This window comes from Coregonus lavaretus, assembly GCF_964263955.1.
Source record: "Coregonus lavaretus genome assembly, chromosome: 25".
Classification (NCBI taxonomy): Eukaryota; Metazoa; Chordata; class Actinopteri; order Salmoniformes; family Salmonidae; genus Coregonus; species Coregonus lavaretus.
Genome location: NC_140012.1, coordinates 4,638,051 through 4,782,229, shown reverse-complemented (window position 1 = coordinate 4,782,229; position 144,179 = coordinate 4,638,051). Strand labels below are relative to the sequence as shown.

The 144,179-nt window shown below is 43.6% G+C and overlaps 2 protein-coding genes across 2 annotated transcripts; both read left to right on the top strand.

The window, feature by feature from the left end:
- Positions 1 to 6,115: 6,115 nt before the first annotated feature.
- Positions 6,116 to 6,751, top strand: LOC311100428 (noggin-2-like; the record flags this gene model as incomplete). The annotated part of the gene is made up of 1 exon (XM_084141342.1): positions 6,116 to 6,751. The coding sequence occupies one exon, from the start codon at positions 6,116 to 6,118 to the stop codon at positions 6,749 to 6,751; it is 636 nt and encodes a 211-aa protein (XP_083997468.1).
- A 49,227-nt stretch (positions 6,752 to 55,978) lies between these two features.
- ntn2 (netrin 2) lies at positions 55,979 to 117,468 on the top strand (the record flags this gene model as incomplete). The annotated part of the gene is made up of 6 exons (XM_084141731.1): positions 55,979 to 57,050; positions 97,480 to 97,668; positions 104,720 to 104,869; positions 107,395 to 107,451; positions 116,732 to 116,806; positions 117,077 to 117,468. The coding sequence occupies 6 exons, from the start codon at positions 55,979 to 55,981 to the stop codon at positions 117,466 to 117,468; spliced, it is 1,935 nt and encodes a 644-aa protein (XP_083997857.1).
- Positions 117,469 to 144,179: the final 26,711 nt, after the last annotated feature.

Genomic DNA, 144,179 nt, shown 5'->3' with positions numbered 1-144,179 from the left:
GATTGTAGTGAAGCAGGGCTGCAGGTCTCAACACTGCTGGATGGGGTTTTTCTCTCTCTTGGCTGCGGTGCCACTGTGGAGAAAGTAACAGCGACCCTATTGTGAGAGGTGGGAATTGGGCAGGCCGCCAATGATGTCACCGCGCCGTAGGGAAGACCAGGGAGAACGCCCTCCTGGCGTTCGGAATGCGCTGTTCTTTCCTGTTGTTTTCCGGAAGGCAGCGATCAATTTAATTTCACCCTCACCACTTCTTCTCCGAGGGGTGAAAAGAAGAGAGGGAGAGAATAGAAAGACGACGGGGCGCTTCTCTCTCTCGTTTCTGAAACGGGCCAGGGCACGCACCAAATAAAAAAACACAGAAATAGCAAAGAGGAAGGGCTAAGGCTGTTGAGACTGTTGGGATTCATTCTCTTTTATTTACATTTTCAGAGACATGAATAAGGGTAATCATGCTGGAATGCAATGAGGTCACTCTACCTCCCCAATTAAAAGTTGTCGGGATGATTACGGAAGAATGGTGGCGATTCAAAGCAAAGAAAGGGACTGATTTACAGAAACTATCCCCCCTCCACCACCCAGCAACCACCCCCCAATCCGTTGCTTCACAACTCAGAGTACAGGGAGCCTTTTTGGAACCCTCCCGTCATTGCTCCGCCCCTCCTTTCCAAGAACATTGTCTGTGTGTCTGTCAGGGTGAGGACTCAGTGTGCCCACTGGGCAGATGGACAGACAGTCATAGAGAGTGTGTAGACCCACCGCTAAGACCCTGCTTCTCCAGGGAGCCATTGTCTAAGGATGCCCAGGATCATCATGACCACAGAGGATGACCTCTCACACCCCACCACTTTCTCCATTCAGTGTGTGTGTGTGTGTGTGTGTATGTGTGTGTATTCTTGTATACGCGAGCGTGCATGTGACTCTGACTATAAGTGCCTAAATATGAGTGTGTGTGTATGAATACAGTATATAAACGCAAGCATGTGTGAGTATTAGCTAGGATGTTTCCACTTTTAGTCGCATGAGTGCAAAGAGTCCCCAAGAATCCCTAAGAGGCCTAGTTCAAAGTCAACTCCAGCAGTCACATCACAAACGCATCAAGTCGTTCACGATGCGATCACAATTAATCATAGCATGTGATAAAGCGCTGTGTTTCTTCATCTCGACTGGAATGCCATATAGAAACTGAGAACTTGTCCCATGTTCAGATTGACTTCGGATTTGCCATCGACCAGAACTTGGTTCAAATACTATTTGACATCTTTCAAATACTTTGAGCTTTTGCTCTAGCCTGTCTGGAGTGCCAGTTGGGTGGGCTTTAGAGTTTTGGAACAATTTTATTGGTCAGGCAGACTTACTCAATCAAGCAGATCAAGTATTTTGCATTATTTCAAGTAGCATTTGAACCCAGGTCTTTCGTTGATGGAGAGCGGGCATTCTTAATAACGAGGGGGACCAATTTCATAAAGAGCTCAGCAACAATTTATGATTTATTTTGTTTGTTGTCATCGGGGGGAAAATGTCACTTTGATGCTGTTTACTGACTAGTTTTGCAAAAAACTTCATGAAGAATAAAAAGAGAAAGCATCAAAAGTATCCTGTTAACGGGACACAGATTTTTGTCATGCTTCCCGACCCATCTGCTTCAAGTTAGGGCTATTGAGCTAGAGGAGTGAGAGTGAGGGGTAGGATGTGAGGGGTGGTGGTGGGGGCTATAGAGGGGTGTAATATTGACAGAGGACAGTGGGGAAATGTATGTGTGTTTTTCAAACCCCTCTGTTGTTTTGGATGAGGAGGAGGATGAGGAGGTGTGTATGTGTGTGTGTGTGGGGGGGGGTTCTTGTCGGTCTAGAGGTAGATGCAGGTGCGAGTTGCAGTGTCTTTTTACAGTTAGAAAAGTGGCATGATTTCCACCTTCTGAAACTGTATAGTATTTAATGAAGATATGAAGATAACTCATAAATGGTTTTCTTGCATTTAGTAGAACAGAGAATCCAGCATTGTCTTGTAGGATTTTCCTTGTGCAATACCGAGGATTATCTATAATGATAAATTAGCTCAGAGACAAGCTTAAACCAGTAAATTATAGCAATGTTGTAAGAGGCACCCAGGGCATTGCGGCTCATTTGAGGGTGTGTTGGGAGATGAGTGGGGGGTGGGAGTAGTAGCTACAATGTTAGGTGTTGAAGAGTATTTCCAACAGGCAAGCCAAATTCCTCAATTCTCTGTATAATCTAAAATAGCCTCTCTCTCTCTAGTCCCTCGGGGCAACTGAAAAGATTGGGAAGTAAAAAATAAAAAAAACTTTGTCAACACAGTTACCCCTGGTGATGCTCTTTGTCTTAGTAAAGTAGTGATGCCCCCTTTTTCCGTGTCCCGTTCTCTCTTCTCCTGTTTTTTCCAATCTGTCTCCTACCCCTTCTGTCTTCTGTACCATTCTAGCAGTCCCTTGAGGACCCTAGGACCCTAGTCAGCCAGTCTGGCTGGGGCTGCCCTTGGTGGTGCCTGTGCTGGTTAAGCTCCCAGTGGGCCTTCCTTGGGAAGCAGCCTGTTTGTATGGAGCAGGGGGCCCTGTGCTCGCAGCCAAGGGGAAGGGGGCTCAATCTGTGCTGGGGCCGACCCCCTAATGCACTCTTGCCGTGCGCCCTATTGAGGCCTAAGGAAGCGTGAAAAATCGCTGCAAAAACCAAAGAGCTAAGTCTCCTTGTTATACAAGGCCAATTTTCGGCACTGACCCCACCCCTCCCTCTGTGTGTGCCCCCCACCCCTCTCTCACTCAACCCCCCTTGTCAGGCTTGGAAGGCTTCGTTAAAGCGAGCCGAGCCCTTTATCACATCATTTAATTAGCCATTCCACAGCAAACTGCTACCGCCGTGTCCCCCTGTTGCTTGCTGCCGCCCCCCCCTCTTCTTCCTCCCTCCTCCTGTCTCTCCCCAATCCCCCACTACACCCCTCCTCCTTTCCCTCTCCTGACTGACCCTCCCCCCAGTCCCCCCGGTCCACTCTTTATCCTAGGTAATTAGCCGGAGGGCTTGGCGCTGGTCTGGCCTGCATAAAGGGGATGGGAAGATGGGAAGATGGGAAGCGGTGTTCGCTGGGCTCCGGACTCCCCTGGACTCCCTGCTCCCTGTCAGGGGGGGGCTGCCGATGGACAATAGCAGGGTCTACAGTAGCCAGCCAAGGTCAGCCCAGGTCCCCTACTGCTAACTGGTTCCTAATCATTAGCCAGCTAGACAGCTACTGCATGATGACTAGAGAGGTTACAGGGTTTAGAGCTCGAGGGTAAATTATACTGCTGTGAGTTCTCCAAAATGTTGTTCCACATCTCCCTATAATGATCTTATTAATAACATAATTTCTAATATTAGTTTTCTTCTTTAATCTTAGTTTAGAATAAAAAGTGTTATTTTCTTAGAAGCTCCATGCTTTACCTCCATTTATATCCATATCTCTAACACAGAAACAATAATTGATAAGATAATTAGGGTTAATTGGTACAATAAAAAACATGAATCAAAGTATCCTTTGAATCAAATTCTCTAACCAATTTTCTTTAGATGGAGAAGATGATACAGAGATGGGAAGTTAGTAAATAAAGACTTGTTATGACATTGTAATGACATGAATATCAATTGCACACTCCCTCCCCATTGATTAGAATGCATGGTGAGGCAAACAATCCTGGGATTCCTGCACGCTGGATCGACGCCCCCTAGTGACCACTATAAGGGCAAGTACCCTATCACAACCACAAATATCAGTCTGTCTTTCCACTGTGTACAGAGCATCGTTGAAAATAGATCATACAAATGATACATTTATCAAATAGCCTCAACCCAAAAAGATTGTATAATGATTGTATGCGTCAAGAGGTCAAGTATTGAACACTATTCCAAAAGATGTTACATTTTATTGACCAAGCATAAAGTGTATCTAATAACTTCTAAGTAGGTATTAATGACAAGTGACTGTGTTGATAGTAAGATAATGTCAGTGGCATCAACATTCGTTTAGAAAAGCCTGATCACGCGTAATTAGGCCTACGAATGAAATCAGTTTCTCCATATCAGTTGCATTATTGACAGCTCCATATATTCAACTGAAACCAACGTTTGAGGCTCAAGCATGCATGATCCTCTAATCACTGCAGTTAGTCAGCATGAGAGAGGTTACGTTTAGTAAGGCTATCCATGACCATTTATAGCTTTAATTGCGCGCTTATTTTGTGACCCCAAAGTTCAAACAGCGAAATCCTGTGTGGGGACAGAGGTCCTCATGAACAAAGGTGGAATGTGACGCTCGTTTTCAGTTAGAACCCCTCGGACACACTACTAAACGTTTCCCACCCTTCTCATGGGAATGTTATAAACTGGGAAACACTTAAGTACTTCAATTAAATATTGACAGCGTATTGAACCTATCAACTCGAGTGCGTTGCAGCAAGATAGTCATTGCGCACAAGTTCCGAAATATGAGGAGGAGAGACATGCAGATTGTAATGTGAGGAGCCTGCTTATTACTATTTTATTTAGGGGAGAAAGCAAAATATGTGGCTATATCACAGTTTAGGATATAATGTCACTCTCGGTGATAAATCGGTTTCTTTAGGACCCTGTGGATAGTGTGATTGTGGCCGATCTTTTTCGCGTTCTGTGAGGGGAGGGGGCGGAGGGGTGCTGTCAATCATAGTGAAAGTGGCAGTGGTGGGCAGGACCCACTGACACTTTGTACGGTCGGAGGGGGATATTTAACTTGGGATTGAGCACCGCTCGCAACAGACACACTCACACACAGTGTGCCTAAGCAAAGAGACGCTCAGCGCCAAGTCTGAGACCTCCTAAAGTAGGAGCGAGTAAGTAGGAGATACTGTACCAGCTATCAAAGGAGTAAAGATTCTCCCCCAGGAATTAGCGCAAACACTGACCCGGCAAAAGAAGGCAGAACTTGGACTGATTCAACCATGCAACGGCGGTGGGACTTGTAGCTCTTTTTGATATCTGTAGTGAAATCATCGTGTCATCGAGGTGAAAAGGGATATCAAACTGAAGTGAACTTAAACTGGCTTGTTACCTTTTGCGTTTGATATGCATTTTATTCGTGTCAGTTTATATTAAGATGTGACGTTTTTTTAGTTGTTACTAAAAATAACAACTAAAAAAACAGTGCGTCCTGGAGGAGTATAATTTTGTTTTTTAGAGGTAAAGCTGCATTTTGGTTTGGATAGACCTTTTCAACAGGACTGAGAAAGGGTTCTGCTTGCATAGGTGTGGGAGACTACAGTGGTGCGTTTTGCCAAAGAGACATCTGAATATGCTTGGACAATTTCAGTGAGGTCCTATGACTCCAAACAGAACGTTGGAATATCGTACTGGGACTGAATAGAAGTCACAGGACACCGCTCACTCCATGGATTCTGCGCTCGCGTTTGGACTTTCTCAAACCTGAGTGCGCCAAGCCAAGTTGAAAGAAGCCACGTTTATAAAAGTCGTGCGTAAAAATAACATTGGCCAAGACAACCCTCAATACCGGAACAGTGACATTTAAAACTTGGTGAAGTAGCCTACTCTTTTGTGCACCCCTCTCTCTCGGGGCGTTCTGGATCTATTTTGTCTCTGAGGAGAACGCAGATCTTTATAAACACTTCATTCCATGTCACTCTCGCCTCAGCCACTGTCATCCAGTCTAGACAATTTGTCGTGGCTTTGAGTGTCCCTGGCGTAACCATGACAACCATAAGAAACCCAAAGTGAATTTAAGGAAAACAGTGACACGGGAGAGTGGGTGAATAGAGTTTTTCCATTTTGTTTTGTGCTGTTTTGGTTGAGCCTAAACTTTAATTTATTAATTTATTTACAAAGAAGAGGCACCCTTTGCGTTCTACAAGATTGCATCAGCAAGCAAACGTAAGAGGCATATTGCTAAGGATCTCTAAAAAGAAACTCCACTCCATGTCATTCAAACCTGACGTGGTCTATTAAAAGTATCGTCTTGCTCGTGCCTCTACTTCAACTATTTATGAAGCCCCCGGGCTACTCATTTCAAAGAGCACAGTAGCTGTGAAAATAAATCAATATTTAGGCTAATACACCAGAAGAGCCTTTACGCAAACAAGGTAAATATGGCCTTTTCACAGACGCTACTAGTTTATGTACTGGTGTCCATTCACCTTGGAGTTTCTCAACATTATCTACGCCTGCGCCCCTCGCCCAGCGAGCACCTTCCCGTGCCAGACCTCAAGGAGGACCCCGACCCGGAATACGACCCCCGGGAACAGGACCTGGCCGAGAGGACTCTGCGGAAAAAGCTCGGCAGCAACTTTGATCCCAACTTCATGTCCATCAGCTCGCCCATGCTGGTGAACCTCTCCGTGCAAGACACCCAGATGAAACTGCAAGGACCCATGCCCAACGAGATTAAAAAGCTGGATCTCTTAGAGACCCCCTACGGGAAGCGGGTAAAAGTGGGCAAGAAAGCCCGCAGGAAATTTCTGCAGTGGCTGTGGACGTATACGCACTGTCCGGTGGTTTATACCTGGAAGGATTTGGGCGTGAGGTTCTGGCCACGCTACATCAAGGAGGGAAACTGCTTCAATGAGCGATCTTGTTCCTTCCCGGAGGGGATGTTTTGCAAACCTGTCAAGTCAATCACCAAGACTTTCCTCCGGTGGTATTGTCAAGGGTTTTTAAGACAGAAATATTGTACGTGGATACCGGTGCAATACCCAATCATCTCAGAGTGTAAGTGCTCTTGCTGAGTTTCAATGGAAGTAGAAGGGTTGGGGAAGTGGACTGGAAATATACGGTTTCTATTGCACTGTAAACTCTGAACAGAGGTGGGCACCATAGCGAATCTATTTTTTTATATAGCATTTTAATAAAAATGCCAACATTGTACATATTTAAGAAAGATGCAGCTATTTTTTTTTATGAACAGGACCATATTTTATTTCATCCCTGAAACGTGTTTTTGGATGAACACAAGCACTTCGGAAAGAAGAGCTTTTATTTTTTATGAAAAATGTAAGATGGAATGCATACAACTTCTCCAAGGAGTTAACTTTTTTCAACTGAACATTGATGCTGACTGTTATTTCACTGCAATGCTGCCTAGAGTTTTTGTATGATATTAATATCAATAATAATTAAATTGAAAGTTGAGGATAAAGATATATATATATATATATATATATATATATATATATATATATATATATATATATATATATATATATATATAAAGGCGTGAACTCAGCTTTTGGAATATTGTAGAAAAAAACAAATCTGTACGGTTTATTTATTATTTTAACGATTGTGAGTATAGAACATAAGCAAAGAAAATAGCAGAGTATACCAGAAATTATGGGAGATGTCTACTTGAATATTTCTAAAAAATTAAATAAAAGGTAAACATATCAGTGTACATGTTATGGTTACACGTTTTAGCAATAAAGTCAATATTTTCTCGAGCAAGTTGCTTATAACGTGTGTGTCCCTGTCCAAGGGGGCGTGTATGGTCGTGGAGTGGAATGGAGTTGCTAAATGCACAGTAAGTCCGAGCTGAAATGAATCGGGACGTTACAGACGCTCCACGCTGTCACTGTGATTTTAGAAACGGGTGATTTACTATGTTGTGTAACTAATGCGCAACACATACCTAAAACGCCTCGACAGAACTGGCATTCATTGTTTGAGCCAGCGGAGAAGAGAGGCCATGCGTATCTATCCCCTCTCTCATGCAAATGCTCATTTCTCGGATCCAAGGTGTTAACATAACGGTAAAATATGATTCAGACATTTCAGACAGTGTCCGATGATGAAATGGCGGGGTATATGCAAGCCAGGGGCGTCTGGGTCTGTGCTATTCACTGGAAGCTCTGCTGCACAAAGTTCTACTGGGGGGGTTGTGTTGAGGTAGAGCAGACAGGCGCCTATTCAAGCCCTATGACAGCATTCGAAAAAAACAAAGACCATAAAACAATGGTCAACTGTTTTTGACGTTACCAGCCTATTAATTTGCGAGCGGCTGAGCTGTCTGCAAGTTAAAGAGATATGGTCAATTAAAGAGCCCTAGACACGCATGGAATTACTCCATGAAATCAAAGCAACGACTATTTTACTCCAAGTAGGGATTTTATTGTGTTTATATTATTCTTTAAAAACAATCAACGACTTAAACAGTCGCCATTACCCAGTGTTTAGAACATGACCAAATGTTCTAAAACTGGAGCTGTGTAATTTCCCGGAAAACACCATCTTGTGCACGTTAAAGTGATTTGTGTCTTCGCGGGCTGAGTTGGATTTGACACATGCCACACGGTTATTGTGACAGATATGCTGAAGGGATTTTGTAAGGAGAGGAGAGTGGCAATATGCCAGCGGAAGAGGGAGCTGCTTTCCTTACTGTCAGCTTCTTTCTTGATGATGTCTCGGGGTTTTAGAAACTGCGTCTCTGACTCTGCGGCGCCACTCAGCCGCCCCCTCTCGACTGCGCAGAATGAAGCACTTTGGGAAACAGTAACCCTTTCAGGCTCTGCCCGGAGTGTATTTTAGAAGCGTGTGAAAGGCAATACGCCGCCATGGCTCCAGCGAGCTAGGTGCGCACCTTTTAGAACAGCCCTGTCAGGCATTCTGGAGTTGTTAGTTTGGATTCCTCTGTGCCATGACTCTAGTTTCCTTGCTATTTCATATAATTGATGTGTAGAATGTATATTCCTCCCCAATTGTAAGGTGTGCATCTTATAGAAAAGTAAGCCCCCGGAAGACAAATTATATGCAATAAACCTGGAGTTTATATGAAAAACACAAATTACGCACGTGTTTTATAGTTCATGTTAAAAACACAGATTATACACAGATTTTGTGTTAATTAGGCTACTTGATGTCTGAAATCTTACTATTCAGTCATAAAAAGTGCTATTCCAATAGTAATAAAAACAGTTGGATCTGAGTGTCATTTTAAAGCTTTAACCAAGGGATACAGCACATTGGCTCTCCCTGTTTCCCTATCAAGTTGCGCACAATGGAACGCATTGCGACCATGGAAGATTTGATGCATGAATGTGGAAGAAACGTGCTAGCCAACCACGAACATTCAAACCTCAATGGGCACCTTACATTGGGTCTAGCCTAAACTACATCACCAAGACAGGTAGTGCACTTGAGTTAACAATGCATCTGGCTGAGTATAGACTGGTTCTCGATAGTCCTAGTCTAGTGGAATGCCATACTATTTCAATGGTTCAACACCCACATACCTAAATTACCTATTACCATGAAGTATGTTATTGGACATAACACTCTACAACCAGACATAAACATCTTAGCTCAAGTTCAATTTAAATCCTAATGGCTGACAGGAGGAACCTGACCTCCAAGACATGATTGACACGTTACAGTGGTGAGGCATGAGAGTGAAAGGGGTCCCGAACAACATTCCAAGTATGCCTTTTCATGTGCACTGGTGACATGTCAATGGATTAGGGCAGTAGGCTATTGCTAGGCTGAAGTGTTCGTTTGAGTCATTCACTAGTTCTGCATTTGTAAACTACTATACCTGTCGTAGGAGCATGTCAGTGTTTTGATACCATTTAGACATAATTATTGGAAGTTAGCCAGATTGGTTCACCACGAAAGGTCATGAATGAAACACGTTCCTTGGTAGGTATCAACCTTTTACCACTCTACTCTACAATGGTACAGTTTCTCCATTATATTGGATTCTACCTGAGATGTTGGTGTTTTATAGGGTCACTTTCCCAGACCCAGAATAAGTCTAGTTTCCATGGACTAAAAAGCATTGTCAATGAAGAGTCCAGCAGTAGGAAACCATCTAGGTTTTTAGTCAAGTAAACCGGCCCATAAATATTCAGAGCCCATATTCATAAGAGTAGGAGGGCCGATTTAGGGTCAGGTAACTCCTAATACAGGGTTTCCCAACTCTTTCCTTGGGTCCATCAAGACGTTTCAAATATTATTATTTATTTGTTGTATTTTACCCCCTTTTTCTCCCCAATTTCGATCATGTCTCATCGCTTCATCTCCCCAATGGGCTCGGGAGGCGAAGGTTGAGTCATGCATCCTCCGAAACATGACCCGCCAAACCGCGCTTCTTAACACCCGCCCGCTTAACCCGGAAGCCAGCCGCACCAATGTGCTGGAGGAAACACCTTTCACCTGGTGATTGAGGTCAGCCTGCAGGCGTCCAGACCACCACAAGGAGTCGCTAGAGCGCGATGAGCCAAGTAAAGCCCCCCAAGCCAAACCCTCCCCTAACCCAGATGACGCTGGGCCAATTGTGCGCCGCCCTAAGGGACTCCCGATGACGGCCGGTTGTGATACAGCCCGGGCGCAAACCAGGGTCTTTAGTGACACCTCAAGCACTGCGATGCAGTGCCTTAGACCGCTGCGCCACACGGGAGCACCTCACATTTGTTGTTTTAACCCTAAACTGGCACACCTGGTTCAATTAGCCAACTAATCATCAAGCCTTTTACTAATTGAATCAGGTGTGCCAGTTTAGGGTTAAAACTAAAATGTGAAACATCTGGGGGGCCCCAAGGAGAGGGTTGGGAAACCCTGATCTAAAAGGCAAAACTGATCCTAGACCAGAACTACTCGGAGACACTTTGTGAAACGGGCCCAGGATCTTATGCCTGAGATTAATGTGACTGTAAAACATTTCCCAGTCTCTCTCTTATAATTCACGTACAGGCAATTTAATCATTTTGGCCCGAGGATCATTAAGTGAACTATGAGTGGAGTTGACACAATAATGATAAGGACAGCTAAATTACGAGGCTCATCATCAGATTAACTAAATTATCATGATAAATTATAGCTGCAGTCGTGAGTGATGGGGATGTGTTGATGCTGGTTCACACCACACACATACAACCACATGCACACGCACACACACACGCATGCACACACTCGTACATGTGCACGCACACATGCACACAAACATTTATTATTTGGAAGGCTCAGGATCTACAATGTTTATCCTGTGATAATAAGCAATAATTGATGGCTGGATGGATGGATGGTTGGGTGGGTGTTTTGGATGGATGCTGACCTGGCTGACGTGGATGTTCATGTGGGCCATGAGGTCCTTTGCAGCACTGCGTAGGTCCTGTAGGAGGCGGTGTGGAGCACTCTGGATATCCTGGTCCATCTCCAGAGACTCCTACCTCACACGCGCACACACCCACACACACACACACACACACACACACACACACACACACACACACACACACACACACACACACACACACACACACACACACACACACACACACACACACACACACTCCCTGGTCTCTAGTGTGGCTGTGGCTGGAGACAGGGAGAAAGACACAGAGACAGGGTCTGTAACCCCCAAAACCATGGGTGTAGAAGCTTGTGAGTCAGCAGTCCTGAGGTTATTGATGATGACAGGGTATTAGATGGAGAGAAGAGGGGAAGAAATATGGAGGGAAGATGATGGGAAAGGGCGGAGGAGAGCTGATACCGAATGCACCACTGCCGCCGGCTGAGGGTTCGAGCGGAATTCCGCCCTGACCGCTACTCCCAGGACCTATACGGCCCTGTTCAAAAGTAGTGCTGGCGGGGTATGTCTGTATGTGTGTAGTATGTGTGTGTGCATGGGGTGAGATCTGGGTATAGGTGCACTGTACATGTGTGTTTTTATTGTATGTTAGGAAGTGTGTGTGTGTAATATGACTGTGTGTGTGTGTGTTTGTGTGTATGTCTGGATGTGCAGGTTTTCCAGATCAATTACTGACTTCCGGGTGGTCTTTGGATGATGCTAAAAATAAGGTCATTGTCTCTCAGCCACCATAAGCCGTTCATTTGAGACCCCGACCATCAAATGATGGCATTCACTTACAGAGTTGAAATGTGTTGTTGTATGTGTTGTTATGTTGTTTATGTAACAAGTTGTCCTCTCTTCACTTGGTACTCAGGAAAGATTGTCCCAGTCATGACACTTGGGTAGGAAAGACTTCAGGTGCTACACATAACAACATGCATGTTGATCTTTCTAACGTTACATGCCATTTGAGTAGCACCCCATGACTTCAATGAACACACAGCAACCCTCTTGAACACACTGGTTGAGTCAACGCTGTTTCCACGTCATTTCAATGAAATTACGTTGAAGCAACGTGGAATAGATGTTGAATTGACGTCTGTGCCCAGTGGGACCATGCATACAGCAAAAGTAGGATTACTTTGTGTGTCTCATATGTACCAACCAGATATGTCTTCTATAATAACCGTTTGCAAATAGCCATCTCTTGACTAAGACTGTAGAAAACACAATAATGTCTCCCAAATGGCACCCTATTTCCTACATAGTGCACTACTTTTGAACAGGGCCATATGGGTCCTGGTCAAAAGTAGTACACTATAAAGGGAATAGGGTGTCATTTGGGGGACACGCCCTGTACTCTCATGTCCTCAAAGCTCAAAGTGCACACTTCTCTTACATTACCAAACCATTGAGGCCTAGCCAATGAGGTTCCATCAAAAAATCACACGTGAGCTGCTTTTTACATGTTGATTTTCTATACATTTTAATCAGATACTTAGAGCCAGAGTCAGATTTCCTCAGTCACGCTCAGTGACTTCTCTATTTAAACTCTTGTTAGATGTAACAGATAGTGTAAGTCAAAAGGGCTAAAAATAGCCGTCGTGTCTGGAGCCGTGCGAAGTGGCTTTCCGCCTGGGAATAGGGCATACACCATGCTCTGTTTCCATGGTTACTCCCTTCTTTTTCAAATCCAGGATTGGCTTAAATGGCTTTTCCTTTTGCTTTCCATGCTGCCAGAAAATAGAAAATGTCAGAATTTAGCCTTTATCATGTTTTTCTCCAGTCAGGGCTTAAAACAGTATAAAAGTTAATGGAGCAGTGAGTGTCTAGTGAACCTAGTGGCTGTCTGGTGTTTGACTAGTACCCAGTACGACAGTCTGGTAATTATGTGAGTGTTGTAGGCTTAACATCTATAAATGTATAGGCACAAATGTGCACTTTACCACTATTGACATCCCCTCTGTTGCCTCACGCAACCAAAAAAGAGACATTCGGTTCCCCATCAAATCACACAAAAATTGACACTCGCGTCTGAAGTTTTTGAAGTGTGAAGCAACAGACGATGTGGAACGCACGCATGCACACACAATGTCTGATGTTAGATACTGTAACCTCATCATCTCAACATTACATTTACATTTTAGTCATTTAGCAGACGCTCTTATCCATGTGCAAGTTAGTGAGTGCATATATTATTATTATTTTTATTTTTTTATTTTTTTCATACTGGCCCCCCGTGGGAATCGAACCCACAACCCTGGCGTTGCGAACGCCATGCTCTACCAACTGAGCTACATCCCTGCCGGCCATTCCCTCCCCTACCCTGGACGACGCTGGGACAATTGTGCGCCGCCCCATGGGTCTCCCGGTCGCGGCCGGCTACGACAGAGCCTGGATACGAACCAGGATCTCTAGTGGCACAGCTAGCACTGTGATGCAGTGCCTTAGACCACTGCGCCACTCGCACCAGCACACACAACACACGTATGGTGTTTTTCAGTTTTTCTCAGGATTAAATGTAATCGCCTCCCATAATTCGAACGACAAACACAGGTACTTTGGGAACCACCATCTAAGTTGTTTACCAGACCACTCAAGTCCATCATGATTGCTTCAGGCTGCACATTTCAGTTTTCCCCCATTAGATTTTATATGTTACATATCCATCTCTCGGATCCTGATTGCAGTTAAGTGAATTTGTCCCGTCCTCCCCTCCCTACACCCCTCCCTACACCCTCTCCATACTGCCGCTGTCTCCCAGTGCCCCTCTGTGTGCATGATTGGCATGCCGAGAATGTTTACCTTCGCCACAGTGTGTATTTACAGAGCCTAATAGTTTTTTAGGCCATGATGGCGCCTCACTCCGAAACACGTGTACACCCACCAAACAACAAATCAAACCTATCGCTTGTGGAGTTTTGCAACCACTTGTGTGCGTGTGTGTGTGTGTGTCTGTGCACAACATATGTGAGACTGTGTATGCGCTACGGCAAAGGGCACATATTTCACGATAGAATGAATCATGACACAATTATGACTGTATGAAATCGTAAATAACATCCTAGTAGAAGGCACGTGTTAGAATGTATACATGCCTATGTGAGCATGCTGGGTCTGTACATAGACGGATGTGTTTATTCCAATATGTGCAAGTGTACGAGAAAGTGTGTGTGTGTGTGTGCATGTGTGTGTGTTTATTCCAATGGGTGGGTGTATGTGTACATGTGAAAGTGTGTGTGTGTGTGTGTGTATGTGTGTATACCCACGTATACTGTACGTCTCTATAGAGTGAGGAAGGGAGCCATCATCATCCTCCTTCTCCTCCTGCTCTCTGAAAAGCTCTGGAAGCGAACGAGTGCGAGGGGGGAGAAACACTCAGTCCATTGTTTTATTTTCGCCCCTGGACAAAGAGGGAGAGGGGACCAAACAGGTGAAAATAACTAGCTCTATTGTGCCCCGACATGACTTGGGCCACGAAACCTGAAGTTCTGATGCCTGCCTGTCTGTCGTATTCAACCAAGGTGGTCTATTAAGAGCCTGGGGATGCTGGGACACACTGCCGGGGGGTGAGTGAGTGTGTGTGTGTGTAAGGGAGGAGGAGGAGGGGCACTAGGCTGAACACAGGGGCTAGGGGCTGGAGAATGCCTGGTGACGGTTGACCAAAAACAGAGCGGACTGGCGCACAATAGGACCAGGACATTCCTGACATAACCCCGCCACACCGGAGAGGAAGTGGCAGGGATTTATTGGTGTCAACGGCCCCGCTGAGAAAGGGCCCCCGTGCCCCCTTTTGTCCCCCCCCCCCCTTCCCCCGCCGGCGTTGGGACAGAGGCTGAATCGAGACTCCTTGTTTGCCCAGGGCGGGAGGGAGACACATCCACACACATACACACACACACACACTTGTCCCTCTCTCCCTGGGAAGAAAGAACCAATTAGGAGATGGGTATATAGGGCCACAGGGGTTCGGAGTGGGAGGATGGGGGAGGATGTGTGTGTTTGTGTGAGTATGTGTGTGGGTGTGAATAGCGAACAGAATGGAGGTCTGAAGGGTGACCCAAAGGGGATGCTTTTCAACTCATAATGCACAAGTTTGACCCCATGAGAACATTGCTATGAACCTGTTTGTGTATGTGTGCATTAAAACTCATTTAGGTATAGTTCATGTTACATTGAGAAAGAGACACATAGCAAGACAATGTAAGGCAATAGTAATTTCTTATGCGGAAACGCTTCTTGTTAATTGTGGTCCAATGAACTAGTGTGTCTGGTATTTACGTTCTCAAATGTAGGCATGGAAAAGAGGAAAGCTCTGTGAATTGTATGATGGCAAATTTAGCGACCATACACTTTCACGGAATTCAACACATGTCCGTGTTTGTGTGATTGGAAGGGTAAGCCACATAAAAGCCACAAGGTTGACTTAGAAAACTTATCTCAGATATACAGTGCCTTCGGAAAGTATTCAGACCCCTTGACTTTTTCCACATTTTGTTAGGTTACAGCCTTATTCTAAAATGGATTAAATAAATAAAATCTTCAGCAATCTAAACACAATACCCCATAATGACAAAGCGAAAAAAGGTTTTTAGAAATGTTTACACATTTGTTAAAAATAAAACACAGAAATACCTTATTTACATAAGTATTCAGACCCTTTTGCTATGAGATGCGAAATTGAGCTCAGGTGCATCCTGTTTCCATTGATCATCCTTGAGATGTTTCTACAACTTGATTGGAGTCCACCTGTGGTAAATTCAATTGATTGGACATTATTTGGAAGAGCACACATGATTTGGAAGGTCCCTTAGTTGACAGTGCACGTCAGAGCAAAAACGAAGCCATGATGTCGAAGGAATTGTCCGTAGAGCTCCGAGACAGGATTGTGTCGAGGCACAGATCTGGGGAAGGGTACCAAAACATTTCTGCAGCATTGAAGGTCCCCAAGAACACAGTGGCCTCCATCATTCTTAAATGGAAGAAGTTTGGAACCACCAAGACTCTTCCTAGAGCTGGCCTCCTGGCCAAATTTAGCAATCTGGGGAGAAGGGCCTTGGTCAGGGAGGTGACCAAGAACCCGATGGTCACTCTGACAGAGCTCTAGAGTTCCTCTGTGGAGATGGGAGAACCTTCCAGAAGGACTCTACATCATCTCAGCCTTTATGGTAGAGTGGCCAGACAGAAGCCATTCCTCAGAAAAAAGGCACATGACAGCCCGTTTGGAGTTTGCCAAAAAAGGAACCTAAAGACTCTCAGACCTTGAGAAACAAGATTCTCTAGTCTGATGAAACCAAGATTGAACTCTTTGGCCTGAATATCAAGCGTCAAGTATGGAGGAAACCTAGCACCATCCCTATGGTGAAGCATGGTGGTGGCACAATCATGCTGTGGGGATGTTTTTCAGCGGCAGGGATTGGGAGACTAGTCAGGATCGAGGCAAAGACGAACGGAGCAAAGTACAGAGAGATCCTTGATGAAAACCTGCTTCAGAGTGCTCTGGAACTCAGACTGGGGCTAAGGTTCACCTTCCAACAAGACAACGACCAAAAGCACACAGCCAAGACAACGCAGGAGTGGCTTCGGGACAAGTCTGTGAATGTCCTTGAGTGGCCCAGCCAGAGCCCGGACTTGAACCCAATCGAACATCTCTGGAGAGACCTGAAAATAGCTGTGCAGCAACGCTCCCTGTCCAACCTGACAGAGCTTGAGAGGATCTGCAGAGAAGAACAGGAGAAACACCCCAAATACAGTTGTGCCAAGCTTGAAGTGTCATACCCAAGAACACTCTATGCCGTAATCACTGCCAAAGGTGCTTCAACAAAGTACTGAGTAAAGGGTCTGAATACTCATGTAAATGTAATATTTCAGTTTCTTATTTTTAATAAATTAGCAAAAATGTCAAAAAAAACATTTTTTGCTTTGTCATTATGGGGTGTTGTGTGTAGATTGATAAGGGAAAAATGAATTTAATACATTTTAGAATAAGGCTGTAACGTAACAAAATATGGAAAAAGTCAAGCGGTCTGAGTACTTTCTGAAGGCACTGTATAAGCCTTGTAACATCCACTACCTCCTAGAAGTTTAATCCTCAAGTTCAATAGAAGCAACATCCATTTAATATTTGGAGAGGATATTGAATTCCACTGTAATTACAAACTCACCCTTAACCCTTAACACCCACCACCCATTGTATAGCAAGGTTGAACTGTCAATAGACAGCACTAGTAGTTATGAGGAAGCATCCATAGGGCTTACAACTGGTTGAGTGATGTGTTCAAGACTTTCATGATGACCATTTGGTTGTGGACTCCAAATTCCCAATAAATAAAGCAAACTGAACATTTTTATTAAACAGAGGATAAATAATATCATGTCTATATCATAGATTTTTCATTTAACCTTTATTTATACAGGTTATTCTTATTGGGATAACATAAATTTTACAAGAGAGACTGTACGTGTTTTTTATGACAGTGGAAGTTGAATCATTGCCTTGTCTTGAACCCTGGGCTCAAAAGAATTAGCAATGCTACCGGTGACAGAGCTAGAAAATATACCATAAGCACATGTCTAGGTACAGTGCTTCAGTCTTTCAACCCCATAACCTTGGTTAGAGTTTGGAGTGGCAAAACTGACCAACGCTTTGAGACTCATTTTCCCACCTAATTAGTTTATTGTACAGAAAGACCAATGAGGGGCTGAATTGCCTGGAGCGACAGTGCCCCCTGGCGTAAAAGTCCAAACCCTAACACTTCCATCGTTCCCTGTGCTTCCCATTTCTAACCTTGGGAGCATACTGCAAAACAAACCTTATATCAGCCTCTAGGGGCAAAGGTGACTGTTCTCTTGTGATCATTCAAACTGACAACTCAGTATCTCAATATCCCTATAAAGTCCACTGGCATTATGCATCCATATAATTTTCTTCACCCAGAAATCGTTGAACTCCACTTAACTCTACTTTGAATTTCCACCCCTGGCAACAGTACCATACATCTAGGGGCTTGTTCAGTAAGGTGAAATGTTCAGAACATTACAGATATGTAATGTTTGCATTGTATTGTACCCCTGAATTCGCTACAGTTTAGAATTGACATGATTCCCTATTCTATAAGATGTAGAATCACATACGTTAAACATGAACATTCTGTAACGTTGCCCCATTCTGAACAAACTCCTGGTAATACATTTTAGGTGACAATGTGCACAGTATTTTCAGTCTTGATGAATACTATGATAGCAGCATTACAAATCACAACTCATCATCCACTTCAAACCAGATCTTGTTCATAATATATACACTGCCAAAGACCGATTGTATCCAACCGAAGCAGACACAAACATACAAGGCATTCCATCGTCAGTGAGCAGCATTTCTAACTTACTGTATTCCAAAGGATTTTAAGCCTTGGGTGGCATTTTCCTTGCCAGACATCAGCCAACTGATCACATGATTGTGCCAAATTCGGAGCTCATGAATATCAAAGCGGAATTAGAAACAGAACATGAGCATTCGTTAGTTTCTAGCACTCTCTCAGTGCCTTCAGAACACACATTGAGTTCAAATGGGAACTCCAAAGCACTTCCAGATGGAAACACTTTGGGGTAATGATGCTGGATTCCACACAAATGAAGAGGGCTAAATACCACCGGAGTGGTACCTGAGTGAGCATGCAGGCTGCCCTCTCTCTGTCTGTGCCAGCATGGACACACACACACACGCACGTATGTGTATGCATGCACGCACACACACTTACAGTATCTATATGGATGCACTCACGCACACACACAAGCACATATAAGCAAATACTAACACACGACACACACGCGTACACATGCACGCCTGCATAAACACACACACGTCTGCATACACAAACACACACACACACAAACACACAACACACACACACACACCCACACACACCCAGCTAAATCTTGATCTGTGAGCTGCTGGCCTCACTGTAACCTCCCCTACATGCCCATTTGCTGATGCTTTATCCTTGCAAATGGGCCATGATCCATTCTTTTAACAGTGCATCCTCTCTTCTCTCCTTCCTTACTGATCACTAGAGTTTTTTAAAATCACTTTGATACTATTTTCAAAAGTATGTGGTACATTTTCACAACTCTTAATACAAAACTCCAAACTGGTCACACTTGTAATGCAGCCAGTCTTTCATTCAAAACCTGCCATTGTGCATTCATTTAGATTGTAAAGATCTCTCACCACACAACCATTGATTCAAAATATAAGTTTATTGTGAAATGTAATGAGAACATTGGTTTAATCAACAAAACACAACATAATTATATATTTTCAATTTAGTCATTTTAACTACCTGTTAATCCAATAGCAAACAATGCAAGATACGTGTTTCAAATCGCCCTTAGAAGTGATGAAAGTATGCCACAGTACTGTAAATTACACTGTTTTCACATTAGGCAATACACATTAACCAACAAAATTGACAGAAAATCTATAATTTCCATAATATCTATCCAATGTATAATCAAAGGTGTGATCAATGAAGACATCCTATACAATCATTCATGCAACAAAAAAACATAGGTGTACTGTCTGTAATCAAATGTAAGAAATTACATGAAACAAATTCAATTAATGAAAAAAAAACATAACTTTTAGCAAACATTAATTTGCATCAAGCCTGTCTTGAGCATTTGGCCATAAATTCTCATCCACATCATAGTGAATGTCCTCATTGTTCACGCACTGCAAGAAAATCCTTTTGGCATGGCGAATCCAAGCTTGATATTGGTCTGCATTGATGTCGTCGCATGCCTCATCCATGGCCAGAAGGAGGGTGGCACGCTCATGGGGATGGCGATCGTACAGGACGGAGCTGTTGCCAGAGAAATTGCATTTCTCTACCATAAGCTGCCTCCAACGTCATTTTAGAGAATTTGGCAGTACGTCCAACCGACCTCACAACCATAGACCACATGTATCTACGTCAGCCCAGGACCTCCACATCCGACTTCTTCACCTGTGGGATTGTCTGAGACCAGCTACCCGAACAACTGATGAAACTGTGGGTTTGCACAACACCGTCTCAGGGAAGCTCATCTGGATGCTTGTCGTCCTCACCAGGGTCCTGTCCTGACCGCAGTTCGGTGTCGTGTACGACAGTGTGTTCCAGTTCGTGCCAATATCAATCAACTTCGCACAGCCATTGAAGAGGAGTGGGACAACGTTCCACAGGCCACAATCAACAGCCTGATCAACTCTATGTGAAGGAGATGTGTCGCGCTGCATGAGGCAAATGATGAACAAACCAGATACTGACTAGTTTTCTGATCCACGCCCCTACCTTTTTTTAAAGGTATCTGTGACCATCACATGCATATCTGTATTCCCAGTCATGTGAAATCCATAGATTAGGGCCTAATTAATTTATTTGTATGAACTGTAACTCAGTATAATCTTTGAAATTGTTGTATGTTGCGTTTATATTTCTGTTCAGTATATATTCTAGGTCTCCAGGAAAAAAGAAGGAAAGGAATACAGACTCTCATCTCTGCAAATGGTCCCCATATTTTAGCTTAAACTTCACTCTACCCTACACGCTTGCCCTTCCCGGCTAGCACATTTAGTTCCTTGGAAGTTGTGGGAACGTACGTTTTTGGTTTCCCATTGGTTCTGGGAACGAAGCCATAAGTTTCCTGACCGGTAAAACGGAACGTTTTTTTAAAACATTCTGAGAACGGAAGTAGAAATTCCACCTGTTCTGGGAACATCATTTTTAGGTTGCAGGGAGGTTCTGAGAACGTTTTACTATAGCTCCCTGAAAGTGTTCCAGGGAGGTTTTATGAACCTTCTGCGAATGGAAATTTTAGGTTATTTGAAGGTAATTTAATAATGTTCTGAGAACGTTTCAATAAGACTGTTAATAACACTGCTAGCTTAGTTGAACTCCAAGCACAGATAAGACACATGGAAATGTGTAATATATAACTTAATTTTTTATTTATTGTGGGATGGCGTCAGTGAGATCCGAACCTATTATATTCTGTTCTCTATCCATGGAATTAGTCCAATGCACCACCAGGACAGAGCTAGCATTCCATTTTTGTTTTACTCATAAAAAGCTGTTAATTTTATTCTATTCAAACAGATCCCATTTCAAAGGAAACAAACCCTCATTAAGATCAGGTGTGGCCAATTAGTGGGTGTGGCCTACACACCTGAACACACATAACAAGAAAGAGGATAGAGAGAGTTTTGTTGAGGCTGAGAACGGAATGTATTTTTATATTTTTAAGTTTTCTTAATTTGAGGACATGACTTTACGTAGAACCATGAGGAAACCTGTAGGAAACGTTAGGCTGAAGTACTGAAATTCCCACAGAAGAACACAGAAGTCTCTTCTTCTTATTGGTGTCCTTTAGTAGTGGTTTCTTTGCAGCAATTCGACCATGAAGGCTTGATTCACACAGTCTCCTCTGAACAGTTGATGTTGAGATGTGTCTGTTACTTGAACTCTGTGAAGCATTTATTTGGGCTGCAATTTCTGAGGCTGGTAACTCATGAACTTATCCTCTGCAGCAGAGGTAACTCTGGGTCTTCCATTCCTGTGGCGGTCCTCTTGAGAGCCAGTTTCATCATAGCGCTTGATGGTTTTTGCAACTGCACTTGAAGAAACTTTCAAAGTTCTTGAAATGTTCCGTATTGACTGACCTTCAGGTCTTAAAGTAATGATGGACTGTCGTTTCTCTTTGCTTATTTGAGCTGTTCTTGCCATAATATGGACTTGGTATTTTACCAAAATAGGGCTATACTTCCGTAATGCACCAAGCCCTGTCTGGACCCTGGTGTGGGAGACCCCAACCCTGGAGAGGGGTTGACGTCTGGTTCCGGCTCGGCAGTCCTCCCGCGATGCACCAAGCTCTGTCTGGACCCTGGGGTGGGAGACCCCGGCCCTGGAGAGGGGTTGACGTCTGGTTCCGGCTCGGCAGTCCCCCCGTGATGCACCAAGCCCTGTCTGGACCCTGGGGTGGGAGCGGATGGCTCTGGCATGGGGGAAGAGCAGATAACCGGAGCTGGACTAGACACCGGTGGAGCGGATCGCTCCAGCACTGGAGTGGAGCAACTAACCGGAGCTGGACTGGACACCGGTGGAGCGGACACAGTGCGTATCTCCGTATAACATGGTTCCTGAACGGTCACACACTCCTTAAAGCGAGTGCGGGTAGTTGGCTCTGGTCTGAAACCTGGCTCCGCCAATCACCCCGTGTGTCTCCCCCCCCCGAAGCACGAAGGCTGCCTCTCGGGCTTCCTTCGTGGTCGTGAACTACGAAGTCACCGTTGATCCTCCCTTGCTGCCTCCATCTTCTCCCATGGAAGGCGATCCCTTCCTGCCTGTGTCTCCTCCTTCGCCCAGGGTCCCTTTCCGGCCAATATCTCCACCCATGTCCAGAATGTCTTCCCCACCTGTGTCCAGGATGTCTGCTCCTCCTGGCCACGCTGCTTGGTCCGTTGGAGGTGGGATCTTCTGTCACAAACGTTTAGTGAAAAATCGGACCAAGGTGCAGCATGGCATGGGTACATATTCATTTATTCAATAAACACCGACAACAGAACGTGACGTTCTACAGGCTACACAGCAACAAGCCAATCCAGAAACAAGATCCCACAAACAAAAGTAGGAACATGGCTGCCTAAGTATGATCCCCAATCAGAGACAACGATCGACAGCTGCCTCTGATTTATACGGTACCGCATCCTGTTTATGTTTAGCCTCAGCCCAAACTTTGTCGCCATTACCAGCTGTTGTCTTAGCTCTCTCGAATAACACCTGTGATTGCTTTATGCCTCTCTCCCATGTCAATATGCCTTGCTTATTGCTGTTTTGGTTATTTCTTATTGTACTATTTCACTGTAGATCCCCCAGCCCAGCTCAACCTGCCATAGATAGCTCCTTTGTCCCACCCCCCATACACGCGGAGACCGACTCAATCGGTGCCTCCAGTGATGCTATCTCTTTCATCGTTACCCAACGCTTAGGTTTACCTCCACTGTACTCATATCCTTCCATATCCTTTTCTGTACATAATGCCCTGAATCTATTCTACAACGCCCGGAAACCTGCCCCTTTTTTTCTCTGTACCCAACGCACTAGAAGACCAGTACTTAAAGCCTTTAGCCGTATCCTTATTCTACTCCTCCTCTGTTCCTCTGGTGATGTAGAGGTTAACCCAGGCCCTGTAGCCCCCAGTATCACTCCTACTCCCCAGGCGTTATCATTTGTTGACTTCTGTAACCGTAAAAGCATTGGTTTCTTGCACGTTAACATCCGAAGCCTCCTCCCTAAGTTTGAGTTATTCACTGTGTTAGCACACTCCGCCAACCCTGATGTCCTAGCAGTGTCTGAATCCTGGCTTAGGAAGGCCACCAAAAATTCAGAAATTTCCATCCCCACCTACAACATTTTCCGTCTCGATAGAACTGCCAAAGGGGGTGGGGTTGCAATCTACTGTAGAGATAGCCCGCAGAGCTCTATCGTACTATCCAGGTCTGTGCCCAAACAGTTTGAGCTTCTACTTCTAAAAATCCACCTTTCCAGAAATAAGTCTCTCACTGTTGCCGCTTGCTACAGACACCCCTCAGCCCCGAGCTGTGCCCTGGACACCATATGTGAACTGATTGCCCCCCATCTATCCTCAGAGTTCGTACTGCTTGGTGACCTAAACTGGGATATGCTTAACTCACACAAATTATCAATGAATCTACCAGGTACAACCCTAAATCTGTAAACATGGGCACCCTCATAGATATCATCCTGACAAATTTACCCTCTAAATACACCTCCGCTGTCTTCAACCTGGATCTCAGCAATCACTGCCTTATTGCCTGCGTCCGTAATTACATTTACATTTACATCATTTAGCAGACGCTCTTATCCAGAGCGACTTACAAATTGGTGCATTCAACTTATGGTGGGACAACCACTTTTTGTTTTGTTTTTGTTATGGGTGGGGGGGGGGGGGGGGGGGGGGTAGAAGGATTACTTTATACTATTCCAGGTATTCCTTAAAGAGGTAGGGTTTCAAGTGTCTCCGGAAGGTGTTCAGTGACTCCGCTGTCCTGGCGTAGTGGGGGAGCTTGTTCCACCATTGGGGTGCCAGAGCAGCAAATAGCTTTGACTGGGCTGAGCGGGAACTGTGCTTTCGTAGAGGTAGGGGAGCTAGCAGGCCAGAGGTGGATGAACGTAGTGCCCTCGTTTGGGTTAGGATCAGAGCCTGAAGGTAAGGAGGTGCCGTTCCCCTCACAGCTCCGTAGGCAAGCACCATGGTCTTGTAGTAGATGCGAGCCTCAACTGGAAGCCAGTGGAGTGTGCGGAGGAGCGGGGTGACACGAGAGAACTTGGGAAGGTCGACCACCAGACGGGGTGCAGCGTTCTGGTTAAGTTGTAGGGGTTTAATGGATCGAGTGTAGGTTTTTTGAGGAGGGGTGCAACTCTCGCCCTCTTGAAGACGGAAGGGACATGGCCAGCAGTCAAGGATGACTTAATGAGCGAGGTGAGGTAAGGGAGAAGGTCTCCGGAAATGGTCTGGAGAAGAGAGGAGTGGATAGGGTCAAGCGGGCAGGTTGTTGGGTGGCCGGTCATCACAAGTCGCAAGATTTAATCTGGAGAGAGAGGGGAGAAAGAAGTCAAAGCATAGGGTAGGGCAGTGTGAGCAGGACCAGCGGTGTCATTTGACTTAATAAACGAGGATCGGATGTCGTCAACCTTCTTTTCAAAATGGTTGACGAAGTCATCCACGGAGAGGGAGGAGGGAGGGGAGGGAGGAGGATGATTCAGCAGGGAGGAGAAGATAGCAAAGAGCTTCCTAGGGTTAGAGGGAGAGGCTTGAAATTTAGAGTGGTACAAAGTGGCTTTAGCAGCGGAAACAGAGGAAGAGAATGTAGAGAGGAGGGAGTGAAAAGATGACAGGTCCGCAGGGAGTCTAGTTTTCCTCTATTTCCACTCGGCTGCCCAGAGCCCTCTTCTGTGAGCTCGCAATGAGTCGTCAAGCCACGGAGCAGGAGGGGAGGACCGAGCCGACCGGGAGGATAGGGGACATAGAGAGTCAAAAGATGCAGAAAGGGAGGAGATGAGGGTTGAGGAGGCAGAATCAGGAGATCGGAGGGAGAAGGACTCAGCAGAGGGAAGAGATGACAGGATGGAAGAGGAGAGAGTAACGGGAGAGAGAGAGCGAAGGTTGCGACGGCACATTACCATCTGAGTAGGGGCAGAGTGAGTAGTGTTGGAGGAGAGCGAGAGAGAAAAGGATACAAAGTAGTGGTCGGAGACTTGGAGGGGAGTTGCAGTGAGATTAGTAGAAGAACAGCTTCTAGTAAAGATGAGGTCAAGCGTATTGCCTGCCTTGTGAGTAGGGGGGGACGGTGAGAGGGTTAGGTCAAAAGAGGAAAGGAGTGGAAAGAAGGAGGCAGATAGAAATGAGTCAAAGGCAGACGTAGGGAGGTTAAAGTCACCCAGAACTGTGAGGGGTGAGCCATCCTCAGGAAAGGAACTTATAAAGGTAATGGGTCCGCGGTCAAACGACCACCCCTCATCACTGTCAAACGCTCCCTAAAACACTTTAGCGAGCAGGCCTTTCTAATAGACCTGGCCCGAGGATGCCTGGTTGTTCTTTAAAAGTGCTTTCCTCTCAATCTTAAATAAGCATGCCCCATTCAAAAAATTCAGAAATAAGAACAGATATAGCCCCTGGTTCTCCTCAGACTTGACTGCCCTTGACCAGCACAAAAACATCCTGTGGCGTACTTCATTAGCATCGAACAGCCCCCGCGATATGCTACTTTTCAGGGAAGTCAGGAACCAATATACACAATCAGTTAGGAAAGCAAAGGCTAACTTTTTCAAACAGAAATTTGCATCCTGTAGCACTAACTCCAAAAAGTTTTGGGACACTGTAAAGTCCATGGAAAATAAGAGCAACTCCTCCCAGCTGCCCACTGCACTGAGGCTAGGAAACACTGTCACCACCGATAAATCTACAATAATCGAGAATTTCAAAAAGCATTTTGCTACGGCAGGCCATGCTTTCCACCTGGCTACCACTACCCCGGCCACCAGCTCTGCACCCTCCGCTGCAACTTGCCCATGCCCCCTTGCTTATCCTTCACACAAATTCAGACAGCTGATGTTCTGAAAGAGCTGGAAAATCTGGACCCCTACAAATCAGCTGGGCTAGACAATCTGGACCCTTTCTTTCTAAAATTAGCCGCCGAAACTGTTGCAACCCCTATTTCTAGCCTGTTCAACCTCTCTTTCGTAACATCTGAGATCCCCAGAGATTGGAAAGCTGCTGCGGTCATCCCCCTCTTCAAAGGGGGTGACACTCTAGATCCAAACTGTTACAGACCTATATCCATCCTGCCCTGCCTTTCGAAAGTATTTGAAAGCCAAGTTAACAAACAGATCACCGACCATTTCGAATCCCACCGTACCTTCTCCGTTATGCAATCCGGTTTCCGAGCTGGTCATGGGTGCACCTCAGCCACGCTCAAGGTCCTAAACGATATTATAACCGCGATCGATAAAAGACAGTACTGCGCAGCCGTCTTCATCGACCTGGCCAAGGCTTTCGACACTGTCAACCACCGCATTCTTATTGGCAGACTAAATAGCCTTGGTTTCTCTAATGACTGCCTCGCCTGGTTCACCAACTACTTCTCAGATAGAGTTCAATGTGTTAAATCGGAGGGCCTGTTGTCTGGACCTCAGGCCGTCTCTATGGGGGTGCCACAGGGTTAAGTTCTCGGGCCGACTCTATTCTCTGTGTATATCAATGATGTTGCTCTTGCTGCTGGTGAAGCTCAGATCCACCTCTATGCGGACGACACCATTTTGTATACATCTGGCCCTTCATTGGACACTGTGTTAACAAACCTCCAAACGAGCTTCAACGCCATACAACACTCCTTCCGTAGCCTTAAACTGCTCTTAAACACTAGTAAAACTAAATGCATGCTCGTCAACCGAACGCTGCTTGCGCCCGCCCACCCGACTAGAATCACTACTCTCGGCGGGTCTGATCTAGAGTATGTGGACAACTACAACTACCTAGCTGTCTGGTTAGACTGTAAACTCTCCTTCCAGACTCACATTAAGCATCTCCAATCAAAAGTTAGATCTAGAATCGGCTTCCTATTTCGCAAACAAAGCGACATGCTGCCAAACATGCCCTCGTAAAACTGACTATCCTACCGATCCTTGACTTCGGCGATGTCATTTACAAAATAGCCTCCAACATTCTACTCAGCAAATTGGATGTAGTCTATCACAGTGCCATCCGTTATGTCACCAAAGCCCCATATACTACCCAACATTGTGACCTGTACGCTCTTGTTGGCTGGCCCTCACTACATATTCGTCGCCAAACCCACTGGCTCCAGGTCATCTATAAATCACTGCTAGGCAAATCCCCGTCTTACCTTAGCTCACTGGTCACCATAGCAACACCCACCCGTAGTCTGCGCTCCAGCAGGTATATCTCACTGGTCATCCCCAAAGCCAACACCTCCTTTGGCCGCCATTCCTTCCAGTTCTCTGCTGCCAATGACTGGAATGAACTGCAAAAATCTCTGAAGCTGGGGACTCTTATCTCCCTCACTAACTTTAAGCGTCAGTTGTCAGAGCAGCTTACCGATCACTGCACATGTACCCAGCCATTCTGAAATTAGCCCACCCAACTACCTCATCCCCATATTGTTATTTATTTTGCTAATTTGCACCCCAGTATCTCTATTTGCACATCATTTACATTTACATTTTTACATTTTAGTCATTTAGCAGACGCTCTTATCCAGAGCGACTTACAGGAGCAATTAGGGTTAAGTGCCTTGCTCAAGGGCACATTTACGTCATTTAGCAGACGCTCTTATCCAGAGCGACTCACAAATTGGTGCATTCACCCTATAGCCAGTGGGATAACCACTTTACAATTTTTTTGGGGGGGGGGGGGGGGGGGGGGGGGGGGGGGGGGGGTAGAAGGATTACTTTATCCTATCCCAGGTATTCCTTAAAGAGGTGGGGTTTCAAATGTCTCCGGAAGGTGGTGAGTGACTCCGCTGTCCTGGCGTCGTGAGGGAGCTTGTTCCACCATTGGGGTGCCAGAGCAGCGAACAGTTTTGACTGGGCTGAGCGGGAACTATGCTTCCGCAGAGGAAGGAGAGCCAGCAGGCCAGAGGTGGATGAACGCAGTGCCCTCGTTTGGGTGTAGGGACTGATCAGAGCCCGAAGGTACAGAGGTGCCGTTCCCCTCACTGCTCCATAGGCAAGCACCATGGTCTTGTAACGGATGCGAGCTTCAACTGGAAGCCAGTGGAGTGTGCGGAGGAGGGGGGTGACGTGAGAGAACTTGGGAAGGTTGAACACCAGACGGGCTGCGGCATTCTGGATGAGTTGTAGGGGTTTAATGGCACAGGCAGGGAGGCCAGCCAACAGCGAGTTGCAGTAATCCAGACGGGAGATGACAAGTGCCTGGATTAGGACCTGTGCCGCTTCCTGTGTAAGGCAGGGTCGTACTCTCCGAATGTTGTAGAGCATGAACCTGCAGGAGCGGGTCACCGCCTTGATGTTAGCGGAGAACGACAGGGTGTTGTCCAGGGTCACGCCAAGGCTCTTCGCACTCTGGGAGGAGGACACAACAGAGTTGTCAACCGTGATGGCGAGATCATGGAACGGGCAGTCCTTCCCCGGGAGGAAGAGCAGCTCCGTCTTGCCAGGGTTCAGCTTGAGGTGGTGATCCGTCATCCATACTGATATGTCTGCCAGACATGCAGAGATGCGATTCGCCACCTGGTTATCAGAAGGGGGAAAGGAGAAGATTAGTTGTGTATCGTCAGCGTAGCAATGATAGGAGAGGCCATGTGAGGATATGACAGAGCCAAGTGACTTGGTGTATAGGGAGAAAAGGAGAGGGCCTAGAACTGAGCCCTGGGGGACACCAGTGGTGAGAGCACGTGGTGCGGAGACAGCTTCTCGCCACGCCACTTGGTAGGAGCGACCGGTCAGGTAGGACGCAATCCAGGAGTGAGCCGCGCCGGAGATGCCCAGCTCGGAGAGGGTGGAGAGCAGGATCTGATGGTTCACAGTATCAAAGGCAGCAGACAGGTCTAGAAGGACAAGAGCAGAGGAGAGAGAGTTAGCTTTAGCAGTGCGGAGAGCCTCCGTGACACAGAGAAGAGCAGTCTCAGTTGAATGACCAGTCCTGAAACCTGACTGGTTTGGATCAAGAAGGTCATTCTGAGAGAGATAGCAAGAGAGTTGGCTAAAGACGGCACGCTCAATAGTTTTGGAAAGAAAAGAAAAAAGGGATACTGGTCTGTAGTTGTTGACATCAGTGGGATCGAGTGTTGGTTTTTTGCACATCTATCATTCCAGTATTAATACGAAATTGTAACTATTTTGCACTATGGCCTATTTATTGCCTTACCTCCATAACTTACTACATTCGCACACACTGTATATATATTTTCTGTTCCTATTTTTGAGTTTATGTTTTGTTTACCCCATATGTAACTCTGTGTTGTTGTTTTTATCGCACTGCTTTGCTTTATCTTGGCCAGGTCGCAGTTGTAAATGAGAACTTGTTCTCAACTGGCTTACCTGGTTAAATAAAGGTGAAATAAAATAAAAAATTAAAAATTGGGAACCACACCCGGCCAACATAGAAATAGACAACCTAGACAGTGCACCCCAAATCACACCCTGACCTAACCAACTAGAGAATAAACGGATCTCCAAGGTCAGGGCGTGACAACTATTATTCTATAATGTAGAAAATAGTAAAAATAAAGAAAAACCCTTGAATGAGTAGGTGTTCTAAAACTTTTGACAGGTACTGTACATGTACATATTACTTCAATTACCTCGACTAACCTGTACCCCCGCACAATGACTTGGTACCGGTACCCCCTGTATATAGCCTTGTTATTGTTATTTTATTGTGTTACTTTTTTAACTTTAGTTTATATAGCAAATATTGTCTTACTTTTTTTTTTTTTATTGCGTTGTTGGTTAAGGGCATTTTACATTAAGGTCTACACCTGTTGTATTCGGCGCATGTGACAAATACAATTTTATTTGATGCTGAAGTACTGAAATTCCCACAGAAGAATGTCGTTTCTTAACATTCTCAGAACTATTTGAACATTCCCAATGTCAAACCAATTGGAGAACATTCCTAAAACATTACCAAAAATGAAATGAAAAGTCACCAAGTTTGAACTTTTAGGAAACATTCTGTTAAAGTAATGAAATACCAAGAAAATAAAGTATTTTTGTCAAGTTCCTTAAATGTGCTGAGAATGTTCCAATGCCAAGCAACTATCCTGCACCATTCCCAGAAAGTTGTGGGGAGGTTGTATGCAAAATAACCATATGGACAACTACCAAGCTCTAAGAAATATATGGTTCTCAGAATGTTATGTGCTAGCTGGGTTAGCTTTAGTCTAAACCTCCTTTTGGTTTACACCCTACACAAAAGAGCACTAGCAGGTATCCTAACTCTAACTTCCTTTCACTCTTCTGACTGGCTTGTGAAGGCATCAGGATGACCACTTCAGCTTAAGTGTCTGGAAATATCACAAGAGAGACAATAACACATGTAAGAGCATGCTTAAGTGATTCTGATTGTGGCACTGACTGTGTGTGGAAAATCTCCTATCTCTCTCTCCATGGGGGCTAAGAGACACTTGTGTCATCACCAAGGTGTGTGTGTGTGTGTGTGTGTGTGTGTGTGTGTGTGTGTGTGTGTGTGTGTGTGTCTGCGTGTGTGTGTGCGTGTGCGTGCATGTGTACGTGTGCCTTATCACCATTATCATTATTAATAACTTTCTTGCTCTCACCGCGTCAGCAATCCTTTGAACTGGGCCTCTTTTTCCCATGAGCGATTGAGTGTGTGAGAGGATGTATACAAAAATGACAGCGTGCCGCCTTGACTTAAGATGAGTCAAGCGGGGAAAGTAAACAGGGTCGGCTCCCAGAGAGGCTTGGATATAAACAGTGGATGTGTTGAGAAGGGGCCGAGGGAGTTTATTTTATAATGGACCTCTATGGTGTTTGAAGTGCCTTGTGGTCTTCATGCTTTATGTGCACAATACTGGTGGATCTTTACCAACAGCCCCTAATATCACTGTGTTGGAGTTTATTATATTTCTTTGTTTCTTAATTTCACCCTCCTTTCTCCTTAGAATGCATATGTGGACAGCATATGGAAATTGCATATTTTAGCCTAAACCAGTTAGCTTACCTTCAATATTGCCCTCACCTGCAAGCTACAGTTTACTTTTAAACTTGAAATAAAATAGCTCTAGTCCAGAAATATTAACATGGCTTTGTAAATGTTGACTAGTCACTGTGTTCCTGTTTTTGCAAAGGGCCGGTCAGTATGGTGTGGGCTTGTTACGACCTTATGCTCCACAGGAAGCAAAGAGGAGTAAGTGTAATGGTGCTTTCAAGACAACTCGAAAACTCAGAGCCTCTGAGTACATTTGCTTACGTTGCATAGAGCTTCCTCTTGGTTGATTCTGTTACTTTCCAAGTGGGAAACTCAGAACTCATTTTTCTACAACAAGGTTCCAAGTCTAAAATTTGCAAGTTTCTAAGTTCTGAGTTGCCATAAGTAGGTTGGCGGTATTGAAATGAAATTAAGCCCACCCCTGCTGTTCATACTCACCCAGTGCTGAGTACCCATCAAAGTGATGGGTAGGAAGAGATATGGGTCGAGGTTTTCCTAATTTCTCCACCCAGGGACGGAAAATAGCTGGCAGCCGTCAAGGATGTGAGGAACCTGGCGGGTTGGGAATTGTCTGTGAGTGGATAAACTCCGGATCTGATGATGCTCTGGCACTCTGGGCCAAACAAACATGAGCAACACAATTAAAATGGGATCACTCTCTGGGGCTGGCTCTTCCTGCATACGCCTGATGGATGACATTTATAATGCTGCATAATGATTTCCAGAGGATGGGAACGGGCCCCTAGTTCCTTTAGAAATTGATTAGTCTCTTAGTCACACAGATTACTCACACTACTTAAATGTTTTTAGAGGGAGTTTGGCATTTCTCTTTCACCTCCAAGTGTAGGCCTAAGTCTATGCTGGTTATAGCCTAGCTATTTGCATGTTGAAATTTAGTAGGGCAAAAGTATTTTAATTATGAAGTTTGTTTGTTTTTGTGTTAGCAATAGCCTAATATATAGACTTGAATAGTAGCCTATTAATCTTTTTTTAGATGTACAAGAGACAGATTATTATAGAAATGCCATAGACCAAGGTCTCCTACATTCCCTTACCTTGAAACCTGGGCTGTGTTCAATACCAAAAAAACGTACTGCAATGTTCAATTAAACAGAAACGGTGCCGTTCTGAACGACCAGTTGAAAAATGGGGAGGGGTTGGGTTGTGTGTTGGGGAACGCTCCTCTGCCCTTTAATTACGTCACTCATTTCTTCAAGCTACACCCCGCTACACCCACCAAACTGAGCAAACGTACCTAAAAGGGTCCATGCTATCCGGAATCCTTGGGACGTCCCTACCCCATTGAAGTTTATATTTTAAATGGTTAAGGTAAAGGTTAAGGTTAGGGTTAGGTAAGGGTAAGGGTACAAACCGTTATGAAAGGTGGCAAACATTTAGTCAAACTGAACGCACCCACAGTTGTGAAAAGTAACCTCATCCTTAGGCTGATTGCGCATGAGCGGTAGTGTCTGGTGAACGAGATTACTTGAAAAGTTTTCTAGGGCCTTTATCAATTAGATTTGCTCACCTGCGTCCTCTCTCCTCAGTCCTCTCTCGCCTCCTTTTGAAAAAGGTCAAAGTTAATCGAGGAGAGTCGGCGAGGAGAGTGAACGTGGATGGAAATGCGCTTGCTTCAAATTAAATGGTCCTTCTCCACCCGTCATTAGGCAAAGGAAGTTTACAATAAATGTGTAAAGTGCTCAAAACAGATTAAGTTAGTTGTGCAATACATTTTATAGATAGAACAATAAGTAGCATATTGTTTTTAAACTTTTGCATGTTTTCCTCCTTTGACAAAACAAAAGCTGATTCAAAGGGGGTGTGGCAGATTTCAAAATTATTCCGCAGTAGGATACACATGAGTATCTTTGATGAAAGGTCACTATCGAGGAAGGGAGGACACTACCGTTTGCCTACTAAGGAATTGACACCAATGATGTATTGTATATAAACACTGGATTGCTGATGCTGGCCATTGAGAGGCTTTGAAGCCACCGGTCGGCCATATTGGCACTCCACGGTATGAGCAGTCCTACATAGGAATAAATGGAATTCTACAGTATTTCAATGAAATGTTTTAAGGACAAAATAAAAGGTATTGAAATATTTTTTGTTATAGTGGTAACAGTAACATTAGTAATCTAAAAAAAATATACTTTAAGGAAAATATTTGTGTGTGTATATATGTATATATATATATATATATATATATATATATATATACAGTGGGGGGGAAAAGTATTTAGTCAGCCACCAATTGTGCAAGTTCTCCCACTTAAAAAGATGAGAGAGTCCTGTAATTTTCATCATAGGTACACGTCAACTATGACAGACAAAATGAGGAAAAAAAATCCAGAAAATCACATTGTAGGATTTTTAATGAATTTATTTGCAAATTATGGTGGAAAATAAGTATTTGGTCAATAACAAACGTTTCTCAATACTTTGTTATATACCCTTTGTTGGCAATGACACAGGTCAAACGTTTTCTGTAAGTCTTCACAAGGTTTTCACACACTGTTGCTGGTATTTTGGCCCATTCCTCCATGCAGATCTCCTCTAGAGCAGTGATGTTTTGGGGCTGTCGCTGGGCAACACGGACTTTCAACTCCCTCCAAAGATTTTCTATGGGGTTGAGATCTGGAGACTGGCTAGGCCACTCCAGGACCTTGAAATGCTTCTTACGAAGCCACTCCTTCGTTGCCCGGGCGGTGTGTTTGGGATCATTGTCATGCTGAAAGACCCAGCCACGTTTCATCTTCAATGCCCTTGCTGATGGAAGGAGGTTTTCACTCAAAATCTCACGATACATGGCCCCATTCATTCTTTCCTTTACACGGATCAGTCGTCCTGGTCCCTTTGCAGAAAAACAGCCCCAAAGCATGATGTTTCCAACCCCATGCTTCACAGTAGGTATGGTGTTCTTTGGATGCAACTCAGCATTGTTTGTCCTCCAAACACGAGGAGTTGAGTTTTTACCAAAAAGTTATATTTTGGTTTCATCTGACCATATGACATTCTCCCAATCCTCTTCTGGATCATCCAAATGCACTCTAGCAAACTTCAGACGGGCCTGGACATGTACTGGCTTAAGCAGGGGGACACGTCTGGCACTGCAGGATTTGAGTCCCTGGCGGCGTAGTGTGTTACTGATGGTAGGCTTTGTTACTTTGGTCCCAGCTCTCTGCAGGTCATTCACTAGGTCCCCCCGTGTGGTTCTGGGATTTTTGCTCACTGTTCTTGTGATCATTTTGACCCCACGGGGTGAGATCTTGCGTGGAGCCCCAGATCGAGGGAGATTATCAGTGGTCTTGTATGTCTTCCATTTCCTAATAATTGCTCCCACAGTTGATTTCTTCAAACCAAGCTGCTTACCTATTGCAGATTCAGTCTTCACAGCCTGGTGCAGGTCTACAATTTTGTTTCTGGTGTCCTTTGACAGCTCTTTGGTCTTGGCCATAGTGGAGTTTGGAGTGTGACTGTTTGAGGTTGTGGACAGGTGTCTTTTATACTGATAACAAGTTCAAACAGGTGCCATTAATACAGGTAACGAGTGGAGGACAGAGGAGCCTCTTAAAGAAGAAGTTACAGGTCTGTGAGAGCCAGAAATCTTGCTTGTTTGTAGGTGACCAAATACTTATTTTCCACCATAATTTGCAAATAAATTCATTAAAAATCCTACAATGTGATTTTCTGGATTTTTTTTTCTCAATTTGTTTGTCATAATTGATGTGTACCTATGATGAAAATTACAGGCCTCTCTCATCTTTTTAAGTGGGAGAACTTGCACAATTGGTGGCTGACTAAATACCTTTTTTCCCCACTGTATATATATATATATATATATATATATATATATAAATTATTTTTTTTTTTTATGTTTAGCTCACATAATATAATTTAAAAGTATGTATTGAGGTGTCTGTAATAGAATAAATGTGTCAAAAACGAAAGTAGACATTAACATATGCATTTATATAATTTTTACACTTGTGTAGGAGTGCCAAGATAGATGCTCGGTGGCGTCAACACAGAGCCCCTTACCAGTCATCTAGCGTATATTCCTCCTGAGACCCGGGGGAATATGCACATAACATAAATGTTTGGGGTGAAAAAACGTGTTACCAATATTTTATTTCCCAAAGAATATTGTTATTTATCTTTCATTATAAGTGCAAAATTGTCCTCTGTAGTGGTCATTAGGATGCATATATGAAAACATTTACATTACAGCCAATGGGTACAGTAGGTAAAAAACATAGTTACGGCATCTGGGTGAGGACATTTCTTGATAAGTTCTTATTTAGCTCTTATTTAATGTGAAACAATTATTACACAGTCCTGACAACTCACTTAAAGGAAAACTCTGCCCAAAAACTATATTTTGGTATATTGGGGCTGTTGATATAGTCCCAAGATGTTTTGCATGTCAGCAATCAAGTTCTCAAGATATGTAACTTTCAAAATACAGAAATCTGTATGATGCATATTTCTGTATTTTGAAAGTTACATATCTTGAAAGCTTCATTTCTGACATGCAAAACATTGTGGGACTATTTCAACAATGGACTATTGAAACAAATACCAAAATATAGTTTTTGGATGGAGTTTTACTTTAACTATTCCTGAGATATTCACTTACTAGAAACAATTTGAATATCAAACTCACAAAAAATGATAATTAGTAATTACACACACTTATTTTCAAATGTCCATTAAGTGTTCTAATTTTTACAGCAGACATTATTTTCAGAACCAGGAAGATAAAACTGTCAAGGTCACACATGTGATATAATTGAACAGCCCAGAATGTCTTCTCGAAGGGACAACATTAGTTAATACAGTGGCTTGTATGACCTCAGACATACGGACCAAGAACTGATGTCCACTAGAGAGGACAAAAATTAATTGCTGGGTTTCAGGAGGATAAATATATAAATCATTGATTGACACAATCCTCGACCATTAATCGGTTTCCGGGTCACGGAGGAGAGAGAACGGTATTTTGCCCAAACGAGAATCCCACTAGGATTAGTCCTACTAGCCTATGTTTGAATATTTCATAGGCCTAATGTTATCAGTTGTCCGGTAGATCAATTGAAATCCTATTTTGTTATACTGCCTACAGACTGACACGCGTACAAATTATCTCCCAGCTCTTTTTTGACCACGCCACATATCATCAGTGGTTTCCACACATCACCAATTAAACATTAGACGCAGGACATTTGCAAGAAGTTCCGCTATTCTTTCACTGTTTCTTGACAGAGTCAGTTAGGTGGGTCTTAGGTCTCCAATTTGTCTGTGTATTTTGCGTTGTTGGTAGCCTATTTTATTTACTTTTGAGTTTGTTAATTAGTTACATTATTAGCGAAGGTTTCGTTTTGAATGGCGTATTGTTGCAAGTGCGAAGCGTGGTCAGAAGAGGGCGCACACTACCCACTTGCAGGCAGTTGTGGAACTTCACTCAGAGGAAGGTGCCTTCGGCTCTTTGCGCTCAGCAGCGGAGGTGCCAAAAATGAAGCGAGGCAAAAGCCGGAGGCTGACATTTTCTTAAAGGTGTCCGCCGCAGGGAACCCAACGCTGGAGAACGGAGCTTTGGAAAAGTCCCTGGAGCTTGTTTTTGAGACATATTCAGTAATCCAAGTGCAGCAGCACAAAAGACTGCAGAGCGCCCCCCGCTTGGATTCCCTTTGACAGCAAGTGAGTGTGTGTTGCCTGTTCTTACTCTTTCTTTAATTCTTCCTTTAATGCAGCCTAATCTGTCCCCACTTGTAATTAGAGTTAAAATCTACCTAGATTAGTGCCTGCCTAGTTTAGTTCCATTGTCCTGGACAAATGGGACAGTTACAGTGGGAAGGAGATGTTTGAATGGTGCATGTTTCATGCTGTGTGCATGTATCGGTTCATAGGCCTACTTATCTACAGTATTAAAATGTTACTGCTTGTTAAATGTTTACTGCATGGAGACCAGGCTAAACTACATCATGGCACACTGTTTAGTAGCCAAATTCATATTCCATGTATGACTGCTTGGTTTAAATCATTGGCATGATCACCCATGTAATCAAATTGCTGTTCCATCATACGGTAATGATTGGGGTGGACAGATTGATGGGTCAGGGGTTTAATGTTAAGTGCTTTCAAATAATTACAGCCCTCTACTGATATAATTAACAAACTAAGCAGATTTAAAACTACATTATTTTTTACAATAACACCCTCAACAAGGTTGTAAATTCTTGTAAGCCATATATTCCTTCACACATACACTGCAATATATGATATTATTATGACAGAGATAAGGTCAAATTAGTAAGTGTAAAAAGTAGATAGGCCTTTTTCTTGATCATGGTTTTGCAGATGTGTGTATTTAAAACAAAAGATGGATAAAACGTAGAGATAAAGGGCCTATATAACAAATATACAGCTTTAAATGTATAATTGATTGATAACTGTATCAAGTTTTCCATATTGATGAGAGGGAAAGTATTCAAATGTCTTAACTGACAAAAAGGAGAAGAGGGGAGTGATAAGAGGCAAATGTGAAGGAATGGTAAAAGCGAGGAAATTAAAAGGAGAAATGATTACTGAATAGAGGAGAGTAATAGCAAAGGGGCCTTAATGGAGAGGAAGAGGAATGAGGAGAAATGAAAGGGTGAAGACAAGGAAAATATCATCTGAAATACTGTCAGGTTATATAGCTATTGTTTATAATACATTATAAACCGGGTAGTTTGGGTCCTGGATAGGGCTGGGTGATATGGACTAAAAATACCATCTTGTTTTTTTCAAACATACACGTTTTTTTTTTTTTTATGGACTTCTCCTCCACCCCTCTAAACCTGTCCACTGTACTATATTCCACTATTGTCTGTTGCCTGTTTCTGTGTCATTCAGGTCAATAGTGTGAAAATAATTCTCTCTGTGTATACCTTGCTTTAAATGTGAGTCTTTTCTGTTGCCCATTTAACTTCACCTCTCTGTGCGAGAAGCTGTCTAGAGGTAGACCTGAGGCTCATACATCAGAAGTGGGTGGCAGGTGTATTATGGGTCTAGGATTCATGGATTCCACTCTCTGATTTAACCCTTTACACCAGCATTGTTTGACCCTTCCTAAGACAGACAGACTGATGCATACACACACACACCGATACACCGAGCTATCTCTTTAACTCATGTACAAACTTGTATAATGTACAAACCATATAAGAGAATATTAAAAGAGCCATTGTTTTGGTTCAATAAGTTAAAAAGGAACAAATGAGTCAGTTGTATGCCCTAGTGCTGTTACCCCCAGTGGATGGTACATTAAATACAGTAGGAATGTTGATCATCTTACAATGGAGTTAGGAGGCGCTAAGGATTTGAACGAACCACATGGGGTGCATGCCCACAAAATAACGGTGTGTGTAATTATTCATTGCTACAGTACACCTGCAATAACACACCTGACGGAATATTATGTGTGCATGAACGGTTTAGAATGAAACCAAACACGCAATTATGCGCCGTTAACCAACCCGGTTTTTACTGAAATAATGAACGCTTACTCTCGCTGACAAAGCATATGCCACACAATCTATGGCCTATTAACAAATTAACCACGAGGAATAATGAATGACCTAGGGTGGGTCTTTATTGATGCAATGCTGTTATTCTTACCCATAGCCATAGTGGAAACACGAGAGACACTGTTGGCCTGAAGGGACCGATCTGAAATAGGCCTATAGAAAATGCCTCTAATATCTTAACGTTTTCACAATATGCCTGTTCTTGGATCTTCAACCAAAGACCGTCGCAGAAAGCAAAATATAATACCCGTTTATTTAATAAGATTCCCTGTTCCCTGTTGTCATAATACGCATGTCCTATATGTGGCTGTGTTGGCGTTCCTTTTAGCAACCTCACAGTAGCACAATTACTAAAGCAACTGAGGTAGGCCTATATGCTGGTTGTAAAATGATACGCATTGTTTCGTTTAGATATAGCTTTTCGTTATTTTATTTAGCCTACTACACATTATTGTGAGGCAAAGAAAAAGTTGCCTTATTATTTCAAAATATGTTCTCTCTCGCGTGCTCTGCCGTCGCCAGACGCTCTTGCGCGCAAGGCTGAGAAAATCTGCAATTGATTTTAATGGGGAGTAGCCTACTCTTCGCCTGCTTTTCAACACTATGGATGCATTGGTCTCTTTTCACTTGGTCTGAAAGGCAGTCTCACCTCTGTACTGTGTCCACCTTGCTCATTATATCTGTCGCTATTTGGAGAATACTGAACGTGTCTCTGTTTCTTAACGGATTTCTATAATGTAGCCTACCTCCGCAAAACGCTCGAGACTGAACAGACGGTACTCGTCAGTTGTGTTTGGGAAGTTTATATTTTCTTCTGACAGATGCGCATTTCTTTTTGATTGTTTTGGACCTCAATCGTTGGACCGTGTTGTCGTTTTAAGATTCGCCAATACACCGCTCTTCGGTAGGTTTGATAGTGTCAATTTTACGCATTTAACAGGTGAGTTTATGAAGTCAATTTCAGTCATTTCCAGTAGCCTTAATGTTTGTCTATTTTCACATGCTCCATTATTTAGCTGACATTCGTGGCGTTTAAAGAACGGATTTCACAGTGGATTTTTTTTTTCTTCTGATATATTTTAAGGCTGACTCACTGCGTAAAGCAGTTAATTACGCAGTTGGCGACTTAATATTTATAGTAACTGTTTGCTCCTTATGAATTCAATTAACATTATTTCATTCTTGCAATACGATTTAGTGTTATTCTTTGAGGAAAAAAGTTAAAGTAATCGTTATTAGCTTGAAATGATGGCGCAACAGCCAGCCTATAATTTATTCAGATGAAGACTGATGACTATTATTGTTTATAGTAATAATAGTATAGTGTAGTAATATAAAAAAAATTGAGAGAACCTCTGGACGCACTGAAATGGAGCGGCACGGAGGACAGGTGGGCGATGAAGGGGCACGAGAACAAGCGCGCGGTGTGAACTCTCCTCAGTTTACAGCTGCGGGGTGGGTCGGAGGAAAGAGCGAGAAAAGCAGCCTAAGCAATATAGGTTACAATAAGTAGGCTATGGAGTCCGTGTGTTTTAATAGCTCTCCAATGTAGGCCAAGTAGCGATGCCAAACCAAGCATCACTTCTCGGATCCCGCTTTCGACTGTACACCGTATGCCAAGTTGTAATGAATACTCAGGGAGAAAAAGGTGTAGATTCACGCGCAGAGCGCGGCAGGTGTTTATTTCGCCTTCGCAGAAGGCAGGAATCGTGGTCACAAGCAGGCAATGGTCATACACCGGTAGGCAAACAGGCAGGTGAATCAAAACTAGGACTGGAGGCTATAACTGGTTCTCACAAACGAGCTAGGAAAAGGCTAAGTAGAGTCAAAACGAACAATACCTCACAAGGCACAAACAGAATGAACTGAACTAAATAAGGAGCTGATGAGACCAGGTGAGTAACTAACACAGGTGAAATCAATGAACAAAAATGAAAGACAGGGCTACGTTCAAGAACACAAAGAAACAGGGCTAGTTCAAGAACACAAGGTTGACTAAGAAAATAAATACAGAACCTTACACAAGTCTCCCAATGCGTTTGTCAATTCTAATATTTTCCCTTTACCTTGACACCACTGCATTCGTATAGATAAACGCATGTAGGCCTATGAAAGATTAGGAAGTTATATTTTTCAGTCTAAATGCTGATACCAACAAGTTTAAACCCCATCAGTAGGCTAGTGAAAGGATTGACAGATAATATTGATTTGTTCCCCGCTTATTGTTGAGAGATAGAAGTCAGAACTGAAGATTGTTTATGAGATTATATTATATATATATATGAATCCAAGTATCTTAGAAAAAACTATTGCCTATTAAAATAAGACAGGTAATTACTTGGCAAGTTGTTTTGTCTTGACAAGCTTGATTTGTCTGATATGGCACTGAGCATGAGTCTTATGAAACAATTCACCTTGCAATTATAATTCGGAGGCCCACCTTTTTCTCAATGCACAAATCATATAGCCTATAGGCTACATATTACAGACTAGTAGTAAAAAGCAGACAAGTTGCCGGGAGAAAGTTACACCACAACTGCAATAGATTCCTTATCTTAAATACTTCAATTGAGCTAAAGTATGCCCCGATTAGAGATTAGTGTCAGCCACTTGACCCACTTATCCTCATTCTCCTGGAATATTGCTGGAAGCTGTCCTGAAAGATGGTGTTGTTGATGCACCCTTTAGTTATTCACTCAGATAAAGAAAACATTGATATGGTTTTAAATGTGGTAAAAGTATGAGCAGGATTTTCTGGTCGAATGCAACAACACTTATTCACAGAGAATATCCATAATTGTATTGTTTTTGTGAATGAATCATAGTCTTTTAATTGCATCATGTTATGATCCATCAATAACACACAGCCAAAGGTTGAGCCAGGAGCCACCAGGGCTCAGGCACACGGTTGTGTAAGCTAATCCACAGGAACTTACTCCAGCAGGTTTATAAACTCCTTCTGGTGGTGTGTGTGTGTGTGTGTGTGTGTTGCCGTAACGTAAGCAGATCATTTTCTCTTTGCTTTGAAAGGCAGGATTCCTCGGGACTCTTGGCTCTGTCCACCTGAACGAGTAAAGTCAACACATCAAATATATTTTTCTTCTCTGGTTTGAACAGCTTGACGGGGGAAAGGAATGCTGCTGGTTCATTTTCCCCCTCTTGTTTTTTTCTTATTTTTGTGGGCCTGTTGGTTTGCAGAAATAAATATTTGTAATTCTTAACAAATTAAACAAGCTGATTGGCGTGTTAAGCTAAGTCCACACATTGGACTGAACTTTGACCCTTTATGGAAGAACAGCCATCAAGCCCAAATATCGCTGATTGATTTGATTGATATCTGAACATTTTCATCATTTTTGGCCTTAGGAACAAAAGGTGAATGCCAATGTCGTTCTCAAATCTACTGCAGTCTTTTTATGCTATGTCTAGCTAATGGTTTGGCATAAGTCTTCAAAAGTGGTTTTTCACTAGGCATCAGAAGGGGGGGTGTCAAAAAAGGGGAGGTACAATTCTATTTGTACACTTGTTTACATGAATGTGCTTCTTAACCCTAAGGTCGATGTCATCTAATTAGCATAATAAAAAAATCCCCATAAAAGTCTCTGTTTAAGCTAGAGATATGTTTTTTTTTTATTGGATGCGTCTCAATCCACAGCATCCGCCTATGTCGCACTTCCACATCTGAAGTGAAAGGTGACAGAGCTAGAGTGGTGTTTGTCAGACCATGAGATATCCCCAAAATCGGTCTTCTCACAAAATCGTCTGTAGCGTGAGAACGGTTTGGCCTACAAACAATTATGACCCCTCTATGGAAAGACTCGTCTAAATGTCCCCCGGTACCAGTTGAAAAGATTAATGGAAATATATATGGAGATTGTTTAGTGAAAAAAAAATAAGGGGTTAAATATATGTAAAAATAAAATAAAAATAATAATAATATCCTGATCTTTCTTATCTCTCAGATACAGCGCATTCGGAAAGTTTTCAGACACCTTCACTTTTTCCACATTTTGTTACGTTACAGCCTTATTCTAAAATGGATAACACATAATTTTTTTTACCTCATCAATCCCCACACAATACCCCATAATGACAAAGCAAAAACAGGTTTTTAGAAAATGTTGCTAATTTATTACAAATAAAAAAAGGGAAATATCGCATTTACGTAAGTATTCAGACCCTTTACTCAGTACTTTGTTGAAGCACCTTTGGCAGCGATTACAGCCTCGAGCCTTCTTGGGTATGACGCTACAAGCTTGGCACACCTGTATTTGGGGAGTATCTCCCATTCTTCTCTGCAGATCCTCTCAAGCTCTGTCAGGTTGGATGGGGAGCGTTGCTGCACAGCTATTTTCAGGTCTCTCCAGAGATGTTCGATCGGGTTCAAGTCCGGGCTCTGGCTTGGCCACTCAAGGACATTCAGAGACTTGTCCCGAAGCCACTCCTGCATTGTCTTGGCTGTGTGCTTAGGGTAGTTGTCCTGTTGGAAGGTGAACCTTCGCCCAAGTCTGAGGTCCTGAGCGTTCTGGAGCAGGTTTTCATCAACAATCTCTCTGTACTTTGCTCCGTTCATCTTTCCCTCGATTCTGACTAGTCTCCCTTTCCCTGCAGCAGAAAAACAACCCCACAGCATGATGCTGCCACGACCATGCTTCACCTTAGGGATGGTGCCAGGTTTCCTCCAGACGTGACGCTTGGCATTCAGGCCAAAGAGTTCAATCTTGGTTTCATGGTCTGAGAGTCCTTTAGGTGCCTTTTGGCACACTCCAAGCAGGCTGTCATGTGCATTTTACTGAGGAGTGGCTTCCGTCTGGCCACTCTACTGTAAAGGCCTGATTGGTGGAGTGCTGCAGAGATGGTTGTCCTTCTGGAAGGTTCTCCCATCTCCACAGAGGAACTCTGGATCTCTGTCAGAGTGACCATCGGGTTCTTGGTCACCTCCCTGACCAAGGCCCTTCTCCCCCGATTGCTCAGTTTGGCCGGGCGGCCAGCTCTAGTTAGAGTCTTGGTGGTTCCAAACTTCTTCCATTTAAGAATGATGGAGGCCACTGTATTCTTGGGGACCTTCAATGCTGCAGAAATGTTTTGGTACCCTTCCCCAGATCTGTGCCTTGACACAATCCTGTCTCGGAGCTCTACGGACAGTTCCTTCGACCTCATGGCTTGGTTTTTGCTCTGACATGCACTGTCAACTGTGGGACCTTATATAGACAGGTGTGTGCCTTTCCAAATCATGTCCAATCAATTGAATTTACCACAGCTGGACTCCAATCAAGTTGTAGAAACATCTCAAGGATGATCAATGGAAACAGGATGCACCTGAGCTCAATTTCGAGGCTCATAGCAAAGGGTCTGAATAATTATGTAAATAAGGTATTTCTGTTTTCAATGTTTCATAAATTTGCAAAAATAAAGAAAAAAACGTTTTTGCTTTGTCATGATGGGGTATTGTGTGTAGATTGAGGAACATTTTTAATTGTATCCATTTTAAAATAAGGCTGTAACGTAACAAAATGTGGAAAAAGTCAAGGGGTCTGAAAACTTTCCAAATGCACTGTGTATTGAGATTCAATAGGCTACATTTGTCAGTGCTGCCCCCCCCCCCAAAAAAAAATAAACATTTTATTGCATGACAGTCTTCATCCATAACCGTCAGTTACACGGTTATTCCATTACATCACAGCCCTACTCTTCAGTCTTGAGGTGTGTGTGTCTGTGCAAGCCGGAAGGCCCTGTTTAACTTCTGCTCGTCATTCCACAGTGTGACACCTCGCGCGCCCCTTCCAGTGGGATGATCCCGCGCCGAGATTCCGAAGCTCTATTTTTCGTCAGTGTGACGACTCGCGCACCCCTTCCCGTGGGATGATGCCGAGATTCCGAAGCTCCATCCCATCACTCCCCATGCCTTGCCAAGTCTGCATGTGTCAGCCGTACACATTTACTCCAGATGTAGAAGGATGTGTGTGTGTAAGGTCTGTGCGTGTGTGTTTGTTCTCAGGGTGCTATCTAAACAATTTCAAGGTTTAACCGTCGTTTTATCTCAACTATCGATAAAGGAAATGCCATTAGTGTACACATGCAGGTGTTTTAGTTCTATCCGAATGAATCCAATACTTCTCTTCTCCTCTGGCCCTGGGGGCTGCCATGGCAACATGAAAGAGTAGACCAGCTTGATGGACATAACTTACCACTGTGCAGTGACCATTACCCTGAAATGGACTTCACCATCGAGCCTTGTGAGGAAAGGGAGGGAGAGAACGGGACGAGAAGGAGGTGAATAGGGAGGAGAAGCGAGAAGGGGAAGGGTGGGTCGTCCGATGATTCAGCCCCTGCCTTCAAAAGCCCTGGCACCCCTGATAATGTATTGGTCTCCATGTGTGTGAGTGAGAGTGCATGTGTTTGTGTGAGTGTGTGTGGTGCGCGTGAGTGTGCCTATGTGTTTGTGCGTGTACATGTGTGCGAGCGCTAATAGTGTTTTGAACACTTAATAAAATGATTTGCGGTTTCCCCCGCCAGTTCAAAGTGCCCCAGCTAGCTCTGGCTGTGGGAAGTCTCTTGTGCAATGGAAAAAGCAGTTTTCCTGTCAGAGGGCACGGGGAGAAACCCCAAGCCTGCCTACCACAGAGCCAGGCTTCAAAGGGCTTTGACGCACACACCTCGACATCCGTCTCTGGAATAGGCCTTACATGGAGTTGTCACTGATTTCTCGATATTGTGAGACCTTCATTTAGAAGATCCTGACGGGAAGTCTTCCGTCTTCTCTCTGAAGTCTTACACAGCAGTGGGTGTCATCAGTCCCATCTTGAGTACACATAAAGGGGGAAATACACAGTGGTGGAAAAAGTACCCAATTGTCATACTTGAGGAAAAGTAAAGGTACCTTTAATAGAAAATGACTCAAGTAAAAGTGAAAGTCACCCAGTAAAATACTACTTGAGTAAAAGTGATTTGTAGGCCTATTTAGGATGGCAACAATTGTAACTTTGTACTGGCAGTATTCAATTGTCTCTCTCACTCATCCACTCACCCACTCGCTCATCCAATCTCAATAAGCTCTAAGGAGGAAGCCACTTTAGACTAGGGTGTGTTGGTGTGAGTTTGTTGAGAGTAGGATGACATTTCCCTGACACTAATCTAAGGTCAGTTGTGTTGTCTAACCCTACCCTCCCCCTCTTTGCCCCCTAATGTTTGACACAAGTTGACATTGTGCCATGCTTGAGGACTCATATCCTTTCCCTTCCCCTTCAAACCCTCCTCTACTCCACAGACTGTTACTCACAGACCAAAAACACTGAATTCACAGAAATATCTAATGAACAGAAAATACCCCAAACATGTGATATCAGCATTTTTGCCTCCCTTTGTAGTGGAGTGTAACACAGAAAACCCCAAGCTTAGTACAGCTTCCTGTCTGGATCTATGAGAAGTGGCCCGACCTGAGGTTCTGCCTCCTCTCCTTTCCTCTCCTCTTAGTAGTTCTGGATCAGGTTCTGTTGTTTTTACAACTGCTGGCCAGGAGAGCAGGCTGGGCCACAGTGGCTGCATTCCTCTCCTGGGCGTTCTCGCTCTCTCAGAATGGAGAGAAGGAGGGCGAGAAAGAGAGAAACTGATCTCTGCCCCTGAAACCCACCTTCAGTGGCACACTGTGTGTCAGAGCTATAGTCCAGGGCTGGGGGACTGTGGGGGGAGGTTCCCCCTCAGCTTCAGAGCAGACGCAAGGCTTTCCTGAATTTGTCAGTGATCCCTCTGCTAATGACACCCTCAGCTGTGAGAGTTGACCCCCTTTTGCCCCCGTTCCTCTCTTTCTCTCTTGTTCACTACTAATGAATACCAGAGAGCCACACTGAGACCCCCATTACACCCCCCTCCATCATTGGATTTGGTTTCTGCCACTAGTACCCTTTTACCTGTGGACTGTCAGTCACGTATATTTACCCTGTGTGTGTGTATGTGTGTGGGGGGAGGGGGGGGGGATTTGCTCAGTCAATTAACCCACCCTTTTAAATTCATGATGACTCTGGACTCTGATAGACGGTGCACAGTGCCCTCTTGTTCACCTATTTAAAAGTCCTCCACAGTTGCCACAAATTCTAACAGGCCAATCAGGGATTACTGTACACTGGGCCCTGTGACAGACAGCCAGTGGGGCACTGGGCCTCCTCCCAGGGTCATCTGAGTAGAGGAGCCCCAAGGAGCTCCATTCAGCCTCGTGGTGAGGGGGCCACCTTCCCAGCACACTGCCCCGGCATGGGAGCCTCTGACTGGCTATGAGGTGGCTCAGCCGTGCCTCTGGTTCTCCTCCCCCGGTCCCCCACGCCCAAGCCAAATAAAGCCTCTCGGCACCTCCCGTTTTCCTAATCCGTGAAGTCTGCCAGAGTAGCCACGCTTGAAAGAGACACAACTCAACATGGGATGATCTCCTGGTAAAATGGGAAAGCTGAAAAAAACTTTCCCCGTAATCTCTCGGCCAGGACCACCCTATTCCTCGCTCTCTCAAATCAAATCAAATGTTATTCGTCACATGCTTCGTAAACAACAGGTGTGGACTAACAGTGAAATGCTTACTTACGGGCCCTTCCCAACAATGCAGAGAGAAAGAACATTTAGAAATAATAGAAAAGTAAAACATGTAATAATAGATACACAGTAACGATAATTTGGCTATATACACGGGGTACCAGTACCGAGTCTGTGCATGGGTATGAGGTAAAAGAGGCAGATATGTACAGTGCTGTGAAAAAGTATTTGCCCCCTTTCTGATTTTCTCTGTTTTTGCAGATTTGTTGTACTGAATGTTATCAGATCTTCAACCAAAATCTATTATTAGAAATGGAACCTCAGTTTAAAAAAGTATGTGTGTGTGTGTGTGTGTGTGTGTGTGTGTGTGTGTGTGTGTGTGTGTGTGTGTGTGTGTGTGTGTGTGTGTGTGTGTGTGTGTGTGTGTGTGTGTGTGTGTGTGTGTGTGTGTGTGTGTGTATGTATATATACATACACACACACAGTGCCTTTGAAAAGTATTCAGACCCCTTGACTTTTTCCACATTTTGCTACGTTACAGCCTTATTCTAAAATTGATTAAATCGTTTTTTCCCCTCATCAATCTACACACAATACCCCATAATGATAAAGCAAAAACAGGTTTTTAGAAAATCTTGCTAATTTATTAATAATAAAAAACGGAAATATCACATTTACATAAGTATTCAGACCATTTACTGTATTTGGGGAGTTTCTCCCATTCTTCTCTGCAGATCCTCTCAAGCTCTGTCAGGTTGGATGGGGAGTGTTGCTGCACAGCTATTTTCAGGTCTCTCCAGAGATGTTTGATCGGGTTCAAGTCTGGGCTCTGGCTGGGCCACTCAAGGACATTCAGAAACTTGTCCCGAAGTTACTCCTGCGTTGTCTTGGCTGTGTGCTTAGGGTCGTTGTCCTGTTGGAAGGTGACCCTTCACCCCAGTCTGAGGTCCTGAGCGCTCTGGAGCAGGTTTTCATCAAGGATGTCTCTGTACTTTTCTCTGTTCATCTTTCCCTCAATCCTGACTAGTCCCCCAGTCCCTGCCGCTGAAAAACATCCCACAGCATGATGCTGCCACAACCATGCTTTACCGTAAGGATGGTGCCATGTTTCTTCCAGACGTGACCCTTGGTATTCAGGCCAAAGAGTTCAATCTTGGTTTCATCAGACCAGAGAATCTTGTTTCTCATGGTATGAGAGTCTTTAGGTGCCTTTTGGCAAACTCCAAGCGGACTGTCATGTGCCTATTACTGAGGAGTGGCTTCCGTCAGGCCACTCTACCATAAGGCCTGATTGGTGGAGTGCTGCAGACATGGTTGTCCTTCTGGAAGGTTCTCCCATCTCAACAGAGGAACTCTAGTGCTCTGTCAGAGTGACCATTGGATTCTTGGTCACCTCCCTGACCAAGACCCTTCTCCACCGATTGCTCAGTTTGGCCAGGCGGCCAGCTCTAGGAAGAGTCTTGGTGGTTCCAAACTTCTTCCATTTAAGAATGATGGAGGCCACTGTGTTCTTGTGGACCTTCAATGCAGCAGAAATTTTTTGGTACCCTTCCCCAGATCTGTGCCTCGACACAATCCTGTCTCGGAGCTTTACGGACAATTCTTCCTATGTAAATAAGGTATTTCTGTTTTTTATTTTTGATAAATTTGCAAAAATGTCTAAAAACCTGTTTTCGCTTCGTCATTATGGGGTATTGTGTGTAGATTGCTGAGGAAAATGTTTTATTTAATCCATTTTAGAATAAGGCTGTAACGTAACAAAATGTGGAAAAAGTCAAGGGGTCTGAATTCTTTCTGAAGGCACTGTATATATACTTATTTTATTTATTTAGTTAACAAAGTTATGCAACACCCAATTCCCCTGTGTGAAAAAGTAATTGCCCCCTTACACTCAATAACTGGTTGTGCCACCTTTAGCTGCAATGACTGCAACCAAATGCTTCCTGTAGTTGTTGATCAGTCTCTCACATCACTGTGGAGGAATTTTGGCTCACTCTTGTTTATGAAATAAATTAAATAAGTATGTAATTGTTGTGTTATTTGTGTACTCAGGTTCCCTTTATCTAATATTAGGTTTTGGTTGAAGAAAAAATATGCAAAAGTAGAGAAAATTAGAAAAGGGGCAAATACTTTTTCACGGCACTGTACATATAACTAGGAATAAGTGACAGATAATAAACAGTAGCAGCAACATTTCCCGCTCTCACTCTGTCTCCCCTCTCTCTCTCTCCTATTTTTTTCAATCAATTGTTGATTGAAACTCTTAGGCAAAAGCTATTGGATCCGTTCCAATCACATAAATAGGCTGATAGTCCTTGTGACATTGCAGAACCTTGTATCCAAGTTGCTTAATGCTGATCATTTGTCACATATTCCATACACATAAAGCCATATATCAACCTGGAGAAATAAATTGGTTAACCTCTCAGGACTCGGTAAAGCATCTTGCTCCTTTCCCGAACCAGTAAAGCATCTTGTCATGAGCAGCATAAGATTGAAACTGGCCATTTCAGTCCTTAATGAATGACTAGGCACTTTAGCCAAGTTGATAGAACTGCTGTCTTTTGTGTAGGTTTGTGTTTTTAGGTGATAGATTTGAATTTAACCTGTAGCACATGACATGTGGAGTGCTCCACTTTGTAACAAGTCCTCAGTAGTTAGCCGGCGTTTCTGTGTGGTATTCCCTACTAACAGACATTCACACAGCTGTTGTTACTTCAACCACATTTAATGAGACAGTGTCTGCCCCTGTCGAGGAGAACGTGTGGCTTGTGAAAAACGCAGTCGAGGCAGAGAGGAGCAGAGAATTTCTTGCTGAAGCTCAAACTTACCAAGTGTTTTGTAGAGGTCAGCCTGCTATGTCTCTTAGCTGACGACTGGGCTGAGAAGTTTGTGGAATTGGCACATACACTTGTCTTCGAAAGTTCAACAGAGAACAGTCAAGAGGAACAATGTCAGTCAGTGACGTTTCGGTACTGAGCACAGCTTCTTGCTCAGAGCTAGACTAGAGTGGCTATGTGGTGGTTATCTTGAGTTGTTAGCATTAGCGTATGTTTTTACTGTCGGATTATGTTTTGAAAAGCTAACAGATAGTTGCTTGCTAGTAAGTGTGCTTTTCAGGGGGCTGTAGATGTGGAATTAGACCGGCGACCGCACTGTTCCGTCTCTGTTTAACCTACGCGTCTCATCTGCCAGACGTGCTTGATAGCGCCAAACCCCTGGAAGAATCTCCCGGCAGCCCGAGCAGAGTCTTGTGTGGACTGCACCATATTTAGTCATCCACAGGCCGCCACAGACCAATGCTGTCCTCCTCCACCTTAATCTGGGTCTCTCTCCTTTTTTCTCTCCCTTCCTCTACTTCCTCATTTCATCTCTTTTACTTCCCCCTCATCCGCTTTCAATTATTTGTTTTGCTCTATCACTCTGACACTGCACCCCACTTTGTACCCTCTGCCTTTTCGCCCAATCTCTCTCTCTCTCTCTCTCTCTCTCTCTCTCTCTCTCTCTCTCTCTCTCTCTCTCTCTCTCTCTCTCTCTCTCTGTCTCTGTCTCTGTCTCTGTCTCTGTAATGGTCACTGAAGCCCCCCTCCCTCTCTCTATTCTCCCCCCATTTCTCACCTCTCCCCCTCTCTGATGGGCGCAGTGCTGAGGGAAGCTGGACTATGATGCTAATGAGTTGCTAATTCCATCAGCATTCTCCTCCTGTGGGCCTGCCCTGGCTGCCTGGTCTGCCTGTCAGACTTTGATGATGCCTCCAATCCTCCCACCTGCGTGCTCACTTTAGACTCCCCCCTCAGACATGTCCCGTTGATCAATGTTTCTGTCCGGCTCTCCCTGCCAAATAATTTATGAACCAGCCTCGTTCCATTCCTACTCTCCATTTTTCATAACATGGAATTTTATTTCATTATGTGAGGTCTACAGGTTTTTTAGGACTTGAAATGCACACGCAACAAGTCAAGCTGTAGGAAAACTTAGGGACACTCTCCTAAGCTGTACACATTCTCACTCTGACTAGAAAGGAGGTACAGTGAGGTGCAGGATTATCTAAGCCGTGATTGGCTAAGAAAGTGGGTGATTCTAACTACAGGGACAAACTAGCGGTGTATATAGAAATTCTATATCTGAATGCTTGGCCTTTTTAACACCTACAACATTGTTAGGGAATTATAGGTAAACCACTCTCCTATAAATTCACAAGAATGCATGTTTTGCAGCCAAAATAAATCTTAGATAAAGCAGTCGGAACAGAAATTAAAATGGTTTTCTACCTCTCCTGGTAATAATCTTAAAATTCAGATGAGTATGATCCTTCAACATCTCTTTCCATTCTTACCACATGCACGCACATACAGTCCTCCAGCCAGGGGACAGGCCAAATGGTCAAGGCTTAAGCACTTGAGCAGAAAAGAGTGCCCTTCTTTCTCCAGTGTTCAGAGAGTTGCTAGCTGTGAACCCTCTCTAAAAGAAAAGGAACGGAACTGTCGTTTTTCAACTAATTTTAACTCGCTCCGTCTGCCTTCCTCCTCGACTGTAGTGCAAGGCAGTAGCAGGCTTTTGTTTGGATTAGGGAGGAAAAGCCCCTGGTCATATACAGTACATCTCTTCCAACTGTGCACAAACTGGTTGAATCAACCTTGTTTCAATGTAATTTTTCAATGTATTGTGATGTGGAATCTAAGTGGAAAATACATTGGATTTGAAAAAAGTCATCAATGTTGGTTTGAGGGGGGAATTTCAACTACAGGGTTATGTCATTGTAACGAATTTTCAACATAGACAAACCTTGTATAAAATATGTTGAATTTGTACCTTTGAAACAACATCAGATCTTCAATGTTATATCCACTATCAGAAAAAAAACAATATTCTGGGCAGCACCCCCCTACTGGAGAGTTGATCTATCTACAGCTGTCCATTTGGTCTCCCATCCAGGGTTTTAACCAAGCCCAGCTTTGATATTTGTCACTGACAACTACCAATGTGCTATCATGAGAATGATTATTGAGAGATCTCTTAATAACTAAATATAGTCACTGTTGCTATCGAAGTAATTCCAAAGGGTAGGTTTAACAGAGCAAATCAAATGTAACCATACTTTTATAAGTCATATCATAAATTATACTATTTAGGCCTATATAGCATTTGCAAAGTCATCAACAGTTATTGTTTCAATTCAACCCAGGGTTCAATTAAAAATAGACAATACATACAGGCCTAGGGTTTCAAGCATTGGTTGATTTCAAATGTAATCTTCAAGTTAATCATTAATATGTTGGATTTACATTTCCATCTCAACCAACCATCAAAGTTAAAGAATAGGACTAAAACAAATCAAACTTTAAATGCACTTTAAATAAAGTTTGATTTGATTTAGTCCTAGTTTTTCACTTTAATTATTGGTTGAGATGGAGACGTGAATCTAACATATCATTTATTAATTTGTAGACAAACTGGACTTAGCCACACTAAGTCAGTGTCACACACGATGCATCTCCTTCAAATGTTGATATTTGGTTGTCTTGACAACCAAACACAATTCAATATCACTTACACTTTCAATACTGTATATAAATGGCCTATTAACTTGTCGACAAGTTGTCAAATGATATGTTTGATTCACGTCTCCAACTAAACCAAAAACACAACTTAAAGTATAGGATTAAGCCAGTGGCTCAGATTAAACTATACAAGCATTAGATATACTTTAAATGATATTTGGTTGCATTGACAACTAAAAACAATTCAATATTATTTTTGTAATACAGTAAATAGCCTAAAGTTGAAGTTATCTTACAAACTAATGTAATAATATAAAAATGAGTAACACATCCATGGACACATGTTGAGGTTAGCCTACTGTAACAATAAATGTCTTATGTACCGTACAACTTCAATTAAATGCAGTCTCAAATAGCCGCCTGTCCCTTTTTGGCCGGACAACGGCACACATTCAGCAAATAAACGCCTGTTTTAAATAAATGCCAGGTCTAAATTAATTGTTTACGAGGTTACCATGAATTACCATGAATTGTTAAGAGGTTTGTTTGATTTGTTATATTAAATAATTCAGTAATGACTCAGATAAAATGATGGCAATCATCAGTTTTTATCGCCAGTAAGAAACTGCTAGCCATTGGCTGCTAACAGCAGAGAACTGCTAGCTAACTGGCAAGCATAAAAATAAATCAACAACTTCGGGAGTACAGACCCCTAGAAATCGTCTGATCGTCCTCTAGTGGCGAAAGTAAGAACTGACAAATGCACAGTCATAGGAGAATAATAATTATATCAAGGAAAAGTTTATTAACATTTTTTATAGAGGCATACTAACACAAAATAAACGTGACACAGTGAGTAAATGATAACAGATTAGTGCAGGAAATGAAGAAATTGATATAAATGCTAGAAGTGAATGCTTGAATTAAACAATTAACTATGCAAACGAGCAAAAAGGAAATGGATACCTGGCCCAAATAGAAGCCTGTCTCCAATAAGCACCTGTTGTATTCAGTGATTTAAGCAAATAAATGCCCAGGCTATTAATTGAAGTTTTACGGTAATCATAGGAAGTGTGCCTGTTCAAAAAAGCATGCAAAGGTCACAGGTCTGTGGAGATCTTCACAATTGCTATAATAATCTGTGCAGAATCTCGAACAGCATTGATCACTTGCGCTATGTACTTTTAATGTAATATCAACTGCAATCCAGGTCATTTGGTTGTGCTATTAGATGAAGCACAGTCATAACACATAAATACAAAATATCTGACATTGTATTCCCATCTGAACTTTGTTGTGCTTTTAAATGGTTGAACGCGCAGTGATAACACATTTAGATGACAACCAAAAATCAGACATTGTTTTTCCATTGGAGTTTGGTTGCGCTTTTAGATCGTTGAAAACATTTGGGAATTCAATAAACTTCTGGACGACTTTTTGAGTGAGTGAATAAAGGTTAAAATCTCATTGATAAGCGTCTCTGCCAAATATTACCCACATTTCCACATTGAAATGACGTGGTGTTCCCAGTGGATTTTCTCCCTCCCTTTCTCTCTCCGCCCCACATCGCTCTCTATCTCTCACACATCTGAAATCAGGCTGATAAATGCAGAAAATTGCCAATCAAAATAAATGTTCTACCACATGTTATTTTTGCGTAGCCCATTTGATTCTGAGTTCGGACAAGTTTGTATGTGAAAACTATTTCGAAGATGCATACTTTCAGTTATTCCGAACTTACTTCACTACTCTATAAGAGGGATGCTTGTGCAGATCAAATATACAGCTGGAACGCCGATTTAAGCCGTTTACATGTCCTAATAATTCAAAAGATTGCTCAGAAAATCTGGTGTTTTAATCGCCGTATACTTATTTCAATTTTGACCTTACGTGTTTACATGACTAATTCCATACTCTGACTACTGCCATAATCAGTTTAAAATGGAATTATTAGCGTGCATGTAAAAGTACTCACTGACACACTGAGATTTATAGAGACCTTTCACCCCAAACCAATGGCTTTGTTACAGCCAGCTCTGCCAATGGAGCCTTCCAGGAATCTGTCTGTAAAGAACCCATTGTCGCCATCGTAGCCTATATATAGCAGCTACCTTGGTATATGTTCATTGTTTTATGTTCAATAGGCATATAGCGTTGCATTTGCCTAGTGGGAAAATAAATACTATAACGTGTTTAACACTGTGTGCAGCTAGTTATTCCTCTACCGTGCTACTCTGTAAAGCTGGATTGACAACGGCACATTACTTGTTCCTCTTTAGTTCCTTTTTAGGTCAGAGTTTTTTTTTTACCGTTGAATTGAGGGTCGGCTAAGGTCACGTGCGGTTGATGGCTCTGCCTGCATATTTTGAATGGGGGGGATTATGGGGTGACTTCTGCCACGTGCGCCGCTGAAGCATGACCAGAATGCCTCGCCACGACCTGAATGGAGGTGCTGAAAGAGTGGCGCCATTGAAATTCAGGACGCAGTCACTCCAATCCAGCCCCTAATGTCTCTCTTTATATAGTTATTCTCTTTCTCCTTCTCTTACTCTCTCTTCCCCCATCTCTCTCTTCTCTTTCCATCTCTCACTCTCTCACTCCCTCTCCTCTCTCGCTCTCTCTCTTTCTCTCTTTTGCAGGGTTTTAGTTAATGAAAACATTCCATTACTCATCATAAGGTTCTGAGGTGTTTTGAATTGTCACAAACTTGATATTTAGCTCAAATGAGCAAGCTTGCGCATATAGTAGGGTTGAATTGACGACAATAAGATGACTGGATGTGTTTGGGAACAGTTACTGAACTGTGAATATTTTCAACAATAAGCAGGTGTTGTTGCTTGTTGCATTGAATCCTTTTATGGCAACAATGGCACTGATCTCTTTCTTGCTTTTCTCTCTCTTGTCTCTCTGTTTCACAGGACAGGCTGCGGTGGTCACGGTCACCCTAAAGGAAGGGTCTGTGAGCTGGGATTCTCTCCTTCCACTCCCCCTCACACACACACACACTCCCTCGCATAGACACTCTGCAGGATGAGGGAAGCCTGGAGGTGCCTGCTGGGGCTGTGCCTCCTGGCATGCTCCGCCTCCGCCGCCTCCCAACACGGTGCCGCCAACCCCTTTGCTGGGCAACAGATGCCCCCAGACCCCTGCTACGACGATGCGGGCGCCGCACGCCGCTGTATCCCCGAGTTCATCAATGCCGCCTTTGGCAAGGAGGTGGCAGTGTCTAGCGTGTGTGGCCGGCCGACACCGTCGCGCTATTGTAGCGTGGTGGAGCGCGGTGAGGAGCGGCCCTCAGTGCGCACCTGCCAGATCTGCGATGCAGCGGACCCGTGGCGTGCCCACCCGCCCTCCTACCTCACCGACCTCAACTCGGCCAACAACCTCACCTGCTGGCAGTCGGAGAACCTGCACACCTCGCCACACAACGTCACCCTCACCCTGTCACTGGGAAAGACGTTTGAAATCACCTACGTCAGCCTGCAGTTCTGCTCGCCCCGCCCCGAGTCACTGGCCGTCTACAAGAGCATGGACTACGGCAAGAGCTGGACGCCTTACCAGTACTATTCGTCCCAGTGCCGGCGCATGTACAACCGGCCCAACAAGGCGGCCATCACCAAGCAGAACGAGCAGGAGGCCCTTTGCACCGACGGCCACACTGACCTCTACCCCCTCTCCGGAGGGCTCATTGCCTTCAGCACTCTGGATGGGCGGCCCTCCGGGAAGGACTTTGACAACAGCCCTGTGCTCCAAGACTGGGTATCAGTCACTGACATCCGCGTGGTCTTCAGCCGGCCCCAGCTGCCCCGCGATTTAGGGGCAGGAGGAGGGGGGGGGATAGGCGGGGGAGGCCGGCCGGACGAGGACCCAATGGTACCGTCCACATCTCTGCCGGCGTACTTCTACGCGGTGGGGGACTTCCAGGTGGGCGGGAGGTGTAAGTGCAACGGGCACGCCTCACGCTGCCTCAAGGACAAGGAGGGCAAGCTGGTGTGCGACTGCAAGCACAACACAGAGGGGCCCGAGTGCGACCGCTGCAAGCCCTTCCACTACGACCGGCCGTGGCAGAGGGCCAGCGCCCGTGAGGCCAACGAGTGTTTACGTGAGTCCCAGCTCTAATCAGCATTTTCTATCGGTTTTGATTGATCTTTTCGATTCTGTGTATTTCTACTCTTTTCACTGTCTTATTTTGCATTATTTATTTTTGGGATCAATTCTTTACTGTTGACCCTTGTTGGTTAGCAGGTATGTGCACAGTAAATAGACATAGTAATTCATAATATAGTAGCATTCATAATGTTAGTATGGTTTTACAAAAGAGATACAGCGAGAGATGCCATCAGCTTTGCACGCTTAAATCAGTGACATTGGTACACAAAGGCAGATCTGACTCGGTATCTCAATGCCAATGACATCCGCGTGCTTGTACAGTGCCTTCGGAAAGTATTCAGACCCCTTGACTTTTTCAAAATTTTTATGTTACAGCATTATTCTAAAATGGATTAAATAAAACATTTTCCTCAGCAATCTACACACAATACCCCATAATGACAAAGTGAAAACAGGTTTTTAGAAATGTTTGCAAATGTATTACAAATTAAAAACATAAATACCTTATTTACATAAGTATTCAGACCCTTTGCAATGAGACTCGATATTGAGCTCAGGTGCATCCTGTTTCCATTGATCATCCTTGAGATGTTTCTACAACTTGATTGGAGTCCACCTTTGGTAAATTCAATTGATTGGGCATGATTTGGAAAGGCACACACCTGTCTATATAAGGTCCCACAGTTGACAGTGCATGTCAGAGCAAAAACCAAGCCATGAGGTCGAAGGAATTGTCCGTAGAGCTCCGAGACAGGATTGTGTCGAGGCACAGATCTGAAGAAGGGTACCAAAACATTTCGGCAGCATTGAAGGTCCCCAAGAACACAGTGGCCTCCATCATTCTTAAATGGAAGAAGTTCAGAACCACCAAGACTCTTCCTAGAGCTGGCCGCCTAGCCAAACTGAGCAATCGGGGGAGAAGGGCCTTGGACAGGGAGGTGACCAAGACCCAATGGTCACTCTGACAGAGCTCTAGAGTTCCTCTGTGGAGATGGGAGAACCTTCCAGAAGGACAACCATCTCTGCAGCACTCCACCAATCAGGCCTTTATGGGAGTGGCCAGACGGAAGCCACTCCTCAGTAAAAGGCACATGACAGCCCGCTTGGAGTTTGCCAAAAGGGACCTAAAGACTCTCGGACCATGAGAAACAAGATTCTCTGGTCTGATTAAACCAAGATTGAACTGAATGCCAAGCGTCACATCTGGAGGAAACCTGGCACCATCCCTACGGTGAAGCATGGTGGTGGCAGCATCATGCTGTGGGGATGTTTTTCAGCGGCAGGGACTGGGAGACTAGTCAGGATCAAGGGAAAGATGAACGGCACAAAGTACAGAGAGATTCTTGATGAAAACCTGCTCCAGAGTGCTCAGGACCTCAGACTGGGGCGAAGGTTCACCTTCCAACAGGACAACAACCCTAAGCACACAGCCAAGACAACGCAGGAGTGGCTTCGGGACAAGTCTCTGAATGTCCTTGAGTGGCCCAGCCAGATCCCGGACATGAACCCGATCAAACATCTCTGGAGAGATCTGAAAATAGCTGTGTAGCAACGCTCCCCATCCAACCTGACAGAGCTTGAGAGGATCTGCAGAAAGGAATGAGAGAAACTCCCCGAATACAGGTGTGTCAATCTTGTATCATCATACCCAAGAAGACTCGAGGCTGTAATCTACTTCAACAAAGTACTTAGTAAAGAGTCTGAATACTTATGTAAATGTCATTTTTCAGTTTATTTGTATTACGTTTGCAAAAATTTCTAAAAACCTGTTTTTGCTTTAATTATTGTGTATAGATTGTTAAGGAAAACCTTTTTTAAATCAATTTTAGAATAAGGTTGTAACGTAACAAAATGTGGAAAAAATTCAAGGAGTCTGAATACTTTCCGAATGTACTGTGTATGCTAGTGTCAACAATATGTGTTATATACATATATTATGTATTGACAGTAAAGTATATGGATATACACAAAAGGGGAGAAAATAAATATAATAATAATTAAAGAATGAGGTTTTGTTAATGGAGAACTCCACCCACCAGGACCCCTAGCAGAGTTGGCTACCTACAGAATATATTTATTTAGCATTGTTTAATGTTTAGATACATTTATTTAATCCCACCTCATAACTATAAATGTATTATTTATTAGAATATGGCAATGTTAAACAATTTATACACACACACCCATACACATTCTTACAATGACTGTAAGCATGGATGGGAATTCTTCAGTACTCGTGCAGTTTTAACAGAGGAAATTTTGTTCAGTACTCATGCAGTTTTAACAGAGGAAATTTTGTTCAGTACTCATGCAGTTTTAACAGAGGAAGTTTTGTTCAGTACTCATGCAGTTTTAACAGAGGAAGTTTTGTGGTGGTCTATTGATTGGATTTACCATACATAGGTGTCTTGAAAAGTACAAATCGTTATAGAAACATAATTCAATGGTCTGGTCTGTGCGAATACTCATCAATTCAATTGCCACCATGTTGAAGGGACCATGCAAATTTTATGAGAGTGGGAGTGTCTACTCTCTTCATTATCTTCCTACACTGAGTGGACAAAACATTAGGAACACCTGCTCTTTCCATGACAAAGACTGACCAGGTGAATCCAGGTGAAAGTTATGATCCCTTATTGATGTGACCTGTTAAATCCACTTCAATCAGTGTAGATGAAGGGGAGGAGACAGGTAAAAACAATGATTTTTAAGCCTTGAGATAACTGAGACATGGATTGTTTTTGTGTGCCATTGAGGGTGAATGGATAAGACAAAAGATTGAAGTGCCTTTTGAACGGGGTATGGTAGTAGGAGCCAGGCACATTGGTTTGAGTGTGTCAAGAACTGCAACGCTGCTGGGTTTTTCACGCTCAACAGTTTCCCGTGTGCATAAAGAATGGTCCACCACCCAAAGGACATCCAGCCAACTTGACACAACTGTCTGAAGCATTGGCGTCAACATGGGCCAGCATCCGTATGGAACACTTTCGACACCTTGTAGAGTCCATGCCCCAACAAATTGAGGCTGTTCTGAGGGCAAAAGGGGATGCAACTCAATATTAGGAAGGTGTTCCTAATGTTTTGTACACTGTGTATATCCAGATCTCTCTCTCTCTCTCTCTCTCTCTCTCTCTCTCTCTCTCTCTCTCTCTCTCTCTCTCTCTCTCTCTCTCTCTCTCTCTCTCTCTCTCTCTCTCTCTCTCTCTCTCTCTCTCTCTCTCTCTCTCTCTCTCTCTCTCTCTCTCTCTCTCTCTCTAGAAAATAAAATGAGGAGTGAAGAACTAGATTTTACTGTGTGTGTGCTGCCTGAAAAAACCAGATGACTTGCTGTTGACACAGTTAAAGGTGAGGGTGAAATGTTCTTGTGGAGTTGCATAATGCCAAACGCCATATGCAACCCATCCCCAACCCTACATTGCTCAACAGACTTTACAGTACACTGAAACGCAGCAGCAGTATTTGTGATTTCTGTTTCATTAGCTCTATAAACAGGACTCCTCTACACTCAACCCAACATGTTTTCTGCACTCCCCTATGAAAATTAAACACGCTCCCTCACGAACAAGTCTAAACAGTGAATGACAACAGCTCGAGTTGTTGGCGCACCACGGCGGCTAAGTCATCCAAGAATGTGATTTGGCAGTGATTGCCCTTACCTCAAGACATGTATAAAAAAAACACCATCCAGACACTCTCTGACAGCTTGCCAAGTGAAATTGCAGTAATTTTTGTGACCTTGTTGATGTTAACAGATTACATTTTATGGGATTACTGTGTCATATGATCAAGTGAATGTGGATTTTGATATGTAAAAAAAAAAACATATGTATAGTAGCATTTCTCTTAAAAGGAACATTACATTATACACGATATATACAAAAGTATGTGGACACCCCTTCAAATTAGTTGATTCCGTTATTTCAGCCACACCCATTGCTGACAGGTGTATAAATTCGAGCACACAGCCATGCAATCTCCATAGGCAGTAGAATGGCCTTACTGAAGAGCTCAGTGACTTTCAACGTGGCACCGTCATAGGATGCCACCTTTCCAACAAGTCAGTTCGTCAAATCTCTGGCCTGCTAGAGCTGCCCCGGTCAACTGTAAGTGCTGTTATTGTGAAATGGAAAACTTTAGGAGCAACAACTGCTCAGCCGCAAAGTGGTAGGCCACACAAGCTCACAGAATGGGACCGTCGAGTGCTGAAGCGCGTAGAGCGTAGAAATCATCTGTCCTCGGTTGCAACACTCCCTACCGAGTTCCAAACTGCCTCTGGAAGCAACGTCAGCACAAGAACTGTACTTCGGGAGCTTCATGAAATGGGTTTGCATGGCCGAGCAGCTGCACACAAGCCTAAGATCACCATGTGCAATGCCAAGCGTCGGCTGGAGTGGTGTAAAGCTCGCCGCCGTTGGACTCTGGAGCAGTGGAAACGCATTCTCTGGAGTGATAAATCACACTTCACCATCTGGCAGTCCGACGGACAAATCTGGGTTTGGCGGATGCCCGGAGTACGCTACCTGCCTAAATCCATAGTGCCAACTGTAAAGTTTGGTGGAGAAGGAATAATGGCCTGGGGCTGTTTTTCATGGTTCGGGCTAGGCCCCTTAGTTCCAGTGAAGGGAAATCTTAACGCTACAGCATACAATGACATTCTTATATATGTATTTTTTTTTCTTACCCCTTTTTCTCCCCAATTTCGTGATATCCAACTGGTAATTACAGTCTTGTCCCATCGCTGCAACTCCCTTACGGTCTCGGGAGAGGCGAAGGTCGAGAGCCATGCGTCCTCCGAAACACGACCCTGCCAAGCCGCACTGCTTCTTGACACACTGCTCGCTTAACCCGGAAGCCAGCCGCACCAATGTGTCGGAGGGAACACCTTCCAACTTTACAGTGACAGAAGTCAGCTTGCAGGCGCCCGGCCCACCACAATGAGTCGCTAGAGCGCGATGGGACAAGGAAATCCCGGCCGGCCAAACCCTCCCCTAACCCGGACAACGCTGGGCCAATTGTGCGCCGCCTCATGGGTCTCCCGGTCACGGCCGGCTGTGACACAGCCTGGGATCAAACCCATACAATTACATTCTAGACGATTCTGTACTTCCAGCTTTGTGGCAACAGTTTGGGGAAGGCCCTTTCCTGTTTCAGCATGACAATGCCCCCATGCACAAAGCGAGGTCCATACAGAAATGGTTTGTCGAGATCGGTGTGGAAGAACTTGACTGGCCTGCACAGAGCCCTGACCTCAACCCAATCGAACACTTTTGGGATTAACTGGAATGCCGACTACGGGCCTAATCGCCCAACATCAGTGCCTGACCTCACTAATGCTCTTGTGGCTGAATGGAAGCAAGTCCCTGCAGCAATGTTCCAACATCTAGTGGAAAGCCTTCCAGAAGAGTGGAGGCTGTTATAGCAGCAAAGGGGGGACCAACTCCATATGAATGCCCATGATTCTGGAATGAGATGTTCGACAGGCAGGTGTCCACAGACTTTTGGTCATGTAGTGTATTTCACAAACATTCTACAAGTAGTTCTGTTACAGTGTGCCAGAGGCTCAACCAAATTCAGGTCAATTCTGCTTGTCATAAAAATGTGTAGACGTTCAAAAATAACACTGTATCAGAATCCACTGTCCCGCTTTAAACCTTTCCCCGTAGCTAAATAAAATTACAAGCGATTAAAGAAAAAAACAGAAGTAGAACAATGAAAAACAATGTATATTTTTCTAAAATGTTTTTCTAAAATGGCCTGAAATCATATTTAGCATTGAGCAGTGCCAGATCTGCTTAATGGGGAGAGAGAGTGACAGGGCCAGGGGAACAGAGCCGGGGCCATTGCAGTGCTGGGCCAAGAAGTGGGTCTCTTTCTATTTCCCCCCTACTCTGTACCCTGACCCCCCCCCCCCCCCCCCCTCCCAGAACCTCAACCCTGTCCCACTTCATACCCAAAGCTCTCCGTTGTGTCTCAATTGGCACATTGTTAAGAAGCCGGGGTTCCCCAGATGTCACCGGAGCCGCCCTCTGGGCCGGGGGCATTGGGGCTAGGGGCGCGTTTGGGGGGCGGGCTTAGGTGATGATCCTCTGTAGGGTGATGACAAGGTTAAGCTGATGGGGAGATGCCCCAGGGGATACTGGGTTTAGAGGGGAGTTCAAGAAGGGGAATGGGGTGTCAGGAGCAGGTGGGCAGAAAGAGAGACTGACCAACAGACCATGAAGTAATTATGTTTTATTATATTCAAACAAAAAGTATTTTTTGCCATTGATACCATTTGAAACCAGCACAGCTCTGTTGCTGAAGAGAAAACGCGCCTTAGTTTTTGTGACACATCGTGCCCCATAGCGTTTATAACTGCTTTGAGATTATTAAAAGATACTTTTAATCCACTTCCAGGTTCTGAACTGAATCAGTAATTTGTACTGTGGTGTGAGCCAAGCCGAGCTGTCTCTCTAGTCCTGTTTGAGTGTTCACGGGTTTCGCTAATGTTTGACATGCGCCTTGCCAAGATTACTGTCTGGGCTTTTGTCAGGCCCAGGAACCATCTTCAGACACAAACCAGCACACACAAGCTCCCCGTCCGGCCTGGCGCCCCGCTGTGAATCCTGCCCACAAACATGAGCCTGAGCAGTTTGCATTAAGAAGCCCATGTAGGAGTTCTTGAGAGGGCCTGTTCTTCTAAAATAGACATAATGGAAAGATTGTCTGATCTCACTAGTGTCTGAGCCAAAAGATAAAATGTGGCTGGGAACAGGTGAATAACAAGTGTTAATGCGATAGGGATGGTGCGTTGGCATTGGTGTGACAGTGCTGATGCTGTTATGGCTGTGGCATGCTGGTAGTACAGAGTTACAAAGATGTATTACTGAGATGATATGGTGGTATGAGAGCCTGACTGGCACGTTATAGTATAACAGTATGATGCAACAGCTTGTAAAGACTGTTTAATCTGACTTTGATATTTTTTTTCCGGACAGAACAGTTTGGTGCTGGCTGTTGACTCTCAACGATAAAAGCCTTGCGTTCCAATTTTTTTGTATTTGTTTCGCAATGTTGGCGGTAGGTGCACTTGATTCAACAGCCCTAGCACCGGGAAGGTTGAAGTGTTCCCATTTTGAACCATTTCATGTGCCTGAAGGTAGAACTCCACCTACCCAGCAGGCCCAGAAAGCAAATCAAGTGCACCTATATGCCTACCGCTGGCATATCAGATAGCTCACATCACCGTGTCTGCAAGTTTCCTCAAGCCATAGACTGTAAAAGGAAGCCTCGTACAGACAGCAAAGTTGATACTGTGAGATATCAAAATGTTTAAAACCCTGACTAGAGAGAGACTCAACGAATACAGCAAAGAGCTGCTGTTTTATGAGTAAGTTCTTACTGTCAACCATTTGTGCAACACTTTTATAAAGTGCATTAAAATGTGCGTTCTCCCTACTTCCACTCACGCTACCACCAGCACTGCAGCTGCAATGAATGACTATAGCAAAGTGTTCCGATAAGCATTCGTTATTATTAGCGGCTTGTTTCTTTTTTAATATCAAGGAATATTTCACTTCCTCTGGTCATAGGAGTAACAACATGAATTGGTGCATGAGGCAGAAATAATGCAGTGCGACTTGAGTTTAGCCATCAGCTGGAAGACTGTTTCCCCTTTTCTCAGCGGAGGGATGATGAGTCGGGTGAAAGGCAGCTTCACAGCTGCTCCCTCTCTCCCCTCAGACTGACCATCAGATGCAGGCCATCAAAAAAAAAAAAAAAAAGAATACTATGCTCACAGCTGTGCCTCACAAGTAATACAACACATTATCTATTACCAGTGTGATTATACCTAAATGTTTTTCATATAATTTCAAAATGGCCTGAGAAGAACAACATTGGCAGGGCAATTCAAGCATAGCCAATATGCAGTAATAATGTATTGGGCCTATAGCCTACTGCACAAACATCATTACTACAGAACTGTTTTTAATTGGTTAATGTTGCATAATCTTACGTTTCAAATCTGAGCGGTAGATCTCGGCTTGCATTTTGACTCAGAAAAGGTTGGTGACCACTGGTGTAGACTATAGTCTACAGACCATACATTTACATTTTGGTCATTTAGCAGACGCTCTTATCCAGAGCAACTTACAGTTAGTGAGTGCATACATTTTCATACTGGCCCTCTGTGGGAATTGAACCCACAACCCTGGCGTTGCAAAAGCCATTCACTACCAACTGAGCTACACGGGACCATACCTGGGTTGTGCTAGGCTTGGCCCTCTGTTAGCCAGACGTCCTACGATGGGAATCGCTGTACAGGCCAGACCTGACCAGATCTAATGGACCAGACAGGCCGTGACTGGACACTAGGAAGATGAAACGCATGAACTGAGCATTAAACACATTACTTCAACAATATGCCTAGCGTTTGTCTGAAAGCAGGTCAGAAAAATGTGTCTGTAGCCACTACTGGTCAAAGGATTTAGAACACCTACTCATTCAAAAGTGTTTCTTTATTTTTACTATTTTCTACATTGTAGAATAACAGTGAAGACATCAAAACTATGAAATAACACATATGGAATCATGTAGTAACCCAAAAAGTGTTAAACAAATCAAAATATATTTATACTTCAAATAGCCACCCTTTGCCTTGATGACAGCTTTGCACACTCTTGGCATTCTTTCAACCAGCTTCATGAGGTAGTCACCTGGAATGCATTTCAATTAACAGTGTGCCTTCTTAAAAGTTAATTTGTGGAATTTCGACCCTTCTTAATGCGTTTGAGCCAATCAGTTGTGTTGTGACAAGGTAGGGGGGGTATACGGAAGATAGCCCTATTTGGTAAAAGACCAAGTCCATATTATGGCAAGAACAGCTCAAATAAGCAAAGAGATACGACAGTCCATCATTACTTTTAAGACATGAAGGTCAGTCAATACGGAACATTTCAAGAACTTTGAAAGTTTCTTCAAGTGCAGTCGCAAAAACCATCAAGCGCTACGATGAAACTGGCTCTCATGAGGACCACCACAGGAATGAAAGACCCAGAGTTAACTCTGCTGCAGAGGACAGGTTCATTAGAGTTACCAGCCTCAGAAATTGCAGCCCAAATAAATGCTTCACAGAGTTCAAGTAACAGACACATCTCAACATCAACTTTTCAGAGGGGACTGTGTGAATCAGGCCATCATGGTCAAATTGCTGCAAAGAAACCACTACTAAAGGACACCAATAAGAAGAAGAGACTTGCTTGGGCCAAGAAACACGAGCAATGGACATTAGACCGGTGGAAATGTGTCCTTTGGTCTGGAGTCCAAATGTGAGATTTTTGGTTCCAATCGCTGTGTCTTATTGAGAAGATTTGTGGGTGAACGGATGATCTCCACATGTGTATTTTCCAGCATAAAGCATGGAGGAGGTGTTATGGTTTGGGGGTGCTTTGCTGGTGACACTGTCTGTGATTTATTTAGAATTCAAGGCACACTTAACCAGCATGGCTACCACAGCATTCTGCAGCGATACGCCATCCCATCTGGTTTGGGCTTAGTGGGACTATCATTTGTTTTTCAACAGGACAATGACCCAACACACCTCCAGGCTGTGTAAGGGCTATTTTACCAAGAAGGAGAGCGATGGAGAGCTGCATCAGATGACCTGGCCTCCGCAATCCCCCGAGCTCAACTAAATTGAGATGGTTTGGGATGAGTCGTACCGCAGAGTGAAGGAAAAGCTGCCAACAAGTGCTCAGCATATGTGGGAACTCCTTCAAGACTGTTGGAAAAGCATTCCAGGTGAAGCTGGTTGAGAGAATGCCAAGAGTGTGCAAAGCTGTCTTCAAGGCAAATGGTGTCTTTTTGAAGAATCTCAAATGTAAAATATATTTTGATTTGTTTAACACTTTTTTGGTGACTATATGATTCCATATGTGTTATTTCATAGTTTTGATGTCTTCACTATTATTCTACAATGTAGAAAATAGTAAATATAAAGAAAAAACCTTGAATGAGCAGGTGTTCTAAAACTTTTTACCAGTAGTGTATATCGTAGTATTTATTGTTATCCAATAAAATGGTTACATTTATCACAATATTACTTTTTGTCCATATCGCCCAACTCTAGCACCTCCCCACAATTTGTTTTATTGTAATTTATCGCAGATTCCTCATTATCGCAAAAAAATGTCAATTTATCACAATATGGATTTTGTCGAAATCGCCCAGCTCTAATACCTTCCTAATATTGAGTTGAACCCCCCCACCCCCGTTTGCCCTCAGAACAGCCTCAATTCGTCAGAGCATGGACTCTACAACGTGTCGAAAGCGTACTGGCCCATTTTGACTGCAATGTTTCCCACAGTTGTGTCAAGTTGCCTGGATGTCCTTTGGGTGGGGGCTATTCTTGATACACACGGGAAATTGTTGAGCGTGAAAAACCCAGCAGCATTGCAGTTCTTGACACAAACCAGTGCGCCTGGCACGTACTACCATACCCTGTTCAAAGGCACTTAAATATTTGTTCTTGCCCATTCACCCTCTGAATGACACACATACACAATCCATGTCTCAATTGTCACAAGGCTTAAAAATCATTATTTAACCTGTCTCCTCTCCTTCATCTACACTGATTGAAATGGATTTAACAAGTGCCATCAATAATTGATCATAGCTTTCACCTGAATTCACCTGGTCAGTCTATGTCATGGAAAGAGCAGGTGATGTTAATGTTTTGTACACTAGAGCAATATTGAGGCAAGCTTGACTTGGAAATAGGTGTTCTATAGAGAAAGAGGGGAATTTAGGAGGAGAAAGACTTTGTAGCGATTTTTTAAGTTTTATTTACCAGAATCTTTCTGTCTTTAAAGGGGGCTGAGTATTTTTGGTGGGCCTCTGTTTTTTTGGAAACTATTAGCTGGAATTAGGGGGCTTTGCCAGATGGGTTGCAGGTGAGAGCAGGGCGGTCCAGGAAGGTGTGTGTGTCTGGTGTGTGTCTGGTTGGGCTCTACCTATGACGGACCCAGACCCAGCACACAGACACATCCTCTGGGACAGAGCTATAAGTGCTAAACAAACATATCTGTGTGGAACTCTGGAAACTCTGAAGGACACAGGAGCCCCAAACGCCAAAACCGGCAACTCTCTTCTCCTTTTCTCTCTCGCTCTCCCTCTCTCCATCTCTAACTAATTTCTCCTTCTCTCTCTCTTTCTTTCTCTCTCCTGCTCTCTCTCTCTGACCCGGGGCAAATGGTTACGATGCTGAATATAATTTCAAAGCAATGCTCCATCTTTTCACAGCCATGTTCCATCCTCCTTCCACAGCTTCTAGCGAGGGCAGCGAGAGGTCACCTCTCCTCTTCCGCTCCACGACATAGTCACCACACCACATTTAGGCACCAGATCATGAAATTACTTCATTCTCACACACAAACACATCAGTTCAGGTTGCAAGGTCATATATAATTGTTTTAACACAGCGCATTAGAATTAATAACTTCTAGTCACTTCTAGACATGGGATGTATGTGTAGGTCTACAGATTTCCACTGTTGGAGGGAGACCCCATACGTTCAGTTATGATGTCGGGCCCTAGAGGGCACTGGTGTGTCCATGTGTCAGACAGACACCTTTGGCTATCTCTGAGTGCCTCAACCTGTGTTGTTGTTACATGTATGTTGCAATGTTCCCGCTTTCACCTCTGCTGTCGCCCGGGGCTCGCCGGGACCCGACACTTCAATTACTAACAGCGTGACGGCCAAATTAGTTGGGCTGGGGGTAGAGGATAACTCCTGTGCTTTCAAATAATCACACGGGCGAGGAATGTTGTTCTAAAATCAGCAGCCCTATGAAATGGTGCCTTTTGGGTGGTTAGCGTGAGACACGGTCGGGGGCTAAGGCATGTATGGCGAAGCTGACAGCACTTGTGTGTGTCTGAGTGGGGCATCATGTAAGAGCTTGAGGCAGTAGAGGTTTCCCTTATTATTGGTAGGGAAAGACAGATCAATGTCTTGGTTTGTTCAGTAGTTTTCCTCTGTTTTTGCAGAAGCTTTGGTGCTAAGCCAATGGGATTGTTTGGCATTGATGATTGGATGTGTCTGATTCATTTGAGTGGTTTGTCGAGGTTTGCTTGGTGTCTATTTTTCCATTAACATTTTACATTTTAGTCATTTAGCAGACGCCCTTATCCAGAGCGACTTACAGTTAGTGAGTGCATACATTTTCATACTGGCCCCCTGTGGGAATCGAACCCACAACCCTGGCGTTGCAAGCGCCATGCTCTACCAACTGAGCTACACGGGACAGGGTCATTAAGCCACACATTTGGTTTTATGGCAGCAAGAAAATACACTAAAACATGAAAAACAATATATTTAAGACAAACAGTCATATCCACAGCATCAGCGGAGTAATGCTGGAACCCTGTGAACCTTCTGTGAATGCTGGCAGCGGGGTGTGTGTATGTGTGTTTGCGTGTTTGTGTGTGCGTACATGCGTTTTGTGTATATATGGGTGTGTGTGAGCCAAGTACTGTATAATCTGGGAGTGTGATCTGAGATGTGCCGTTTCATCCCTGTGCCAAGGCATGCTGCCGGGCTGGCTGTGGCTCCAGCTAGCTAGCGTGCCCACCCGCCCGCACTCCCATGCCCCCATCCCACTCCGTCCCACAGATGTTTGCAATCACGACCAGAGGTGCTCGCCATTGGGGTGTTCTGAGCCGTAATTGAATCTTGTCAAAGTCTGTGACCTCCCCCAGCATAGAATTTACTCTCAGGGAGTTACGTTTTTTTATGGATGGGGTACTATTTTATGCATATCTTTTTTTTAAAAACGTTTTTACTTTATTTCATCCTAATGTCATAAAGTGTACTATATTTCTAATACATTTCAGTTTGGGACTTTTTTTCTGTTTGAGATCATTTTAAAGTGTTCCTGTGAAAATGTGTGGGTTTGGGCTCCTAGCCATTGTTCATCGTGGCAGGAGAATCTGTGGGCCTGTGGAGAGCAGAACAAATCTGTCTGAAGAACGTAGATCTGTCCGCCTGTGCTGTCAAGTCTGTTTCATCCTTGTTTTGGATGGCTGTGTGTCCATAGTCTATTCTATAGCTGAGCGGTATACTACAAAGCAGGATCAATGAGTTAGCCAGCTAACTTGCCTTAATGTTCTGAAATAACTTTTAATTTTTTAGAAGGACAAGCTTGAAATTGTCATAGAATGGTCTAATTGACTCAACAACCAAAAACACTAAGTTGAGCTTTCTGAATGAACCAGAAAATCAATAGTTATTTCTGGTTGTTTATCAACATTAGTTGGCTAACGCATTGATCCTGCTTTGTAGTATACCCCTTTGGTCTCTGTGTATGTTTGTACATACTCTCTGTCTATAGTTAACACTAGAATACTTAGTATACAGTATCTATAAAGGTGTATACAGTGTCTTTTGAGATTTGTGTCGAGTCTGTCATGTTTGACTGGACAGATATAGATATTTGCGGACTGGTTTTTAAATGTGGAGCACTGGAGGTTTCAGGCTAAAGACTCATCCTTTTCCTTCTCTTTTCCCCTCCTTATGGAACAGCTCCACTAGGACGCTCAAACCTAGTTCTGCCTTTTCACTCTATCTCTGACTGCTGTGCAAAACTGTCAGCCTCTTCTCTCTACTACAGGGCTTTCTATGTCTCTATGAAAAATGGTTGGTGGGCGAAAGGGGATGGACAGACACTGGCATATTCAAGGCTCAGAATGTCACAAAGGAAGTGGAGGTGCATCTAACTTTAGCTGTTGAAGTGAGATGACGGATTGATTTGAGACTGGCTGTGAAAAGATCAAACCAGGGTCAAGTTCAGCAGGCACAATACAGAATGGGTTTTGAAACGGAGGAGATACTACCTGATCCCATGGAGAATGTTCATTTGAGTTTTCTGTTCTCCAGGTGTTGTGAACATACGTTACTCCAATGCCACCCAGGTGGTGGAGGGAGGCTGTTGGTTTGCCCCTGGGGGCTTCATTAGGGGGGGTTGTACTGTATGTGTGTCGGGGGGAGACAGATCTCATGACATCACCGCCACCAGCCATATCACCATCTCTCCCATTATCAGGTTTAATTAGATGCATTAATCTTTCACACTTACACATAGCACAGGCTCATACATTTAAAGCACCAGACACTACCTATATTTAAAGTGCACAGTAAGGTTTAATAGCAGGGGTGGCCAAACTTTTGGGCTTGGTGGGCCACAATATAATCAGAGTGGTGGGCTGCGGGCCGAACAAATAGACATGATCTATTTAGAAATATAAAAGTTAAACAATAGCTTTAGGATCTTTAAACAATAGCTTTTTAGTAAGCAATCATAAAATCACACTTTAAACATTAATTACAGTTACATTTGAATAATTTAGCAGACTTTCTTATCCAGAGCGACTTACAGGAGCAATTAGGGTTACGTGCCTTGGTCAAGGGCACATCAACAGATTTTTCACGTAGTCTGCTCGGGGATTCAAACCAGAAACCTGTCGGTTACTGGCGGATAGAGAAAGGGGTAGTAATTCAAAAACCAGGTCAACCCCTATTATTTCACACAGTCCATGTAACTTATTATGTGTTTTGTTAAGCCAGATTTGACTCCTGAACTCAGTTAGGCTTGCCTTAACGAAAGGTGGTAATACTTTTGCAACTACTATATTTTAGTTATTTAATTTCTACATTTGTAGAATTTTCTTTTCACTTTGACATTATAGAGTATTTTGTGTAGATCAATGACAAACAAATCACAACTAAATCCATTTCAATCCCACTTTGTCATGCATCAAAATGTGAAAAAATCCAAGGGGGGTAAATACTAATGATACCCACAGTGGCTTACATGCGGTCTTAATTCTCATTGGCGATCCTATTCCAAAACGGGTATCTTTCTCATCTCATTGTATCAGTCCTACATGGAGCTAACATGATTGTGTAATAGGTTCCCTGCCTGTCTGAGGATCACTGGTTCTTTCCAGTGGAAAGAAATAGAGAAAGAGGGGACAGAGAGAACAATGTTTATACGTGGCGAGGTGAAGTGGACCAGAACGGCCAGAGCTTAGCAGACTAACACTGGCAACAGACCCCAATCTGGCAAACCTCCAGCCCCATCTTGTTAAACTCTTCCCCCTGTTGATGCCATCCAGAGGGAGGGAGGGAAAGGGAAAGTGAGGGATAAAGTAGGATGTGAAGAGAGAAAGAGAAAGTGAGTGATAGAGAGAGTAGGATGTATAAAAGAGAGTGATACTGTAGAAAGAGGGAGTGAGTGAGGGAAGGAGAGGGGAGGAGGAAGGAATTAAGAGACGCCCAGTTCAAAAGGGCTCCCGAGAGCTGGCTCTTAAGCCGACTATGTGTGGCTAACCGCAAAATGAGGGGAGGGAGAGTCAAGGGGGAGGAAGGGAGAAACTGAGACGCGCCAGGGGTGTGTGTGTGTGTGTGTGTGTGAGAGTGTGCCTCCCACCCCTCCTTGTGCTACTGGGCCAGAAGTGTCTCTAGATATGGGGCTGTTGAGAATCCTTTAAGGGGTCTGTTGTTTCAACAGGGTTTTACACCCTAGTAGTGTCTGGTGTCTAGTCTTAGTCTACACTCACATAATCTAGTGTTCCATCTTTAGTTTCTGGTCATTGTGGTCCATTGTGGTTGTCTGATATGGTCTCATGTCTCTCTGCTTTCTGGTGATTAGCTGTGGTCTTCAGTGTGTGGTCATTAGTTCTGGTCTGTGTGTGCGTGTGTCCGTATATGTGTGTGTGTGTGTACACTGGACCTGGCCCTAATGAGAAGATAATTAACCTGGCTCCCCCAGAGCTCTGGAGCAGGTGGCTGGACCAGGCCAGGCGGAACAGAGCCCATACACAGGCAGGGGCGTGCCTGTGGTCATACCTCGGACAGGGAATCGTGGACCTGCCTGCAGCCTGGCACACACAGACATGCACGCGTAGGGCAGCCCCCGAAGTGACTCTTTACACTGTATGCAAGCATTCTCTGTGTTATCTTGCCATCTCCCATTGTCACACTTCTGAGAAGTAGAGGTTCTGTTGTCTTTACAGGTCTGTAGGTCTGATATCTGATTGGAGGTTAACTTTACAGTAATACTATTGGTCAACAACTCAGATGCTTATAAAAGGGTCTTAGATTCATTGTTCTCTCTTTTTTGTTCCTGTTCTGCGCTGGTGAGATACTCTCTCTTTCTTTCTTGCTCTCTCTCCCATGAGCTATGGGCCATGGCACAAGCCATGGTTTCTTTGTCTCTCTCTCTCCCTCTCTGATCATGCTTATGATAATGCCTTGTAATGCTTGTTAATGCTATATAACTTAAGCTTTATGCCTTGTATGTGAATCCATTCATTTTACAAAGTAATTAAATACAGTTGTATTTAGAATTCCATTTTCAGACATTTCTTGATTGCATATTACTGTAACTCAACTATATAGTCTGTTGCATATTGCTATTTATCTTATGGAGTCAGATAAACATTTGAATAGGCTAATTGCATTGTCTTATCACTGGTTGCATGTGGGGCAAATATAATATGCACATATTCAATATTACCCCACTATAGTAAATGGTGGCACACACACATGCACGCACACACACAGACGCACACTCACAGAAGATGGCAGGGTCCCACATAGCAAGGATGGATGAGGGAGAGGCCTCCTATTTTCAAGGACCAATTTTAGCAATGGGATTTGGGTTTGTACAGGCATTGAAAATCAATTGGCTGGGTGCACTAGCTTGGCTCGGGCCGGGCGAAGGAAAAATGAGGTTAGATTTATCCCCAACACATGGGGCTGGAGTTGAGACGTTGCACACTCAATGCAATAGAGTTTTATTTGGATAGCACTATTTTATGAGGCAATTTGTCATATGACGCTTGACAAACTCGTTCACAGGCTGAACCAGTTTGTGTGTAGACACCTGCTAGTTCAGCTCCAGCGAGCAGAACATTTGTCAATGAACGTATGCCATTAAGAAAACTTGCCAAAATTCCTCCTTTCCTATTTTTGCGAACAGCTACGGTTGTTCTCTAAGCCACACAAATCTGTACTTTGTGTACTTTGCCCATTAACAAGACAAATTAACAAGGCTATTAAGGTGCGTTACAAGGCTACTAAGAGTGGTTGGAGAAAAAAATGGTGATATGTCGGGTTTGATATGGAAATCAGACTGAGATAATGCCAGACTGAAATAAAGCGTTTGAAATGAGTGGAACCAATTAGGACCCACTGTGAGAAAATGATGGAGGGAGCTGTTCTCCCTGGAGAGAGGGGGATGAAGATCTCAAAAGAAAAATACATGTTCTCTTTCGCTCTCTCCCTCCCTCATCTTACTCCCTCTGCATCTTTCTTCTCTGGGTTGTACAAATTAATTCAATCACTTTTTGACTTTATTTGTATTTGTATCGCTCTCTGTCGCTCTTTTTCTCTCGCTCGCTCGCTCTCTCTCTTTCTCTCTCTGTCGCTCTTTCTCTCTCTGTCGCTCTTTCTCTCTCTGTCGCTCTTTCTCTCTCTGTCGCTCTTTCTCTCTCTGTCGCTCTTTCTCTCTGTCGCTCTCTCTGTCGCTCTCTCTCTCTCTCTCTCTCTCTCTCTCTCTCTCTCTCTCTCTCTCTCTCCCCTCTGTTCCTCATGCTATATCTTCATTCTTCAGCAAACGTATTATCTAATTTATTGGACACCAGAGTACTACTAGCAGACTGGTGGAGTACAAATGCACGTTACTTTGCAATATTTCAGAATAAGCACAGTGTCTGTGTGGGTTTAACATTTTCTAGAGAATCTACCAAGTTTTCTTCCCGAGAAAATTGCAAGAAATTACTGGGCATCCCGGTATTCCCGTTTAAACCAGAAGTGCTATTTAAGGCCAGGCACCTAGGGCAAAAATTGTGATTTTGCTTCCATCTGTAAATTTTCAGATTTTGGGATATTTTGCAACTATAACTTCCGGAGTTGGGATAAAATGTACAAATAAATCGGCAATAATGTATATAAATACTTTATTTGTATCATTTTATCCCAACTCCGTCAACTACACCTACCATAAATGTCGTTCTTGATAGCATGTTTCATGTAGAACTTCAACCGCTATTTTTAAAACTCTCCATGTTGAATCATATATCATTCAAAAGCTTGTTTTCCGGAGCATATCGTTAGCTAGTCCATACATGGCTATATCCTTTGTAGACGTAGTGCTGAAAGATGAGTAATTTCCTGACATCCGATTGGTTACTGGCATTTAAAGGCCCTTTCCGGCAACCTGATTGGTTAAAATGCCTCACTTGCCGCGCAGCATTTACTTGTTTGAAAATATCTCCCGTGAAGAATCCACGTAAAGAGAGACAAAATGAGAAAATCTCAAAGAATATACCTACAGTATGTGAATAAAAATAGGCGATCTCAGTTAGCCAATTCGAGAAAAGCAGTGAATGAAAGAAAGAATTGGCCTGATCAGCTGATCCAGGCAGTGGCAGTACAGGTAGAGGAGGAAAAGGAGGAGGCCGGCAGCAGCACTTCGAAACGCACATTAGTTGAGATGAAGATGACAGCTAGCAGCGATCAACCAGACAGCAGCCAGCCAATAGTGGCTTTTATTCCACATGTCACAAATAAACCCTGTGTCTAAACACAGCAAATAACCATAGACCCCACCAACCAGGGATTCTGTAATTCTGTCATGATAGAATGTGCACACTGTGAAGGTGATCGTGATGCATTTAGGAGGAGTGTTTACACTTCCTCCAGGCTGCAGGAGTGCTCCAGAGGAGATGTGGCATTTTATAGAAATGTGAGGATGGTTCTTCTAGCCCACGAACTTGGACTTGGTTCTGCAGCTCTAAAGAAAATAAGCAAAGTCCTATGGATTCCTTCCTTGCGTCTCAGCTCATATCCGAGACATGACAAGAGAATGACAGGTAAAAGGGAGAGTAGCCCATTATTGTCAGGTGACTTGCTGTGTATAAATCATATTTATTTCATAAAATATTTAATCATAAATTGATTTGCATTTTATTGAGGGAAATAAGTATTTGACCCCCACTCAATCAGAAAGATTTCTGGCTCCCAGGTGTCTTTTATACAGATAACGAGCTGAGATTAGGAGCACACTCTTAAAGAGAGTGCTCCTAATCTCAGCTTGTTACCTGTATAAAAGACACCTCTCCACAGAAGCAATCAATCAATCAGATTCCAAACTCTCCACAATGCCCAAGACAAAAGAGCTCTCCAAGGATGTCAGGGACAAGATTGTAGACCTACACAAGGCTGGAATAGACTACAAGACCATCGCCAAGCAGCTTGGTGAGAAGGTGACAACAGTTGGTGTGATTATTTGCAAATGGAAGAAACACAAAATAACTGTGTTTTGTGACTTGGAGAAGATCTGCAAAGAGCAGTGCGACAAAATCCCTACTGAGATGTGTGCAAACCTGGTGGCCAACTACAAGAAACGTCTGACCTCTGTGATTGCCAACAAGGGTTTTGCCACCAAGTACTAAGTCATGTTTTGCAGAGGGGTCAAATACTTATTTCCCTCATTAAAATGCAAATCAATATATAACATTTTTTGACATGCGTTTTTCTGGATTTTTTTGTTTTTATTCTGTCTCTCACTGTTTAAATAAACCTACCATTAAAATTATAGACTGATCATGTCTTAGTCAATGGGCAAATGTACAAAATCAGCAGGGGATCAAATACTTTTTTTCCTCACTGTACTTTTCCTCCCCGCTTTAGTTGCAGAGATTCAGAGAGGGCTACAGCCAATGCGGAGTGCTGCAAAGCTCATTAGAAGAACATAGGCAGAAATAGACCCAGACATAGCAGAGTTGCTGAAGGAGGATGAGGATGCCATCATAGACATTCATGGATCCTTTGATGGCATTTGGCACAAGAGAGGATTCACTTACAACTACGGGGTAGGTGTGTTCATTGGTGCTGGTGCCAGCGAGCCCTAGAAAATGGTAAAGATCCACCCTGTCACAAAAACCATGGAGGCCATACGTTTTTGAATAGAGAGGTTGCACAAAAAATGGTACCTGTATATCATAGGATGTCAAATGATAACCTCCTCAACAGAATGTAGCACGGAGGAACCCAGAACTCTGTAATATGGTCGCGATGCCCCAAAACTGTCTTCGTGGGCAAAAGCTGCATTGACGCAGCAGCCAGTATGACAGTAGCCACGTTCAATGAGGGAGCCACTGCTATAGCAAATGTGATGGACAAATTGTGGCTTGACAGCACTTTGATGACACTGGAAGCAATCAGAGAGGGGTTTTGAGAGCTGAAGCTGCTTCAATGGAGTGTGACAAGCGTAGGCACAGGTCCCTTGACACAGTCAAGAAAGTAAAGCAGCACCAGCAACAACTCAAAGAGGGCCTTACATATGGGGCAAGCATAGCTGATTAATGTTCTGCACATTTCAACAGCCATACAAAATCCTTGTATGTGACAAATTGAGCAAAGTGATATGAGAATTTGCCCAAAACTGCATATTTGCCCAACAGACCAGTATTCAAAGCATATGCTCTATTGCTTGAAACAAATGTATTAAACGTGCTAACGTATTTGTAAAAGGTATATTTGATGTTTACTTTTCAGTTTAGAAGTGATATATGAATAAGAGTTTAATTAATGTGACATAAATTGTCATATTTATGGAAAGTACATTTACATTGCATTAGCCTATCTTTATCAGCCATTTTCTCAAAATGACATATTCCCTGTGCGCCAATTCATTTATCTCAGTCTTCAAAGGACATACATTCACGTTATTCCACACACAGGTTCTTAGGTCTTATAGTCAGACCTTTACAGATGATTTTTTAAAGTATCTTGTGTCATTTTGATTTTAAGTGTAATTTGTGTCATGTGTACATACAGTGCCTTGCAAAAGTATTCATCCCCCTTGACGTTTTTCCTATTTTGTTGCATTACAACCTGTCATTTAAATTGATTTTTATTTGGATTTCATGTAATGGACATAAACTAAATAGTCCAAATTGGTGAAGTGAAATAAAAAAATTACTTGTTTCATAAAATTCTAAAATATTAATAACGGAAAAGTGGTGCGTGCATATGTATTCACCCCCTTCGCTATGAAGCCCCATATAAGATCTGGTGCAACCAATTACCTTCAGAAGTCACATAATTAGTTAAATAAAGTCCACCTGTGTGCAATCTAAGTGTCACATGATCTCAGTATATATACACCTGTTCTGAAAACCCCAGAGTCTGCAACACCACCAAGCAAGCGGCACCATAAAGACCAAGGAGCTCTCCAAACAGGTCAGGGACAAAGTTGTGGAGAAGTACAGATCAGGGTTGGGTTATACATTTTTTTTATCAGAAACTTTGAACATCCCACAGAGCACCATTAAATCCATTATACAAGCCTCGTGGAACTCTCGGTGCGGGTAGACAATCAGCGTTGTGAGAGGGTGCATGAGAGAGGGATGACACAAGGCGGGCCTCTGCGTCCCCCTATCAATTCGGAGGCTTTCCGCCGATTCAGGGCGGAGACGCCTCAGAAGGACTCTGGGGGCAGCGCGCTTGTCCAGGAAGGAGAGGCAGAGGCGTCTACGCCAGGGATGTTGCCTGTACTGCGGCCAGGCAGGTCACCACTGCGACTCATGCCCGGAGAAGCCGGGAAACGGAAGGGCTTGCTATTATCATGATGGGTGCTAATGAGCCGTAACCGAAACCCCAACTCCAGAGACTCCCAGACTTTTCTCCCCGTCAGGGTTCAGTGGGCCCGCGATGTGCATCGGGCGCATGCACTGGTGGATTCTGGGTCCGCGGGAAACCTGATGGACGTGGGGCTGGCCCAAGGGTGGAGCGTTCCGTTACTCTCCCTCTCCGAGCCGGTTCTGGTCATGGGCCTGGACGGCCGGGCATTGGGGTTGGGCTTCATCACCCGGCACACTGTCCCCATCGGGGTGGCGGAGGGCGTATGGGAGGATATCAAGTTTTTCATTTTGGACTCTCTGGAGTGTCCCTTCGTCCTCGGGCACCCCTGGCTGTTCACCCACAAACCCCAGATAGACTGGGCCACAGGGCAGCTCATCCTGGAGGGAGGCTCCGCCCCCGTCCTGTTCCGGTCTCCTCCGACCACTCATCAGCCCAAACCACCGTCCCAGACCACCTACCAGTCCTCACCTCTTCTCCAGGTCCTGCACTCCGAACCACCTACCGCCATAGCGGCGGTTACCACCGGGAGGATGGCGGCTACAGACTCCGTCACTGGCCCAGACCTGGCAGGCGTTCCCTGGGAGTATTGGGATCTGGTGTTTTAGTAAGAGGCGTGCCAAGGGCCTACCTCCTCACAGACCTTATGGCTGCGCTATCGATCTCCTGCCGGGCGCCATGCCCACACAAGGGCGATTGTTTTCCTTGTCCTGGCCTGAGACGCTGGCCATGAGGGAGTATATTGATGAAACACTCTTCGAGGGTCACATCCGTCCCTCTACCTCACCCGCGGGTGCGGGCGTCTTCTTCGTGGGGAAAAAGGATGGTGGGCAGCGGCCGTGCATTGATTACTGGGCGCTCAACGACATCACAGTTAAGAACCGCTACCCACTCCCCATGATGACGACGGCATTTGAGTCGTTGCAGGGAGCCTGGGTCTTCACCAAGCTGGACTTACGTAATGCCTACAACCTGGTGAGGATTCGGGAGGGGGACCAGAAGAAGACTGCTTTTAACACACCCAGTGGGCATTACGAGGACCAAGTCATTCCATTCGGTCTAGCCAACGCACCTGCGGTGATCCAGGCGTTGGTCAATGACGTGCTCCGGGACCTCCTTGACTACAGCGTCTACGTGTATTTGGATGACATCCTAATATTTTCGAAGGACATGAGTGAACACCAGCAGCATGTTCGGCAGGTCCTCCAACGCCTTCTCGGTCACCAGCTCGACGTCAAGGCGTAGAAGTGTGTGTTCCACACAGAGACAGTCTCCTTCCTGGGCCTCATCGTCACCCAGGGGGACCTACAGATCAAATCAAATCAAATCAAATTGTATTGGCCACATGCGCCGAATACAACAGGTGCAGACATTACAGTGAAATGCTTCCTTACAGCCCTTAACCAACAGTGCATTTATTTTTAATAAAAAATAAAACAACAACAAAAGTGTTGTGAATTAAAGAGTAGGGAGGCTATATATACAGGGGGGTACCAGTGCAGAGTCAATGTGCGGGGACACCGGCTAGTTGAGGTAGTTGAAGTAATATGTACATGTGGGTAGAGTTAAAGTGACTATGCATAAATAATTAACAGAGTAGCAGCAGCGTAAAAAGATGGGGTGGGGGGGCAGTGCAAAAGTCTGGGTAGCCATGATTAGCTGTTCAGGAGTCTTATGGCTTGGGGGTAGAAGTCTTTTGAACCTAGACTTGGCACTCCGGTACCGCTTGCCGTGCGGTAGCAGAGAGAACAGTCTATGACTAGGGTGGCTGGAGTCTTTGACAATTTTGAGGGCCTTCCTCTGACACCGCCTGGTATAGAGGTCCTGGATGGCAGGAAGCTTGGCCCCAGTGATGTACTGGGCCGTACGCACTACCTTCTGTAGTGCCTTGCGGTCGGAGGCCAAACAGTTCCCATATCAGGCGGTGATGCAACCAGTCAGGATGCTCTCGATGGTGCAGCTGTAGATTTTTTGGGGGATCTGAGGACCCATGCCAAATCTTTTCAGTCTCCTGAGGGGGAATAGGCTTTGTCGTGCCCTCTTCACGACTGTCTTGGTGTGTTTGGACCATGATAGTTCGTTGGTGATGTGGACACCAAGGAACTTGAAGCTCTCAACCTGCTCCACTACAGCTCTGTCGATGAGAATTGGGGCGTGCTCAGTCCTCTTTTTTTCCCTGTAGTACACAATCATCTCCTTTTTCTTGGTCACGTTGAGGGAGAGGTTGTTATCCTGGCACCACACGGCCAGGTCTCTGACCTCCCTATAGGCTGCAGTCATGGGTGAACAGGGAGCACAGGAGGGGACTGAGCACGCACCCCTGAGGGGCCCCCGTGTTGAGGATCAGTGTGGCAGATGTGTTGTTACCTACCCTTACCACCTGGGGGCGGCCCGTCAGGAAGTCCAGGATCCAGTTGCAGAGGGAGGTGTTTAGTCCCAGGATCCTTAGCTTAGTGATGAGCTTTGAGGGCACTATGGTGTTGAACGCTGAGCTGTAGTCAATGAATAGCATTCTCACGTAGGTGTTCCTCTTGCCAAGGTGGGACCTCCCGAGTGGCGCAGTGGTCTAATGCACTGCATCGCAGTGCTAGCTGTGCCTCTAGAGATCCTGGTTCAAATCCAGGCTCTGTCATAGCAGACCGCGACCGGGAGACCCATGGGGCGGCGCACAATTGGCCCAGCTTCGTCCAGGGTAGGGGAGGGAATGGCCGGCAGGGTTGTAGCTCAGTTGGTAGAGCATGGCATTTGCAACGCCAGGGTTGGGGGTTCGTTTCCCACGGAGGGGCAGTATGAAAACAAACAAAAAAAATAAGTCGCTCTGGATAAGAGCGTCTGCTAAATGACAAAAATGTAAAGAGATTGCATTATCTGTGGATCTGTTGGGGCGTTATGCAAATTGGAGTGGGTCTAGGGTTTCTGGGATAATTGTGTTGATGTGAGCCATGACCAGCCTTTCAAAGCACTGCATGGCTACAGACGTGAGTGCTGCGGGTCGGTAGTCATTTAGGCAGGTGGTCTTAGTGTTCTTGGGCACAGGGACTATGGTGGTCTGCTTGAAACATGTTGGTATTACAGACTCAGTTAGGGACATGTTGAAAATGTCAGTGAATACACATGCCAGTTGGTCAGCGCATGCTCGGAGTACACGTCCTGGTAATCCGTCTAGCCCTGCGGCCTTGTGAATGTTGACCTGCTATAAAGTCTTACTCACATCGGCTACTGAGAGCGTGATCACATAGTCATCCGGAACAGCTGATGCTCTCATGCATGCTTCAGTGTTGCTTACCTCGAAGCGAGCACAGAAATGATTTAGCGCGTCTGGTAGGCTTGTGTCACTGTGCAGCTCGCGACCGTGTTTCCCTTTGTAGTCTGTAATAGTTTTCAAGCCCTGCCACATCCGACGAGCGTCAGAGCCGGAGTAGTACGATTCAATCTTAGTCCTGTATTGACTCTTTGCCTGTTTGATGGTTCGTCGGAGGGCATAGCGGGTTTTCTTATAAGCGTCCGGGTTAGAGTCCCGCTCCTTGAAAGCAGCAGCTCTACCCTTAAGCTCAGTGCGGATGTTGCCTGTAATCCATGGCTTCTGGTTGGGACTTCAACGATGCACTTATTGATGAAACCAGTGACTGATGTGGTGTACTCCTCAATGCTATCAGAAGAATCCCGGAACATATTCCAGAGTGTGCTAGCAAAACAGTCCTGTAGCTTAGCGTCTGCGTCATCTGACCACTTCCTTATTAACCGAGTCACTGGTGCTTCCTGCTTTAGTTTTTGCTTATAAGCAGGAATCAGGAGGATAGAGTTATGGTCAGATTTTCCAAATTGAGGGCGAGGGAGAGATTTGTACACGTCTCTGTGTGTGGAGTAAAGTTGGTCTAGAGTTTTTTTTTCCTCTGGTTGCACATTTAACATGTTTCCCTGCATTAAAGTCCCCGGCCACTACGAGCACTGCCTCTGGATGAGCGTTTTCCTGTTTATTTATGGCGTTATACAGCTCATTGAGTGCAATCTTAGTGCCAGCATCGGTTTGTGGTGGTAAATAGTGTGGTCTACATCTTATCATGAGATGCTCTACCTCATTCGAGCAAAACCTTGAGACTTCCTTAGTATTAGATTTTATGCACCAGCTATTGTTTGCAAATATACACAGACCGCCACCCCCTGTCTTACCGGAGTCAGCCGTTCTATCCTGCCGATGTAGCATATGTCCCGCCAGCTGTATGTTTTCCATGTCGTCGTTCAGCCACAACTTGGTGAAACATAAGATATTACAGTTTTTAATGTCCCGTTGAGACTGGGAAGGAGGGTCACCTTCCAGCAGGACAATGACCCTAAGCATACTGCTAAAGCAACACTCCAGTGGTTTAAGGGGAAACATTTACATGTCTTGGAATGGCCTAGTCAAAGCCCAGACCTCAATTCAATTGAGAATCTGTGGAATGACTTAAAGATTGCTGTACACCAGCGGAACCCATCCAACTTGAAGGAGCTGGAGCAGTTTTGCCTTGAAGAATGGGCAACAATCCCAGTGGCTAGATGTGCCAAGCTTATAGAGACATACCCCAAGAGACTAGTTATGCACGCTCAAGTTTTCTGTTTTTTGTCTTCTTTCTTGTTTGTTTCACCCCCAAAATATTTGGCATCTTCAAAGTAGTAGGCATTTTGTGTAAATCAAATGATACAAACCACCCAAAAATAAATGTTAATTCCAGGTTGTAAGGCAACCAAATAGGAAAAATGCCAAGAGGGGTGAATACTTTCGCAAGCCACTGTATATGCAAAATATGCATCCATCATACATGTGAATAGTGTTTTTAAATAATTCCATGAAATGACAATGTTTTGATAAACTGATCTGTAAAAGTCTGACCATTGAGTGTCTTATCACAATAAAACAAAACACAACATTCTGCCTTGAAGCAACGTGTTGAAAAACGGATTCTCACAATATGCAAATTAGTGCATATTTAAGGAGGTTTTGCCTCATTTGCATATTTTAATTTTACAATAAGTACAACTTGTAATACAATAATATCTTGTATTTATGTACAAATATTCCAAAACATGCATCCTGTTTGCAACAAGGCACTTAAGTAATACTGCAAAAAATGTGGGAAAGAAATGTACTTTTTGTCCTTAATACAAAGCGTTATGTTTGGGGCAAATCCAACAAAACACATCACTGAATACCACTCATGATATTTTCAAGCATGGTGGTGACTGCAACATGTTTTGGGTATGCTTGCCATCGGCAAGGACTATGGAGTTTTTTAGGATAAAAATGAACAGAATAAGCACAATCCTAGCGGAAAACCATTTGATTTTTACAATTATTGACCAACAAGTGTTTAAAGGCCTTGATTGTTTAATTATAACATAAGATTATTCAAATATGTAATACAAATCTCCAAAATCTATTTTGGTTTGTTTTATAGAACTATTAAATGCTCCATGGCTAATTTCGTTAGCCTTTTGGCATGTCTTTTTTTTTAAAGAACATAAAACAACATTTATAAAGCAAACTGTATCCCTTAGGTCTAGCACAGAAAATATTTCAATTGTTTAAGGGGGTTAGCCATCAGTGATGGAGTTGACAAACCCCTGACGGAGTTGGCAACAGATACTCAAAATTGACACACTTTGCCTCTGAAAATCGCCAATACAAACATAACCATTCTCAGATCGTTCAACACTCTGACGCCATTGACGTTAGAGAAAAATATGACGGAGTTGATGTTTTACGGAGTAGACAAAATTGTATTTTTGTTCTTCATTCAAGTGGTATACACAGTAGCAATTTAATTTTTCCTCAGATGCTTTATGACTCTAAAACCTAATTATATGTAACATATTTGAACCAAAATGTATATTCTATTTTAATCTGTCAGGCAGATGGACTTGACAGTTTATGGTTGTGACCATGGTGAATACCTGGAATAGTATAAAAGTAATCCCACTTGCTATCAGAAGTTGAATGCACCAATTTGTAAGTCGCTCTGGATAAGAGCGTCTGCTAAATGACGTAAACGTAAATGGTGAGTCCAATATTGTTTGTTTAAATCTGTCAAAATTTGAGAACTTTACAGACCATGAGTGTTCTTGTTGCACTACATGTAATGAGGACATGAATAAAGGGTCCTTATGGTATAGTTGATCCTGCTCATTCCTGATTAATTTAGGACTTTAGACAAATGTGACGGAGTTGACCAAATCTCCAGACACATCTTTTAGGAATCCAAGTTTTGTGAGAAATATTATTTAAAGTCACAGAGAGCTATTGCAAAAAAACTACATACAATAATTGTTCAATTAATATCCATTATTGCCACTTTTTTGGAGAGTTTGAAATTGGGATCCTTTGCTCCGGACAAGGGCATTTCCAGGCATAGAGCCGGCATGGAGATGAATAAGTATTTAGGAAATTCCTAAACAAATATTTTCCCTTATAAAATTCCCCTGAATATACACTACCAGTCAAAAGTTTGGACACACCTACTCATTCAAGGGTTTTTCTTTATTTTTACTATTTTTTACATTGTAGAATAATAGTGAAGACATCAAAACTATGAAAAAACACATATGGAATCATGTAGTAACTAAAAAAAGTGATAAACAAATCCAAATATATTTTATATTTGAGATTCTTCAAATAGCCACCCTTTGCCTTGATGACAGCTTTGCACACTCTTGGCATTCTCTCAACCAGCTTCAAGAGATAGTCACAGTTCTTAAAAGTTAATGTGTGGAATTTCTTTCCCTCTTAATGAGTTTGAGCCAATCAGTTGTGTTCTGACAAGGTAGATAAACCTATTTGGTAAAAGACGAAGTCCATATTTTGGCAAGAACAGCTCATATAAGCAAAGAGAAACAACAGTCCATCAATACTTTAAGACATGAAGGTCAGTCAATATGGAACATTTCAAGAACTTTTAAAGTTTCTTCAAGTGCAGTTGCAAAAACCATCAAGCACTATGATGAAACTGACTCTCATGAGGACGGCTACAAGAATGGAAGACCCAGAGTTACCTCTGCTGCAGAGGATTAGTTCATTAGAGTTACCAGCCTCAGAAATTGCAGCCCAAATAAATGCTTCACAGAGGTCAAGTAGCAGACACATCTCAACATCAATTGTTCAGAGGAGACTGTGTGAATCAGGCCTTCAATGTCGAATTGCTGCAAAGAAACCACTACTAAAAGACACCAATAATAAGAAGAGACTTGCTTGGGCCAAGAAACACGAGCAATGGACATTAGGCCATTGGAAATGTGTCCTTTGGTCTGGAGTCCAAATTGGAGATATTTGGTTCCAACCGCTGTGGCTTTGCGAAACGCAGTGTGGGTGAACGAATGATGTCCGCATGTGTATTTCCTACCGTAAAGTATGGAGGAGGAGGTGTTATGGTGTGGGGGTGCTTTGCTGGTGACACTGTCTGTGATTTATTTAGAATTCACACTTAACCAGCATGGCTACCACGGCATTCTGCAGTGATACGCCATCCCATCTGGTTTGGGCTTAGTGGGACTATCATTTGTTTTTCAACAGGACAATGAGCCAACACACCTCCAGGCTGTGTAAGGGCTATTTTACCAAGAAGGAGAGTGATGGAGAGCTGCATCAGATGACCTGGCCTCCACAATCCCCCGACCTCAACCCAATTGAGATGGTTTGGGATGAGTCGGACCGCAGAGTGAAGGAAAAGCAGCCAACAAGTGCTCAGCGTATGTGGGAACTCCTTCAAGACTGTTGGAAAAGCATTCCAGGTGAAGCTGGTTGAGAGAATGCCAAGAGTGTGCAAAGCTGTCATCAAGGTAAAGGGTGGCTATTTGAAGAATCTCCCCTTTTATTTGTTTTAATTACTACATGATTCCATATGTGTTATTTCATAGTTTTGAGGTCTTCACTATTATTCTACAATGTATAAAATAATAAAAATAAAGAAAACCCCTTGAATGAGTAGTTGTGTCCAGACTGCTGCTGTACATTTTTAAGCAAAAAAAAAAAAAAAAAGTCTACTATAAAATAACATTTCCCTGAGCTAATTTCCTGGTATTCTACACATTTTGTCATGAGGCTGAGAGAAAATGTCACAGTTTTAAAGCAAATTTCCTGTATAAAAAAAAAATGATTCATGGCTTATGACGTGTTCATATGCTATCTGGGGCCCGACCTCCGGTGGAGCTTTGATGTGTTCATGAATTGAAAAATGGCGCCCTCCGGTGTTCAGTTATCCCTGCTGAGCCTAATTAGGGTGAGTTTGTCTGGTGTGTGTGCGTGTGCATGTGTGTGTGCATGTTTTGTGTGTGTGCTAGTAGTTGTGCGCAGAGGACTTCAAAACAAACCCATAAACATTCCAAGTGCCGCAGCAAATCCTGGAGCAGGCACTGAGGTGAAGTTAACAGCCACCCATCTCTCTCTAGATTTCTCTTTCTCGCCTCTCTTCTTTCTAATTTCTCTTCCTTCCCCTCTTCCCAAGCTCTTTTTAAAGAGAGGGAGGAATAATGGGAATGTCTTTTTTAAAGTATCACGTCCAGCCGGTAGTGCAAGCAACTGATTCACAACACACAAGCACACTCTCCCTTTCTCTACAGGTCTAATCCAGCATCTGATCTTTCCTCTTATATTGGATACCAGTTCTAGAACTTTGGACTTGTTTTTATTGTCCAGTGTATTCCTATTCACAATGGCAGTTTAGGAAACCTGTTGATCCAAATTATTTGTCAGTTTTGTGTAGAAAACGCCTAATATTGAATTGAACATTGAATTCCTCCATGTAAGGCAGTATAGGATTTAGGCTGGAGAAGATTGAGAGTGCCAGGGATCCTCTGCTTTCATGTCCTGCTAAAAGGTGTTAATGGACAGAAGTGCTCACAGCTGTGTGTGTGTTTGTCACATTCCTCGTAAGGAGAAATTGTGGACGGGCTGTTTTTACACACTGAGTGCGGTTACGGGCACACAATAATACAATTATTGCGGGAATTGAGATGAATATAGTAGTTTGTTTCAAATGTTTACAAGCTTTGCAAGAAGAACAATTTCCATAATAATCCTGTTTACATGGACACATCTGGACATGGACACAGGCTCCCTGACTGGTCTTAAATAAATGCAGAAAATCACCAATCAAAATAAACGTTCTACCACAGCGACCATGTTATTTATGTGAAGCCTATTTGATTCTGAGTTCGGACATCAAGTTTGTATTTAAACTATATCTAAGATGCATACTTTCAGTTTTTCTGAACTCACATAAGTCGCGCAAAAGAGCTGAGGCTTGCGCTACTGGTGCAGGCGCAGATAAAATACACAGCTGGAAAGCCAATTTAAACTGTTTAAAGATTGCTCAGAAAACCAGGCGCTTTAATTGGTGTATGCTTACATTGATTTTGACCTTATGCCGATTTAAGATAAGCAGAGTACGTTTTTAACATGACTATTGCCATACTCGGCTTACTGCCATAATCAGTTTAATATCAAATTATTAGTGTGCATGTAAACGTACTCACTGACACACGCACATTAATACTCTTGCATGCACGTACGCATGCACACACATGGATTAACACACTTTATGCACTCACAATAATGCAGATTAAATTGACAATCTTAAAATAGTCTGACTACCTGTATTTTTCCAATACTGCTATAATTTATTTTTACTTACGAAAAGTGTTTTGATTGTCTACTGTCGTTTTCACCCATCCCAGTTCTTCATACAGTACCTCAATAACATCCATCCATGTGTCCAGACCAATGATGCCATGTCTATGTTCCAAACCCTTCAGTTAAAATAGCTTGAGGTCAAGGGTCAAACCCAGACCCTGTGCCACCAGCCTCCCAGAACACACCACCAAAGAGCCGGCAGCAGCGTAGCTTCAGAAACAGGACATGTCCAAGGGGGATTCAAACCCAACTAGTATTTCATTAAATGTAGAATGCCATAGAAATTGGCTGCATAATAACTGGCAGATGGAATTGAGGGAAGGAGTCTGGGAATGTGATCTTTTCCTGGGGCCTGCGACCCTGGAAAACTGGGTGGAGAAAGGGCTTCGTTCCCATCTCCCTGTGCCAGGTCTCATTTTGTTGAATGAAGTAGCATTTGAGAAACAGAATTCCACTGTCGGCTGGTTCAAAATTCCCATTATTATTGATATGGCCTTGAGATATTTCGTTCAAGTATCTCATGGTCTCATCAAAGGTAATTTTGTTATCAAATGAAAAGCCATACTTGAAAATCCATTCTTGACATGGTGGCAATTTTTGTACTGGATGTGGTTCTAACACTGACCTTGGCTGTAACAAAGTCTGTCACAGTCAGTCTCTCTCTCTCACACACACACAGACTGTGATTGGCAACATTTCATGGCTCCATGCTTTCATTCAGCGCAGACTAGAGTGACCAAATGTCCCGGATTGTGCGGGACAGTCCCGCGTTTTGGCCCTTTGTCCCGCATCCTGCAATCAAGTAAACATGTCCCGCATTTGATCAACAAATTCTAACACTAATTTAGAAAAATAGTTCATTTGTCCCGTATTTGAGTCAGACATTCCAGCCTGTCTCTTGGAGTCACTTTGTGCTTAAGACAAGATACAGTGGGGGAAAAAAGTATTTAGTCAGCCACCAATTGTGCAAGTTCTCCCACTTAAAAAGATGAGAGAGGCCTGTAATTTTCATCATAGGTACACGTCAACTATGACAGACAAAATGAGATTTTTTTTCTCCAGAAAATCACATTGTAGGATTTTTTATGAATTTATTTGCAAATTATGGTGGAAAATAAGTATTTGGTCAATAAAAGTTTCTCAATACTTTGTTATATACACTTTGTTGGCAATGACACAGGTCAAACGTTTTCTGTAAGTCTTCACAAGGTTTTCACACACTGTTGCTGGTATTTTGGCCCATTCCTCCATGCAGATCTCCTCTAGAGCAGTGATGTTTTGGGGCTGTCGCTGGGCAACACAGACTTTCAACTCCCTCCAAATATTTTCTATGGGGTTGAGATCTGGAGACTGGCTAGGCCACTCCAGGACCTTGAAATGCTTCTTACGAAGCCACTCCTTCGTTGCCCGGGCGGTGTGTTTGGGATCATTGTCATGCTGAAAGACCCAGCCACGTTTCATCTTCAATGCCCTTGCTGATGGAAGGAGGTTTTCACTCAAAATCTCACGATACATGGCCCAATTCATTCTTTCCTTTACACGGATCAGTCGTCCTGGTCCCTTTGCAGAAAAACAGCCCCAAAGCATGATGTTTCCACCCCCATGCTTCACAGTAGGTATGGTGTTCTTTGGATGCAACTCAGCATTCTTTGTCCTCCAAACGCGACGAGTTGAGTTTTTACCAAAAAGTTCTATTTTGGTTTCATCTGACCATATGACATTCTCCCAATCCTCTTCTGGATAATCCAAATGCACTCTAGCAAACTTCAGACGGGCCTGGACATGTACTGGCTTAAGCAGGGGAACACGTCTGGCACTGCAGGATTTGAGTCCCTGGCGGCGTAGTGTGTTACTGATGGTAGGCTTTGTTACTTCGGTCCCAGCTCTCTGCAGGTCATTCACTAGGTCCCTCCGTGTGGTTCTGGGATTTTTGCTCACCGTTCTTGTGATCATTTTGACCCCACGGGGTGAGATCTTGCGTGGAGCCCCAGATCGAGGGAGATTATCAGTGGTCTTGTATGTCTTCCATTTCCTAATAATTGCTCCAACAGTTGATTTCTTCAAACCAAGCTGCTTACCTATTGCAGATGCAGTCTTCCCAGCCTGGTGCAGGTCTACAATTTTGTTTCTGGTGTCCTTTGACAGCTCTTTGGTCTTGGCCATAGTGGAGTTTGGAGTGTGACTGTTTGAAGTTGTGGACAGGTGTCTTTTATACTGATAACAAGTTCAAACAGGTGCCATTAATACAGGTAACGAGTGGAGGACAGAGGAGCCTCTTAAAGAAGAAGTTACAGGTCTGTGAGAGCCAGAAATCTTGCTTGTTTGTAGGTGATCAAATACTTATTTTCCACCATAATTTGCAAATAAATTCATAAAAAATCCTACAATGTGATTTTCTGGATTTTTTTTCTCAATTTGTCTGTCATAGTTGACGTGTACCTATGATGAAAATTACAGGCCTCTCTCATCTTTTTAAGTGGGAGAACTTGCACATTTGGTGGCTGACTAAATCCTTTTTTCCCCACTGTATACAGTACCAGTCATAAGTTTGGACACACCTACTCATTCAAGGGTTTTCCTTTATTTTTACTATTTTCTACATTGTAGAATAATAGTGAAGACATCAAAACTATGAAATAACACATATGGAATCATGTAGTAACCAAAGAAGTGTTAAACAAAATTTTAATTAAAATAATAATAGGGGAGATTTTTCAAATAGCCACCCTTTGCCTTGATGACAGCTTTTCACACTCTTGGCATTCTCTCAACCAGCTTCACCTGGAATGCTTTTCCAACAGTCTTGAAGGAGTTCCCACATATGCTTAGCACTTGTTGGCTGCTTTTCCTTCACTCTGTCGTCCGAATCATCCCAAACCATCTCAATTGGGATGAGGTCGGGGGATTGTGGAGGCCAGGTCATCTGATGCAGCACTCCATCACTCTCCTTCTTGGTAAGCCCTTACTTAGCCTGGAAATGTGTTGGGTCATTGTCCTGTTGAAAAACAAATGATAGTCCCACTAAGCCCAAACCAGATGGGATGGCGTATCGCTGCAGAATACTGTGGTAGCCATGCTGGTTAAGTGTGCCTTGAAATCTAAATAAATCACCGACATTGTCGCCAGCAAAGCACCCCCACACCATAACACCTCCTCCTCCATGTGTTACAGTGGGAAATACACATACGGAGATAATCCGTTCACCTACAAGTCACCCACAAGTCTCTTCTTCTTATTGGTGTCCTTTAGTAGTGGTTTCTTTGCAGCAATTGGACCATGAAGGCCTGATTCACACAGTCCCCTCTGAACAGTTGATGTCGAGATTTACATTTACATTTTACATTTTAGTCATTTAGCAGACGCTCTTATCCAGAGCGACTTACAGTTAGTGAATACATGTATATATTTTTTTTATACTGGCCCCCTGTGGGAATCGAACCCACAACCCTGGCGTTGCAAACGCCATGCTCTATCAACTGAGCTACATCCCTGCCGGCCATTCCCTCCCCTACCCTGGACGACGCTGGGCCAATTGTGCGCCGCCCATGAGCCTCCCGGTCGCGGCCGGCTGCGACAGAGCCTGGATTCGAACCAGGATCTCTAGTGGCACAGTTAGCACTGCGATGCAGTGCCTTAGACCACTGCGCCACTCAGTGTCTGTGACTTAAACTCTGTGAAGCATTTATTTGGGATGCAATTTCTGACGCTGGTAACTCTTATGAACTTATCCTCTGCAGCAGAGGTAACTCTGGGTCTTCCATTCCTGTAGTGGTCCTCATGAGTGCCAGTTTCATCATAGTGCTTGATGGTTTTTGCGACTGCACTTGAAGAAACTTTCAAAGTTCTTGAAATGTTCCGTATTGACTGACCTTCATGTCTTAAACTAATGATGGACTGTCGTTTCTCTTTGCTTATTTGAGCTGTTCTTGCCATAATATGGACTTAGTCCTATTTGGTAAAAGACCATCTTCTGTATACCCCGCCTACCTTGTCACAACACAACTGATTGGCTCAAACGCATTAAGAAGGAAATAAATTCCACAAATTCACTTTTAAGAAGGCACACCTGTTAATTGAAATGAATTCCAGGTGACTATCTCATGTAGCTGGTTGAGAGAATGCCAAGAGTGTGCAAAGCTGTCATCAAGGCAAAGGGTGGCTATTTGAAGAATCTCAAATATAAAATATATTTTGATTTGTTTAACACTTTTTTAATTACTACCTGATTCCATATGTGTTATTTCATAGTTTTGATGTCTTCACTATTATTCTACAATGTAAAAAATAGTAAAAATAAAGAAAAACCCTTGAATGAGTAGGATTGTCCAAACTTTTGACTGGTAGTGTATATTCAGGGGAATTTTATAAGGGAAAATATTTGTTTTTGGAATTTTCTAAATACTTTCAATATTATTCATTTCCATGCCGACTCTATGCCTGGAAATGCCCTTGTCCAAGCAAAGGATCCCAATTTCAAACTCTCCAAAAAAGTGTAAAAAAAAAAAAGGATATTAACTGGAAAATTATTCTATGTAGTTTTCAAGGGGTCTGAATACTTTCCGAATGCACTGTATAGTGAGATTCAATAGGCTACATTTGTCAGTGCTGCCCCCCAAAAAACAAATATTTTTAAGTAGGCGATGCTGTCCCGCAAAATCATCCTCTTGTCCCGCATTTGGTTATTTTAAATGTGGTCACTCTAGCTCAGACTGTTGTGGTGGTCTATGCCTTACTAAAGTTTACATACACCTTAGCCAAATACATGTAAACTCAGTTTTTCACAATTCAGTTAGGATCACCACTTTATTTTAAGAATGTGAAATGTCAGAATAATAGTAGAGATAATTATTTATTTAAGCTTTTATTTCTTTCATCACATTCCCAGTGAGTCAGAAGTTTACATACACTCAAATAGTGTTTGGTAGCATTGCCTTTAAATTGTTTAACTTGGGTCAAACGTTTCGGGTAGCCTTCCACAAGCTTCCCACAATAAGTTGGGTGAATTTTGGCCCATTCTTTCTGACAGAGCTGGTGTAACTGAGTAAGGTTTGTAGGCCTCCTTGCTCACACACGCTTTTTCATTTCTGCCCACACATTTTCTATAGGATTGAGGTAAGGACTTTGTGATGGCCACTCCAATACCTTGAATTTGTTGTCCTTAAGCCATTTTGCCACAACTTTGGAAGTATGCTTAGGGTCATTGTCCATTTGGAAGACCCATTTGCGACCAAGCTTTAACTTCCTGACTGATGTCTTGAGATGTTGCTTAAATATATCCACATACTTTTCCTTCCTCATGATGCCATCTATTTTGTGAAGTGCACCAGTCTCTCCTGCAGCAAAGCACCCCCACAGCATGATACTGCCACCCCCGTCCTTCACGGATGGGATGGTGTTCTTCGACTTGCAATCCACCCCCTTTTTCCTCCAAACATAACGATGGTCATTATGGCCAAACAGTTCTATTTTTGTTTCATTACACCAGAGGACATTTCTCCAAAAAGTACGATCTTTGTCCCCATGTGCAGTTGCAAACCGTAGTCTGGCTTTTTTATGGCGGTTTTGGAGCAGTGGCTTCTTCCTTGCTGAGCGGCCATTCAGGTTATGTCGATATAGGACTCGTTTTACTGTGGATATAGATACTTTTGTACCTGTTTCCTCCAGCATCTTCACAAGGTCCTTTGCTGTTGTTCTGGGATTGATTTGCACTTTTCGCACCAAAGTACGTTCATCTCTAGGAGACAGAACGTGTCTCCTTCCTGAGCGGTATGATGGCTGCGTGGTCCCATGGTGTTTATACTTGCGTACTATTGTTTGTACAGATCAATGTGGTACATTCAGGCATTTTGAAATTGCTCCCAAGGATGAACCAGACTTGTGGAGGTCTACAAATCTTTTTCTGAGGTCTTGGCTGATTTCTTTTGATTTTCCCATGATGTCAAGCAAAGAGGCAGTGAGTTTGAAGGTAGGCCTCGAATTACATCCACAGGTACACCTCCAATTGACTCAAATGATGTCAATTAGTTTATCAGAAGCTTCTAAAACCATGACATAATTTTCTGGAATTTTCCAAGCTGTTTAAAGGCACAGTCAACTTAGTGTATGTAAACTTCTGACCCACTGGAATTGTGATACAGTGAATTATAAGTGAAATAATCTGTCTGTAAACAATTGTTGGAAAAATTAATTGTGTCATGCACAAAGTAGATGTCCTAACCGACTTGCCAAAACTATAGTTTGTTAACAAGACATTTGTGGAGTGGTTGAAAAACAAGTTTTAATGACTCCAACCTAAGTGTATGTAAACATCCGACTTCAACTGTATATAGAACCCTGTTTTGAATCCCTGCACCCAATACAGTCACATCTGATTACATTTAGTTGATATCACCTTCTATTTTTGGTTCCTGGAGAATTCTCCTCTACTATAACTGTGGCTGATACTTTTTTACATCCAAGTTCTTTGTTGTTGTTTGCTTCCGTGGATCACTTTGAACTGGCACCAAACTCTCTGGCAACGTTCTTTGAACCCTTGGCCAAGGAAACTGTGGTCTGATTGGAATCTGATGTCTGATTCTTATCGAACCTGAGTGGAGTTAAGGATTGGGACCCCAGGGCCAGGTCTCTAACTCACACCTTACCTTGGCTGTGATCGAAATGACACCCTAAAAGTAGTGCACTATATAGGGAATAGGGTGTCTCTCAATGGCTCTCAATGTTTCTTCCTTATTGAGAGTTTTTCCTTGCCACTGTCACCTCTGCTTGCCCTTGGGATGTTTAGGCTTGTGTTGCTGCAAGCACTTTTTGACAAATGTATTTGTAAATTTGAATACATGTGAATAAATGTAAACATATACAGTGGGGAGAACTAGTATTTTATACACTGCCGATTTTTGCAGGTTTTCCTACTTATAAAGCATGTAGAGGTCTGTAATTTTTATCATAGGTACACTTCAACTGTGAGAGACGGAATCTAAAACAAAAATCCAGAAAATCACATTGTATGATTTTTAAGTAATTAATTTGCATTTTATTGCATGACATAAGTATTTGATACATCAGAAAAGCAGAACTTAATATTTGGTACAGAAACCTTTGTTTGCAATTACAGAGATCATATGTTTCCTGTAGGTCTTGACCAGGTTTGCACACACTGCAGCAGGGATTTTGGCCCACTCCTCCATACAGACCTTCTCCAGATCCTTCAGGTTTCGGGGCTGTCGCTGGGCAATAAGGACTTTCAGCTCCCTCCAAAGATTTTCTATTGGGTTCAGGTCTGGAGACTGGCTAGGCCACTCCAGGACCTTGAGATGCTTCTTACGGAGCCACTCCTTAGTTGCCTTGGCTGTGTGTTTCGGGTCGTTGTCATGCTGGAAGACCCAGCCACGACCCATCTTCAATGCTCTTACTGAGGGAAGGAGGTTGTTGGCCAAGATCTAGCAATACATGGCCCCCTCCATCCTCCCCTCAATACGGTGCAGTCGTCCTGTCCCCTTTGCAGAAAAGCATCCCCAAAGAATGATGTTTCCACCTCCATGCTTCACGGTTGGGATGGTGTTCTTGGGGTTGTACTCATCCTTCTTCTTCCTCCAAACACGGCGAGTGGAGTTTAGACCAAAAAGCTCTATTTTTGTCTCATCAGACCACATGACCTTCTCCCATTCCTCCTCTGGATCATCCAGATGGTCATTGGCAAACTTCAGACGGGCCTGGACATGTGCTGGCTTGAGCAGGGGGACCTTGCGTGCGCTGCAGGATTTTAATCCATGACAGCGTAGTGTGTTACTAATGGTTTTCTTTGAGACTGTGGTCCCAGCCCTCTTCAGGTCATTGACCAGGTCCTGCCATGTAGTTCTGGGCTGATCCCTCACCTTCTTCATGATCATTGATGCCCCACGAGGTGAGATCTTGCATGGAGCCCCAGACCGAGGGTGATTGACCGTCATCTTGAACTTCTTCCATTTTCTAATAATTGCACCAACAGTTGTTGCCTTCTCACCAAGCTGCTTGCCTATTGTCCTGTAGCCCATCCCAGCCTTGTGCAGGTCTACACTTTTATCCCTGATGTCCTTACACAGCTCTCTGGTCTTGGCCATTGTGGAGAGGTTGGAGTCTGTTTGATTGAGTGTGTGGACAGGTGTCTTTTATACAGGTAACCAGTTCAAACAGGTGCAGTTAATACAGGTATTGAGTGGAGAACAGGAGGGCTTCTTAAAGAAAAACTAACAGGTCTGTGAGAGCCGGAATTCTTACTGGTTGGTAGGTGATCAAATACTTGTCATGCAATAAAATGCAAATTAATTACTTAAAAATCATACAATGTGATTTTATGGATTTTTGTTTTAGATTCCGTCTCTCACAGTTGAAGTGTACCTATGATAAAAATTACAGACCTCTACATGCTTTGTAATTATGAAAACCTGCAAAATCGGCAGTGTATCAAATACTTGTTCTCCCCACTGTATGTTGTGATTGATTGACATACTGACAGATTTCACAGTCATCAATGCTTGTGGTGCTATAAGAACATGGCTGGCATTGAGACTTTACAGTACATGGGCCCTTCCTACTCCTCTATCTGAATGGAGAGGACTTATAATAGTTCAGTGATTCATGATATTAAAGGTGCCAGTCATTAATTATGTCCCTCTCAATTGATGACTTCTGTAACACAATGCACAATCCCCCTCCTACTCTGAATGAATCATAACTGTATGACACTGAGCTACATTCTATGCTGTATACTGGTGAAGCAAATCGTAAAAAAATTAGTCCTACAGCAAATGCTTCATGTACGGATCAAGCTACAATCATATGTCTGAATGAGTGTTTTGAAAAAAATATTGTGATGTATGGCATATACCCAGACTATAACCATAATGTTGAATGTTGTACTTTGATTTCAACCTGTGGCGATGCCAATTTACCAAATGCTTTTCAACTATTACTGGTTTTAACTACCTTGGACATGTTTTGATACATGAAGAAGTATACCTATTCTCACTGAACATACAAGACATATAACCTTTCTTTCTTTTTGCCTGTCTCATTTCCCCTCTTTCCTGCCTCTCGTAGCGTGTAACTGCAACCTGCACGCCCGCCGCTGCCGCTTCAACATGGAGCTGTACAAGCTGTCGGGGAGAAAGAGCGGAGGCGTGTGCATGAACTGTCGCCACAACACAGCTGGACGCCACTGCCACTACTGCAAGGAAGGCTTCTACCGGGATATGGCCAGGCCCATCATACACCGCCGCGCATGCAAAGGTATGGAGAATAGGTTTTATACTCTATCTCTCAGAACAGTGTTTATAGTGTAAATGGTCCTTTTCAATTCAGTCGATTCAGGAGATTAATTCAAATGTTTTATTCAAAATGGCTATATATTTACATCATCTGATGTAACAGTGTTATAACTGGAATAGTACAACTATTCTAAAAAGTAGGCTTCCAACTCGTTGGCTCTTTCCACCCTCCTAGGGTAAAAACAAACTAATACCAAGCCTCCTTACGTAAATAATTTGAATCTGTCACAGAAGCTGTTCTCCTGAAAACCCACATTAAATTAGCAGCAAATAGAGTTATTTCTCGTGGACAAAGTGGTGTTTGAATTTTGGAATGTTTAGAATTTGCAGTGAATATTCTTCTGGCTAATTTGTACGCCGAGAGCTTTTTATCATTTCAAGAACAACACCAGTTTCCTGCCCTTGTTGCTTGGGGAAATATGCAAATCAATAGCAGAGGGAGACAGCATTTTTTCTTGATTCTGTAGATTAGAGTGAGAAGTTAAAGGATCACTTACAGAGAACTCAAAACAACGTGGATGGTGAGATCTACTAACACTCCTAGCCGTGAAGTGCTTTTGTTGGCGATTTCATGGTGAGAATCTCCCCTCCTTGACTCCTGGTCAGTTTTCCACTCCGTGGCCGACCCAAGCCTGAGGGGCCGACCCAAGCAACTGTAAATGAAAAGGAGTTGCCAATGGTGTGACGGCACGTTACTATTGTCCATATTATATCAATATTAAATCAATTTTCATTATACTGTACAGTACAACAGTGCCACAACAGTGATTACTGGGGGGGGGTGTATACCCATGCCATTTGTCCACTCACAGAGCGATTGACCACAGCACAACCTGCATTGTGACACAGTAATTGACTTTAGCAATTGTTTTTTGCCCTTTACAAATGACAAGTAACATACAGTATAATTATAGATAGCTATGACTCATCTGTAATGAAATGTATGTCCATGTTGCCAATGCAAGACACATCACACACACACAACCCATGCCTGGGAGTGCTGCAGTGCTCGGGCCCTGGAGGCTGTGCGATCGTTTTTTATCAAAGCGGAGCAGTGCGCGGCGGGTCAGACCCGCTCAACGGTAAAAACTTTATTGCCCTCCCCTCGGAGGGCCAGATGTGACGGAAATGAAAGTTCCCGTGGAAACGGCCCTCAACCTGGGCGGCTGGTACCATGATTGATCAGAGCAATCCCAGCCCCTTTTAGGACCTGTCTCTTTCCCTTTCTCCCCTCCTCTCTCACTCTCTCTCCCTCTCGCAATCCGAGGAGCAAGCTCTCTTCTCATCTATTCTCTACTTCTCTCTGATCCTCTGATTCGTTCCACCTTTTTTTCTGCCGCAGTGTTTTATATCTTTGTCCACTTGTGACACGGCAAGGATAATGGTCAGGGGTTCAAATATGGTCGGTGTCATGTCTGAAGTCGAGTAACGGCAATAAAATACAGGTGTTTTTTTTAAAGGAAGTGAAGAATGGGCGGGTGGGTCTGGGGGGTTGGGGAGCGGAATTTCTGCCTGCTTCCAATCAGACCTCCTTTGTGGACGAGTGTCCATGTCGGACCTGCAGTGTGTGTGTGCTAATGTGTGCGCGTGAGTCCGCGTGAGTGCGTGTCCAACGCACACTCTTTAAGGATTGCCAGTTTAATGGACAGGCCAGACTCTGATGGAGGGTCAAGTGGCAGCGTCTCTCCCATCTGCTCCCAGTTACACCCTGGTGCTTAGGTAACACACACACACACACAGGTCCCAACCCCCCTCCACCCCCCCATCCCCAGTGCCTCTCCGTGGGGTTCCCAAGCTCCCACACGCCGGGACAGCGGCCGCTGCCACTCTCAATCCACAGCTTTACGCTGCTACGTGCATAAAAACAGCCAGCTAATTAAAGAAACATGCAGGCCATCACCAGTGCGGCTGTAACCAGTCTTAACTATGAGGTCTTCAATGTCAGCGCTTTTTGTGCCTCCTAATATGTTGTAGTTTTGGCATCTATGTTGACTAGAATGAATGTCAAAGAAAGGAATTCAAATTCAGACCGTTGACTACGTCAACAACCCTTTCCAACAAAATGCCACAAATAGACTTTATACTGAATGTATTAAGACTTGTCCTCCAAGTAGCTTCTGAAGTGGAGCATATGTAAATATTTTTTTATAGAATCAAATGCCAGTATCGAGCAGATGTCTACAGAGCAATTAGAAAAAGTGAAATACTTGGACCCCTTTAAAAGGACGGTCGACTTACTTACCCACACACACTCGCACTGTTTTCTCAAACACACACGCACACTCACACACACACTGAACGCTATTGATCCATTAAGAGTGAGCAAACGTCCCAAGGCGGTGCCTGTGTGTCACACCTTCAGTCACACAGACTTGAAAAGTCATCAACATCTAAGGACATTTTTACGGCTTTCTAACTGGCCCAAGACAGTTGGGGACGGAGGAGAGTGGCTGGGGGAGGCGAGGGGGTGCCCCTCCCAAAACACCATCCTGGCACTCGTCTGTTGTTTTTTGAGCAAAGACTGTGTACCCACAATACGTAACAGTAAACTTACAGAGTACTCTAATCCTGTTTTAAAGAGGTTACATGGATAGAACACAAATAAATGTGCATTATAACAACCTATTTGACTTTAAATTAGGTGTTACGTATAACTCATAAACATGTAGCTAAATGTGTTTTGGTTGTACCCATATAAGACCATCATATTCTGACATCTCCTTCATTTGGTTCTGATTTAGTAACACTACGTTTGGTACCAGTTGCCTTTGTTATTAAACAATCAGTGAGACAATGGATTGGTTCAGAAATGACTGACTGTTGCTGTTCCACAAGTCTATGCATGCAGGTATCATCCAGACTGGAACAGACTTTACCAGACAGATCAAATTATGAGAAGTTTACACTTTTGTCCCCCCATTTAGTACAGCAAAACAGTTTATACATGATTTGCTCTATTACTATATAATTATAGTCCCTCCATTTGGATTGTAGAGCTTTGCTATTGTGCGTAGAGAAGCGTTGTGATATGAAATCGGAGGCCTTTATGTTGCTCTACTATCTATGGCTCCGGGCTCCAAAACAGTGAGTTTTTAGTGGACTCATCAGCTGTGTTTCATTAACACGTCTAAAGGGGTGCCAATCCCAGGAATGCCAGAAATTCCCAAATGGAGATGGAGGCCCCGTCCGTGCTGCACCTGGGCACAGGAACAAGTTCGGAGTGTTTGGCAGTAGAGAAGTCACATGGTAGACATGGAGCGAAAAACAGGAACTAAGTCGTACCAGAAGTACCTTGTGTCTGGACCCACATTTGACTTTCAACCTCCCCCTGCGTCGCCCCACTCAATACAGACGAACACTGTACTACGAACCCTGCCAACCCACGGCCAATCAAAGCCTTCCGTGAGTTTGGAGCCAGGTCAGGTGGTGGGGATTTTGCACGGAACGCGAGCTGTCAGATTTACGGAGCGAGCGCAAGCTTCAAACGAGCACACCATCCCTCATTCCCAGCTCTCATGATCCTGACTCCCTCCACCTCCCCACTCCCCTCCCAAATCAACAGGTTGTAGAGTCCTTACTCCTCAGTGACGGCACAAATAAACAGATTCACACTAAGGGGAACAACACAGCAAGGCCCTGAAGAAAACTCCTCCTGTTACCAGCTACCATTCCTTGGCCATATCAGAGAATATTGGGTTACTGGGTTTTCCCCAAATGCTAGTTTCGGCCCTTTGTTGTTGTTTTTATAAAAGCAAGAGGACAATTACCAGCTATCACATTATACTTAAAGGGATACTTCGGGATTTATGCAATGATGCTACTTCCCTAGAGTGTGATGAACTTGTGGATAACATTTTTATGTCTCTGTGTCCACTATGAAAGAAGTTAGTTAGTTTCACAAGCCAATACTAACTAGCGTTAGCGCAATGACTGGAAGTCTATGGGTATCTACTAGCATGCTAGCTAACGCTAGTTAGCAACTTCCTTCAAACTGCATGCTGAGACATAAAAATAGTATCCACTAGTTCATCTGATTCTGGGGAAGTAGATAAAGGACCTCATTGCCAAAATCCTAAAGTATCCCTTTAAGTAAGGCAGTTTGCTTTTGCAATTTTGCAACTCCGCAAGCTTGTTTTCTACCTAATTAAGTAGGGGAAAAGAGCCGTCCTCCCCTATCCTTTCAAAGTCTTTGGGCCAAAAGCTATTCTCGATGCCAGAACTGATCGACAAGATAAAATGCACAATTTCATTATTAAATGAGTTTTTTGAAAGTCTTTCAGTTTTTGAAAGCATTGTTTTTTTATTGACTCTGGACAGAGGAACTGCAGTTTCAAGCCATGTCAATTCATTCAATTGCACCCTTTAAAGCAGAATGTTATGGGGATATTCAAGTTTGTGTTTTTATGTGTCAAGCTGGGTCACGTCTGTCAAATTGGATCAGTGTAAAGTGTAATAGTGATACTGTGATAGTGTGTGGATGGAGAGGTTTATCTTCCAATAGTATGTGTGCGTGCGTGTGTGGTTTCTTAAAGAACACATTCACATGTCTGTTTTCCCTGTTGACCTGGGTTGAGCCAAGGTGAGGTGAGGGAGATTTAGTATCGTTGATGATGATGAGCACACCAGAGGCAACGTTTGGACCATGTTAGCTCTCACCCTCTCCCTTTCACCATTCTTCCCCTCTGTGTGTCTCTCTCTTTCTCTCTTCTCTCTCTATCAATTTTAACACACAATTGTTCTCTTTCTCTCTCTCTCTCTCACACTTTCCCCTTTCTCTGTATATGTCCCTCTCCCCTGTTCTGCTTCTCTCTCTCTCTCTCTCTCTCTCTCTCTCTCTCTCTCTCTTGCTCTCCTCTCTGTCACCTTGTAAAGAGCTCTTGGAAGAGAAGAGTTGACCGACAGGCCGGGTCTTGTATTCTGCAGCTTTTTAGACATAAAAAGCCCTCTATTGCTCAATGTGCGTTCGGACTGCCAGAGCATACCATAAAGGACCGGGGGACTGGGACTCTTTCTGGCTGGCATATTGCTGTTGGCACGCAAAGGGAGGCGGGCGGATTTTCAGGAAACGATGAAACGGCAGAGTGGGTGTGTGTGTCAGAGTGTGTCACACACACAGGCACCAGCGTAGCACTTGAGAGACCAATGGAGGCTTTTCTTCCCTGTCCACACAAACACACACAGACATATGCAAAAACAGACAAACACATACAGTGGGGAGAACAAGTATTTGATACACTGCCGATTTTGCAGGTTTTCCTACTTACAAAGCATGTAGAGGTCTGTAATTTTTATCATAGGTACACTTCAACTGTGAGGGACGGAATCTAAAACAAAAATCCAGAAAATCACATTGTATGATTTTTAAGTAATTAATTTGCATTTTATTGCATGACATAAGTATTTGATCACCTACCAACCAGTAAGAATTCCGGCTCTCACAGACCTGTTAGTTTTTCTTTAAGAAGCCCTCCTGTTCTCCACTCATTACCTGTATTAACTGCACCTGTTTGAACTCGTTACCTGTATAAAAGACACCTGTCCACACACTCAATCAAACAGACTCCAACCTCTCCACAATGGCCAAGACCAGAGAGCTGTGTAAGGACATCAGGGATAAAATTGTAGACCTGCACAAGGCTGGGATGGGCTACAGGACAATAGGCAAGCAGCTTGGTGAGAAGGCAACAACTGTTGGCGCAATTATTAGAAAATGGAAGAAGTTCAAGATGACGGTCAATCACCCTCGGTCTGGGGCTCCATGCAAGATCTCACCTCGTGGGGCATCAATGATAATGAAGAAGGTGAGGGATCAGCCCAGAACTACACGGTAGGACCTGGTCAATGACCTGAAGAGAGCTGGGACCACAGTCTCAAAAAAACCATTAGTAACACACTACGCCGTCATGGATTAAAATCCTGCAGCGCACGCAAGGTCCCCCTGCACCGTATTGAGGGGAGGATGGATGGGGCCATGTATCGCGAGATCTTGGCCAACAACCTCCTTCCCTCAGTAAGAGTATTGAAGATGGGTCGTGGCTGGGTCTTCCAGCATGACAACGACCCCAAACACACAGCCAGGGCAACTAAGGAGTGGCTCCGTAAGAAGCATCTCAAGGTCCTGTAGTGGCCTAGCCAGTCTCCAGACCTGAACCCAATAGAAAATCTTTGGAGGGAGCTGAAAGTCCGTATTTCCCAGCGACAGCCCCGAAACCTGAAGGATCTGGAGAAGGTCTGTATGGAGGAGTGGGCCAAAATCCCTGCTGCAGTGTGTGCAAACCTGGTCAAGCCCTACAGGAAACGTATGATCTCTGTGATTGCAAACAAAGGTTTCTGTACCAAATATTAAGTTCTGCTTTTCTGACGTATCAAATACTTATGTCATGCAATAAAATGCAAATTAATTACGTTAAAATCATACAATGTGATTTTCTGGATTTTTGTTTTAGATTCCGTCTCTCACAGTTGAAGTGTACCTATGATAAAATTACAGACCTCTACATGCTTTGTAAGTAGGAAAACCTGCAAAATCGGCAGTGTATCAAATGCTTGTTCTCCCCACTCTATATGCACTTGCACGCACAAACACACACATATGCACACGCACGCAAGCACGCGCACACACACACCTTTGCAGGGTATTGCCAGGTCCCTAAACCTGGAGGCGACAGTGGCATGGTAGCCCAATTGAGCAGAAGAATTGTCAGACCTGCGTTCTGGATGATAGAGGAAATAGACTAGCGGAACACTCAGTCCCGTTGCATCTGGAATACTTCAATGGCAGATGATGATTAACCAGGATGTGTTGTATTACAGAGCCTATTCATGATAGGGCTCAAAATGCCATCGTATTTGAGTTGAGTCACAAAGAAACCTTGAAAGTGACACTGAACATCGGTGTGACAAACCATAGACGACTTGATTGTTTCTGAAAATGCCAAATCTAACACCCCCCCCCCCCCCCCCCGCCTTCTCTTTCCCTCTCACCTCATCCCCCCCTCACTCCCTCTCGCCAGCCTGTGACTGCCACCCGGTGGGTGCGGCAGGGAAGACATGTAACCAGACGACGGGCCAGTGCCCCTGTAAGGACGGCGTGACGGGCATCACCTGCAACCGCTGTGCCAAGGGCTACCAGCAGAGCCGCTCGCCCGTGGCCCCCTGCATCAGTGAGTAGATCGCATACACACACATTCTTAGCTCGCAGGTCACATATTCACTCATACCTCATAGCTCACACATACATACACACACACTCATAGGTTTCACAATTATGGGTCACACTCACAAGTCACACAGTCACAAGTCACACTCGCACAAGCTGCTTGCATATACTCACAGCCACACACACAGGGCCACTAATTGCAAAAACAGTACACTGCCTTCCACTGATGACAAGTCAATATGTGCTTCTGTTAAGTGCATGTCAAGGACTTAATGACACAGGGCAGGCCCCAAAGCAGGAACACATTCTCATGAGTGAAGGTTAATGTATTGATGAACCATCTTTCAAAAACAACCATCATGGTGTGTATGATTGTTGTGAGTGGCCCTGTGTGTGTAACATAATGGGGAAACCATACCCATGTACCATACTGGACAAACCATGAACCACGTACCAATGAGGGGTTTACAACCATACATGTAATATGGCAGGTACAGCTGTTTCATTCCCGGTCTAATTTTATAGCCAGATAACAGCATGGTGGAGAGTCATGTTCCCTGGGATGTCACAAGCTAGCTATCCCATTAGTGGGTTTACATTAGTTTTAAAGGCCAACTATGATAGATATCTCAGTTACACACTGCAGCACTCGGTTAGCATGAGGTAAGCCAGCCCATTCAAAAATACACCATTGCCTGTGTTTGAAAGAGAAAGTCAGAGTTTCCGATGCCTTCTGCAGCTATTGTTAAAAAAAAATATTAATTAGACAATAACCCCAGAAACATTTGCTCACTCTTTGGCCAGGTTGTAAAAGACAATGTGTTCTCAGTTAACCTGCCCTGGTGAAACAAAGGTAGGGATAGAGAGGTTCCTAGCTGGCATCAGTCACACAGATGAAGGCAGATCATGGTGGTCTGGTCTGTTCTGGTGTAGATCACTGCTACCCTGAGACCGCAGTACCTGGCTACCGTTCAGGCTTTAGTACAGTCACGTGTGTGTGTGTGTTTATGTGTGCACGTGCTCTGTGAGTGTGTGTTTGTATGTATGAATTAGATCACTAGTCCACCACTTCCGGGCAGGAGGAATAGAGGGCAGCTTGCCATCGTGCTATGCCATGTGGTTTGGCACAATGACCCCCACACACAAACACACACACACACACACACACGCACGCACACACACACACATACACACACACACACACACCAGGCTTGTGTAACCCTGAACCAGCCACACCAAACCATGCTGTGCCACGCTGTGCCATGCCAAGCTATGCCGTACCCTGCTACGCTATGCCACGTCGTGCCACACAGTGCCGTGTTGTTGGTTTCACATTGGTGTTACAGAGCAGATGGTGGAGGGCAAAGAGGAGAAAACAATGGTGGTCACAGCTGACTAACCAACCAGACACTTTCCAGCGTCACTGAAGACACCCAATGAGGAGAGAGGGTTTCTTGGCCTCAGTGTGTGTGTCTGTTAGTGTGTGCGTGTACAAGGGCATCAGTGGGCATCTCTTCCCGAAACGCCCTCCATTTGGTTGGTACTATCCATCCCTCCCTGGTCAAGCCCTTCTGCCCCCTAACACAGTAAGACCCTCATCTGAATATCCCTTTATCATCTGAATATCTACCCCTCAACTTTCCACCTTCAGAGGACACGTCCACAGCTTGCCATGCCTTTCGCCAGCTGCTCTCCTCTCCTCTCTGCCTTTATCAAGCAGTCCAACGCTCAATGCCCTATTTGTTTTTCTTGGTGGGGGTGTCCATAATTTCGACGCGAGCCAACTGCCACTTGCCTCTCAAAACACTCTTTCTAAGGAAGCCCCCTGTCTGTTTGTTTGACTCCAACCCGGTTCCTCCTCCCTCTAACTCCCCAGTCGAAAGGCATGTCCCTCTGGGTGCACACTGACGATGCTAAGCCAGCGTCCCAATTAGCCTGTTGTTATCATTGAGGCAGTGGATTAGTTGTTAGCATTAGCATTTGTTAGCGTAGGATTAGCATTTGTATTGAATAATGGCCCTTGTTTTGGAGAGAATTCCTTAAGGATTTGGATTGTTTTGACTGTGGTCGAGACAGGCAAAGGGTTTTGGTTGAGCTAATCAAGCGTATTGAGGGGGGTTTGCATCTGTCTGAAGATGTTACTACTATAGGTGGCTCCCTCCTTCGTCATCTGTCTGATATTTCCCTTTTTTAGTACATTGATATCTTGCACAATATGTTTGTTTGGTGCTGCTGTTTTCAGAGGAAGAGAGTTCGACTCAAAGTATATTCCCACAAAGCGTGTGTGTGTGCCAATATCACTATCTTTATCACTGTGTATTTAGGTTGATATTTCCAACCTACACCCTCCTCTCTTTCTTCCTATGTCAAATAACTGTGATTCAATTCAGGCATACTTTATTGACTTGACCACATATGCAAACAGTAGGCATATGGCCAAAGCAATTACACCATGTCTACATAAAATATATGGACATAAATGTTTTGCCATAAAGCTCTTGATAAAACTCTGTTGTGTATGTGTTTCAGAGATCCCAGTGGTGAACCCTACAGCGATGGTCAGCAGCAGCACAGAGGAACCGGCAGGTCAGTTACTCCCCCAGCCTCATTTCACACCTGACACCTTTGTAGGAGAAGAAAAAATACAGCTTTTTAATATTTCTGGCATTCATTTCTAAACTGTGTTTCTATTTTGATGTTCCATGACTGCTCTTGATCCAAGTGAGATGTTCCGTTGTCTTAAAACCTGCGCTGATACAGACGTCTGCCTGCTAGCCTTTAACAAGTTAGCTTTTCTCCGCTGTGCTTGAAGCCCGTCTCCAGCCGAACACAAAGCCAATGGAAAGGCTGCAACAGAAGTGATTAGTTGCAGTGTTTTTAGGTCGGGGGGGGGGGCTTCGAGTGTTGGCGTCCGACAGTTTGGGGGAGAGCATTTTCCACCCCCGACTCCTGGCAGTCCTCACGCCATCCAGGCTCTCTCCGGTCAGGCTCTGTAGTATTCAACGCCTTCGCCTCGTCGGCGGAATCGCAGCACAGTGTTGATTTGGAAACGGTGATTAACAGGCTTTAACGACATAGCTCAACGCTGCGGCGACCACAGATATACTTCCCACAACATCATCACCCCCTCCTCAGCTTTCACAGGTGGTTTTGGCTGAGATTCGGTCCACTCTGGAAGGCCCAGGTGAGAAGATATGTGCTGTAAGGCCTGGGACTTCTCACACCCCACATGAAAAAATACTATAGTAAACTATGGTAGAAATACTATAGTATTCTCTGCAGTGTTTTTGCGGACTGTACTGTAGTATTCACTGTAGTGGTTTAGTCCAAAAAAACAAACACAGACTGGGTCTCAACTTGAAGGAATTGCAATAAGAGTGAACTTAAAATAACTTCAATGTCTTGCTCGGCTGTGACAGTTGTGGTGTCATCTCATCAGCTCACTCTAGCATCAACTGCCAGACCGCGGTTAACTACCAGACCACAGCTAGCCCACCGATAGGCCTAGCAGCTCCACCTTGCCCTCTAGGTGGAATTTTCACAACATTGCTTACACCAACCCAATCTCTGCTCGGGCTTGTAACCTCACACACACAATACACTCCTCTGTGTTTCTGCTTCCCTGGGAAAGTGGTTTTCCACTGTGACAAACAAGAATGGTTGTTTATCGTCAATTCATCTCTGCACAAGTGAGCAACATACAGGAAAATGTCCCCTCCGTCCCTCTATCTCTCCTCCAGTCCAACCCATCATAGACGAATACACCTCTCCTCCTTCATAAGGCACACAGAAACCCCAGACCTGAAAATGTCTCTCTTTCTTGTGTGTGTGTGCGAGGGGGGGCAGTAGATGCAATTTGTCCTCGTCACCGCGCTGTGAATAGGGACTGGGGAGCAAGAGTAACCGGAGCCGCCAAGGCATGTGATTGTGTGTGTTTTTAGCCGCGGCTCTTCTTGGTCAATGGGCAATTCATGGGGGCTTTTCCAGGTGAATGCCCATCAGTAAGTGACTCTTCATGGGAAAACACACACTGGCCCGAGCCAGTGTTTCACCACTGGTACCATGGGCCACTGGACCAGGGTACCATACACACACATGCAGGCACGCACGCAGACACGTGCATATACATATACACAAATACTGTATATACACACACATACTTATGCACACATATATATATATTTAGAAAATAGAGTTAAGAAAATATTTACTAAAGAAACTAAAGAAATGTGTTTTATTAAAAAGTAACACAATAAAATAACAATAACGAGGCTATATACAGGGGGTATCGGTACCGAGTCAATGTGCGGGGGTACAGGTTAGTTGAGCTAATTTGTACATGTATGTAGGGGTAAAGTGACTATGCATAGATAATAAACAGCAAGTAGCAGCAGTGTAAAAACAAAGGGGTGGGGGGGTGGTCAATGCACATAGTCCAGGTGGCCATTTGATTAATTGTTCAGCAGTCTTATGGCTTGGGGGTAGAAGCTGTTAAGGAGCCTTTTGGACCTAGACATGGCGCCAGTAGCAGAGAGAACAGTCTATGACTTGGGTGACTGGAGTCTTTGACAATTATTTGGGCCTTCTTCTGACACCGCCTATATAGGTCCTGGATGGCAGGAAGCTTAGCCCCAGTGATGTACTGGGCCGTACGCACTACCCTCTGTAGCACCTTAAGGTCGGATGCCGAGCAGTTGCCATACCAGGCGGTGATGCAACCGGTCAGGATGCTCTCGATGGTGCAGGTGTAGAACTTTTTGAGGATCTGGGGACTCATGCCAAATCTTTTCAGTCTCCTGAGGGGGAAAAGGCGTTTTCGTGCCTTCTTCACGACTTTCTTGGTGTGTTTGGACCATGATAGTTTGTTAGTGATGTGGACACCAAGAAATTTGAAACTCTCGACCCGCTCCAATACAGCCCCGTCGATGGAAATGGGGGGTGTTCGGCCCTCATTTTCCTGTAGTCCACGTTGAGGGAGAGGTTGTTGTCTAGGCACCACACTGCCAGGTCTCTGACCTCCTCCCTATAGGCTATCTCATCGTTGTCTGTTATCAGGCCTACCACCGTTGTGTCGTCAGCAAACATAATGATGGTGTTGGAGTTGTGCTTAGCCACGAAGTCGTGGGTGAACAGGGAGTACAGGAGGGGACTAAGCACGCATCCCCTGAGGGGCCCCCGTGAGCTGTAGCCAATGGACAGCATTCTCACATAGGTGTTCCTTTTGTCCAGGTGGGAAAGGGCAGTGTGGAGTGCGATTGAGATTGCATCATCTGTGGATCTGTTGGGGCGGTATGCGAATTGGAGTGGGTCTAGGGTTTCCAGGTTTGATGGTGTTGATGTGAGCCAACACCATAATCTTCCATGAAGGATACAAAGTGTATTGAAAGCAGATGCTTCCACACAGGTGTTGTTCCTGAGTTAATTTAGCAAGTAACATCCCATCATGCTTAGGGACATGCATAAAAATGCTGGGCAGGCCATTCTTTTGGCCATTATTTAGGCTACCATAGCTATGCCCCCATAGAATGACAATGCCCCCATCCACAGGGCACAAGTGGTCACTGAACAATGATGGTCATGAAAATGATGTAAACCATATGCCATGGCCGTCTCAGTCACCAGATCTCAACCCAATTGAATACTTATGAGAGATTCTGGAGCAGCGCCTGAGACTGCGTTTTCCACCACCATCAACATTTCACGACTTTCTCATGGAAGAATGGTGTCGCATCCCTCCAACAGAGTTCCAGACACTTGTAGAATCTATGCCAAGGTGCATTGAAGCTGTTCTGGCTCGTGGTGGCCCAACGCCCTATTAAGATACAGTATATATATAAATATACAGGTGAAGTCGGAAGTTTACATACACCTTAGCCAAATACATTTAAACTCAGTTTTTCACAATTGCTGACATTTAATCCTAGTAAAATGTCCCTGTCTTAGGTCAGTTAGGATCACCACTTTATTTTAAGAATGTGAAATGTCAGAATAATAGTAGAGAGAGATTTATTTCAGCTTTTATTTTTTTCATCACATTCCCAGTGGGTCAGAAGTTTACATACACTCAATTAGTATTTGGTAGCATTGCCTTTAAATTGTTTAACGTGGGTCAAAAGTTTTGGGTAGCCTTCCACAAGCTTCCCACAATAAGTTGGGTGAACTTTGGCACATTCCTACTGACAGAGCTAGTGTAACTGAGTCAGGTTTGTAGGCCTCCTTGCTCGCACACGCTTTTTCACTTCTGCCCACAAATGTTCTATAGGATTGAGGTCAGGGCTTTGTGATGGCCACTCCAATACCTTGACTTTATCGTCCTTAAGGCATTTTGCCACAACTTTGGAAGTATGCTTGGGGTCATTGTCCATTTGGAAGACCCATTTGCAACCAAGCTTTAACTTCCTGACTGATGTCTTGAGATGTTGCTTCAATATATCCACATAATTTTCATAACTTTTCACACCAAAGTATGTTCATCTCTAGGAGACAGAACACGTCTCCTTCCTGAGAGGTATGACAGCTGTGTGGTCCCATGGTGTTTATTCTTGCGTACTATTGTTTGTACAGATGAACGTGGTACCTTCAGGCGTTTAGAAATTGCTCCCAAGGATGAACCAGACTTGTGGAGGTCTATAAAAAAAATTCTGAGGTCTTGGCTGATTTTCCTTTTGATTCAAGCAAAGAGGCACTGAGTTTGAAGGTAGGCCTTGAAATACATCCCGAGGTACACCTCCAATTGACTCAAATTATGTAAATTAGCCTATCAGAAGCTTCTAAAGCCATGGCATCATTTTCTGGAATTTTCCAAGCTGTTTAAAGGCACAGTCAACTTAGTGTAACTTCTGACCCACTGGAATTGTGATACAGTGAATTATAAATTAAATAATCTGTCTGTAAACAATTGTTGGAAAGATTACTTGTGTCGTGCACAAAGTAGATGTCCTAACCGACTTGCCAAAACTATAGTTTGTTAACAAGACATTTGTGGAGTGGTTGAAAAACGAGTTTTAATGACTCCAACCTAAGTGTACGTAAACTTCCGACTTTAACTGTATACACTACCATTCAAAAGTTTGGACACACCTACTAATTCAAGGGTTTTTCTTTACTTTTACAATTTATTACATTGTAGAATAATAGTGAAGTAGTAAACAGAAAAGTGTTAAACAATCAAAATATATTTTATATTTGAGATTCTTCAAATAGCAACCCTTTGCCTTGATGAAAGCTTTGCACACTCTTGGCATTCTCTCAACCAGCTTCACCTGGAATGCTTTTCCAACAGTCTTGATGGAGTTCCACATATGCTGAGCACTTGTTGGCTGCTTTTCCTTCACTCTGCGGTCCGACTCATACCAAACCATCTCAATTGGGTTGAGGGCGAGGGATTGTGGAGGCCAGGTCATCTGCTGCAGCACTCCATCACTCTCCTCCTTGGTAGAATAGCCCTTACACAGCCTGGAGGTGTGTTGGGGCATTGTCCTGTTGAAAATGATAGTCCCACTACGCCTAAACCAGATGCGATGTTGTATCGCTGTAGAATGCTGTGGTAGCCATGCTGGTTAAGTGTACCTTGAATTCTAAATAAATCACCGACATTGTCACCAGCAAAGCACCCCCACACCATAACACCACCTCCTCCATGCTTAACAGTGGGAAATACACATGCAGAGATCATCCGTTCACCCACACCACGTCTCACAAAGACGCGGCGGTTGGAACCAAAAATCTCCAATTTGGACTCCAGACCAAAGGACACATTTCCACCGGTCTAATGTCAATTGATCATGTCTCTTGGCCCAAACAGGTCTCTTCTTATTATTGTTGACCTTTAGTAGTGGTTTCTTTGCAGCAATTCGACCATGAAGGCCTGATTCACAAAGTCCCCTCAGTTGATGTTGAGATGTGTCTGTTACTTGATGTCTTCACTATTAGAAAATAGTTTTAAAAAATTAAAGAAAAACCCTTGAATGAGTAGGTGTGTCCAAACTTTTGACTGGTACTATCTATATATATATATATATATATATATATATATACATACACATACATACATACAGTACATACACACGCGCGCACATATATGTACACAAATAACACTTTAGAGCCCAAGATCCTATGGTTAAAAGCCAGGGAGCAGGATGAACCGTCCTTTTCTACTTGACTGGCCGGTTGAACTGCTCTCCCACATCACTAAGTGTGTTTTCTCTCCACTCCTATAGTTGGACATTCAACAGATTTATTCAGCTCTCCCCATGACAGATTCAGTGTAGCCTACTTCATCAATTAATTCAGTGTGCCCCTTCCCCAACCCACGCACTCATACCAAATCCTCTCTCTCTCTCTCTCTCTCTCTCTCTCTCTCTCTCTCTCTCTCTCTCTCTCTCTCTCTCTCTCTCTCTCTCTCTCTCTCTCTCTCTCTCTCTCTCTCTCTCTCTCTCTCTCTCTCTCTCTCTCACCCAGGTTTGTTTAACTGTGGTTTATTGAAAACTGCTGTGAGTGAGAGGTATAGGCACTAGGCAGCTGCTCTGGCTTCTCTCTCTGCTTGTCGCTAATAAAAGCTCCATCACTCTGATATACGGGCCAAGCCTCCCTGACATTTTTACTGGTTCCTCTGCCCCCTCTCTCGTCCTCCTCCTCCTCCTGCCCAAGCCTGCTCCGGCTCTCTCCAAATCCTCAGCAAAACAAGCAATATGTCTCCCTCCTCGCATGCGACCTACCCAGAAACCGTTTCTTGGGCCATATTCCTGCGAGCAATCACTTTTATTTCGTTTGGTTTGGAGGGCAAGACCGCTTCTTTGCACAACTTCTGAATGTTTTCACTTTGAAGGCAGCTAGAGAGGGAGACCAGGGAGATCGCAGATACCCAGGCTCAGTGTCTTTGCGATTTTACGCTAGCGGCAAACGCAACCTGGTGTCTTCTGCACTTTTGCGTGTTTCCCCTTCAAAAGCCTGAGTAAAATTCGATCAGATACCAAGCTTTCTGGCTTGCTCACTAGAAGACAAGACAGGTCAGCAACTCTCTGTCCCTCTGTGACCTTTTAAACCAAACCTATATTAAAGTATACCATCCAACCCAAAGGGTTTTATAATCACAAGATGTATGCAAAACTAGTACTGTAGAGGTGGTTTAATGAACATGCTTGACCGTTTGTCCTTTTGTCACAACTCCCACTGCAGTGACATTAAACCCAATAGGCCAATTTAATAGTCAGTGCCTCAGTCATAGCGTTGTCCCACAGCACCACTGGGTGTTACATTGTGGTTTGGCTGGCCCACGTTATTCACTCCTTTGTGTCCACTCGTGTTTTCTAATGTCCTGTATAGATCTCTAAGGGTTCAATTTAGTCAAACCCGTATTGCGGTATGTACAGTGGGGGAAAAAAGTATTTAGTCAGCCACCAATTGTGCAAGTTCTCCCACTTAAAAAGATGAGAGAGGCCTGTAATTTTCATCATAGGTACACGTCAACTATGACAGACAAATTGAGAATTTTTTTCTCCAGAAAATCACATTGTAGGATTTTTTATGAATTTATTTGCAAATGATGGTGAAAAAGTATTTGGTCACCTACAAACAAGCAAGATTTCTGGCTCTCACAGACCTGTAACTTCTTCTTTAAGAGGCTCCTCTGTCCTCCACTCGTTACCTGTATTAATGGCACCTGTTTGAACTTGTTATCAGTATAAAAGACACCTGTCCACAACCTCAAACAGTCACACTCCAAACTCCACTATGGCCAAGACCAAAGAGCTGTCACAGGACACCAGAAACAAAATTGTAGACCTGCACCAGGCTGGGAAGACTGAATCTGCAATAGGTAAGCAGCTTGGTTTGAAGAAATCAACTGTGGGAGCAATTATTAGGAAATGGAAGACATACAAGACCACTGATAATCTCCCTCGATCTGGGGCTCCACGCAAGATCTCACCCCGTGGGGTCAAAATGATCACAAGAACGGTGAGCAAAAATCCCAGAACCACACTGGGGGACCTAGTGAATGACCTGCAGAGAGCTGGGACCAAAGTAACAAAGCCTACCATCAGTAACACACTACGCCGCCAGGGACTCAAATCCTGCAGTGCTGATGTGTCCCCCAGTACATGTCCAGGCCCGTCTGAAGTTTGCTAGAGTGCATTTGGATGATCCAGAAGAGGATTGGGAGAATGTCATATGGTCAGATTAAACCAAAATATAACTTTTTGGTAAAAACTCAACTCGTCGTGTTTGGAGGACAAAGAATGCTGAGTTGCATCCAAAGAACACCATACTTACTGTGAAGCATGGGGGTGGAAACATCATGCTTTGGGGCTGTTTTTCTGCAAAGGGACCAGGACGACTGATCCGTGTAAAGGAAAGAATGAATGGGGCCATGTATCGTGAGATTTTGAGTGAAAACCTCCTTCCATCAGCAAGGGCATTGAAGATGAAACGTGGCTGGGTCTTTCAGCATGACAACGATCCCAAACACACCGCCCGGGCAACGAAGTAGTGGCTTCGTAAGAAGCATTTCAAGGTCCTGGAGTGGCCTAGCCAGTCTCCAGATCTCAACCCCATAGAAAATCTTTGGAGGGAGTTGAAAGTCTGTGTTGCCCAGCGACAGCCCCAAAACATCACTGCTCTAGAGGAGATCTGCATGGAGGAATGGGCCAAAATACCAACAACAGTGTGTGAAAACCTTGTGAAGACTTACAGAAAACGTTTGACCTGTGTCATTGCCAACAAAGGGTATATAACAAAGTATTGAGAAACTTTTGTTATTGACCAAATACTTATTTTCCACCATAATTTGCAAATAAATTCATTAAAAATCCTACAATGTGATTTTCTGGAGAAAAAAATCTAATTTTGTCTGTCATAGTTGACGTGTACCTATGATGAAAATTACAGGCCTCTCTCATCTTTTTTAAGTGGGAGAACTTGCACAACTGGTGGCTGACTAAATATTTTTTTCCCCACTGTACGCAGTCGGTCAACTCTGTTTACTGCAAACGTTTTTCAACCTCTCTATCACACATCTATGACCCCACACCCACTAAACATGGTCAAGTCCCAGAGAAACACATCGACCACAGGGCAGCGTCTTCCTCCTTATACGTACAGTGGTCAGCTTTGTGGTCTCTTTCTGGTCGTAGTCTCACAGCCATTGGGCTGCTGTGGGCTGCTCACAGCCATCCAACCATGACCACTTCCACCGCACGCTGTCTTTTCTCTGGGCCCCACAAAGGCAGGAAGACATGTCAAATGGAGCACTTTCCCCCCACTGTAATATTAACCCGCCGCGACACCCCCACCGGTTATTGCAGGGGCTTACATGTGATTTGTCTAAGGTCGTATTTTACTCCAGCTAACCCGACCAAACCTAACATTTCCTCTATCCAGCCGCATGTCTCAGAGCCCCGGCACCTGTGGTGTGTGTGTGTGTGTGTGTGTGGGGGGGGGTGGGTGTGGGTGCATGCGGCCGTGTGTGTGTGTGGGTGGGTGCATGCGTGTGTGTATGTTTGTGTCTCTTGGTGTGTATGTGTGTGTGCTACGTGCATGTGATACGTGCATTTAAATGTACCTCTTGGTGTGTGTTTTCAGTGTGTAAAAGCCTGCTGCGTGTAATGATTCCTAATGTGTATTACAACCTCTAGTGTGAAACAGCCTTAAGCGTGTAATAGTTCTGAGAATGTAACCATGTCACCATCTTCACTTTTTTATCGTCTCCAGTGTGTAACTACTGTCTGGTTATGTGCTAAATAGTCCCTATATGTGTCACTGTCCTGTTATGTGTGTAAGTGTATAACTATCCCCAGCAATTTAGACTTCCAGATGTGAGACTGCCTTTTAGTGGGTGTGTAAAATGTACTCTTTCTTTTATCAGCAGATTGTGAGTCCTATTGCAAACCAGTGAAAGGGAATCTGAAGATCAACATGAAGAAATACTGCAAGAAAGACTATGGTGAGTGATTGAACAGCTGAAAACAGCCTATTTATTTACCAAACATGATTGGTGAATATGGTGAAAGAAGAAAGTACCCATACCGGATCAGTGAATTATAACAGTGAATTGCCAACGCAGCACTCCAAAACATGATTGTTAGTAGCTATATGGTATTATGAAATCTTATTACTGGCTTTTTGCTGAATTGTATTTTCAGTTAGTTTACATTTTTGTTAGTACTGTACCTGCATCAGTTGTAATGGTTGGTTTGTCTGTGTGTCTCGTCAGCGATGCAAGTCAATGTGCTGGACATGGAGACGGTGGGTGACTGGGCCAAGTTCTCTGTCAACGTGGTGTCTGTCTACAAGAGCCGCGGCGAGCCGCTCAAACGGGGCGACAACATCCTGTGGATCCACATGAAGGACCTGGCCTGCAAGTGTCCCAAAATCCAGATGAGCAAGCGCTTCCTGGTTATGGGCACCAGCGAGACCAGGCCCGGGGGTTCTGGGGCTGGGGGGCCCGGGGCTGGACCAGGGGCCGGAGGGGCCACTGCGGGAGCAGAGCGAATGGGGCTCCTGGCCGATAAGAACAGCCTGGTCATCCAGTGGAGAGACATTTGGACACGGCGCCTCCGGAAGTTCCAGCGCAAAGAGAAGAACGGCAAGTGCAGCAAAGCATGATGGGGGAGAGGGCAGCATATCCCATCCAACCCCCTTGACCCCCACCCATACTCCTACCCCTCCCACGACCCCTTCCTAGCTCTCGGCTAGTTCACAGGATAGAACACGACCCCACCCCCAACCACCTAAAAACCCTGAACCCCAAAACAGGGACACTGCACATTACAGAGACTGCATGTATTTTGCCTGTTTAAGGACCACTTTGTGTATATTGTATAATTATTTCCTTTTTATTTTCTGTTTTAATCATCGGACTGTCTTTTATCTATTGGTCTGCCTTAAAAAGGGACCATTAAAAGGGTAAGAAATGTGTAGACGAGCGGCTACTATTCCCTTTCTCGACAATGACAGCAAAAATGTCCACTCTCTCCCCCACTCACACCCCTTCCCCTTCAGACTGCTTTAGTCCCCCCCTCCTGCCACCATGTTTTAGTGTTTTGAAACGATCAAAGCTCACATTTCCGTTCTTTTACCAGGAGTATCTATGAAGATCACATAATCAGCGAGAGAGAGACTGATTTTTTTAGTGTTGTCGCAAAGTCCCCCATGCAGGCCGCAACCAATGAAAAGAAAAACTGCACAACCTCAGCTCGTCTGCCTACTCCGCAACTGTTTCACTGTCTCTAAACCCCCACCTTGCTCTACACAACTGAGATTACTGGCCTAGAGCGGCCATTTTGTCTTGTACTCTTATTCCAAATGTCCATACTCTCTGCAGTAGCATCTCTGGACCAGAACCCACAACGGCTGCATCCTCGTCCTCAGAGGATCCTCCTCACCACAACAAGGGCTGTCGCCACAAGGTCCTTCTCCACTGCAAAACCTCACTTTTACCACCACTGCCACTGCAGTATATATATAACTTCAGACAGAGGCACCTGCTAGACTCTAGTCTACACTCTACAGCTGTTGACAATGACCCCACCGCTCACTCACTGGTTCTACAGATCCAGTAATAGACAGACTGCTTAGACACTGGCTATCTCTAAACCCTAATAATGTTTCTCCTTTATTCTATATTCATGTAATTCTGTTCTCAGATTCCTATACTTCTACAGACCCCACTGTCTCACTATTTAAGTTAAGTCCCAGAACCCCACCCCACCAGCCCTCACACCACGAGCAGGAAATGCATCACTGTCTGACTCATATATATTTATTCATTTTTTCGAGCGAGACTCCAGCAGAGTGGAAAGTAGCCAGCTTCAGAACAGAACAGAACAATGCCCTTGTTACTAGGGGAACTTCAAGAGGATATTATGCATCTTCCAGTGTTTGTTGATAAAAAGGTCCTGCAGATGTCATTGTGTGACCAATATTGTTTATTAGTATTCTCTGTCTTTTTCTTTTTCTGCCACTTTTGACGATGTCCAATGACAGACTGGTGATCGCTTGCCAAAAGAAGAGCTCAAAACAAAGAGTGCCATTTCACGAGGAACAGACAAAGGTTGGATTTAGCTCTACCTTTTCAACTGTAGCTTATTGACGAAATGAATGAGTCCGGAAAGTTCTAGGCTAGATGTTTTTGTACATTTGCATGTTTGTGGTTTTGCTGGTCCGTCCGATGTGAAGCAAAAAGTTACAATAAGCAGAGCAAGGAATTAACTAATGTTAACATCACAATCCAGAGGAAACATCCTTAGTCATCTCACCGACATTTCCCTCTCTTTTTTTGCCAATAATTTTTCTAAATTTAATCAAGAAAATGAGAACCAGGGCAGAAACGAAACCACAAGGGAACGTCTGTTTGCTCTTAATGCTGATGTTTGTCTTTGTCCTTACTTCATTTAAAAATAATATTACAATTTATTTAAAAAGAGAGTACAACGTAAAGACATTGTTAAGGGGTCATGCTAGCTAGCAGTAATGTCATGCTAGCGGTTGGTTGGCTGCAGTGCTATGTTTGGTTTGTCACATTTCCAAGCCCCTCAGAAGTGTCTCTCCCTCTGTCCTTGTCAGGCCCCTGTTCCTTTCTGTTCTGTAACGTGTGTTTCTGTGTCTTAGATAAGTGACAGTAGTGGGACAAGGCAGCCAGCCGCAGTCCTTTAGTGGTGTAGGTCTTGTTTTCATTTTCTGAAAGAATGTACACTGAGTGTACAAAACATTAGGAACACCTGCTCTGTCCATGGCAAAGACTGACCAGGTGAATCTAGGTGAAAGCTATGCTCCCTTATTGATGTCATTTGTTACATCCACTTCAGTCAGTGTAGATGAAGGGCAGGAGACAGGTTAAAGAAGGATTTTTAAGCCTTGAGACAGTCGAGACATGGATTGTGTATGTGTGCCATTCAGAGGGTGAATGGGCAAGACAAAAGATTTAAGTGCCTTTGAACGGGTTATGGTAGTAGGTGCTAGGCGCACCTGTTTAAGTGTGTCAAGAACTGCAACGCTGCTGGATTTTTCATTTTCAACAGTTTCCCGTGTGTATCAAGAATGGTCCACCACCCAAAGGACATCCAGCCAACTTCACACAACTGTGGGAACCATTGGAATCAACATGGGCCAGCATCCTTGTGGAACGCTTTTGATTAATAGAGTCCATGCCCTGACGAATTGAGGCCGTTCTGAGGGCAAAAGAGCGTGCAACTCAATATAAAGAATGTGCTCCTAATGTTTTGTACACTCCAGTGTCCATTAATTAGATGATGTCAAATGTAAAAACTACATACAGACACATGGTATGATTGTACTTTCTTATGAGATTATGTTGTTGCAGCGAAGAATGTGGACTGAACATTGTCATTCTCAAAAAACACGGAATAGATTTTGAATTCTTCACACAAGGTGTGTCTGGTTAGAATAGGTTTCATGGGTAATTGTTGTGGGTTCTCCCTCATACACCATGCGTAAAAATGTATGAGCACATGACTGCAAGTCGCTTTGGATAAAAGCGTCTGCTAAATGGCATATTATTATATACAAAAGTATGTGGACTCCCCTTCAAATTAGTGGAATTCGGCTATTTCAGCCACACCCGTTGCTGAAAGGTGTATAAAATCGAGCACACAGCCATGCAATCTCCATAGACAGAAGGGCCTTAATGAAGAGCTCAGTGACTGTCAACGTGGCACCGTCATAGGATACCACCTTTCCAACAAGTCAGTTCGTCAAATTTCTGCCCTGCTAGAGCTTCCCCGGTCAACTGTAAGTGCTGTTATTGTGAAGTGGAAACATCTAGGAGCAACAACAGCTCAGCTGTTAAGTGGTAGGCCACACAAGCTCACCGAACGGGACAGCCGAGTGCTGAAGCGTGTAGCGCGTAAAAATCGTCTGTCCTGAGTTGCGACACTCACTACCGAGTTCCAAAGCAAAGTCGGCACAATAACTGTTCGTCGGGAGCTTTATGAAATGGGTTTCCATGGCCGAGCAACCGCACACAAGCCTAAGATCACTGTGCGGAATGCCAAGTGTCGGCTGGAGTGGTGTAAAGCTCGCCGACATTGGACTCTGGAGCAGTGGAAACACATTCTCTGGAGTGATGAATCACGCTTCACCAAATGGCAGTTCGACAGACTAATCTGGGTTTGGCGGATGCCACGAGAATGCTACTTGTCCCAATGCGTAGTGCCAACTGTAAAGTTTGGTGGAGGATAAATAATGGTCTGTTTTTCATGGTTCGGGCTAGGCCCCTTAGTTCCAGTGAAGGGAAATCTTAACACTACAATGACATTTTAGACGATTCTGTGCTTCCAACTTTGTGGTAACAATTTGGGGAAGGCCTTTTCCTGTTTCAGCATGACAATGCCCCCGTGCATGAAGCGAGGTCCATACAGAAATGGTTTGTTGAGATCGGTGTGGAAGAACTTGACTGGCCTGCAAAGAGCCCTGACCTCAACCCCATCGAACACCTTTGGGATTAATTGAAACGCCTACTACGAGCCAGGCCTAATCGCCCAACATCAGTGCCCGACCTCACCAATCTAGTGGAAAGCCTTCCCTGAAGAGTGGAGGCTGTTATAGCAGCAAAGGGGGGACCAACTCCATGTTAATGCCCATGATTTTGCAATGAGATGTTCGACGAGCAGGTGTCCACATACTTTTGTTCATGTAGTGTATGGATCAATATTTGCGTCATACAATGTTCATTCAACATTTGAGTAGCACAGTGCTCTAAAAACCAATCCAAAACCAATCCATAACCAAAGTGAACTAGGTTGTTTTCCATAAATGTTGGTGTAATATGTAACTTTATTTCTTAGAACAGCAAAGAGGTCAGACAGAACCTCTAACATTTCCAAGTAGAAGTATTTCACAAAAATGCAGAACCAAATTGTCTGATTATTTATGTATTTCCGTCCATGACAAGCTGTCAAACAGCTGGTGTTACAGTAGCCACTATTTCCTGGCTTGGTATGTGGGGATAGCGTTGGCAGGTTTGATGGATGTCCAGAACCCCTCTCTCAGACTCGCAACTAACCCGCTTCCTCACAGGGTTATACTGCACTGTCTACAGTGCCTAGCGGCTCAAGTGTGAACTTCAACACTTCATCATATAACCTGGTCCCTGATCTGATTGTGCTGTCTTGCCATTGGAGTTGGCAAGACCCCACAAACAGATGTGGGACCAGGCTATAAATCATATCCAGCATGGCACTTTTTCTCCCATCTTTACCTCAGTCTCCATTTTCTTCCTCTTTATTGTGTTCACCCTGAATATTGGACTAGCGATAACAAGCTTTATTAAACCCTGCCGATGTTTAGAAATTGAAACGTACCCCTCGTGAAAGCCATTGAGCAGTCTTCATAGGGCGAGACACCCCGTTGTTTTACGTTAAGAAGCCCAACAGCTTGGTAGTGGAACCGTGGTCTTAACTCGCGCACCAGGGTCTTAACTCGCGCACCGGGGTCTTAACTCGCGCACCGGGGTCTTAACTCGCGCTCTTTGTTTTCCTTTAGCAGTATTTATAATGTCCACAGGTAGGTGTGTGTGAGAGTGAAAGAGAGCGAGGGTGTGTGTGAGAGCGTGAAGGGAGAGTGAGAGAAAGTGTGTTTGTGAATGAATGTGTTCGTTAAAGTACCTTGGTGAAGTAAAATCAATGAGATATACACACAAATGGAAAGTGAGGAAAAGTGAGTTATGGTTAAGGGGGTTGAAGGAGAGAGTTTGCCCATTTGAGTATAATATGTAAATATGTGCTGAACTGCCAATACTTTTTCTGTCATTGTCTTTGTAAAGCCAATGCTTGACCTGACAAGCCAGAGAGACAAACTAAATGGTTATACGTACAACATTTAGGTACATATCCAAGCCCAAAATGATTGTGACCACAACAGTAGACCTACTGCCACCAGGTGTTATTTAAGCAATAATGCATGAGGGGGTGTGGTATATGGCCAATATGTCACGGCTAAGAGCTGTTCTTAGGCAGAATGCAACGCGGTATATTGGCCATATACCACAAACCTCTGAGGTGCCTTATTGCTATTATAAACTGGTTACCAACGTAATTAGAGCACTAAAAATAAATATTATGTCATACCCGTGGTATACACGGCTGTCAGCCAATCAGCATTCAGGGCTCGAACCACACAGTTTATAAGACTACTTATGAAATATGTGAAATCTTGCTCAAGAAAGCATTGAATGATTGAGGGTAATTCAGTGAAATGCTGCCCCCCCCCCCCTTCCTCCTCATGACATTCTGGTCACATAGTTACAGTATGGTGCACTACTCACACAGACATTGTCCCACCTGCCTTCTGAGGGACAATGGGCTGTTGCCTTCCGCCCCATGCACCCCCCCCTTTCATCACTTGAGTTATTATGAAGTCTTCCATTTTCCTCTGATGCAATGACCACTGACTTTTTAATAGTAAATGGCAAATAAATTATTAGTTCATTAAATATGTATATTGTCTGTCTTTGTTTGTGCAGCAGAGGTAGATCAATGGCTGCAATGCTGTCATCTCGGCCCATACCCAACAGTTCGTGTGTGTGCGCGTTCCAGTGTGTGGTGCATGTGCTCTTATACTGATGACTAATTCCTTTCTGATTTTGGGTGCGGCACAGGGCTGACCATAAGGGTGAGAGTCTGCGCCTGCATCCTGCTCTGGTGTTTTTACTCAAAATGTAGAAAGAAGGGTCAGACTACAGTAAGTGGGAAGACTAGGAGGGATGTAGTCGGGAGTGGCTGGGTGGCTCCCCATCCAAGGCAGAGCTAGAGCTGAAGCTCTGAAAATAAACAGTGTGGCAGCACCACCACCCCCCCCCACCCCCCACCCCACCCACCCACCCCCCCACCTCCATCTCAGTCCAGACTCCCCCACCTACACCTCACCTGGGCCATGGCAGGAAACTCCCCATTCCTCGCCCCTCCTCCTCTCTCCTCCTCCCCCAGCCTCCTCTCCACCCTCTAACCAAACAAGCCACCTCCATCATTTCGGTTAATTACAGGAAAGCAGTCATTTATCATCACTCTCTCTCCCTGGACCAGAAATTTGGCTGGAACTGAGATGAAGACCGACTTAGGCTTTGATGGTCCGGACACACCGCAGCGCATCTCCATCTGTGACGGTAGTGTCCATCCCACCTTACACTGTCGCCTAGCTGCCCTATCAGCCTCCAGCCCCTGTTTCTCGCAGAATGAACAGCCCTCTGGGTTAGGGCTGAGGTCAAACAGTCCTCCAAGAGGTGAAGCAGGGAGTAGGGAATGCAGGAGGTATTATTGGATGTATATTTGGGCCGTGCTCCTCCCCTTCCCTCCCTTCTCCTTGCCTCCCCTCTGCTTTTCCACCCCAAGAGAAGTTGGACTGGAACTCTTCTTCTAGGGGATAAGGACCCCACTCCCCTCTCTTGCTGCTTTCCCAGGGGTTGGCAGACTGGCTAGACTTGGACTCGGGCTCAGCCCTTCGCCACCTCCATAGGGGTGACAAATGGCGTGCTGAAACCTTGCTCCTCCATACAGGAAGTACTTGCCTGACGTGACATCTCAGACACGCGCCGGCGGGCCCTGGTTGGCCTCTCTGTCTACCGGCAGGCCAGACAGACTGATTGAAAACAGAGGCTGGGCTGAAGGCGTGGGCATGGGAGCTCTGCTGTCACTCTCACGGGGAGACTGGGGGGTCTATCAAAAACACCCCCATAAAATACAGTACCTAAAATACATTTATTGATAGAAACTAACTTGGCTGCTTCAAGACAGGTTTTTCTCCCCACTTTTTTATTTTTATTTTTTTTAACCAGAAACGGTTTTATATTTAGACATTATGCAGAAGCAACCCTTAATAGAAATGGTAATAGTCCACGGTCTATTCATTGTTAAGTGCTAGTGAATAAGCATTGAATAATGAGTTCTCCTACATCCATCACTAATATCATTAAGGACTCCAGCCATGTCAATCTTACCTCATCCCTCAGCTCTGACATGGCTTCTTGAGGCTGGACCTTTGGGATACTCGCATCCCCTGATTGGTCGAAGGCTAAAACCCCCAATAGCTCCCGGGGTCCAAACCGCTGCCCTCGACAACGATGTGTTGACAAGACCCCCATCAGGGCCGTACCATTTCACCTGGCTTACTTTGGCAAACGCTCCCGCAAGGTGATTAAAAATAGGGCTGTTACTCTTCCCCTCAATTTTATATAATGGTAAGAATAGGGGAGTCATTATGATTTGGGGGGCTCAGCCCTGCGTGGGGGTAGGTTACAGGGAGAGTTATGGAGGTTATAGAAAAACATACGATTTTCAAGATCTTGTTCTTTTTTTATTTTGCTCTCCGTTCATGATGTCATGTTAATTGGTTGCTCACAATGTAAAGAGCTTTATGATTTATGCCTGTAAATGAAAAGCACTCTACAAATGCAATTTATTATTATCAGGGCCGGTTACAGGCATAAGCGACATAAGCGGTCGTTTAGGGGATCCGGCCGCTAGGAACTCAGTCAGGGTCTCAGTCATGTGCCCAGGGGCCCTGACCTGCAGGGGGCCCCCATTGATTTAGTTAGTCATTCTCACTCTAATATCATATTAACATGTCATCAGTCATTACAAAATGTGTAGAATTGCAGGAAATTAGCTGTAAAACTGAAAAAGATTCTCTACCCCATGGCAAAATAGGTAGGATTGTAGGAAATTAGCTGTAAAACTGCAACAACAAGAAAAATCTCTGCCCAATGGCAAAATGAGTAGAATTTCTGGACATTTGTTATACAATTGTAATGTTTTTCTCTGCCCCATGGCAAAATGTGTTGAATTGCAGGAAATGTACTTTAAAACTAAAACCAAATCTTGTTTAGTGCCGCCAAAAGACTAGAGCCGGCCCTGATGATGATGATGATTATTATTATTATTATTATGTTGATGTTGTTGTTGGGGAGGATATATGTGCATTTGAGCATTTCCCAGGTTTAGCTTGGCTGGTTGAATCTGTTCAGAGATTGAACCCAGGGTTGTATTCAGTAGGCACATAACTGGAAGAAAGCAGTCCAAAAGTGAGTGAAACTGGGAGGTACTATCTGAACTTGTCCAATAATAAAAGCTTGTTTTAGTTTTCCGTTGCAAAGCATTTTTAAATGGTGTGCCATAATGAACATGACCCAGGAAATGCATTTGGTGTTTTGTTTTCACTGCCATCATTTAACCCATTAAAGTCCTGTCTAAGCCAGGGGAGGGGGGGTTCTAATAAGCTATATGGAATTGTTTTAAGGTCATACCTAGGATTATTTTGCTATTTGGTTTTGAAATGTAAGACCCCTTGAAGTATCAAAAAATATATATAAAACAATTAATTGATTAACATTTTTATTTGGCCTTACTGCTATTATCCCATACAAATGCATTGAATAACAGATTCACTACATGGAACAACGGGTAGTCCCCCCCCAAAAAAATTTACATCAAAAGGAAGTGGTTTCTGAAGTGTCGGTCCTATATCTGAGCGATATAAGAAAGATCAGGAAACATTTGTTATTTTCTTTGACATGTATTTAACCCCTTATTTTTGGCACTAAACAGTACTATATACAGTACTTCCATTAATTGTTTTAAATGGTACCGGGGGACCTTCAGACGAATCTTGTGAGGCCTGTGGGTGTCCTTGTGAGGCCTGTGGGCAGCCTGTGGGCGTCCTAGAGCAAAACCATCGTGTTCGTGAGAGTCTCATCTTTCCATAGAAGTGTCATAGTAGTTTGTAGGCCAAACCGTTAGGACGCTCAGACGATTTTGTGAGAAGACCAATTTTCAGGATGTCTCATGGTCTGACAAACACCGCTCACCTTTCACCGCAGATGCGGAAGTGCGACACGGATGCGGTGAATTGAGACGTATCCAATCCAATGCAGATATCTCTAGCTTAAACTGACAGATTCTTATGGGGTGTTTTTATTATGCTAATTATATTTATACGGGGGCGTGGACATCGACTCTAGGGTTAAAGTCACCATTGGCCTCATGGTGAAATCCCTGAGCGGTTTCCTTCCTCTCTGGCAACTGAGTTAGGAAGGACGCATGTATCTTTGTAGTGACTGGGTGTATTGATACAACATCCAAAGTGTAATTAATAACTTCACCATGCTCAAAGGGATATTCAATGTCTGCTTTATTTTTTTTACCCATCTACCACTAGGTACCGTTCTTTGCGAGCAATTTGAAAACTTCCCTGTCTTTGTGGTTGAATCTGTGTTTGAAATTGACTGCTCGACTGAGAGACCTTACAGATAATTGTATGTGTGGGGTACAGAGATGAGGTAGCCATTCAAAAAATCATGTTAAACACTATTATTGCACACAGAGTGAGTCCATGCAACTTATTATGTGACTTGTTAAGCACATTTTTACTCCTGACCTTATTTAGGCTTGCCATAACAAATGGGTTGAATACTTATTGACTCAAGACATTTCAGCTTTCCATTTTTAATTAATTTGTAAAATTTGACATTATGGGGTATTGTGTGTAGGCCAGTGACACAAAATCTCAAATTAATCCATTTTAAATTCTGGCTATAACACAATGTGGAAAAAGTCAAGGGGTGTGAATAATTTTTGAAGGCACATGCATGTATGTCTTCGAGTATGTTTGCAGGTCACCTAATATTAGCCCCCTGGAAACCGCAGAAATGTGGTGAGAAGTCTGTATGGACCAAAGTCATAAATATTCACTGTCTCCTCTCTCGCTCTCTCTCGCTCGCTCGCTCACTCGCTCTCTCTCTCTCTCTCTCATGGTCTACATCGCTTCCCTTCTTTCCTGAGTAAAAACAGCTGTTGTCCATTGAAGACACCCTGGTTCTCTCTGAACTGTCAAGATGCGTGACGATGACCACACATCTGTCCTCCTTCAATATTTCCATCTTTCCATTTTAAAAACCTTTAAAAACATTCTACGTATTTTTGTCTCAGAGGCACCCCTTCAACCCTGTCATCCCTCACAGACAAACCAACCCAATCCTTACAGGCTTACGTGCCATACTAATAACGTCAAAACTCTTCGACAATTTTTCCTACACAACCGAACAATGTTTGTCGTATGAAGGCGACTCGGTACATAGTTCGAGTCTGTGTTCCTTTGTTGAGCTCTTTTATTGGAGAAACATCTTATTGGGCTATTGAGTGATTGAATGTGAGGAGAAATGTGAGTAATTTAATACCGGTGTGGTCCTGCGAGGGCTTTGATAAGAGCATGGTGTACGAGTGGCTGGCTCCATCCTAGTCCTGTCCTCAGCTTTGTGTTTGATTGGGTACTGTTGAAAATGGGGATCGGTTTTTTCTCTTCAACACCTGTAGCATTAGATGTTTGTGTGTGTGTGTGTGTGGTTTATGTGTGTGAGTTTTGTGCATGTGCGTGTTTGTGTGTGAGCGGTGTGTGGATGTGTGCGTACTTGCATGCCTGTGGAAATCAGACAGATTGACTGCTGGTCATATTTGTATTACTTCACTTATTTTAGCATATCCAGAGCTGTGATCCACAAATTGCTCTCAACGTGGCTTGGAGAAAAAGTGCAATTACTGGTCTTCCTTGTTTGGTGCGTGAGGGCACACTTCTACCTCTCCTGATAGAAATCCCTCTGACACTTTTGGGTGTTTTCTTCGGCAGAGAGTGACCATCCAGGGTTGTGCAGGGGCGTCACCAGAGTTTCATAACATTCGGGGCTCAGCCCTGAAGATCAGGGGCTGACGTGGGGCATTCTACGTCATTTTACATGATAAAATGTTACAGGACAGTTTTTCCTGATCGCATGACCTGGTCAGGTAAAACTCTGGGTCCTATTTGTAGACTATGACAACATATTATTATTATTATAGATAGATAGCTTCCCATTTCATCTGTTCTATGACTATAGGGCTGGGGGTTTTCTTGTCAGGTCATGTGAATTGGAAACACTCTTGGCCTAAGGTGGATCAAACCCTTTCAAACTACCACAAACCTTGCTATTATTCATTCTGAATCTCAAATCAAATTTGATTGGTCACATGCACCAAATACAACAGGTGTAGACTTTATCGTGAAATGCTTACTTACGAGCCCATTCCCAACAATGCATGGACCTTTCCTCTTTTGTTCTCTGTTGCTCCTCTATTGTTGAATTTGTATAAAACATTTTTTACCACAAACATTTGTGAATAATCACCAGCAGTGTAAATAAAATAATATACCAACATTACTGGACTAACAAACTGTCTGACTAACCTTTTCAGGAACTTCAGTATGGCCTTGGCCTTGGGTTGCAGCAGCAGATTATTTCATCTTCTTTAGCCTGTGCCAAACATTTATTCAGTGAGTCTAAATTATTAACGCTATGTGCTGGCTGCATGATTGCATCAACCTAGCTAGCTAATGTTCGCTAGCTAGCGATCTAGCTAGCAATCTAGCTAGGCTACTAAAGACAACATTAGTAGTTTTGTTGGCTATAGATTGCATCATTCTAGATCATTTTAGAGGATGACTAAACTGCTTTTATTAACTGCTTTTATTAACACATACCTTGTTTTCCATAAAAATTTGTTCACTCTCTCATGAAGCAGGCAAAAGGGCAGGCAGGAGAAGAGCTTGAGCAAAGTAAGAAACCGAGTGCAGAGTCAAACAACGAGGTGCTGGTGCAACCAAACTATAGTAGTTGAGAGGCTTGGTTGATGAGGCTCTGTAGGCTGTAGTTAGGAGACCACAGTGACTGACAAGTGAATCCACCTGTCGCAGCGAGCAGGTACTATGTGAACTTGTCCAATAAGAAACGGCTGCTTTTTTACCCATTGCAAAACTTTCTTATACATTTTTCTATGACGTGAACTAATTAATATATCTGGTAAACGCGTTCGGTGCTGCTGCTTTGAAAGAGGTCTGGCGTCTGGCGGCTCCACACCAGATTGAAGTACTGGTGCAAATGCTCTCACCACACATTTTCTGCCGGCTCTGCCATGCGCTGTGCTCTCCCCAAGGCCAAATAATCAACACTTATTATTAAATCAATGGATTGTGGTCAGTAAACCCATAGGAGGTTATTGAGTAGGTAGGCCTACTGTTACAATAATATTTAAAATAATCTATCAGCAAGTAGCCTGTAGAATAAATTCAGTAAGTCAGTAAGTAATCACTTATTTTCCCTGTTTAGCCAATAGTGGTTTTAGCTACATTGTTATAGAAACGATGTTGGCCGATGATTACCTTTTTAGTACAGTTTCTATGTTCATAAGGCAAATAAGAAAAGATGTCAAATGACTTGAATAGCCAATGGGAAAAGTGTAAAAATGTGTATTTGCATCAGTAGGCTAAGTGACTGAAATGCATCAGAAAAGTATAGGAAAGTTCAGGAAAACATCAGGGAAGCTCATCAGGTAGGCTATAGGCCTAATGTGTGTGTGTGTGTAGAGAAGATCTGCATTGCTTTTAATTGCTAGACTAAAGATCATGACCACTCACCTCAACATAGCTAACATTTCCCAACCTAATTGTAACCTAATATCCAAACGGAGATTCAATGAAAACAAAAATCTGACATTGATTGATTTATCAAAACGAGCTCCAATGGTTGTCTCAAAGCAGCACAATGGCGCTGTCCCAATCAAAATGTTGCTGAAATTACCATCTAGTTGACCAAACACGGCAATTGCTTTACTTTTATTATGACAGTTGGATGACTTTGGGAGTTTCACATAACCACGGCTTTATTAACTAAGTGGCGCATTCAGTTGACTACATTTTACACCATCGCAGCAGCACAAAAGATTTGGGGCTGACGCAAAATCCCAAAAGCCTGGTGACGTCCCTGGGTGAGAGCTTAAGTGGGTAAAGACTTGAGTCCGGATCAGAGAGTGAAACTGGCTTTGTTTCTACCAGCCTCTGGATAAAGAGAGGCACAAACAAAGCCAAACACTCCACTCACTCACACACTCTTAAACATAAGGTGGTTTGGACCAGAAGAGAGAGAACGAGCGAGAAAAAGAGAAGTAATCGATCCTTGACTTTTTCCGCTGTGAAGCTGACTGTCAGAGCAGGTGTCAATGGTTAAAAGTGACTTGACACTTCAAAAAATGTAATACGGAGTAAAACCAAAAAGAACGGATGCATTCTTTAAAGATAAAATAATGGTTAAAAGCCTGGGCAAAGACTCGCTGGCACGAAAATAGGCATGAATGATTAGTTCCCGAAGGAAATTGCAGAATGGCGCAAAGTACTGTACCCAATCTTCAAAGGGAATATAGACTAAAAGGGAAACGTGTAGCTCTCGTAGTCGATAAACTGTATATTGATAACCAACTGTTCCGAGACACCAAGACTACTCCATGGCTATTCGAAATATTACAAAGTTCCCATAGAGGAGTCGAATAATGGAACACCCAATACTATCCATGGTAGGGATTGTAATAAATAAATATATAGGAAAACAATCAAATACAACAATTGATAAAGAAATAAACTACAACTACACTGTACCATTCAAGATAGGGAATGTTGTAAAATAATTAGTATTCGACTTTCTATTTATAGTATTTATAAATAGATAAAATACAGCATTATAAGAAAGTACAATTATTGAAATAATAAATCTTCAAATATAAGCAACTGGAACACAAAAGTACTCAAAAGCCCGAAATGAGGTAGGAATCAACATGAGAGAAATGAAAACACAGCAAACAGAGGACATAGAAGGCACAGTATGTGCGGGTGTATATGTGGGGGGAATGTGGTTGTGATGGAAGTTGGGGTGTGTGTTTTTATGATTGGAAAAGTGTGGTGAGTTAAGTGAGTGAAAAGGAAAATGGTTGCAAATGCCAGAGCCCATGTGTGTCTGCGAGCAGAAGTTGTGACAGAGAGAGTTTTAGATTTTGCGCAGATATGGACATATATTTAAAAATAAATTACAAATATAGTTTTTATTTATTGTCCTATCATGATGGAACGGTCCTCAACCCTATACCCTAGACACCCACCTGAGCGACCCACACACTAAGGAGAAGTCCTTATCTGTTTTATAGGCCTACTGCAAGTAGCCTATACGCAGCCAAAACAGAAAGATAAACACGGTCAGAGACCCACTAAAGCAGCACTGTCCCCTCAAGAGTCTGAGCCTGCCTGGCAGGGTTGGTCCAACAAAGCCAAAGCCCCGGATGGGTGAGGAAGGAATTTCTCAAAGCTGCTAATGAGAACCTTGACGACCTTGTACCTAGCCGGTGGGAATTCCGGTGGAGTACCCCCACCCAGGTAGTGGCAGTGATGGCAAAACTACCTGCAGTAACCCATGAGGAGGGGGTCACACGCGGACAATCAGAGAGGGGGTAAATTATTGTGGCCCTGGCGGCACAAAATAATCAAAAGGTCTGACTGCTCAGAGATGCTTGGGAAATGGTCACAACGGGAGACCAGCGTGTGTGTGTTTCAGGTTAAGGGGGTGTATCTGAGCTCCATCAGCTAGGACTTTACATTGGTTAATCAAATCTCCCCATTCTTGCTCAATTTTGCATGCCTTCTCAAACAGCTACAACTGTATATGCAAGTCTTCTCTTGAGTTGGGCTCAGGGATGGAACAACTGTTGAACATCTGAGCTTGTGGTTGTTTGTGGAGCAAAGGTGGGGAGAGTGTGTGTATGTATCCCACATCTGTTGCTATGGGGTAATGATGTTAGGGACAGTATAGGATGAATCACAATAATTGTTTTACAAAATAATAATTTCTTGCCAAAAAAAATAATTGTTGTAGTGCCAGTCCTGGTTATAGGCAACAATCCTTCGTATGAATTGCCTACATTATTACGCATATTATTCGTTAATTGTGGAAATAAATTAAGATATGCCAGATGTTTTAATATATTTTTAATAACTGTATGCAATACAATTGAGGTGAGGGCGTTGGAAATGCTTTTGGCTGTTAATCTGCTTCTGTTATGAAGGTGGCGTTGTGTGCTCTTTTTAAAGGATGGGTCCCAATCTCTCAAAGGCCCTAGGATCCAGGTGGACAGGGGTGATCTGCCAGTCACTGGGACGACAACCCAACTTGGGATGGGGGGAGGTTTTAGCAGGTGGAATAGTGGAGAACAATTGGAGGTTTACTTAGTAGCAGTGCAAATATCATGGTACAGCTATATGGACACTCAATCCTCATGGTACTTTTTAATGGTAAGTTTACAAACATATATTATGATAAATAGAATTGAAACTTATATCTCATTATCGTAAATGTTGAAATAAGTATAGCCAGTTATAATTGTAATGGCTTAACAGATAATAAGAAAAGACGATCAGTATTTACCTGGCTAAAAGAGAAGGAATATAATATATATTGTTTACAGGAACTCATTCAACAATTTTAGATGAAGTTGTGTGGAAAAAGGACTGGGGGTACGAAATATACTTCTCCCATGGGCAAAAAAACTCAAAAGTGTGATGATATTAATTAACAATAATTGTCATCCAAATGTGCAAATTGTCCAAACAGATCCGCAAGGTAGATGGATTCTTTTAAATATGTTATTAGATCATAAATAGAGTTGGTTAATTAATCTATATGGTCCAAATAATGATGATCCACGCTTCTTTGAAAATATATATAATAATTTATCAAGCCTACAAGCAATACAAGACTCAATTATTATGGTGGGAGATTATAATACGGTTTTAAATACCTCAATGTACCATGAAGAAAATCATACTACAAACTATCACCCTCATGCACTCAAGGAAACCACGAATGTCATGGATATATTGGAACTAGTGGATATATGGAGGCTGAAATATCCTGACCTAGTGAGATGTACATGGCAGAGGCTCAATAAAGCTAGTCGTATTGTCTACTTTCTTATGTCATTCTCGCTGGCACCAAAAGTTTAAAAAAAGTGTTGATAGGGGACAGAATCCGGTCGGACCATCAAATAATTGGCCTATACAGTGCATTCGGAAAGTATTCAGACCCCTTGGCTTTTTCCAGATTTTGTTACATTTCAGACGTATTCTAAAACTGATTAAATATATTTTTTTCTTCATCAATCTACACACAATACCCCATAACAACAAAGCAAAAACAGTCCGGGCTCTGGCTGGGCCACTCAAGGACATTCAGAGACTTGTCCCAAAGCCACTTCTGCTTTGTCTTAGCTGTGTGCTTAGGGTAATTGTCCTGTTGGAAGGTGAACCTTTGCCCCAGTCTGAGCTCCTGTGTGCTCTGGACCAGGTTTTCATCAAGGAACTCTTTGTCTGTTCATCTTTCCCTCAATTCTGACTAGTCTCCCAGTCCCTGCCGCTGAAAAACATCCCCACAGCTAGATGCTGCCACCACCATGCTTCACCGTAGGGATGGTGCCAGGTTTCCTCCAGAAGTGATGCTTTGCATTCAGGCCAAAGAGTTCAATATTGGTTTCATCAGACCAGAGAATCTTGTTTTTCATAGTCTGAGATTCCTTTAGGTGCCTTTTGGCAAACTCCAAGCTGGCTGTCATGTGCCTTTTACTGAGGAGTGGCTTCCGTCTGGCCACTTTACCATAAAGGCCAGATTGGTGGAGTGCTGCAGCAATGGTTGTCCTTCTGGAAGGTTCTCCCATCTCCACAGAGGAACTCTGGAACTCTGTCAGAGTGACCATCGGGTTCTTGGTCACCTCCCTGACCAAGGCCCTTCTCCCCCGATTGCTCAGTTTGGCCGGGCCGCCAGCTCTAGGAAGAGTCTTGGTGGTTCCAAACTTCTTCAATTTAAGAATGATGGAGGCCACTGTGTTCTTGGGGACCTGCAATGCTGCAGAAATGTTTTGGTACCCTTCCCCAGGTCTGTGCCTCGACACAATCCTGTCTCTGAGCTCTACGGACAATTCCTTTGACCCAATGGCTTGGTTTTTGCTCTGACATGAACTGTCAACTGTGGGACCTTATATGTGACTTTTTTCAGGAAACTAGGCATATGTCGCTTGTCACTACTTTACAGGACCGCCATTTGAACGTAAACTTTTTTTTAATTTTAAAAGTTTTTTGGCAGAAATGCCATCTGGAACATGTGAACTTTCATGTGCCTTAAAACAAACTTGTATGCAATCTGTAAATCCGAATAAAATTGTTAAATTACGAGCCTAGTTGGTTTAGCCATGGAAAAAGACAGCAACCTTCCTGCTAGCCATGATTGTCTGAGATAATGAGTGGGCTGGACATACCGAGAAATTTGTTCGGATTGGTCTGCCATGTAGCACGCTTCTTTCAATAATATGAGCTGGTCAGTATGTGTAGGTAATCCTTTCTAACGCAGCTTTTTTGAAAGATATCACGTAGTGGAACTGCATAAGTATTGCTCTCCACTTTCTGGAGGACCGAGTTTTGAAATAAGTGGAATTAGATTATGATAGCTAAAGAGATTCTGGCGTTTGATTGCAAATATGCAGACGGAGTCGAAAAGTGAACACACAGAACGTTGTTGTATAAAACACTTGGCTCCGGATTACATCTTCAAACTAAGGGTAATAATGGCATCTGTGACAGAGAAGGAGAGTGTCCATCCATGTATACGGGTAAGATTTTTTCATTTCAAGTTAACCTTTTCACATGTACCAACAAACGGGTGTGATCATTCTACAGGGGTCCCTGCAGTGTGTTTGTTTTTTGCGTCAACCAAAGATAATGAGAGGAGACAAGATGAGTTTGGTCATTTGCAGTATGCATGTTGAAGGGGGTGTGTCATCTACGATCATTCACTTCCCTTCATTCACTTCCGGAAGTTTAATCGAAAGATAAGTGAACCATTCCTTCACCTCATAACATCTTTGGTCTGACAGACGTTTACGTGACACCCAGAATGCATTGTATAATGTCAACAAACATGGGGCCACACAAAGCTAGCAAATAGCTTAGCATTAGCTCATTATAATCTGTACAACAAAATACCAAAAAAGTATTTTACACACATCATAGGTGTCCATTACAATCTATGCAATAATCGGAATGTTACTTGTTTCGAAAAAAAAATTACTTGTTTCGAAAAATTACACAAAATAATTAACGGAAAAGTGGTGCGTGCATATGTATTCACCCCCTTTGCCATGAAGCCCCTAAATAAGATCTGGTGCAACCAATTATTGTCAGAAGTCACATAATTAGTTAAATAAAGTCCACCTGTGTGCAATCTAAGTGTCACATGATCTGTCACATGATCTCAGTATATATACACACCTGTTCTGAAAGGCCCCAGAGTCTGCAACACCACTAAGCAAGGGGCACCACCAAGCAAGCGGCACCATGAAGACCAAGGAGCTCTCCAAACATGTCAGAGACAAAGTTGTGGAGAAGTACAGATCAGGGTTGGGTTATAAAAAAATATCAGAAACTTTGAACATCCCACGGAGCACCATTAAATCCATTATTAAAAAATTGAAAGAATATGGCACCACACCAAACCTGCCAAGAGAGGGCCGTCCACCAAAACTCACGGACCAGGCAAGGAGGGCATTAATCAGAGAGGCACCAAAGAGACCAAAGATAACCCTGAAGGAGCTGCAAAGTTCCACAGCAGAGATTAGAGTATCTTTCCATAGGACCACTTTAAGCCATACACTCCACAGAGCTGGGCTTTACTGAAGAGTGGCCAGAAAAATCCATTGCTTAAAGAAAAAAATAAGCAAACACGTTTGGTGTTTGCCAAAAGGCATGTGGGAGACTCCCCAAACATATGGAAGAAGGTACTCTTGAGTTTGGAGTTTTTTAGCCATCAAGGAAAATGTCTGGCGCAAACCCAACACCTCTCATCACCCCGAGAACACCATCCCCACAGTGAAGCATGGTGGTGCCAGCATCATGCTGTGGGGATGTTTCTCATTGGCAGGGACTGGGAAACTGGTCAGAATTGAAGGAATGATGGATGGCGCTAAATACAGGGAAATTCTTGAGGGAAACCGGTTTCAGTCTTCTAGAGATTTGAGACTGGGACGGATGTTCACCTTCCAGCAGGACAATGACCCTAAGCATACTGCTAAAGCAAAAATCGAGTGGTTTAAGGGGAAACATTTCAATGTCTTGGAATGGCCTAGTCAAAGCCCAGACCTCAATTCAATTGAGAATCTGTGTTATGACTTAAAGATTGCTGTACACCAGCGGAACCCATCCAACTTGAAGGAGCTGGAGCAGTTTTACCTTGAAGAATGGGCAAAAATCCCAGTGGCTAGATGTGCCAAGCTTATAGAGACATACCCCAAGAGACATGCAGCTGTAATTGCTGCAAAAGGTGTTGCTACAAAGTATTGACTTTGTGGGGGAGGTGAATAGTTTTGCACTCTCAATTGTTCCGTTTTTTTGTCTTATTTCTTGTTTGTTTCACAATAAAACATATTTTGCATCTTCAAAGTGGTAGGCATGTTGTGTAAATCAAATGATACAAACCCCCAAAAATCTATTTTAATTCCAGGTTGTAAAGCAACAAAATAGGAAAAATGCCAAGGGGGTGAATACTTTCGCAAGCCATTGTACATACTGTATGCTACAGTAGAAACAACTGAAGAGGGAAGTTTGTCCGGCTCAGTAAAGCCTCAAACATAAATGTTCCGCTACACTGAAATGGCCTACTTCTATGTGAATTAATGAGGAGGCAGAACACATCTCAATTCAAAATGTTGTTAGAAAATACAACTTGTTAGAAAATAATTTGAAATTGACAAATTGAAACAGCCTATAGATAATTAGCAGACAACGCGTGTTAACTGTCCTGTTGCATAACAATCACATTTTGGAACAGTGAGTGCATTCTGACATCCCATGCATAAAACAACTCACGCTGGGGCTACCGTTAGAGATATTTGGAACTCACGTGTGAAAAAGTTATAGGGTACTGTTAGCTAGCTAGCTAACGTTAGCTGGCTGGCTAGCTAGCTAACATTACGTGTATGATCTGTGTAGTAATATTATTCGTATCTCAGAGTCATTTGCATTGCTAGTTATAGCCTAATGTTAGCTCACTAATATTGAACCTGGTCTGTTAGCTACCTTCAGATTCATGCAGGGTAGTAACGTTATGAGTTGGGATTATGGTTCATTGTTTAGCTAGCTAGCTACATATCTGAACAAAAGACTCCACTATGCAAGTAACTATTTCAATAGACTGTTTATGATGTTACTGCGACAACTGTAGATGTAGCTAGTAAATTCACTCTGGCTATCTACTCCGATTTCAGAGCACTCTCATCTGTATGTGCCAGAGCGCAGAATAACTGACAAATTGATGAACGCTCAACAACCTTTGAATATGGCCGGTGTCAGTAAACGTTGGCAAAAAAGCTTAATAATTGTTTTGCCAGCTGCACAGTTGCAGTCACCAACGCTCTGGATAACATAAAAACAGCCTAACCAGCTCTGCTAGGGTGAGTAAAATGAGCTGTTCTCTCATTTATGTCTGGAAGTAGCTAGCCAAGGTTAGCCAGTTAGCTTGGGTGCTTGACTGCTGTTGTTAGGTCAGAACGCTCGGATCAACCCTACTCCTCAGCCACAGTGTCCAGTGTGCGAATGGGGCCTGCTTTACGGGCTCCTGACCAATTGTGCTATTTTGTGTATTTATTTGCCCTGATCTTAACTTTTTTTCTACATAATGTTTCTGCCATCGTTTCCTATGACGGTAAATAGCTTCTGGACATCAGAACAGCTATCACTAACCTCGATTTGGACGGGAACATCTATTTCAATGAGCCGGAGGTGAAAGACATTGATTACTCCCCTCACCTGCTTATATAGGTCTTAATTGAAAGGAAAAACCCAAAACCTGCAAACACTAGGCCCTCCACTAGGAATGAATTTGACACCCCTGGTTTATATACATCCTGATTGCCTAGCCACTTTTACACCTACCCACATGTACATACTGTATTACCTCAATTACCTCAACTACCTCGTACCCCTGCACATTGACTCGGTACAGGTACTCCTTGTATACAGCCTCATTATAGTTTTTATTGTGTTACTATTTCCTTTTTTATTTTTTGGGTGAAATATTTGTCTTTCTTTTTAACTCTGCACTGTTGGGAATGGGCTTGTAGGTAAGCATTTCACTGTAAAGTCTACACTTGTTGTATTATGCGCATGTGACCAATAACATTTTATTTGACGCACCTTGCCGACGGCTGAAGGGTCTATATGTCTCTTACTGGAGGCTGGGCTTGGGTACCCTCCTGTTGGCCAATATTTGTCTTACACCTAGAGTACAGTCCAGTGCTGTGAATGGTTGTGTTGGGCTGAGCTGTGTCTGGCACCACTGGGCTGAGCTGGGCTGGTTCTGTCACCTCTGGGCTGAGCTGGATTGGTTCTGGCACCGCTGGATTGAGGTGGGATAGTTCTGGCACCACTGGGCTGGGCAGAGCTGGATCTGGCACCGCCAGGCTGAGCTGGGTTGGTTCTGGCACTGCTGGGCTGAGCTGGGTTGGTTCTGGCACTGCTGGGCTGAGCTGGTTCTGGTACTGCCTTGCTGAGCTGGGTTGGTTCTGGCACCGTTGAGCTGGACTGGGTCTGGGCTCGGACATGTTGGCAGGGGCTAGAGATGTCTGTGTCTGTCTGAATTGTTTTCTCTTGCTTTTGTAAGTTTAGGTACTTATTTTCCTCTCCTTTGTCCTGTCCTTTTTGATTTGTCATTTTTGTTATTTGTTAGCTAGGTTTTTTAGCTAACAGCAGGTAGCCAGTAGCTATAAACTCTATTAGCAAATCCCTAGCAACGTGTAAACAACTGTTAGCTTGTTAGCTATCCAGTTGAGTTATCAGGATAAAGTTGTTTTCTTCATTTTTTCAAATGTACTCTTCCTCTTAATCATTTGAAATATGATATATAATACTAGATACCCCCCATAGTAAAAACCTTGGCTTAGGTTAAAGTACTTATTTTCCTCTGTCCTTACTCCTTGGCTCCATAGGATGTGCTGTACTGTACTGTACTGTTCTATGCTATGATATGCTCCCATCTGTTGGCGTTTAGCAACAGCTCTCCCACCCCCGTGCTGATCACCAGTCCACATTAACCAGGCTAATTTGTCTGCCAAAGCCCCCTCTGATTGCTACCATGTGATGTCATGTGAAAGGTGAGGGATGCCCACTTATCTGTAGAGAGAGGGAGAGAGAGAGAGCGGGGGTTGAGGGAGGCAGAAGGGCAAAGGGGAAGAGAGAAAGAAAAGAAGGTGGAGAAAATAAGAAAAAAAGACAGATTAAGAGAAAGAGAGTCACTTTATCCCTACCTATATGTACATATCTACCTCAATTACCTCGTAACCCTGCACGCGACTTGTACTGCTACCCCTTGTACATAGCCAAGGTATTGTTGCTCATTGTGCTTTGTCTCTGCGACAGGCAGGCGAGACCCACACTGATAAAGACGATCAGGGAGTTGTTCCATCTTCGTGGAGGATTCCTACGGTACGTGCTGCCGACGCTCCGCTCAGTATAGCCTCTCTTGGAACACTGTACAAACTTCCCCCTCAAACCACACTCTGGCTAGAAAATGTGGAAGATGCCTTTAGGCACAGACCTAGGTTCAGCTTACCCTAACCTAAACCATTAGGGTTGGAAAATTGTGGCTAGGGGCAACTTCCTCCCACCTTCCTTCACCACCATAGGAAGACCACTGCATTCAGTCAGAGCTCCATTCCAGCAGTAAGACTTCTCAACGAACCCACACCAATCCAAACAACCTGGGGCTGAACAGCAGACATGACTTGGCTTGGGGCCTGGTGCTCCAGGCCTGTCAGTTTATCCAGCCACTGAGCCAAGATCGGACATGGGACTGTGATATACAAAAATGCTGATGTAGTGTTAAAAAAAGCCAGTTCGCATGTCCAGGTAGTAAGAGCATTGGGAGTTTTCTATGGCACGTTATGGACTTAATCGTTCGAACCCTGACCCTGAGAAAGTACTGTAAATCAATTGAAAGTGAGTCAAAACAGAAGTACGGAGGAAGAGGTAGTCAAACTCGACATCAAATATATCTCACAGTGACAATAAACATATTCAGTCCTCGATTTATAAACGCAATAATACATTCAAATAACGGAGGACCAGACGCAGGCCCGATGAGAGCAAGAGAGGACATTTTTAAAGGGAACGTTTCCTGAGGGACCAGAAAGCAGGCCCCCTTTCACCAGAGGAAGTCCTGGACAACTGTGGTCCTTGTGTGTGCCAAGGAAAGCAGGAGTCAGGCTCGAGGTTCAACAACACGGGCACCAGTGAAAATACAGGCAGCGCACCAACGTATCAAACCAAATAAACCGACCTTAGAGCGGAGCGAGGAGGCACACTTTGATGACAGATGCCACTAGCCGGCCGCTCCCAGGCCAATAAACCAGGGAGGGATATACAGCGCTTGCAGGATGGGAGCTGGCAAGTGCTAGCGATGCTAATATGAGTCTTTTTTTCACACTGTAGCGTCCAAGCAGTGGTGGAAAAAGTACCCAATTATCATACTTGAGTAAAAGTAAAGATACCTTAATAGAAAATGACTCAAGTAATAGTGAAAGTCACCCAGTAAAATATTACTTGAGTGAACGTCTAAAAGTATTTGGTTTTAAATATACTTAAGTATCAAAAGTATAAATAATTTAAAATTCCCTATATTAAGCAAGCGAGATGGCACCCTGTTTTTATTTATTTGTATTTACGGATAGCCAGGGGCTATCTCCAACACTCAGACATAATTTACAAATTAAGCATTTGTGCTTAGTGACTCTGCCAGATCAGAGGCAGTAGGGATGACCAGGGATGTTATCTCGATAAGTGTGTGAATTGGACAATTTTCCTGTCCTGCTAAGCATTCAAAATGTAATGAGTACAGGGAAAATGTATGGAGTATAAAGTACAATATTTTCTTTAGGAAAGTAAAGTGCATATACCCCAAAAAATGACTTAAGTAGTACTTTAAAGTATTTTTTACTTAAGTACTTTACACCACTGTGTCCAAGCATTCGGGCTCTCCACACATCGATGCTACATTTAATGCTAGTTGTAGTGTTGCTGATTAACAATAAAATATAATGTAGCAGCCGAACATGGAAAGTATAGTGCATTGATTCCGTCTTTCTTCACACGGATGCTACATTTAAGCTAATGGTAGTTGCAGCCTAGCTGATTTACATGCCACACCATTAACAGCCCACTGAGCACACCACGTCATTTCAATGTGGAAATTCGGGTAATATTGTTTGAGACGTTGATCAGTGAGATTTCAATCTTTATTTACCCACTTAAAAAAGACAGCCAGAAGTTTGTTGAATTCCCAATGTGTTATCACTATGCTTTCAACCATTTAAAAGCACAACGGAAAAACAATGTCTGATTTTTTTGTTTTGTTCAGTTGTCATCTAGATGTGTTATCACTTTCAACCGTTTAAAAGCACAACAAAGTTAAAATGGGAATACGATGTCAGATGTTTTGTATTTATACAACAACTTAATGTGTTATCACTGTGCTTCATCTAATAGCACAACCAAATGACCTGGATTGCAGTTGAGATTACATTAAAAGTACATAGTGCAAATCATCAATGCTGTTCAAGATTATGCGCAAATTATTATAGCAATTGTGAAGATCTCCACAGACCTACGACCTTTGAATGCTCTGTTGAACACCCTTTCTATGATTACATAAGAAGACATTTGTAGTTTGTGTATCCTCAAAATGTGGCCATCGATTTGTTACTCATTTTAAGGTTGAATAAATACTGTTACATTAGTTTGTAAAATAGGCTTAACTTTGGGCTATTTACTGTATTACAAAAGCAATATTGAATTGTGTTTGGTTGTCAATGCAGTCAAATATCAACATTTGAAGGAGATGTATCTTTTGTGCCACTGACAGTGTGTCTACAAATTAACAATACGTTAGATTCAAATCTCCATCTCAAACAAAAATCGAAGTTAAGGAATAGGACTGAATCAAACAACTTTATTTAAAGTGCATTTAAAGTTTGATTTGATTTAGTCGTATTCTTTAACTTTTTGGTTGAGATGGAGACGTGAATCCAACATATTCATTATTAACTTGAAGATTAAATTAGAAATCAACCAAACCTTGAAACCCTAGGCCTATATTGTCTATTTTTAGTTGAACCCTGGGTTGAAACTAAAACAATAGCTGTTATGACTTCGCAAATGCTATATACAGTGAGGGAAAAAAGTATTTGATTCCCTGCTGGTTTTGTACGTTACTTATTTCCCTCATTAAAATGCTAATCAATTTATAACATTTTTGACATGCGTTTTTCTGGATTTTTTTGTTGTTATTCTGTCTCTCACTGTTCAAATAAACCTACCATTAAAATTATAGACTGATCATTTCATTGTCAGTGGGCAAAAGTACAAAATCAGCAGGGGATCAAATACTTTTTTCCCTCACTGTAAGCCTAAATAGTATCATTGACAATATGCAGTATGACTTATAAAGTATGTTTACATTTTGGTCTCACTTTAAATGATGTGCAGCTTATAAAGGCTTCATAAAGCCTTCATAAAGCATTACACTACATAAATGTGTCACAAATCATCTATAACCATATGTCATGCTCTATAAAGGGTTCATAAATGTGTTATAACTGTGTGACATAACCACCTACAGTACCAGTCAAAAGTTTGGACACACCTACTCATTCAAGGGTTTTCTTTATTTTTACTATTTTTTACATTGTAGAATAATAGTGAAGACATCAAAACCATGAAATAACACATATGGAATCATGTAATAAACAAAAAAGTGTTAAGCAAATCAAAGTAGATTTTAAATTTGAGAATCTTCATATAGCCACCTTTTGCCTTGATGACAGTTTTGGACACTCTTGGCATTCTCTCAACCAGCTTCACCTGGAATGCTTTTTCAACAGTCTTGAAGGAGTTCCCACATATGCTGAGCACTTGTTGGATGCTTTTCCTTCACTCTGCCGTCCGACTCATCCCAAACCATCTCAATTTGGTTGATGTCGGGGGATTGTGGAGGCCAGGTCATCTGATGCAGCACTCCATCACTCTCTTTCTTGGTAAAATAGCCCTTACACAGCCTGGAGGTGTGTTGAGTCATTGTCCTGTTGAAAAACAAATGATAATCCCACTAAGCCCAAACCAGATGAGATGGCGTATCGCTGTAGAATGCTGTGGTACTCCTCCTCCTCAATGCTTTACGGTGGGAAATACACATGCAGAGATCATCCATTCACCCACACCTCTTCTCACAAAGACACGGCGGTTGAAACCAAAAATCTCAAATTTGGACTCCAGACCAAAGGACACATTTCCACCGGTCTAATGTCCATTGCTCGTGTTTCTTGGCACAAGCAGGTCTCTTCTTCTTATTGGTGTCCTTTAGTAGTGGTTTC